This window comes from Zonotrichia leucophrys, chromosome 17, assembly GCF_028769735.1.
Source record: "Zonotrichia leucophrys gambelii isolate GWCS_2022_RI chromosome 17, RI_Zleu_2.0, whole genome shotgun sequence".
Classification (NCBI taxonomy): domain Eukaryota; kingdom Metazoa; phylum Chordata; class Aves; order Passeriformes; family Passerellidae; genus Zonotrichia; species Zonotrichia leucophrys.
This window is the reverse complement of record NC_088186.1, coordinates 8,516,337-8,659,344: the sequence shown is the minus strand read 5'-3', so window position 1 is coordinate 8,659,344 and position 143,008 is coordinate 8,516,337. Positions and strand designations below refer to the sequence as shown.

At 44.9% G+C, this 143,008-nt stretch overlaps 3 protein-coding genes across 5 annotated transcripts; all 3 read right to left on the bottom strand.

Annotated features, from left to right (window-relative positions):
* Positions 1 to 5,809: 5,809 nt before the first annotated feature.
* LOC135455166 (tumor necrosis factor ligand superfamily member 8-like) lies at positions 5,810 to 26,618 on the bottom strand. Its single transcript, XM_064728118.1, has 5 exons — positions 26,556 to 26,618; positions 26,221 to 26,436; positions 18,340 to 18,385; positions 7,267 to 7,341; positions 5,810 to 6,674 (listed from the first exon to the last, which is right to left on the bottom strand). Exons 1-5 carry the CDS (start codon positions 26,616 to 26,618, stop codon positions 6,277 to 6,279), a joined length of 798 nt encoding a protein of 265 aa, XP_064584188.1. The 3' UTR covers positions 5,810 to 6,276.
* Positions 26,619 to 56,304: 29,686 nt separating this feature from the next.
* Positions 56,305 to 134,568, bottom strand: TNC (tenascin C). 3 transcript variants are annotated; one of them, XM_064727872.1, is made up of 24 exons: positions 134,384 to 134,568; positions 107,923 to 108,515; positions 105,760 to 106,980; positions 104,235 to 104,498; positions 103,126 to 103,241; positions 102,889 to 103,045; positions 102,048 to 102,317; positions 100,847 to 101,032; positions 99,986 to 100,075; positions 99,046 to 99,309; positions 88,721 to 88,993; positions 86,581 to 86,853; positions 78,548 to 78,820; positions 73,963 to 74,085; positions 72,666 to 72,809; positions 71,360 to 71,479; positions 69,694 to 69,837; positions 67,956 to 68,086; positions 66,903 to 67,035; positions 64,762 to 64,913; positions 62,098 to 62,194; positions 60,727 to 60,888; positions 58,591 to 58,754; positions 56,305 to 57,524 (listed from the first exon to the last, which is right to left on the bottom strand). In XM_064727872.1, exons 2-24 carry the CDS (start codon positions 108,383 to 108,385, stop codon positions 57,414 to 57,416), a joined length of 5,331 nt encoding a protein of 1,776 aa, XP_064583942.1. In that variant the 5' UTR covers positions 108,386 to 108,515; positions 134,384 to 134,568; the 3' UTR covers positions 56,305 to 57,413. The 3 variants fall into 3 exon arrangements, with proteins under 3 accessions (XP_064583942.1, XP_064583940.1, XP_064583941.1); XM_064727870.1 differs by lacking the exons at positions 86,581 to 86,853; positions 88,721 to 88,993; XM_064727871.1 differs by lacking the exons at positions 78,548 to 78,820; positions 86,581 to 86,853; positions 88,721 to 88,993.
* On the bottom strand, positions 80,297 to 86,354 carry LOC135455026 (tenascin-like). Its single transcript, XM_064727810.1, has 5 exons — positions 86,252 to 86,354; positions 85,258 to 85,530; positions 82,370 to 82,645; positions 80,537 to 80,819; positions 80,297 to 80,306 (listed from the first exon to the last, which is right to left on the bottom strand). The coding sequence occupies exons 1-5, from the start codon at positions 86,352 to 86,354 to the stop codon at positions 80,297 to 80,299; spliced, it is 945 nt and encodes a 314-aa protein (XP_064583880.1).
* Positions 134,569 to 143,008: the final 8,440 nt, after the last annotated feature.

Genomic DNA, 143,008 nt, shown 5'->3' with positions numbered 1-143,008 from the left:
GTATAGAATAATGTGGTATAATAATTAATTTGCCTTCTGATGAGATGGAATCAGATGCATCATTCTCTCCCCTCATCTGTGAATTCCAGAGCCCTCAGCCCAAGCAGTTGTCCAAAGGGATCTGTGCTCCAGCACCAGGAATTCCTTTCCCATAAGGAATATTTGTGTTTCTTGGCCTGCAGGACCAGCCCGTGCCTGGTTCTACCCTAAAAGCTGCCCTGTGATTTGTCTGAAGATGGCTAAAGACACTCTCACCACCATGCTCTGAACCAGGTGTGTTTATTCAGGAAAACACCTGTGCTCTCAATATTTAAACTGAAATAATTAGCACAACACAATTTCATTTTATATGGGAAAATTGATTTTCCTTTCATAGGTGTCATTGCTAAAGCCCCCAGTGAACACTCACAACACAGTTGGGTTTATACATGAAAAAACCCCTTAAATATCAAGGCTCTGCAATGCTGCTCATAATTCTGCCTGCCAGAGGCAAAAGTCCTGCTCTCCCACCACTGTTCATGCTGAGGAACTTGGCTGAAGCCTCTGGAGTTGCATCCATATAAAGTGTTTTAAAATTGCATAAAATTAGCATTTTTCACCATAAAACTTTGTTTTCCTCTACAGCGTAAGAGCAGAAATTGCTGGTGTCAAATTGTAATTGATGTGGGTATTGGAATCAAAGATCCCAGACTGGTTTAGGTTGGAAGGGACCTTAAAGCTCATCTCATTTTCCCCATTCCATGGCAGGGACACCTTCCACCATCCCAGGTTGCTCCAAGCCCTGTCCAGCCTGGCTTTGGAGCCACATTCCCTCAAATCCTTGGAGTCAGAGCTTCTTAGAACTCATTTAACTGTTTAAACTGCTGGGGTATTTTCACCAATTCCTCACACTCTGCTTGCTTTCCTTTTTTAATCTTTCCTTTACCTTACATCTGATTTCCTTTTCCATCTGCTTTCATACAAATATAGAGACACAAAAACAGAAACAAAGAGAGGAAGAAGTAGAATGACAAAAACCCTAGGAAATTAGGAATTTAAAAACTGAAAGAATGAAAAAAATGTCATATATTTACTACACAGTTTTCTATGAGAAAAGTAGCTTCAAAGGGACTTCTAGTTCTGAATTGGTGTTTAATTCCAAAATCTGGCTTTCCCTCTGTCAGATCAAGGAATAAGTGGAATAAAAATGACCTAAACAGGCAAATCTTATTCTTGTATGGCCATAAATCTACCAACTTTCTCACTTGTCATTGTGTTTTACCTCACAAATGTGTCCTGCTTGGAGGCCTCAGTCCATAAATTTCCCCCCTGGAAAGTGGCCATAAATTATCAATCCACACATTAAATAATCATTTCTTTATCTGGAACTGCATGAGGCTGTTGAGTGTGAGGTGGCTGGACAGAGTCAAGGCTCACTTAGCAGCTGAGCCTGGCTTTTCTAGACTGCTATTTTGGGTGCTCTGACTCACCTGGAGCTTCCTGTTTCACACTGGCTCTAAGAAGGAATTAGGGAGCCTAAATTTAGAAGCTGTTGACATGAAGGGAAATGGAATGTCAGGAGTGCAGGATATGGCAGCTCAGGAAAATGAGCTGATGGCTTCACTGCAGCACCCCTGCCTTGCACCAGAGCAGGGAGGCTGCTGCAATCCCAGGGAGTGCTGAGCGTGGAGAAGGCTCTGCCCTCATGGGAACATCCAGCTCTGGGCTATCACAACCTTGGAAACACCTGAATTCCTCCTGGAGCCTGAATTTCAGACAGTGCCACGCTGTCCTTGGGGCTCCACCCTTCTCCATCCCAAACCTTCCAGCTCCTGGGATCAGCAGTGAAAAGAAAAACTGGGGATTGAAACCATGGGGGCTGGGGGGGTTCCAGGTGTGACTGCAGAATGTGCTCTTCCAAAACATTTTTCCAAGACCATTTATCCTCACTTTCATTGAAACTGAGCCAATTAAAACCATTAAAAGCTGGGGCTGGAGGAGGTGTTGAGGTCACCGTGTGCAGCTACTGCTGCCCCAAGTGTTGCTCATCAGAATTTGCATTTGTTTCAGTCATTCTCCCTCCAGAAGCTGCCTTTGCTCTCAGGTTTTCTCTTGCTGTTTGCACCAAACACAAGTCATATCACTTCCTCTTTCTAAGGTCCCAAATATAAAAGTTTCTTATTTATTTTGCTTTTTAAGTTGGTTATTTGTGTTGAGTAGTCCCTTTCTTATGTTATCTTCAGGTTAGGGTGCTTGAAAACAGTGGAGCTGCTTTGAATTTTTCTATCTAGTAACATTATGAATAATAATAATAACAATAATAATAATGATGATGATAATTATTTAAGAGCATGAGCAATTAGCCAAGAATTTTGCAGAGTGCTGCTTGTTTTCCCAAGGGATCTGTGTGGCTCAGAGCAGTGCAGAGTCAGGCAGTGGCTGCACAGAAGGTCAGGGCCCTATTGATCCAGGTGGGATATTTAAATAAAAACTGCTGTGCATTTTTAGGTTGCCAAGAGCCCCTGGCTGGCACAGGAAGGGATTTCCTCTCTAAGTGACTCTTGTCACTTAGAAAACATCACTTGATGTTTTCTTCTCGTGCTGAACAAAAACTGAAACAAACGCAGAAGTGAATGTGAAAGTCCCTCCGTGGATAACGAATCTGTGTCACATAAGCCATGGCTTCATTTTCACAGCTGAGCTTTCAGGAGTTTGGGCTGGGGCCAATTTCATGGGAGGTGTCACCGAGCCTTGTGAAATCTGATTGCTCTCGTGGTTTCAAAGTCTCCACGGCTCCAGCAGAGCTCAGACGCAGCTCTGTGATCTCTGATCTTAAAAACCTTGATCAGATTTGGAGTTGCTGCCCCCGGGTGAGCTGGGATGGAAATGTGTTACATCAGCATGGCTGCTATTGAAATCCCTGTTCAAGATTTCTGCAGCAATTAACGTCAGACAAAATTAAACCAATATTAGGATTTTTTTTTCTTTCTCAACCAAGATTATGGATAAATCCTATCAATGCCCCATGGCCAAGGAGGAATCAGATTAAGAGTGCAGCTTTATCAGTGGTTGGGGAGGGTCCAAACCCCTTGACAGAGCAGAGCTGTGGGATTGTTGCTGCTCCCTGTGTCTGGTGGAGTTGGCAATAACACACAGGCACAGAAAACCCCACATTTGCCCCATCTGAGGACCAGGGGAGGAATTTGAACAATTTCTCCATGACTTTGATGCCTTAGGATTTTAGCTTTTATATTTTCCATATATTTGTAGCCCTGCTGTACCATTTCCATGAATATGGAAAGTACATGAATGTCCATCTCTATGAATTCCCATCAAATGTTACAACCCTAAATTCTTTAGTGCATAACTCCAAACTCCACACACACTGTGAGCTGCTGCTCTCCTATTTTGGGCTGACACAACAATTCCTCTCCAGGCCTACAATCAAGGACACCTCACTGCCTCAGGCTCCAGAGATGGAAACAAAAGTGAGTTTGGGGGGAGCAAACTTGGGGTCAATGACTTCATTAGCTGAAGCTGTAATTGGCAGATTAACCCCCAATATGCAAATGGAGAAAACTTATAAAAGTGTGAAACCTGTGAAACCATCATCCATTTTGGGTGTAGCCATTGGGGCTTCATCTGCCTTAAAATGTACCTGAAGGCCCTTCAATAAATATAACAACTTTTCATTTTCTTAATTTTGTCTGGCTTCTGTTTTTAGGTAGCTCAAAAGGCATCAACTTCAGTGCATTTGGGATTGCTGCCCTCTCCTGTGCTGGGGAGCCAGAGCAAGGAGTGGCTCCTCAGAAGATGGAACCTCCTGCTGCAAACAGGAATGTTCCCCACAGAGAACTGCTGCTGATGCTGCTGGAGAGACACATCCTTATGGGAAGGACCAGCCTGGGTATTTTTTCCATACAGGTTTGTTGTCAAAATTACCTGCTTCAAAAACTTAGGAAAAAAAAATAAATGAAGGAAAAGGGATGAAAGAATGAAGTGGCTTGGCATGTGCCTGCCTCAGGGCCTTGCTTCAGTTAAAGCTATTTAACATTTTTGTAACTGATGGGGAAATTGTCCACTATTAATGGGCTTTCTTTCTGGCTATAATTTATTCTTATTTCTCAGAGGCAATGGGGTAGAGGCCAGATTTCTTTATCCAAAGGTATTAAAATGCCTGGGGCTGAGCAGCTTAGCATTGCTTTGTCAGGATTTTCTCCATCTGGCAAAATATTATAATAAAATCACCCTGTGCAGGGAGATCTGCTTTATTTTTTAAAGAATGCCCTTTCTCCTTGAGTTCAAAGCCTCGAGGGAGAGGAGGAGGGGTGGGATGTGTGAGGAAATGCATATTTTCATTCACTGACTGCTTCTATATTCAGGAGCTATGATCCCTCTCTGCCAGGCTTGCTTTAACTTCTCTGGAAACTGGTTGTGTGGATCAAAGTGGAGGCAAATAGAAGATAAAAACCTTATTCAGAGACATGAGGGATTTATACGGCCCAGAGGAGTGAGGAGATCCCAGAGGAGGTTCCAAAGTCATGGGCAGGGTCAGCTGACTCTTTTAAAAATAAATTTCTCTATGGTAAGAGAAAAAGAAAGAAGAAAAAACTAAATCCATGTTTTTTGGGTTTTTTGGGTTTTTTTTTTCTTTTTGATTTAGTTTTCTTTTTTTTTTCTTTTTTTTTTTTTTTTTCCTGATTCATTAACAGCAAAAGGAAATTTTGGTTGCATCAATGTTTATCAAAAAAGAAAGTATCTCTAACAGTGAATCATATCAGCTCCTGACCTTTAGAAAGTGTCTGGTGTAATTTGAAGTCACCTGGATGGATGAGACAAAACTTCATTGATATGCACCATCAGTTTCTGGTGATGTAAAACAAGAAACAAATTTCAGCTCTGAGGAATATTTGGAGTGTGCTCACACAAACTGAGCTCCATCAGTCACCAGCATCCACTGAGCTTGGGTGATAAAGCACCAGGCTTCTGGAGCCAGAAACTCAATCTATGACTAAATGTTTGCTGTGGAAAGTTTGCCAAGATGCAGTCATAGAAAAATGTCAGTTGTGCAAGGAGAAAAACTCCAATAATGGTGAGAATAGGCCTTCCTGGATTCCCAGAGATGAAGGGAAAAGGAAAGGACTGAACCAGCTTGGAACCAGCTTGGGAACATCTTGGTCCCTTCACTCCTCACACTGTAAGAATGAAATTGCAAATACATGTCTGGGTTACTGCAATTCATGGAATAAGAGGGCTGGAGAGTTTTCTTTTATCCTGAATTCTCTAAATATTCCAGGCATCCAAAGAAGCTCCAATACCACCCATCCCCTGGCCTGCTCAGACATCCCAGCTCCCAGCTGAGGGCCAGTCTGAAACTGTTTGGGAAAGTGTGGACTTTGGGGAAGTGTGGAGCCCTGGCTTCCCAGGCAGTGCTGGAGGAGGATTCCCAGCCCAGTGTGGTTTGTGCCAAACTGGCAGGGCAGCACCCGAGGAAAATGAATCCTGATGGACTTTGCTATCTGCCAGATTGGCAACTCCATTGCTGTTTTAATGTTGAATGTAAAAAAGGTCTGAGAACCCCAGGGAAAAACAGAGGCTGAGCACTCTGCTTAGACAAAGTCTGTCCCAAAGAGCTTTATATTTAAATAGAAAAGATGGATAAATAGTGACAAGGAAGACACTTGAAAGAAACGACATAAAGTCCATAGCAGAATGCAGCCCAGAAATATCCTGTAAATCCCAAATCTTCTATGTCCTGCCCCAGAGTTTCAGCTACCAGCCCGAGAGTCAATAATTTCATCATTTCTGCTGTTGCACAATGAATCTGCTCCAGAGTTGTCACTGTGTGGCTGTGGTAAAGAAAAGCTTTGACTACAAGCTTTGACTGTTGGGTTTTTGGAAAGACTGGGTTAAAACACTACTCCACAAAATAGAGTTAAACACATTTCCCCGTGTCCTGAGCACATGTGCCAGCAGTTTATGGCCCTAAAAATCTCCGTATTGTGGAATTCTTGCCATGATCTGGCTGGGTTTTAGTCTGTGTTTGCACAGATTATTTTGAAGAACCCTTGGTGGGTTATGTGCTGGATAGTCCAACAATCCCACCCAGAACCAGGCCAGGTAACCTGGCAGCTGTGGCTCTTGCAGTGTATGATTTTCTGGGACACTCACAAAGTTCCTTGTTCACCCTAGGGATGAGGTGAGGTGTGAAATTTAAACCAAGGTGGTGTTTAGTGAAAGGAGGCTGCTGGTGTTCAGAGGAAGGGTCTGGGCAGCAGTGGGAGGTCAGGGAGCTGCTCACATCTCATCGTTGTACTTCAAGACCCCAAGAACGTTTTCATTGGGAAGAGAAACGTCATTCAGGAACTCAGGATGGTTCAGTGTCACTGATATTTTGTCCTCCTTGTCCAGGTGTGTCAAGTGCATCTGGAGCAAGGTCTTAAAAGTCTCGTCCTGGCACGTTTCTGAGGCACAGAATGTGGACAACGTCTGCCTGTCCACCCTGTCGTTCACCAGGAGATCGATCTTGAGGTCAATGGGGCTCTTGGAGCAGTTGGGAAAGTGAAAGTTCAAGTTGCAGAAGATCAAGTAGAGGCCATGTTCCCTGATCACCAGCTCTGGGCTCTGGCACTTGATGCCCTCACAGATCCCCTTCTCCACCAGGCTCAGCTTGGAGCTGTTCACTGTCCTGGACACTGCAGGGAGAGCAAAGGGGTGTTAGCTCTGAGCTCCACCGAGCTCCCTTCATCCCTAGGACACCTCCAGCAGGGTTTCCTGCTAAAAGGAGACACCTGCCCTTCCCTTCCAGGAAACTGCAGGAAAACCCCTGGAAAGAGAGCTGGGAGCTCACACATGGAGGTGAGGCACTAAAAATTCCAAGGATTTACTCAGCCCTTGGGAAATTCAGGACAGCAAAATGCATGAGTGTTCATCTCCATTATTTCCCCACTTGGCATTTGAAGGGAATTCATGGAGGTGTACATTCATGTACTTTCCATATTCATGGAGATTGGACAGCTCATGGAGGTGTACCTTCCTCTGTGGGTATGCAGAAGTTGAATCTTTATTTCCTTTTATGTATATCAAGGTAAAATAAAAGTTTCTAGTATCAGATAGGGATTTACCAATCACATTCCAGGAAAGCTAAGGAATTTTTTCCTATAAAATGCCATTTTGGACAAAAAGGCTATTTGCTAGTAAACCCAGTGTGAACGACATGAGCAGCTTTTCAGACAGCTCTGAAATTTCCTTTTCCCAACCCTCTTCCCCCCTGGACTCCCCGCTGACCTCTCATGTAGGCAGCAGTTCCATTGGCTGCTGGAACACTCTGTAGGATCCTCAAATAGTCTTCAAAGGTGTTACCTGAAGAAAACAACAGATTAACTCATCGCTTCTGAGCTTTTCTTTAATTTTTTGGTACAATAAAATGCAGTCAGCACTTGGCACCCCACTTTCAGCATGGTTCTTACTCTTTGGCTGAGGATATCTGATCTGCCCAGGGAATTCAGAGCAGTGTCACTCAACTGGTAAATCTATAACAACCTAAAGCTCTGGCAGACTGCAGCTCTCAGCCGTGAAAAATTAAATTCCTTACCCTGCTTCTTAAAAATAGAAGTGATGGTTTTCAATTAAAAGCGGCTGTATTTGGAATAGATGCAAGGAGGAATTACAGTGAGAGTGGGCAGGCCCTGGCACAGGGTGCCCAGAGCAGCTGTGGCTGCCCCTGGATCCCTGGCAGTGCCCAAGGCCAGGCTGGACAGGGCTGGGAGCAGCCTGGGACAGTGGGAGGTGTCCCTGCCATGGCAGGGGTGGGATGGGATGGGCTTTAAGGTCCCAAACCAGTCTGGGATTCTCTGATTCTATGAAACAGAAATTATGTGCACGTAAGTTTTATTTAACCAAGATATTTTTGTGGTGCAATTACAAAAAGCTTTTAAACATTTAAGTGGGACATAGTGCTGAAAATGGCTCTTCGGGTGCTTTTGGAATGTTGCTCTGTTCTCTCATGGTTAAAATGTGGATTTCACCAGGACTTTAGGATGTTTATAAAATCCTCGAGTGCTTTGGGATGGAAGGGACCTTAAAGCTCATCCTGTTCCACCCTGCCATGGCAGGGACACCTCCCACTGTCCCAGGCTGCTCCCAGCCCTGCCCAGCCTGGCCTTGGGCACTGCCAGGGATGCAGGGGCAGCCACAGCTGCTCTGGGCACCAGGGACCCGAAGGCGGCTGCTGGAGGGGCCGAGCCGGCCCCGCTCCCCCCGCACACCCCGAGCCCTCCCCAGGCCGCGGGTCGGAGCCCGGGGCAGCGGCCGAGACCCGGGAATGGCCCGAATCCAAAGCGCCGGGACCGGGAGGAACAGGGGCTGCTCCCGAGGGGACGTCTCCGTCCCTCGGGAACTGCTCCATCCCTCGGGATACAGGAGCTGCTCTATCCCACAGGAACTGCTCCATCCCTGGGGACACGGGAACTCCTCCGTTCCACGGGAGCTGCTCCGTCCCACGGGATACGGGAACTGCTCCATCCCACAGCTGCGGGATCTGTTCCCGCCCACGGGATGCGGGAACTGCTGTATCCCACGCCACGCTGGGATGGCTCCATCCCACGGGATGCAGGTATTGCTCCCTCCCACTGCCTCGCGGGCTGCTCCGTCCCACGGCCGCGGGAATTGCTCCATCCCACGGCCGCGGGGACGGCTCCATCCCACGGCCGTGCCCGGCACTGCAGGCGGCCGCAGAGCACCGAGGAGCCGCCGAGTCCTGGCACCGCATCCCGGTGTCCCATCCCCTGCATCCCACTGTCCCATTCCCCGCATCCCGACACTTCATCCCGGTGTCTCAGCACCGCATCCCTGTGATCCAGATCCTGCATCCCAGACCCTGCTCCCTGTGCTATTCTCTGAACAGAGAGAAGCTGTGAGACAAGCAGAGGAGGAAACACAATTCTTGTCTCGCTTGCTGTGCCTGTGTTGTGCCAAAGCAGAATGCAATATGGAGATTGTTTACCCACAGTGAGGATGTTTGGTTCCCTTGGCCTGTCAGGGCCAGGTGTGTGTGTGGGACTGTCACGGGACAGTGAGGAGAGAATCAGAGATGATGAGTGCAGGGTGAGCAGTTGTGAGCAAGAGTGAGTGCAAGGCAGATTCAATTTAGATGAAATGTACATAGTACAGTATAATAAAGTGATTAATTAGCCTTCTGATGATGGAGTCAGATGCATCATTCTCTTTCCCCTTCATCAGAGTTGTCTTTGATTTACAATAGCTCCCCACTTCTCCCCCTTGCATTTCCCCTCCTTTCCATCCATATTCCTGGCTTCCATCTCCTCTCTGTTTTTCCTCCTCTCATCACACTGGATGTTCAGTTAATGGCACTGATTATCCATCCCTGGCAGTGCCCAAGGCCAGACTGGACAGGGCTTGGAGCAGCCTGGGACAATGGAAGGTGTCCTACCCATGGCACGGGGTGGGATGAGATGACATTTAAGGTCTTTTCAACCCCAAACCATTCTAGGATTCAGTCAATGATTCTGTGATTATTCTGTCTTTATTCTGCATGACACAGAATTGTCCCCTAGGTCCACAGGTGGATGGACACACAGACAAGGTGTGTCCATCCAGGAAAACAGTACACATCCCAGTGCTGCAGCCTGATAGGTGAATGGTTATTTTTCTTTGCATTTGCTCTCCTTTACATCTCCTGGCCCTTCTCTAGCTGTGGAAGTGCACAGGAGCTCAGATGGAAAACTGGAAATTTTCTGTGTTCCATTCCACAGCTGAACACCAAGAATAAAGCAGGAAGGAATTTCAGTAAAGCTTTTAAAAATAATACTCCCTCTCCCTGGGTACACAAAACTCTGAAGTTTTCCTGTGAATCTGTTTATAAAACTGATACCACAGTCCCCAATCCTACAAGGGTCTCTGAAGGAGCAGCTAGTGCAGAAAACTGAGTCCTACTAAAATCTGACATTACATGTTGTGTGTCATGATCCTCACATGTCCCACTCTGCTTGGTGCTGGTGTGGCCTCACCTCAATCCCTGGGGGCACTTTTGAGAGTCACAATGAAAAATGGTCTAAAGGTGTGAGAGTGTCCAGAGGAGGGACACAGGGATGGGGAAGGGTCTGGAGGGGCTGTGAGGAGCAGCTGAGGGCTCTGGGGTTGTTCAGCTGGAGCAGAGTGAGGGCAGAGCTCCCCGGGGCTGCAGCTCCTCCCGAGGGGCAGCTCCATCTCTGCTCTGGGCCAGGGACAGGAGCCAGGGCACGGCTGGGGCTGGGCCAGGGCAGCTCAGGCTGGAGCTCAGGGCAAGGCTCTGCCCCCAGAGGGTGCTGGCACTGCCCAGGCTGCCCAGGGAATGGGCACGGCCCCGAGGCTGCCAGAGCTCCAGGAGCCTTTGGGCAGCGCTGCCAGGGGTGCCCAGGCTGGGGCTGCTGGGGGGGCTGGGCAGGGACAGGGTGGCACTGAATGATCCCTTCAGTCCCTCCCAGCTCAGGATATTCTGTGGTTCAATGATTCTAACAAGAGCTCTATTTATATGCAGAGTGGGATAAGGATCTTAAGTTTCATAGGATTTCTGAAACTGGGGTAATGATAAGAGATTTAAATCTCTAGACCCTTGCTGTATCTACATGACCTGATTTCTGAGGGAGTTTTGATAACAAAGATGGACAAATCAGGAGAAGCTGGTCCCACACCCAAGTTCCCCTGACTGAAGGGGGTTGGTGTGTTGTGTATTGCACCCTTTGCACACTCCACTGGAGACAGAAACTTTGGATATCTTGAAAAAAATGTGATATTTATCTGATTTCAGTAGTTTAAAGACTTTTGTGGTGAGCAGGAGCACACTGCTCTCCAAGAATGAGTAAGTTATGTACCAAAGTCCCTTCACCATTCTGGAAATCCCCAAAGAAAAACCAAAACCTGCTTTCCTGGTGTTAGTCATGTCAATTTGGTGTTTTAGTGAGGGCACAGGCAGAGATGTGGAGATATGGCTTAGGATGGGCAGAAACCCTTGTGGCCCTTATTTCAGCTGTGGTGATAACAAGAGTCTGGTAACACAATCAGCACCCTGAGCCCACTCACACTCCTGTGTGTGCAGGAAGGGGGAGATAATTTACAGAAACTCAGTGGCATTTAGGGGGTTTACCCTCCAAAGGCTGAAAATCCCCTGCTGCAGCAGCAGCAGCAGCCCTGCAAACTGTGCTAAGGCAAGGGCTGAGCCTGCCCACAAAGTGCCCAGAGCTGCCCTGAGCTGTTCAGGGTGTCCATGGATTCTCCAGAGATCTCCCCTCTCTGACATGGCTGCACTGTGCATTTCCAGAGCTGTATTTAACATTTACTGCTGTCAGCAAGTTTGGTGTGACTGTGCTTAAAGTGGGTGACATCAGCTGCATTAGTCAGAAAGGAAATTATGGAAAAAAAAATTGTTTTAGAGAGACAGGTCTGGTCCTCACTCTGCTGAGGCAGCTTATAACTGTTTTCTACTTTTATTTCTCAAGTTAATTCTGTTATCTGAAACATTTCAGCTCAAGCCAAAGGAAGGTTGAAATTCCCTTCAGGGCTGATCGATGGATGTGCTCACATGGCCTAATTGGCTCTGCACGAGTCATGGTGTAAATCAGAGCTAATCCCTCTGCAGTCAATGGGATTAGATGGGCTTAAAAATACTGTGAGAGGAGGAAAAACAAAGCTACATCTGTGGCTGAGGAGCGAGGAGAACACACTGGTTTGGGTTTCACTGTGTGCTGTGAGGCACAGGCACTGCAGATCTTCTGCTTTAAGGAAATCTGCTGGGTTAGGGAGGGGTCTCAGGGGGAAACCCTAAAAAAGTTATCAGGAGATCACTTATTTTTGACTCTTTTTACCCTTTTTATGGGAGGATGGGCATCCAAAGGGTGCAGTTCCAAGGAAAACAGCCTGGCTGTTTCCAGGAGGTCCATGCAGCTTTTCCCCACTGAGAAAAAATGGGGATAAAATGGGACTGGGAAAAGGAGCTGGGAAATGGGGCTGTGAGATGGGACTGGGAAGAAGGGCTGGGAAATGGGACTGGGAAATGGGACTGGGAGATGGGGCTGGAAAATGGGACTGGGAGATGGGACTGGGAAATGTGATATTTATCTGATTTCAGTAGTTTAAAGATTTTTGTGGTGAGGAGGAGCACACTGCTCTCCAAGAGAGAGGGAAATGGGGCTGAGAGATGGGACTGAGAGATGGGGCTGGGAAACGGGACTGGGAAACAGGGCTGGGAAATGGATCTCAGAGAAGCTGCAGTTCCACTAAAACCCCAGAATTTCACCCTGAGGTACAAAATGAACCCCTGGGGTTCTCTCAGAGCATCAAAGCACAGCAGCACCATGTCCAGCCAGGAGGGCTCAGGGACACGAGGACACAAGGGCTGCTGCCAGACAGGTCCCAGAGGATGTGGCTGTGCTGGGGAAGTTCTCTCTGCTGGCTGCCTCAGTTTCCCCACCCCTGAGATGGGTCTGGAGGAGCACCAGCAAAGGGCACTGAAACCACGAGCTGAAAGTGGCTCTGTCAGCATGGAGGGTGCTGCTACCCAGGCATGGAAAGCCCCTCGAGGGTGGTTCCTGAGGCTTGTCCTGCTCCCAGCCATCCCTGGGTGACATGCCACTGCCAAGGGGGTGGCATCACCTCTGGCTGGCACAGGAGCAGGGCAAAACCCTGAATTATTCTGAGAGGTAAAGAAGTAAAAGCAGGCAACAAACAGCTTTTGATTCCTCTGTAACCCCCGTGGATTTAAGTGCTTATGGAATTAGGCAAGGTGATGTCACACATCTCTGTCAGCGTGCCAGAGTTAGCTGAATTTGCCTAATTTTTATTTCTCAGCAGCCACTCCCTGAAGTCCCTGTGTCTAATTTTAACTCTCTCCTGCCAGTTCAGTGCCCTGCAAAGCAGCCAAAGGACTGGCCCAGCCTGTGATGCTGTGACAAGTGACAGCTGGGTGACATCCCCTGCTGGGCTCTGTGTCAGAGCTCTGGGCTGTGCCTGTCACACACACACCGAGAGCCTTTGGACCTCCAGAGCTGCCACTCAGGCCTGAAGGGGACTGAACTCAGCTGCCAAATTTCCCTCCAAAACCAGAAATTAAAGAAATATCCCTTTTTTCCCCCACCAAATTTAGGAAGAACCTCTGATGAATTCCTCACTGCACACCTGAGTACTGCCAGACCTGTGGAATTTTAGGTTAAAACTCTTCAAATCTCTGCCTGCTTGCTAGTGTAGCAAAGGTCACATAATATCATGAGTTATTAATATCTATATATAAATATAGATATAAATAGATATATAGATATAGATATAGATATAGATATAAGATATAATATGATAAATAGATATAGAAAATAAAGTATAAATATAATAATAAAAGAAAAATATAAGAAAATATAAGTATAAATATAGATAATAAAAATAGAAATAAAGTATAAATATAGATATAAATATGTGTGTATATTCATATATATTTATATTTACTCACACATATATATTTATATATATATTCACCTATAGCTTGTGTTTTAAGTGCTGGAGAGAGGGCAGAGCCACCCCTGAGCACTCTGAGCAATGCCCATCAGCCCAGCTGTGATGCCCACAGCCCACCCTGGCTGTGTGTGTGCATTTCCCCTGATGCTGGCCTGCAGGAGGCCTCTGCACTCTTTCTAGCATTTACAAGTCCAGGCTTGCCCAGGGTTTTTCAACCTGAGAAACACAACTGCTCTGGGTCACATTTATGCACCCAGGCACCTGCCTGGACTGAGGCTGACAAGGGAAAAGCTTTTTTGGCTTAGTGTGAAATATCCATTTCTAAGGAAGCCACTGCTGTGGGATGGGTGTCTGATGCCCTGCATTGTCATCACACAATCACAGGGTCATCGAGGTCGGGAAAGACTTCCAAGATCATCAAATCCAAGCTGTGCCTGGTTCCCACCTCATCCCCAGCCCAGAGCACTCAGTGCCACCTCCAGCCCTTCCTGGGACACCTCCAGGGATGGGCACTCCAAAGCTCCCTGGGCAGCCCCTGCCAATGTTTAATCACCCTTTCCATGGGGAAATTCCTGCTGATGCCCACCCTGAGCCCAGCCTGAGGCCATTCCCTCTGCTCCTGTCCCTGTTTCCTGGAGCAGAGCAGGGATGGCAGGGATGTGATCAGGATGTCTCTGGCTCATCTGGAGCTTGCCCTGAGCCTCTGTGGTTCAGCTGAGCCAGATCTGCTGGATTAGGGAATCAGCCAGGTGAGGGAAAACACACTCTGCTTTTGTGGCTGCCATGAATAAAACAGCAGCCAGTTTAGAACCCCAGGATCATTTAGGTGGGAAAAGGTTTCCATGATCATCGAGTCCAACCTGTGCCCAATCCCCACCTTGTCCCCAGCCCAGAGCACTCAGTGCCACCTCCAGCCTTTCCTGGGACACCTCCAGGGATGGGGACTCCAAACCTCCCTGGACAGCCCCATCTGATGTTTAACATTTTCCATGGGGAAATTCCTGCTGTGCCCACCCTGAGCCTGCCCTGGCCCACCTTGAGATCATTCCCTCTGCTCCTGTCCCTGTTCCCTGGAGCACAGCCCGACCCCCCCGGCTGTCCCCTCCTGCAGGAGCTGTGCAGAGCCACAAGGGCCCCCTGAGCCTCCTTTGCTCCAGGCTGAGCCCCTTCCCAGCTCCCTCAGCCTCTCCTGGGGCTCCAGACCCTCAGGGTCCCCCTGGCCAGGAGGGTCCAGGGCTGGAGACAGCCCCTAAGGTGCCCCAGCAGTGCCCAGGAAGGGGACATGAAATGATTCTCCTGGTCCTCCTGGCACTTTACCCTTGATACAGGCCTTTTCTCCTTTTCCCAGTTCCCTCAGCTGCTTCTCACAGTGTTGGGATCACATTTGGCTGCAGAAGGCCAAACTGCCCTCTGAGACACGGCTGCAGATCTGGAAAGGCTCCTTGGCTCATTGGCTTCAGCCTGATTTTCTCTACAGTAGCAGGTTTGAGACTGTCACCTGTATTTTATTAATTTCTCAGAGCCACATTTTTTTTGGGAAAAAATTTCCCATTAAAACTGAAAGCAGGGTGCTGGATTTCTTTTCCTGGTTTGTCGAGTGTCAGAGAAAAATACCTATAAATTGTGTGTGTGTGTGTTCATTTGTATCTGCAGGGTTTTATTTTTTCCCCTTTTGTAAATGAGAAGATATTTTGATACCAAATTTTTGCAGCTGAAATAACAAGAAAAGCCATCAGCCCAGATTACACAATTCCCAGTGAAATGAGGCTCAAAGAGGCCAGCAAGGAGATGATGAGGGCTGTACCTTTCCAGGTCATCAATTTGTCTGTGAGTTCATTTTCCTTCTAAAAAATGAACTTAACAACACCCCTCAGATCCACACTAATGGATGATTTGTTATTTGTGAAATGGGGATGAGTTTCTGCAGAGAAACGCTTCCACAGAAAGAACATTTCACAAACACTTGGTGATGGATTTCATTCCTCCCCCCTGTTGCTCAGGTACTGCACAGACAGTGGCACAGAGCGTTGGAGGAGACTGATCCCATTTTTCACAAACATTTAATGAGCTGACATTGCATCCCTCTCAGCCTGTGCCTGTGGGTTCCTGCAGCCCATCCATTGGGGCCTGACAGCTGAGTCAGGACTGGAAAACTCCCATAAATCTGCTTTAGTGCCCACTGGTGTTTAGCTAACAATAGAACATAATCTCATTGGGGATTGAAATGAAACTATGGCATTTCCCTGCTTTAATAAGACACAATTAATCCCTGTTGTGGCTGGGGCTGGGCTGCTGCTCAGTGAGGTCTCTGCCTGAGTGATCTCAGCTGGACCCAGCACAGAATTGTTGTGTCACAGGATCATGGAATGGTTTGGACTGGGAGGAACTTTACTTAAAGCTCATCCATGGGCACCTCCCACTATCCCAGGTTGCTCCAAGCCCTGTCCAGCCTGGCCTGCAACACCTCCAGGGCTGGGGCTGTGTCCCCCAGAGCATCCCTGAGGTGCTGGCACTGCCACAGGGCTGGAGCCAGCCTGAGCACCCAGCTGGGCAATGCTGGTTGTGGGAATCCACGAAATCAGAGGGTTTTGGGAAAGCTGCAAGAGGCAGCTTCAGAGACAGCAGAACTGTGATTAGAGCTAAGCAGCAGCCCTGAGATTGGTCAGCAGAAAAAGTATTTAAACTTTAGAAAAGCAAAGACAAATAGAACAATGATCTGTGTATTAATGGTTGTCTAGAATAAGTCTCTAAGCTACAGAAAAGTTTATCTAGCAAGATATTAGGAAGGTTGAAGCTTAATAATGGAGCTCTGTGTGTTCTGTTTTAAGGCTCACAAGCAGGTATTGTATTTGAAATACGCAAGCATTGTTTTAACCAAAGGTACGTGTGCCTTTAGTGATTGGATAGAACTACTGTCAATGTGCTTTTGTTTTGTGTGATTGGTCAAAAAACTTATAAAGTAAGTTGTAACATTAAGTTCTTGGCCTGCTGCCCGGATTGTGAGCTGCTGGCATCTTCCCATTGTCATAATCGTGTAATGAGACTGATGCTGGAAAATAAAACAGCTCAAGGCAGTTCCACAGCAGTTCCTGTCCTTTTTGTGATTTGTACACAGAACCCGGCCAGCGACACTGGTTTTTCCCTCCCTTGCCCATTTTAACAAGGCAGGAGTCCTGGTTGATGGCTACAAACCACACCCAGTTTCCATCTGGGCTGCCTGGGAGGCAGAATGGATCCAAATCTGAATCCACAGCAACTCCAGCCTCAGCTCAGTCCCTCTCCTGAATGTTTCTCCTTCTCCCGTCTCTGGGTGGGACCTGGCAGCAGTTGCCACAATCCCTGCTTGGTTCCAGCAGCTGACAGAGCTCCCTGTGAGGGGCCCTCAGTAAAATTAGGTTTATTAATTAATTGTTGGGGTACACAAAACAGAGAGTATTTTGGACCTTATTCGCAGAAGAGGTTTGACAAACAAAATGCCTTGGCAAGAGCAAACAGAACTCTGAGGATTCAAAATGCAAGAAGATTCAGACTGGTTTACCAGAAAATGAAAATTACATCAGACTTCTGCAAGCAAGAGATGTTTCAAATGTATAAATTTGTTTATGTGATCTTTAACCCAATCATTGTAGTAAAGCATTACTAGTCTCCCTAAAATAGTATATAAACATTTGTCTCCCACAATAAAATTGGATTCTTTGATCACCTCAACGTCTTCCCCATCTCTCTGCTGATAATTACTAAGCTCTGCTTTATGCATTTTAAGAGAAAAATAAAAAGCCCTGACAATTTGCTCCCACTTGAATGCTCTGTTACCCTCCAACAGAGACTGATGGGCTGGGAGAGCATCTCAATGCACTAAAACCAAATTTCAGCAGCTCCTCCTGGGGTGGGCTCTCACCAGCAGCCCCCCTTTGGTCCCTCACTAATGCATCATCTCACACTGAGCAGCAGAATTGGGAAATTCAGAGAAGCAGAATTCAGAAATTCAGAGCAGGAGGCTGCCTGGGATTGGTATGGACCTAAAGACAGAAATGTTCTGGCTGATGAAAAAGCATCCTGGCCATTCCTGGGGAGAGCACGCTGCTCCTGCCTGGCACCTGGCAGCTGCTGGTGAGGAGCAAAAACAGCTGCACGAGTTGCTTGAGCTGAAATACAATTATATATATATAATTTTATATAGATATATAAATAAGTTGGTGCCTTTGCAAGGAGTCAGATATTGGTGCTGAGAGCTGTGTGAGGCTCATGTCACAGTGTCAGTGACATGAACAGTGTCAGTGACATGAACAGTGCTCCTGATTCAGCTAAGGCAAAGCAGAATCTTGGTAAATTGTCTCTACTAGACAGATTTTCTTATTTCAGGCTCCCCGTGCTCACACTCTGTCTGTTCCAATTCCTTGATTTGTTCCTTTTGCTTCTGGTCTCTCCTTGTCCATTCTCAACCCACCCATTCCCTTCTCTCTTTTCCCCTCAAACCAGGAGCTCTTTTGGAATATGTCAAACACATTTTTACCCCTCCCTCATGAAGATGAGGACTTTACACTGTTTTGCAAAAGCCAGCACTTAAAATAAGACCTTAAAATCAGAGTGATGTTCACGTCTCCTGGCAAAAAGCTCTTTGGAACAGACACCCCAGGGCACATTCAGAAATATTTGTTATTTCCCCAGCCATACACTTACCCAGATGTACTGAGTAAATTGAAAGCTTTTTTCTTGTTTTCATTTTCCCCCCACCACTTTAGCTCTTCATCAAAGGAGCCTTTATTGAAGATGTTAAGATGTGCACAATTGACTTATTTGTGCCCTTGGGCAATATTTACATTAGAGATATGACAAATTGCCTGTGTTCTTTCAGGGTCTTACCTGTCCTGATGGGGTTTTTGATGCCCTCCATGGCAGGATCAGCTTCCTGAAAGAGAAGAAAGAGTAGAGATGGAATATTCTGGGAATGAGAAATATCCATCTTGTGTGCAACTGTGGATCTGAAACATTTCTGGTTTTTTTCTAACATGGAAAATCGACATTTTTGACACAGCCAGATTTTTTCAGTGCAGTAAGAAAATTTTGTGGGTTCTGTTGGGACTGTTGCAGAAGGACAAATCCCAAAAATCCCTCTGTGTGTCTTTCAGGGACTGGACAACCTGGAGAGCCAAGTGCTGGGAAAGTTCATCAAAGCCCCAAACAGCTCTGAGCATGACAGTGATGTCCTACCTCACCTTTCCTCCTAATTCTTGCTGAGGTGTAAAACTAAGGGTGAAAATGGCACAGGAAATTCTCCTCAGTCAGCATGACATGAGAAATTCCCAGAAAACCAGCTCCAGGGGTGAAATGCAGCAGAATTCCCTCTGATGACACCTTCCTGTCACCCAGACACACACCCCAGAGCTCCTGGCACCTCATAAATGCCCTCAAGGGGCAAAATGTTCTCCCAACAGCTGAGGAGAGCACAGGAGCTCCTTGTTGCAGCAAGGTTATAAGAAAAAATATAAGGAAAAGCCTCATAAAATCAAAAATTATAAAGAAAAAAAGAGCCTCATAAAATCAAAAATTATAAAGAAATGCCATATAAAATTAAGCTTGCTCTGGGTGGACTGTCATTTCTTCTAAGTCAAGCTGGCACTGTGTAAGTTCCCATGTGAAAGCAATCCTGGTGTGAGCAGTTCATTAACATAACAATCTATTCCTGGGTAAAAACCAACTTACACCTGCATAAACTTTATATACTTTATATATTTTATATATATAAAACATAAATATATAATAAATATGTAAATAAATAAACATATATTTATATATAAAATATAAATATATAATAAGTATAATAGATAATACATATATCAATATAAATATAGATTTATATATCTAATATATTTTATATGTTTAATATATAAATATAAATAATAAATATAATATAAAGTTTATATACTGTTAGATAGCAAAATGAAAACTATCTGTACAAAGAACTTTTCCTGTACATATACACCAGGGGTTTGAGTGACCAATCCATACAGGATAATAGCTTGTTACTGACCAATAAAGTGATTTGCAAGAAAGCTCCTGACCAATGGGAGTCACACATGAGGTCTGTAAAACTGTATAAAAAGGAGTTCTGTGAATAACGAAGGCGCTTTTTCCACCATGAAGAAAATTGAATCCCTCTTATTTATTCCCAGTTCCTCACTGTGTGTCCCATCCCTTCAGTGTCACCCTGGATGATCCCACAGGGATTTCAGTGACAGAGAGTGGGGCTCTGCTCAGGCTGGGCTGAACCAGCTCCTCTTACCTGGCTGCTAATTACCTGGGCTAATTGTGCAGGCTAATCAGGCCAGGTCCAGCTTAGCACATTGGAAGGGATCCATTAGAATCATTGAGTCCTTCTCCCTGCTCCTCAATTACCTAAAATTAAACCATAGACCTAAAACCTCTCCCAGCTGCTCCTTGAGCCCTGTCAGTGACCCACCTGAGCACCTCCCTGTTCACTGACCCATCAGGACATCCAGGAAGGAGAAATTTGGGAAGCTCTACAAGCTTTAAGACAACATCTGATACCTCCTGCTGTGGTAGGAACAGCTTCATCCACAGTGGTGTTAAACACCTCATTTCTGTGTCAGAAGTGGATAATGGGTGGTGGAGGGAGAAAGAAGGTGGATGGACAAAGAGAAAAGCTGTGTTGGGTCTGTTTGTGGTACTTAATGTTCTAATCTTAAATGTTTAGGAAGGTTTTTAATTAGATTTTGGCTTCATGTGGCCACGTTTTGAACAGCAGTGAGTGTGGAGCTGCATCTGTTCCCAGCACAGAGTTGTTATCCTTTGGTCTGGTGCCAAATTCTGTGTCCTGCAGTGGTGGCAGAGCTGCTCCCAGGGGACTGGGCAGTAACAAGTTAATGGTTGGACTCACTGATCTTTGGGCTCTTTCCCAGTTTGGATGATTCTGTGATTCTCCAGGAATTTGGAGATGTGTAATTTGTTCATTTTCTCTCCCCACACCTGTGTAAGGCAGGGCAGAGTCACCTGCTGAGCCAATATTTCTCCAGGTGACCTTCCTAAGCTGGGCAGGGAGGTGCTGGGCAGCAGCAGAACAGGAACCCAGAGATGGAATTTGGAAAAATGGAGATTTCAAAGCTTTTTGGCCCTGACACAACCTTCTCCCTTGGGAGCTCTCATGGATCTCATCAGGTACCACCAAATATTAAACTGAGCAGGGTTTGGGCTGAAAACACCACCGGGGATCTCTGCCAGCACCTCTCAGCTCCTTCCCTTGCCCCTGCCCTGGGCTGTTGTCTCACACACACTCAGGGCATAGGGAAGTGTTGCTGTTCACTGCAATATCTGAACATTCCTGCTCTCTGTGGAGAATTCAGGATATTTCAGGTGACAGAAAAAGGGGGCTCTGCCCCCAGTGAGATTGCACTCAATGAAATCAGGCAGCCAGGGAGGTGTTTGCCTTGCTGGTGGCTCAGAGCCTGCTCTAAATTTAGGGCATAAAAACAAAATTAAAATGGACTAAAGGCATTGTGTTCTCACCTGGGAAGGCTCCCAGCACATAGCAAAGCAATTTATTTTAGTGACAATTGAGTAGATACTGAAATAAACCTTTAGGACTTCCTTTGAGATATTACTGGTGTTATTTCTTTCTTTTCCAGCAGCAAGAATATCACATGTAATGCTGTCATTTGGAATGCAAAGAGGCACACAGGAAGAGCCGAAACAGATTAAATTCCACAGTGCCAGCTAAGAAAAAATTCAAGACAACAAATTTCACTCTGTCTGGAGCGATCTGAGGGCTGGTGATGAAAGAGCTCAGTCTTTCGTCAGCAAGCAGAACATTTTGAGTTTGCTTTATTAGTGAAAATGACAATCAGGTGCCAGTGAAAGTGATTTATTTCTTCTTTCTCTTAATCATTTTACAAGGAGATTTCTCAAGCTGAGGCAGAACAAAGGGTCATTCTAAATTCCTGGGTCACAACAGTGAATATTCATTGAACCAGACACCTCTGACCCCTGTGAGGGTGGGCAGGCCCTGGCACAGGGTGCCCAGAGCAGCTGTGGCTGCCCCTGGATCCCTGGCAGTGCCCAAGGCCAGGCTGGACAGGGCTGGGAGCAGCCTGGGACAGTGGGAGGTGTCCCTGCCATGGCAGGGGTGGGATGGGATGAGCTTTAAGATCCCTTCCAACCCAAACTACTCTGGGATTCTGTGAAGTCATTATCTAGTCTAGAAATCCAAGGAAATTCCCCCAAACCAGTGACCATAACGGGCCTGGGCTTTCCTGGAGCAGCTCCTCATGGCAGCTCTGTGGGCAGGAGCTCTTTGGTCCCCTGCCCTCAAAGGAAATGCTTCCATTCTAAAAGAAGCCCCAAGGCTCTCCCGTGTTTCTGCTCAGCCTCTCACCACCATGATTTCAGCAGGAATTTCCCCATGGAAAGGGGGCTCAGGCCTTGGCACTGCCCGGGGAGGTTTGGAGTGCCCATCCATGGAGGTGTCCAGGGAAGGGCTGGAGATGGCACTCAGAGCTCTGGGCTGGGGACAAGAGGGGATTGGGAACTGTTGGGGAAGATGAAACAGGAAGGCCTTATAAATATGATTGTCTGGCAAAAGATTTTGAGAATATGGAAACTATAAGCGAGATTGAAATGAAAGCAAGCTTTGAGATCCCTCAGTTACTGAACAACTGGAAAACAATGGTGTGCCCAGCTGAAGGTGATCCCCTTTTGATGGAACAACACCCTCTGCCTGCAGACAGGCCCAAGGGTCAGAGCAGACCCTGCAGCTTGGCAGAAGGGGCCCAAAGAGGAATTTGTAGGGTTTAAAATGTACCACAGTGTGGTAATGTAATGATTCTTATAGGCTGTATGTAAATGCTATAGGATTTGTATCTTGGACTAGATTGGTTAGTGAGAATCAGAATATTCAACACAGAAGATGATTTATTGTATTGTAATGGGAACCTCGCTCTCTTACCCTTTTATTCTCTTACTCTTTTTACTCTCTTACCCCTTTTACTCTCTTACCCTCTCATTCTCTCTCCCCCTCTCTTCTCTCAGCCTGCCCTGAGCTGTGTTTGGCAGCTCCCAGCAGGGCCCTGCACCCAGGCCCTTTGCAATAAACCCCAAGTTCCAGACCTGGCTCCAGAGATCTCTCGTCTCCGTCCATCCTGACCATCCTATCCCCCAACACTCCTACAGGGAACAGGTTGGATTTGATGATTTTGGAGGGCTTTTCAATGATTCTGGGATTTAGTCTATGACCCAGCTGTGGCTGGGGAAGAAGACGTTGGGGGCACTTCCTCCTGAGGTGCCAGGCGGCAAAGGTTGAAGCTGGACATGAGAAGAGCAGAAAGCAGAGCACGGCCCCACTGTCCCTCTTCTGATAATGAGCCTCACTGGAAACATGGTAAAAATCAGTTTTTCCTGTGCTGACCAAAGCAACATCCACAGCAAGAGCTGGGCCAGGGCAGTTTTCTCCTAAAATGCCTCCCTGGATTTCCTGTAGTGCTCAATGAATGAAAATTCTGCTTTTAGAGGAATTTTCAGTATTTTAATTTAATTTTATTTTAAAATTTTATTTTATTTTCCTGTCTGTCAGGGTTGCCACAAGAGGGGGCACCCAGGGCCAAAATGAGTTTTTAGGAGACATAAAAACCCAATAAATAGTGCAGAACTGTGCTGGCTGCTGGATGAGTCATTCACAAATCTACTTCTAAAGGTTCTTAACAGCATAAAAGAGCAGATCAGCAAATAGAAAAACCTGCTCTGACCTTTAGTATTTGCCACACTGCTGATAAAAGGTTTTCCCCTCAAAGTTTAGAAGTTCAATAGATAAAGTCTACAAAATCCAGAGCAGTGATGGACTTACTCAGATCATGGACTCAGGACATCCACACAATTTGTTAATGGGAGGCCCAGGTGTCTGATGAACTTTTCTGTACAGCATCAGACTTGTGAGGGTCTGTGTGCCTTAAAATGACACTTTCCAGCCCTTCCTGTCCCATTCTGAGTCACTGGTTTGCCATGTCTCTCTCTGTGCACACAAACATCTCCAGAGGTGGGTATATACACATATATCCAGCAGGCACAAGGGTGGAGGGTTTAACACACTTATGAACAGTGTTAAGAAGAAAACAGATGGCTCCAGACCACCTTACAGAGACTGTGCTCATTCCAGAGGAAAATTGAGTCACTTGTGAAAGATCAACAATGGCCTGAAGCCAAGTGGTTCTGCAGATGAAAGCTGAAGGAATGAACTGACTTCAGCACTGCAAATAGTTCCAAAAAAACTAGAATTTAGCTCTAAAATTGACCCTTCCCAGCGATGGCACTAACGTGCTGTGCCACCCTTCTGAAAAACAAGGCGTAAAGGAAATTTCTTGGGGTGCTGGAAAGTGGGGAGGTGTGATAATCTCTGTTAGAGGTGCTGTAGGATTCAGAGAAGCAGCTTTGAATCATAGTTGCCTTTTTCATTCAGCCTTTCATGTTGTGTTTCCCTTCTTTGGAGCACTTAGATTGTGGGGGTTGCAAATGCCTGGTTTCTGCAGAGTTTGATTTTCCTTTTCCAGTCTGTCTTCCTTCAACTTAAATTAGGCAATTATGAATTCATCAAAAGGCAGCCTGCGATGGGGGCAGGGACAGTTTGATTTTGTCACCACAAGATTTCTTAAAGCTGTGGCACCCAAAGGTCCAACCCCTGCATTGTGACCCCCAAACACCCCTTGGAATAGAGGGAAATAAAAGGGTGAGGAGGAAAAAGCATAAATATAAATAAAAGGGTGAGCAGAGTGTGAAGTTACCCCTGAACTCACACACACAATCCAGCTGGCAACATCTGGAGGGAAAACCTCATTGCCCCAAGGAGATGATGACACAAAATATTGGTCCTTTTGTCAGTTATAAAGAAAATAATGAAGTCAGCTGGTGGTGCTCTGGTCCCTACAGCAGCTCGGGGCTCCAAGGGCTCCCCAGTCAGGGCTGGAGATGCTCAGATTCCCCACATATCCTAAGCCCAACTTCCCTCTGACAGTGCAGCCAGAGCTGAGGTGTTTTTGGAGCTCCCTGTGGAACCTGTCCCACAGAACCAACCCTTCTTCTCTGCTCTGGGACTTCAGGACCAGGCACAGATGAGGGTGGCTGTTCTGCTTCTGAGCTCCCTGAGAGCAAAACACAGTCTGGGTTTCACTGCCAAATTCTCCTCAGAGTGTAAAATTGCTGCTTGATTTTATTTGTTCCTCACACCCCTCAGCTTCGTATTTCCTCCTTCAGCCAAGCTTGTTTTCAAAGCAGCTGCAATGGTGTCATTACTCTTTTAAGTCAAAACCTTGGCTCTTTCAGCAATCTTGTTCCTCTGGCAACTCCTGTAACTGCTTTATCCTGATGGAGAGGTGATTTAATGCTTGCTTCCATAATCAGTACAAATGAAAGCCTCATTATACAGCAAAGCTGTGGAAAGTCTGTAATTACCTAGACTGTTATTTTAAAGATCTCCCCTGATAGCCCACTATTTCTCACTTAAAAAGCCCCATGTCTCATGTTAACTGTCCTCAAAGTGCTTCTCTTTTGGGAGAACACTGATTACAGGTAAATGATTCCTCTCTTGGAGGAGTATCAGTCAAGCCTTCCTGGTTTAATTTCTGGGTAATGTGCATACACGGGCACACAGATTGCACAGGGTAAATTTAGCAAGAGAAAATATTGAGTCAAAGGATCATATTTTGTTTTCCATGGCCAGTTCCTCCAGCAGCTCTGTGCTGGAGCTTTCCCTCTGTGAACAGTAGTGGGGGTACCTCAGCACTCTGATTTTTGCAATAAGATTTCAGAGACTATAAAACTTCTAACCTGGCATTTTACCTTGGTGAAGTTGATGGTAATGCCCTTACAAGGTCAGAAATTCACTTTTTATCCTCACAACCATCCATCTCCACTCTGGCTGTCACTGGTTCCCCATCAACCCCAGATCCACTCAAGAGCAATATTTTATTTTAGGATGTTAAAGTGACTGTTGGTAGAGGGAAGAGTTGTTTGTGTGTGACCTTGTGTCACTGATATCCTTTCTACAACTCTGGCTGTGCATTAAAAATCACACCCAAGGCAGGACTGAAGGGACAGGGGCACGAGGGAGCTCCTTGGCCCCCAGCACTGGTCTGGGTGCTTTGGGACAGCTCTGCCTCACCACATCAGCCCCACAGGGTGTCACAGAGCTGAGAATGTGCCCTGCTGAAATCCATTTCAGAGAACCAGACCAGACCTTCTCAAACACTGAGGTTCTTCTCCAAAGAACCAGCAGGAGACACACACCAAAGCAGGTGGGACAGAGGCTGCTTGGTTCCTTGGTCAGGAGCCTTTGCTTTCCATTTACAGAGTAGGAACTGTGTGCCAAGAATAAATGGTGTCTATGGAGGAAGGTTCTCTTTTCCTGAAGTTCTTTTGTCTGTGTTTCATCTTTCCCCTAATTCATGTGTGTGTGCATTTATAACAGAGGGAGGAACTGTTCTTCTGGCCACAGAATGGGGAAGGGAAGGGAAGGGAAGGGAAGGGAAGGGAAGGGAAGGGAAGGGAAGGGAAGGGAAGGGAAGGGAAGGAAGAGAAGAGAAGAGAAGAGAAGAGAAGAGAAGAGAAGAGAAGAGAAGAGAAGAGAAGAGAAGAGAAGAGAAAGAGAAGAGAAGAGAAGAGAAGAGAAGAGAAGAGAAGAGAAGAGAAGAGAAGAGAAGAGAAGAGAAGAGAAGAGAAGAGAAGAGAAGAGAATCAATCTCTTACCGTCCTCTGGACGACCAGGATCATGATGGTGGCCAAGGCAAAGACAAGCAACACACCCAGGGTGGCGATGATGAAATACAAACAGACTTTGTTAGTGGCTCCAAGCCTCCTGGAATCAGTGTCTTCATTCACATTCATGGCTGATTCATGCGAGTCCTTCACCTGAGAAAATGTTTGCTCCTGTTCCTGACACGTTCTTATATAGCTCTCCAGGCACTGCTGTGTGTCTCCCCTCGGTCAGGTTCAAGTTGCAGCCCATCTCTGCTCCTGGCAGGATTTTCCCCCTTCATCCTGGCTCATGTGATCTGGAAAAAAAACTTCATCACTTGCCGTACAAAGAGAGAGGGCCCCGGGGGCGTGAGGCAGGACGCAGCTGTGAGCAGGGGAAGGAGCTTCATGTTCTTGCTCAGGGATTTCTCCACTGAGGTCCTGCGCTGCAGCCGAGGTTTCTGATGTCACAAGGTGCACAGACACCACGATCCCCCGCCCCAGGCTCTGTGAAATGGGCAGATATGCAAATTCTCTTTCATTTTATACTCGGTGCAGCTGCAGTTGGGCTCAGGGAGTCGCCCCGAGCTCTGCCTTCCTGTTGTGCACTGAAAGTTCTGCTGCCTCCCAACAGGGAGCCACCTCCAGAGCTCTGCATCCACAGGTGGCCTTTGGGCAGCCCCACTGTGCCCTGGGGTGTCCCAAGCACAGCATGACATCCAGAGAACGGAGGGAGGGAGGAGATGGATCTGCTCTGCCCTGCACCTCGAGTGCTGGGAGCAGCTATGGCATCTCAGCAGGACAAGGACATTGAACTATGAGGGTGTGTCCAGAGTGGTGAAAAAGGCACCTAGGGCAGCAGGACTTATGAGGAACATCTGAGGAGATTTGTTTTGCTCAGGCTGGAGAAGAGGTAGTTGAGGAAGGACCTCATGGCAGTCCAGAGCTTCCTCCCAACAGGAGCAGGGCAGGAGCTGCTGATCCTGGAGCACCTCCTGCTGTGGGGCTGCATCGGGGGAACTTCAGAGTGGACTTTATGGAAAGGCTCTTCCCTGAGAGGGTGGCTGATCACTGGAATAGGCTCCCCACAGCACTGACCCTGCCCAAGGCGAAAGGAACCTCTGGGTGATCCTCTTGGTCATAGGAGTTTGTGTTGGGCACTGCTGGGATGAGCAGGAAGTTGGACTCAATCCTATGGATCCCTTCCAGCTCAAAATATTCTACAATTCTATGATTACGCTTATCTGTGGAGGTCTGGAGATATTTGGGTGAGATTTTCATTGAAGAAATTCACAGAAAGGTGTCAGAAATAAATTTCTGATGCAGGGTGCAAGTTCTGGGCAGAAAGGAAGCGGTGACACCGAAGTAGATGAATGCAGAGGTTTGGATGTGCCCACAGAGGGTGTCAGTAATCCCAGGTTTATCTGCAGACAGGGAATTCCTGCTCATTTCTATCCTGTCCTGGCCTGGGACTATCACCCTGGCTTTGCACAGAACTCGGCTGGGATTTATCTGGAAACATTCCCACTCTATTCCAGTGCTAAAGGACACTGCTTGTTTCCTGTGGGGTGATTCCTCACTTTCTGGCCAGTCCAAGTCAAAAGACACCTGAGTTTTTCTGACAATGTTCCCAGCTGGGTGTGTGTCCCCTTTTGAATCACATCCATTCAAACCAGTTACTTTATTTAACAGGAAAACAAATCCTGGGTTATTTTTCTCGGCTAATCCCAATTTGATATTACAAGGACATCAGAGAAGGCAAGGAGAATCTTACCAATGGTCCATCCAGCTCAGCATCCTGCCTTTGGCAGAGAGCAACAAGAAATTCCTTGGGAAGAATATCAGAACAGAAAAACCAGGCATTCATTGAGGGCAATTCTACAGTTTCCTCTGATTTGGGTTCGTGACCTCCCACACGGTAGAACTTTTAAATTTTAATCCAATTGTTCTTCTTTACACCCCTGACATGGCAGAGCTGTAGCATTTTCTATCATTACCACTATCTTTAATGAAATCACTGGAGCACAGCACTACAAAGGCTTCTACAGATTTACAAAGCAATGTTTTTCACAGCATCCCTTATCACCATGGGAACAGGCACAACCTGTTTAAACCAGAGGCAAAGGGATGAGAAAATGGTCTCACTTGGTCAGACCTGGCAGGCTGGATGAGGTGGGTCCTCACCTTCTTGGTGGATGCAAAATTTCTGGACAGCCATGAGCAGCAGAGGTTCTAGTTCTGGAAATTAATCTTTATTATAATGGAAAGATTTACAAATTCTTGCCTGTGAAAGTTCATTTGACTCCTTAAGGCAGCAAGTGTAGAGCAGCAAATCCACTCTTTGGGAAGCAGCACATGGAGATTTCCCACCAAAGTAATCCCCAGCCCTCCTCAGCAATGTGACAGCTCTGAAATGCAGGAAAATCCAAATTCCCAATGTCCTGCAGTGACTCTGGAGCAGGCAGTCAGCACCTCCTGCTCATGACTGAGCAGGTACATCCCTCACTGGGGTAGATGATATTGCAGAGGATAATGGAGGTGTAGTTTGTGGGGTGTCACCTTGTGCGGTGTCATGAAGAGGGCCCAGTTCTCAGCGAGCTCTTAGGCTTTTACACTCACACCTGGACTGCAGGTCAGCTCTTCAAACAGAGAAACACCTGTGCTAAACTCATGTAAGGACATCCAGGTGTGATGGCTGCAAAAGGAAAAGAGATCAGTGCATGTCAGTGAGAAAAAAATGGGATAAATTTGTGCAAACAAGTGCAATCCAGGTTAAACCAGTTTCTGAGATAAATCTGCTCAGCCCACGAGCACAGCACTGCAAACCCAGAGGGTGAGCTGGAATCTGCTGTGAAGGTCCTATAATCACAGAATCCCGGACTGGTTTGGGTTGGAAGGGACCTTAAAGCTCATCCTGTCCCACCCCTGACTGGGCAGAGACATCTCCCACTGTCCCAGGCTGCTCCAAGCCCTGTCCTGGCCTTGGACACTGCCAGGAATTAGGCATCCCCATTAAATAGAGGTTTTGGAGTCTTCTGGCTGTGTGTTCTGGCTCAGAGGTGGTCCCTGTCCTGGCCTTGGGCACTTCCAGGGATGGGGCACCCTCATTAAATAGGGATTTTGGGTATTCTGGCTGTGTGTTCTGGCTTAGAGGTGGTGATGTGCTTTCAAACGTGACAACATCACCCTGCACACCTTTCACACTCTCACCTGCCTGATGATGCTGATTCCCAGAGCACAGTTTCATTCTTCTGACCAGAATTGCATCAGTTCTCCCCAGCTCTGGTTCAAGAGGTTAAAGAGCAGGTGCTTGCCCCAAAGTTGCATCAGCACGAGCTGTGTCCTCTGCAGCAAAGAGCTTTGCATAAAAGGGCAGGGAGGCAGAAAACAAGGCAACCACAAAACCAGCAGCTCTAATTATTTCTTGGTAGATATTGCAAGTGATTGCCTTTGTCAGGAGAAATACAAAACATCCCAGCCTGTTGTTTGTACTTGTTGTTCTGCCCCTTGGCTGAAAGGAAATGAACTCACTGAGAGCTGAGAACCCATCCATGGGGCCACTGGAAATTCACCCTTGACTGAAGCTGTGATAACTGAAACTTTATCAAAGACAATAATGCCCAATTTTTGAGAGATGTGTGGGCACCCAGCTGCCACTGAAATCCAGGGGGTGAAGAGTGTAGGTGCCTTAGAAGGTTCCTGGGTTCATATGAATGGTATCCATTTCTTGTCAAAGCCATCAGCCATGTTTACAGCCCAGAACCTCATCCAAGATCTAAGACACAAAATGAACCCTAATGTCTGTTTTATTACCCTGAGTGATTCCTGCCATCTCCTAATGGAGGGCCATTGATAGCAGGGATGCTGTCAGGCTCCTTATGGAATCAGGGAATCACAGAGGGCTTTGAGGGGAAATGGACCTTAGAGATCATCCATCTTTGCAATGTCACTCTCAGTTTGTGCAGGCTGAACTATTTAATCTTGCCCATTCTTGAATTCTGCTCTCCTCTTATTCCTTTCTTTGGTGTTTTTGTGCAAATCTCTTGGGGCTTCTTGGGCACACCACACAGAGCAGTTTTTGCTGGTGGAAAACAGGATTTCCCCTGTCCAGAAGAGCTGGGCACTGAGATGCCTGAAGGACACATCAACACGAGCCACTGTAACAAAAAGGATTTTTCTGGCAGTTCTACTTTTCCAAACTCTTTCCTTAGATTTTCCACAGTGCAGCCCTGCAGGCCTACATAGATCACAGAATGGTTTGGGTTGGAAGGGATCTTAAAAATCACCTGGTCCCACCCCTTGCCATGGCAGGGACACCTCCCACTGTCCCAGGGTGTGCAGAGCTCCATCCAGCTTGGAATGAGAGGATTTCCAGGATCCTTTGTGGAGGTGTTCGCAGGGGTCCCAGGATGAGGGAAGTGATGAGAATCTTGACTCCATGTTTCAGAAGGCTTGATTTATTATTTTATGATATATATTATGTTAAAAGAAAATGATATATTAAAAGTATACTAAAGGAATAGAAGAAAGGATTTTATCAGAAGGCTTGAAAGGAATAGAAAGGAATGGAATGATAATAAAATCTTGTGACTGACCAGTCTGAGACAGCTGGACTGTGATTGGCCATTAATTAAAAACAACCACATAAGACCAATCACAGATGCACCTGTTGCATTCCACAGCAGCAGATAATCGATGTTTACATTTCATTTCTGAGGCCTCCCAGCTTCTCAGGAGAAAAGATCCTAATGAAAGGATTTTTCATAAAACATGTCTGTGACAATCTTTATCTTCAGTGAGAGACCCCAGTGGTTGCAGGGTTCTCTGGCCCCCTCCGATTGCACACTCATGAACATGTCAGCACATGTGGAGAGCATTTGATATGGAAATGCAAAATCAGTAAATTGAGGTGGTGCAAAATACCCAGAGCACTTTGAGGATGAATCACCTCGCTGGAGGCTTTGTTTCCTCCGATGAATCACTGAGGGGTTGTGCTTGAGCTGCACATCTCAGCCCTTGGCCAAGGCTGAAAAAGTTGTTTGGGTTTATTTTTAACAGCGTTTATTAGAATCTCTGTCCATTCACTTGGTCCTGAGCAGAGGAAATGACACTCCAGTATCTCATTGCCCACACTGCTGTGAGGATACCTTTTGCTGTCAGCACAAAACTCTCTTTTGAGGGAGATGCTGCCTATCTCCCATCTCTTATCCCAGCCCCTTGGAGGGTTTCCCAGAATAGAAACATTCTTTACTCATTTTGTTTCTCAAATAAGATCACTGGATAAAAATAGACACCAGACAGGAGTAAAATGAGAGGGAAAAGGGAAGGTTAAAGCAGCCATTGAGCAGTGTTATCTCCTTGGGAAGCTGCAGAGGGTTTATTCATGCCTCCTTGCTCAAAAGAATTATATCACTCAGTCTTGTAAGAATATGGAAAATCAGGTGTGTTAAATTAGCTGAAAATTGGTTATGGGGAAAAAAAAACACTTCTTGATACTGCAGTGGATGTGCACCATCCATCTCCTTTGGAGAGCAGAGGTGCTAGGAGAGATAATAAAAAGCAATAGTAAAACAATACAAATGGAACAGTTATAAAAGTGCAATAACTTCCACAAATTTGTCAGAGACAGAGTTTGCTCAGTGGGATTTATTGTCTGCTCAAACACACCCAGAGTTCTTCCCCTGTGGCATCCCCCAAACTGGGGAGCTGGAAAACTTCTGGCGCCTTTCAGCAGCACTTGGGAGAGTCAATCCAAGTGGAAAACTCATTTCTGGGTATTAAACCCCTCTGTGTTCTGCTTAATGACCAGAAGAAAATAATACATGAATTGCAAAGCTGGGAGAAATGGAATAATTAATATAGTTTAAATAAAAAAAATATGCAGAGTTATTCAGAATGAGATTTTCAGGCACATCTAGAGATTTCAAATCACTGAAATCCCAGTTATTCTGTTATAGAACACCAGAAGAACATTCATTTCCCACAAGGATCTCATAATTTCTTGAAAACCAGGCTATTGCTGTGTGATTTCAGCAGCATAATAAAAATATTGAGCCATACAGAAGTACATTCAGACTCTCATGCATACTCTGGGATCTAATTAATAAAAAAAATAGAAGAAGATTGTATCCATTTCAAGGTCATTAAGAGAGAGAAAAAGAACATTTCAATTTGCTGGTGTGAGTGTGGCTCTTGAAAATCTTGGCCTGAGAAAATCCATGAGGTGGATTTGGGTCAGGAGGAGGAAGCGCTCATGGATGGATTTGGGTAGCAGGAGGAAACAGGCACTGGAGCCCAGGGGTGTGAAGGGAAAAGCTCAATTCCAGGGTGCTGTGAGGGACAGTGACACTGGCACAGTGGCACACACACCCCAAAAGGGCACAGAGAGGCAGCACCACCACAAAAGCATCACTGAACAGGATCTCACCCACAAAATCTGCAGGAGAATTACAGCATTTAAGCCAGAAAGGGCCTTTTAGATCATATAATTGGATACACTGTTCAGTAAAGGGCACAGAGTTTTACCCCAAACCCTGGAAAATGAGAATTGTGCTGAGCATCAGTGGGGGCTGAGCTGTGGGGCAGGGTCAGGCTGGAGCAGCATCCTGGGGCCCTGTCACCCACCCAAGGGACAGAGTGAAGCTTGTGGGCACCCAGGGGTGGGGATGGGCAGTGATTTTATAAGTGAGGACACTGGGAAGGGCAGCTTGGGTGTCTCTGACACACAGATCTGACAGGCTGGGTTAGGACAGGCAGGGCTCTGGAGTGGTTCAGCTGTAATAATCAGAATTTCCCCCTATGTCAGTATGAAATATTAATCATTGGCCATGGAAAGAAGTGGAACTGAGAACTACAGGTTGGTCAGTCTGATTTAGGGAATGGTTATTTGTGCACCCTGTGCATAAGGGTTGGAAGCTTTTGATAAAAGAGAGATGAGAGATCTGAGGTGAGATTGAAAACCTTTCCAGGGACCACATCATCTCTGATTAGACCTGACTGGGAAATCAGTATTAACTCACAGTGGAATTCACCTGGCAGCATGAGATACCCAGGCTGGAAATAAACCCCAAAGTAAACCCCAGGCCTCAAATAAACCCCGCCAAAAGCTGGCATTCAGCATTTGACAGCTCTCAAATCTCCCTGTGTCCTACAAACAGGGTGTGCTCAGCATGGCATTCATACACTGAACCCTACTGGGAAATAATATGAGAACCACTGAGAAATCAAAGTTTCCCTAGCTTGAGATGCAGTCTGTACATCAAGGGAAGTGCAGGAATGTGGGGTGAAAGTCTATTTATAATCCTGGCAGGTTGAAAGGCTTTGTTGGTTCACCTTTCTCAAAATAAGAAAGCTCCATCACTCTTCTGCTCAGGCAAGAAACTGTGAAGTTGTTTATTTTTTCCATCCCTATAGGGCAAATAAGGAAAGATGTTACAAAATTCCCTCTGTAGAGTGCCTTGGGTGCCAGGGCCACCTTCTGTCACTCAGTCTGGGTGGATTTATCCCCACAGCAGCTGCTGAGGTGGGTCAGTGCTGGCGTTCCTCCTCTACCTCCCCATTAAAAGACAGAAATGAAGCATCAGAAGGTGGAAGGGTCTCTGTTTAAAACTGGGAGTTAGACACAGCTGTGCCTCCAGTCTGAGGGCCTTCTTTAGGTGTTTGTGCCCCTAAAGGCTCCCTGAAGCTGTCCCCAAGACTCTGGGTTGTCTTGGGGATGCCATGATTGCCAGGGCATCACTACTGCCTGTTCATTTACCTGAGCCACAAAATGTATAAATCACAGGAGAATGGAAAAGGAAAATTAAAATACTCAGCCTTGAATGACAGTTTTCGTTTGTCTCTACAAAGGTATTTATTTGTCAGGTAAAATCCTGCATCTGCCAGCATTTTTCTCTGGAACAGTTACCCTGAAATTATCCAAAGCCTTTTCAGAGCTGTTTTCCCCAGTCACAAGAAGGACACATCCACTCTGGATCCCGTTTGGTTTGCCCTCTGTGGAATTAAGTTTGACATTTTCCTTTGATTACAATCAGGGCATACAAAAGCTCTGTGCATTGCCGTTGATATTCACATAATTTCTACTCCAGTTTCTGTTGAATTAATGAAACCCCAGAATCTTTGCAATGTCACTCTCAGTTTGTGCAGGCTGAACTATTTAATCTTGCCCATTCTTGAATTCTGCCTCCTTCTTATTCCTTTCTTTGATGCCTTTGTGCAAATCTCTTGGGGCTTCTTGGGCACACCACACACAGCAGTTTTTGCTGTGGAAAAGCAGGATTTTCCCCTGTCCAGGAGAGCTGGGCACTGAGATGCCTGAAGGACACTCAAGAGAATCCATCCACACGAGCCACTGTAAGAAAATTGTTTTTCTGGCAGTTCTATGTCAGAATTCAGGACATCCCTCTGGCTGTCCTGGATTGCCCAAACCCCTGCCAGGGGGCTCAGAGACCCTGGCACAGAGCCCAAAACACCTGTGGCTTTGATTATGACCCATGGAAAAAATTACCAACCTTATATGAGGATCTGCAAGCCATGAAAGTCTAAGTAGAATAATGGTTAGTTTATCACAGGTTGAAAATGTAGAATTTTGGGGATTTTTTAATGGGGGTTCAGGGGGCAAGATGGAGGAATCTGGGCGTGTCCAGCCTTTCTTCTTCTTCTTCTTCGCCTCCATCTTCTGCTGTGATGGTGGCACTTTTGGATTGGTTTAGAGTAGAAGCTCACTGTCTGACATAGGTGATAGATATTGGAAAGTAATTGTAAATAATGTACATGTAGTTTTTAATATAAAAATATAACACTGCCCCAGGGGCAGGCAGAGTGCCTCTGTCTGACCTGCTGGATGAACCTCAGCAGGCCAGGGAAAAAATTTTATAGATAAGAAACAATGAACAACTTTGAGAACGAGAACAGAAGAGTCCTGACTCCTTCTTTGACTGCCAGGCTGGGAAAAGAGACTTTCTAATGTATCTTGGGGTCATCCTGACCAGCAGAATCCTGGGAGTTCTACTTTTCCAAAGTCCTTCCTTAGATTTTCCACAGTGCAGCCCTGCCAGCCTACATAGATCACAGAATGGTTTGGGTTGGAAGGGATCTTAAAAATCACCTGGTCCCACCCCTGCCATGGCAGGGACACCTCCCACTGTCCCAGGCTGCTCCCAGCCCTGCCCAGCCTGGCCTTGGGCACTGCCAGGGATCCAGGGGCAGCCACAGCTGCTCTGGGCACCCTGTGCCAGGGCCTGCCCACCCTCACAGGGAACAATTCCCAATTCCCAATATCCCATCCAGCCCTGCCTTCATTTACCTTAAGGCCAGTCCCCCTTGTCTCATCACTGCCCATCCTCATGAAAATTTCTTCCCAACCTTCTCCTAAGTCCTCTTGAGCCCTGGAAGGTGCTCTAAGATCTCCCCAGAGCCTTCTCTTCTCCCAGAAGAAGGAAAGCCAAAAGGGGAAGCTCAGGCACACCTGCAGAGGTGCCACCAAGCCGCACCTGGTGACCTGTGTGTTCCCAGAGCTGGCTGACAATTCCCAAGGAGCTGAAGCCCTGTGGGATCCAGGAGCTGTGGTTTGGTGAATCAGCAGCAAACACCACCCAGAGCAACTCAAGGTGATGCTGAGCTCCGTGAGCAAACCTGGCCTGCGGTTTCATGCAAAGCCCTTTTCCTTCTTTTACTCTGTGTGGGTTCATGCCCCCTAAATTTCGCTCTCAGTTTCAGGTGTGAATGAATTAAATATCTTCAAGTTGTGTTGTGTTAAGAGAAACTCCCCAGTTTGGACTGGTTTCAGTACAAACCTAAGCAAAACCACAGAATTGCTCATGGTCTCCAGACCAAACCATGCAGTTCACCTTGTTTTTGGGGTTTTATTATGAAAATTTTATGGAATCTGAAATAGAATAGACACAAAGCTTGGAATTTTGGCCTGTCCACTTCTGCCTACTGGGAATATAATGGTTGGTGATGGAAATCTTTGCTGCCAAGAGACATTTCTGTGCTGCTCAGTTGGTTTTAAGTGAAAATTGATTTATTTATTTGCCCTCCTTGGGTCCTGAGCTTTGAGCTTGGTTTTGGCCCTTGTTTTGGTCTTAGCATGGTTTCAACCCATGTCTGGAAGATCAAAAATCATAGATTCTTCCTCATGGTGGGAAATCAGTGCAGGCATGGCAAAGCCAAGCCTGTATCTTCCATATCTCAGGGTTTAAAGAGATTTAGAAAATGCTGAGACTGGTGTTGTTCTCTCTTACTGATTAACAGGGGATTGTTCCAGGAGAGATTAAAACTTGGATAATTTCAAAGTCAGGGAAATGATCAAGCACTTGGTAACTCAGAGTTTCACACCTATGTGAGTGTGGTGCACATGAAAGACAACTTCAGCCTTGAATTTGTGACAATCAAGCAGCAGAGAAATGAAAACACGAGTGAGATGGAGCGTGAGCAATGCTGGAGAAAAATTGTAGAAAATTTGTCTTGAAATATATCTCATTTTTAGTGATACACAAGCAGATGTGTGTATTTTTCCTGGGTACACTTCCAAAGGCTGTGTCTCACCTACTGAGCCAATTCTGTCATCCAGGATACATCAGTGCTGATCCATTCTGCTGAATTCCTTAGGAATTGCCTTACTGAGCACAACTGAACCAAGAAACAACTAGACTGGAAGATTTTATTTTAGAAGACAGCCAGGTTTCATCTCAAAAGCTTCCAGTCAGAATGGACTTGCCACTTCTTCCAAGGAGTCACAACAGTGTTTAACTTACTCCAGTCTGATGGATTTGCTTCTCTTTACTGTTGGATTGACAGAGCCAGAGACAAAAGAGGAAATCCTTGTGGATTATTTTCCCTCAGCTGTTGTTAACTTGCATTTCCATCAGTCAAAACTTTATTTTAACCTAAATTCACATGAACCCAGGTTCAGATTTCCTTCTTTCCCCAGCTAAAATAAATAAATAAATAAATAAATAAATAAATAAACCAAATTTGTCAATTTTTTCTTACTAAAGATATTTTCTGGACCCCAAACCATTTGTTCACTCCTGCTTCTGGCGAGAAGGGAAAATCTGTACCCAATTTCCCCTGCTCAACAGAGAGAGTGACTTCTCAAAACACGTAGGATGGGAAAATGCATCTTCAAAAAGTGTTTTGAATGAATGAAATAAAAACACAGCAAACAACTGAAACGTTTGAGGCATCACTCAAATGAAAAAAATATCCCCTTTCTGTGTGGCCACTGCTAAACGTAACGAGGCAGTTTCAGGATGTGTCTTGATATTCTGTTTTTGGATGGGTTTGGTTGGGTTTGAACTATTTTCTAGAGGAGGCTGGCCTGTGGGAAAAACCCAGACTGGGAGGAAATTTGGTTTCACCTCTGGTCCCTGTGTCACAACCATGTCCCACCCTGGTGGCTCAGCATCCCTTGGAAGTGCAGCATCATTTTAGAGGAAATATTCAGGACTTTGCCTCGAATTTCTTAGGCCAGAAACCCAAGAGAAAAGAGTGGGAGAGAAGCAGTGATCAGTCTACAAGGAAAAATGGCTCTTTTATTCCTGCCCATTGTTTCAAACAGATGCACGTTAGGTAGAAAGGCAATCAATGCTACATACATTCCAAATATTATGGTAAAATTCCTGACTAACTACACACCAGGAGCTCCCAAATCATTAAAATTAAAGCTATGAGCTCACTAGGAATATTCACCACTTGAAACATTTACCTGATTATGGGATGGAGCAGCATATCTCATTTAAGGGAAGCTTTTGATAACATATATTTTAACATTTTCTTCAAGAAATAGGAAGTAGGAAATTGAATGCAGTGTAGGACTCAAGACCACCCAAGGGTAGAAAGAATGATAGAAGCAAATGTATCTGAAAAAAAAAATCTTAACTCTTCCTCCTACAGCTTAACACTTAAGAGCCACCAAGATGTGTTCTGCACTTTTCTGCTGCTCCATGAACACCTTGGGAAGATGGTTGAGCCCAGCTCTGAGCAGAAGCACCTGATAATGATAATTTCTACAGGTCTAAATCCAGCTGTTTTCACCCCACAACTCAAATCCGGTTAGAAGCAAAATCTCCTTGATTTTTTTTTACCATTTTACAGACAGAAAACCTCAGGCAGGGTGTGGAGAAGGGAAAAATGGAGCAGAGACTCCCTAAAAGCTTTGTCGGATGAATTGGACAAGTGAGGTTTGTGGAGCTGCAGTGGGGCTCTTCCCTGAATTCCAACAGGATCATTGGGCAGAGAAAAGCTCCAGGAGCATGTGTGACAGGGGCTTGTCCCTTTTGTCCCAGCTGAGCAAGGCAAGGAATGAGGGAGGGATGTGGTGAAGATCATGAGGAGGTGGTGGTGTAGGTTGTGAGAGAACACGAAGCAGCTTCGAGACAAGCAGAGGAAACTTCACATTTGGAATTTCAAAAAGTCAACTCGACATTTCTGCTGCAGCAGATAAACATCTCAGTCTCTTTTCTGGCTGGGAATCGTCTTTCTCTATTTATAAATAGAAAAATACACAACAAGTTACCCGGTGTTATTTCCTCTGGGGCTTTTTGGGGGTGGATATCTGTGGGTGCTAAGCAGCCCACAAAGAAGAAGTTGTTATTAATAATCAATGTGAAGCAGGGGAGGGCAGGGGCTGAGGCTGACATGAGCCCAGTTTGGGCTCACCACAAACCAAATATAGGTGAGGGAGGGATGGCACAGCCACACTGCTGCTCTGGGGCTCTGATTATTGGACATAATCTCAAGCTGCTCATCAGGGGAAATATAGGCTGGATATTAGGAGAAAGTTTTGCACAGAAAGAGTGATAAAATTCTGGAATGCACTGGCCAGGGAGGTGGTGGAGTCACTATCTCTGTTTAAAAAAAGCCTGGATGTGGCACTGGGTGCCATGGTTTAGTTGTGTTAGGGCTGGGTTGGACTTGATGGTCTTGTAGGTCTCTTCCAACCCAGTGATTCTGTGAATTGCTGCTTTGTGATATTATTTATATCCCTACCAGCATTTTTCTTGCCAAAAGACACCTTCGGCAGACACATGAAGACCTGAAAGCCTCAAAACTAGAAATGAGCCACGAAGGCATTGACAAACCCCTGGGCAGGATGAGCAGAGCCCTTGAGGAAGACTGTTATTGGCCATTAATTAGAAACAACCCCATGAGACCAATCACAGATGTACCTGTTGCATTCCACAGCAGCAGATAACCATTGTTTACATTTTGTTCCTGAGGCCTTTCAGCTTCTCAGGAGGAAAAATCCCAAGGAAAGGATTTTTCAGAAAATATCATGGCTACACCTGGGGAGTGCAGCCTGATCAGGTGGTGCAGAGGCTGATGAGGAGGAGAAGCACAGCACATTTATCAGGGATTTGAGGCTCTGTGTGCCAGTCTGGCATGCAGGGATTGTTCTTGTTCTCCTGGAGCATCCCCAGGGTGGGCAGCAAAGCCTTCAGTGCTGCTCCTGCAGGGGATGGATGTGCCTTTGGGGGGAGGGCGAGAGAAAACCTTTGGAGTTGGGACTCTGAGGCACCCAAGGCATTTCTGCATGCCCAGGTGGGCTGTGCCATGGGGGACAGTGCCAGCAGGTGCCAGCTGGTAAATCCATGGCAGCTGCATCAGCAAAGCCAAGATACCCCAAACCCTGTGGGTGCTGTGGCATTTGGGATGTGCTGGGGGCACATCTGGGCCAGTGAGGCTTTAGAGGGACCTTCAGGGTGACTGAAGTGACTCAGCCATCAAATCTGAACCCAGCTGGAGTTCTCAGGGTGCCCAGAGCAGCTGTGGCTGCCCCTGGATCCCTGGCAGTGCCCAAGGCCAGGCTGGGCAGGGCTGGGAGCAGCCTGGGACAGTGGGAGGTGTCCCTGCCATGGCAGGGGTGACACTGGATGAGCTTTAAGGTCTCTTCCAACCCAAATCATTCTGGGATTCGATGAAATATCACAGTGGACTCCCCTCCTCTCAGAAATGCTGTTTCACTAAAAGCAAAACTGGATTTTGGAAAGATGATCATTCTGATAAAACTATTCAGAAATAATAAAAAAAAATCCCCTTAATTTTAATAAGCTTGACATTCAGCATTTGAAGAATAGAATGATTTCATTTTTCTATAAAAATGACATTTTGTTTTGGAACTCTTCACTTGTTATTAATTTACTTATTCAATATGTTTGTTCAGCTTGAAACTATTGGGAAAATTAAGCCTTTTGATCTATGTTTGCTACATTTTAGTGGTGGAGAAAGGGACTTTTTTTTGTGATACATTTCTAGGATTTTTTTTTTTTGTAAATAGAATTTATTCTTAAGCTGCCTCATTACAAACCAAGCACAACAGCCAATTAATTCCTGATGAAATATTTGCATCACTGGCAGTTTTTCAGTGATAGCAAACTCTGTCAGCACTTCTATTCAGCAATTCAGGAAGCCTTCCCTAACTGCCAATCTAATGGATTTTGTAGCACTTTGGAAAAGGACCAATTTTGTTTTATTTCCTGAAGAAACAAAGAATTCCTCAGTGCAACAAGGAATGGGTGATGATGCACAAGAGGGGACAGGGACTTGCAGGCAGGAAAAACAGGTGATTCTAGGAAGAGGTGGAGAAGGAAGGAGCTGTAGGGATAAGTGAGGATTAGGTGGCTGAAAGATTTAACTTGCGGGTCCAAGGGAATGGGAAGAATGTTGTCATGAAGTTTTCATGGGACCTGGGCACAGGAAAAGGTGCCAACCTTGCAGGGCACTGTGCCAGGGGATGGAGCCAGGCAGAGGTCAGGCAGCTCCAGCAGAGCAGCAAACAAACATTGGTGACTATCCTGAATTTCTTAATAGGAAATTATTTTAGGCGCAATTTTTCTGATTAAAGCCAGCAGTTGGACCAGGGATTCTCCACAAAAAGAGGAATTATCTATAGGCAGCCTTTGAGACTTCTATAATGTCAAAATCGAAATATTTAGCCTAAATATGTACTTATTACATAAATTAAACATTAAATGAAATTAAATATTTTTATTTATTTATTTTAGTCTAAATATTTAGCCTGGCAGATAGAGGGCGGAAGGTAAAATTAAATATAAATTTAAATAAATTAAATAAAATATTTTCATTTATTTATTTATTTTAGTCTAAATATTTACTTGGCCTCCAGCTGAGTGTGCAACACAAAGGGAAGGAGAGCAGCCAGGTGGAAACCAAAACCAGAGCACATTGTGGACCTGCAAGTCAGAGCAAATCCCAGTCAGAAGCAGTCTGGTGACCTCAGCCAGAGGTTCACTGGGTGCAGCCATTGAAAGGCAATTAATGTGTTGGATTAATTGAGAGGTAGAGGAGGAAATGCCCCAAGAGCTCAGGTTAGCACAGGATACAGCCCTAGACGGCTGCACAGCCCACAGCCCAAGCTTTCAACACCCCTGCGGTGGAATGGGCTGCGATAGCCATCTCTGTGAGCAAAGAGCTGCCTGCCAGGAGATGCTGGGGCTCCAAAACTGGGAGAAAAATCCTTCAGTGACTCATCAGTTCATCAGAAAAGGAACTTTCAGGTTGACCAAGCCTGTTCATGAATTTGAGTTGGGTTTTGCTGAATGGTTGAGGTGAAACCACAAGTTTTGGAAGCGCTGAAGCATCAGAACTAGACAAGATAAAGCAGTGGTTTAGATCCAAGATTGCTTGCTTGGTTTGGCTCTTGCCAAGCCCTGAGACAGATGATGGAGGTATTTTTCCTCATCCATTACCAGGCTGATTAATTTGCCAACGGATGCCATAATAACAGATGTAATCTCCTCTCTGAGTAATTCAGAGCACAGATTTGAGCAATCTTCCCCCATCTTCAAGAAATCATGACTGTGACAGCATGCACAAATTAGAATACCATAATCTGAATGAAAGCACAGGGAAATACATGATAATAATTCCATGAAAAGTGCAAGCTGAAATTCCCTCCCTGAGACTCCCAGAATGAGTACATATTAGAGGAGTCTGTGAATTCAGACCTGGACTCAACAGGAGATCAACAACCCTTTCAATATTAGCTGAGTAAAGATGAAAATGTCTTGGCTTACAGTTCTATCTTTATTTTTATGCCAGAGCAGAAAGTTGTGTTCCATACACACTTAAAGTAATAAATAAATAAATTAATACATACATAAATAAATACATATTTAAATATATAAAATAATTCTGGAGCTCAGCAGGGACAGATTGTCCAGAGTCACCTCATCAATGGAATCACAGAAGGTTTGGAAGGGACCTAAAAGGATCATCTGATTCCACCCCCTGCCATGGGGACACCTTCCACTGGAGCAGGGTGCTCAGAGCTCCATCCAGCCTGGCCCTGGACACTTCCAGGGTCACCACCTGCTGTTTCTGGTCCCTGCAATGAGCACAGAGCAGCCCAAATGCCCACCCAGCCCAATGCACCATCAGCAATAACTGAGTGCAAGATGCTTTGGGAGAGAGGAAAAACCTGAGTGAATTCCTGCTTGAGTCCAGTTACACCCTGGGACAGTGATATCCATGATTTAATTGTGCAATGTAGAAAACAAGCATTCTTTTCATTTATTTTAAGTGCTGAAGGGTTTGTTTTCCTTGAACTTGTCCCCATGCTCCTTAGGTTTGTTGGGTTATGGCCTGGATTAATCTCTGGCTTGCTGCCTCCACTCAGTCAAAATTTAAGAGGGATCTTTGAAATCTCTTCATTTTGACATCAAGAGAGAGAAATGGAACTTTTCCAAAGGGGATTGTCCAGTTTACTTTATCCCTCTGGTTCAGGACAGCATGGTTCATGTCCTGTCCTGTCACAGACATCTTTTATTAAAAATCCTTTCCTTAGGATTTTGCCTCCTGAGAAGCTGAAAGGCCTCAGGAACAAAATGTAAACAATGATTATCTGCTGCTGTGGAATGCAACAGGTGCATCTGGGATTGGTCTCATGTGGTTGTTTCTAATTAATGGCCAATCACAGTCAGCTGGATCAGACTCTATTTCCGAGCCACAAACCTTTGTTATCATTCTTTGCTACTCTATTCCTAGCTGGCCTTCTGATGAAATCTTTTCTTCTATTCTTTTAGTATAGTTTTAATGTAATATATATCACAAAATAATAAATCAGCCTTCTGAAACATGGAGTCAGATCCTCATCTCTTCCCTTATCCTCAGACCCCTGTGAACACGGTCACACTGTCCCTCCCCAGAGACTCTGCTGCCATCAGCTTTGGCTGAGAGAGTCCCATGCCTGGGACACTTCAGTGGACACTTCACTTCACTGAAGCCTGTCTGGGCAGGGCAGCACTGCCTGAAGCCTCAGACAAAGGAAAGAAGGAGGAAAATCAAAAGTAAGGTTTGGTCTTGATATGAATCCTGCAGGGCAGCCAGACCCAGAGAGCTGTGACGCTCATGGGACAATGACAGAAAGTGCCAGAGTTTTATTTTGGAGCAAAAGCCATTAAAAGTGAGCTGGGTGAAGGGGGAAGGTGTCGCTCTGGTTTCTAGGATGAAGCAGCTGCAGAACCCTGCCCCATGGAGAACAGAGCTGCACCCATCCCCTGCATGAGGAGCCAGCAGGGACGCAGCCCTTCCCAAGGCCAGCCTGGCTGGGAGGCACTGAACAGCTCTGCTTGGCCTTGAGAGGTTTTCTGAGAGCAGAAAACTCCAAAATCATGAAGAAAAACTGAAATGAAACACTATTTGCTCGTTAAAAGAGCTGAGGCAGCTTTTTAGGTTTGTTTTCATTTCAGCGGGTGCCAGGTCATTTTTAATTTTGATGTGTGTTCATTCTCCCATCCCTACAGATGCAGGCACAGTAAGAACACACCTCAGGCTGCCTGACAGATTTCTGGTGTGGTTTTGTGAGGTTTCCTGAGAATCAGGGGACATTTCTTGTTTTGCAGCTTTACAAAAACCCACAAGTGCCTGAGTGCTCTAACAAACAGGTCAGTGCAGGGAAAGGTTACCCAGGGGCACAAATTGTGGCTCTGCTCAGCTGCTGGCCCCTGGCACAAACCCACCCTGGGGCTCCTGGTGGCCCCTCAGGGGTTGGGATGGGCCAGTGAGGTTCTCCAGGAGCTGCAGGGAGAATGTGGTTTGTATTTACCAGCACCTGTGGCAAATTCATCTCAGAGCCTCCCACAGGGCACGCTGTGTGCACACAGTGATGCAGAAAGAGCAGGAGGAGGGAGCTGTGTCAGATGTTCCCCTGCTGCTGGAGAGTTTAGTTTTGAAAGGAGAAGAAAAAAAAAATATATTTTAAGGTACTTTCTGTTGTTTTTTTAAATTGCTTTCTTTTTTTTCTTTCACTGAGGACATTGGGTGGAAATTATTACATTGTCTGTGAGCTGAGCTCTCCTCAGCCCCCTGTGCCTGGATGTGAAGGAGGAGGGAGGAAGAGGATGATGCTCTGGGCTCTGGCAGTGATTTTCTCTGCTGGTTTGTGTCTCTGTGCTCAGCTTTTGACACAGGTGAAATGGAAATCCCCAGGATTTGCTGTGTTTGAGGGGTTCCTGTAGGAGGTGTTTGAGGGGTTCCTGTACGAGGTGTTCTCCAGCAGATCTCTCAATGAGAAGAAAAATTTAATGGAAGAAGAGGAAAGATAAGGAACATTTATTTTACCTTCCTCACCATGTCCACATGGACACCTCTATCTGGCTGTGCCAGATAATTTAAATATATAATTATTAGATATTTAATTATAATATATTATAATATTACAATATATTAAATTAATTGAATAAATAATGAATTAAATATATAAATAATAAATAAAACAAAGAATTAAATAAATAATAGACACATAGCAAATAATAAATTGATTTATTTAAATATCAATAGTGCAAATATTGTAAATATTACAATTTAAAAGAATTATAATTATTAATAGAAAATTATATTTTTATAGTAATACAGGAAAAGCTTTAAGGAAAGGCTTTTTCCATGAAGAATACCCTCTTCCCTAGGTGCGAGACAGCAAGAAGAATGCAAAATTCCAGAAAGGTGCAGAGCCAATGACGCTGGGTGATTAATGAACCAACCTATCTGTCTTGCCCCAACCACAGCACCACACAATGGAGTTTCACTTTCTCCCGGGGGCCTCCCAAACATCCTCACCCTGAGCGCCAGGCTGCTTTGAGCTGATGTTTCTGCACTCAGAAAGGGGCTGGGCTCTCACAGGCTAAGGCACTTGTGTAGAATTTCTGGTATTTCTCTGTCCTGAATGATGTTTATGCCAGGAGCAGCAATAAACACAGAAAGGTGTGCTCCTTACATACTTAAAATAATAATTAAATAAATAAATAAAATAATAAATAAATGCATAAATAAATACATACATAAATAATATATATCTAAATATAATATATATCTAAATAAATGAAACCCAGCAGGGGCAGATTGTCCAGAGCCACCTGATCAATGGAATCACAGAATGATTTGGAAGTCAGCTTAAATTATTCTAAAACAGCTTTAAAACACTGCAGTGTCTCTTACACTGCAATATGTGAAACAACTCCTGAAAGGATGAAGATGTGAAAAATAATCTTGTGGCTCTTGCAAGAACTAAGGGTGTTGCCTTCAAATTATGAAAACATAAATCACACTCGTGCAATTTATTGCTGTCCACTCCCTAGGAGCAGCGTGATCAATGAAATGAGAGCTGCCAGATGTGAGAAGTGCCCAAAAATGATCTGATTTTGACAACAGCTCTAAGTATCCTGCTGGTTGAAGGCAAATGAACTTCAGAATAATGTGCTGAGTATTTTCAGCCTCACTGGAAGTCAAAGTAGAGGTCCTGTATGTAAGAAAGAGCCCTTGAAACATCCCTCCTTGGCCAGGTAAAAATGAAGGCTCCCAAAATGCCAGGTGTGTTTGCAGCACCTCCACTAAAACAAGCTGTGGCAATTTGAGGGCAGGGATTTTTCTTTCTGGTGATGCCCATTGGGCAGCTCACCCACCAACACAGCCTTTGGGACATGGTGCCAACTCACACCCCTGGATCAGTGGGATTTCTGATCAAATACACAGAAATATCAAGGCATTAACATAAAATATCCAGGGGATCTGGCTATTCCCAGAGCCAGAAGGGGCTGAGAGCTTTACACCAGGCCCAGCCCTGCTCAAATTCCTGATAACCAACACAGGGATGTGACTGTGTTAAGAACATCCTGCTGGGGTGTCCCTCTCCTTGACTGCAGCCTTGGTGCTTCCTTGCTAATAACAAATTTTTAAAAGTCACAAAAATGCTAAGGAAGAACCTCAGTGCTGGAAACTGAATCTGGGAGCTGCTGCTGGGGATGGTCCAGTAAAACTCCTCTGCTGGAAGGGTTGGTGGTCCAAAAATGCCTGATTCCCCTGGGGAACCAGAATGTCTTATCTGTGTGGTGGAGGTCTAATAAATGAGTGTCAGTTATTTGTTTTGGGGGTTTGAGAGAAAAGCTCCGAATTTACAGTCCACAGTTGTTGGAGCCTGCTGGAAATGCCCATCACTCCCCAGAGGAGGTGCAGTTTTCGTTAGAAATAAATGGGCCAGTGGATTTTTTTTTTTTCTACTTGAAGAGTGTTTGTTTTCTGTGCTTTAATTTTTTCCAGGAAGAGATAACTGAATCTCAGAACTGATGCACTCCCAACTCTTTGACGCTGGCGCCGCTTATTAGCTGCTTGCTCAGTGGAGAATATTCTTCCTTATATAGGTCTTTCAGAAAGTAGGTCAGGGGATTAACGTGAGTGCTGGGTGCTAAAAATCCTCTTTGACAGCCTGCCTTCCTTTATTATTTTCTCACTCTGCCCACTGCAGATGCCAACACCTGCCAGCTTCTCTGCTGTTTACTCCTGAGGTTAGCAGGGATGACCACAAAGGGTTTCTCCATTCAGATCCCACAAACAACCTTGGCCTATTGGTTTTGCTCCTGGGGTCAGCAGGGATGACCACAAAAGGTTTCTCCACTCAGATCCCACAGACAACCTTGTCCCATTGGATTTTCTGGTGCGTTTGACCCCTGACATCGCTGAGCTTTGAAGGAGGAAATGATGTTTTCCAAAGAAACGTGGCAGTGCCACACCAGCCCTGACATTGGGGTGGTTTGTCAGTGGAAAAACACCTGGGTACAGATGGCCTTGGCCACTGAAGGATGGAGGACTCAGATCCTTTTTGGGAGTTCTGTTCTGAGAAAAGAGCAGCTGGGCCCAGTGCCAGGTGGGGTGTGAAGAGCTCCACAGAGCCCTGTAAGCAGCTTCATCTTCTCGATGGCAAGTGCTTCTAGGAAGTTCTGCAGGGCAAATAGCAACAATCACCACCAAAGCCTTCTGTGAAATGTTTGCTCTCCACACCATGGCCTCGGCTCCTGGCTGCTGCTGGTGCTGCTGGTGTTTGTGCTGATGGGGCATTTCTTGGGCTGTTCACAGGAGATACAGAACAGCTCTCTGTGACATCCTTGCAGCCCCACAAGGGCCTGGGGGGAGCAGGGTGTTAGGATCATCCCATCCCACCCCTGCCATGGCAGGGACACCTCCCACTGTCCCAGGCTGCTCCAAGCCCTGTCCTTGGGCACTGCCAGGGATCCAGGGGCAGCCACAGCCTCTCTGGGCACCCTGTGCCTCCCCACCCTCACAGGAAGAATTTCTTCCTAATATTTGACTTGAATTTCCCCTCTGTTAGGTTGAAACGATTCCCCTATATATGTGTGTATATATATATACACACACAAAAATATATCCCCATGAGTTTCCATGTAGTCATGTCACCAATAAAAGTTCTAAACCCCATCTTCAGAAACTCATTTTTTTGAAGCGGAAATGGTTTATGAGACAAAGCAAACCACTATTATCATCTATTCACTTCACAGACACTCTTAACCTGAGTCCGTGTCTGTGTGCATCTATCTCAGGACCTGTCTGAAGGGCCCTCAGGCCTGGATGTCCCTGAGTGTTCCTGAGTATCCCTGGGGGTCCCTGAATGTTCCTGAGTGTTCCTGAGTGTCCCTGGGTGTCCCTGAGTGTCCCTGAGTGTCCCTGGGGGTCCCTGGATGTCCCTGAGTATCCCTGCTGAGGACCCGGCCGGGGGGCTCAGAGACCCTGGCATGCTGCCCAGAGCACCTGGGGATTTGATTATGACCCCTGTAGCGAGTTACCAGCTTTGTATGAGGACATGAAAGTCACAGAAGTCTGAATAGTGTAATAATAAAATTATCACAGGGTGAAAATGTAGATTTTGGGATTTGTAGAATGGGGATTTTGGGGACAAGATGGAGGGACTTGGGCGTGTCCAGTCCTCCTTCTTCTTCTTCTTCTTGTTCTCCATTTTCTGCAGTGCTGTTGGCACTTTGGGATTGGTTTAGAGTAGAAGTGCACTGTCTAACACGGGTGACAGGTATTGGGAATTAAGTGTAAATATGTTATAGGTAGTTTGTAGTATAAAAGACCAACACAGAGTGCCTGTGGCTGCCCTGCTGAGCAGATCTCAGCTAGGCAGAAAGAAAATTTTATAGATAAGAATTAACAAACAACTGGAAGACCAAAAACTGAAGAGCTCTGCCTCGTTCTTCGGACGTGTGGGCTGAAGCAGAGACTTTTCTCACATCTCAGGGCTGCAATTAACAACTAAGCTCATGAGACCTGGGTACCCACAGAGGCACCCAGATCAGGTGGTGATTATTTCAGAGGAAGAAAACAGATTTTTCCAGCAGCCTGGGTGTCACAAAGCCTCTAAAACCAACACTCTGTTGAGGTGGGAAATCTGTTGAGAAGTGTCAAAATGTATAGCAAGGAAAGGAAGTTCTGAGGGCACAGACTGATGAAATGTTTCTGTGGGAGATGCAGAGCTTTCCAGATAGGAGCACTAAAGCTGGGAGTAGACATTACTGTGCCTTTACTTTAATTTTCTTCACCACCTGCTCGAGCCTGAGGCACAGGACACAAGCTCTGATCTGGGCTGAATCCCTCCCAGGACACAGACACCCTTTGGCTCTCCCTTTCTTTTCTTCTCGTGTCCTTTGAAGCCCAGACATCAGTGATTTTACAGGAATCACAGAACTCCTACTCATAATCACACCTTTACAAGAAAGAACATTATTCACTCACTAGGATGGGGTGAAAGGGGGGGGAATAAATCACAATATTTGGGCGCGCTGATGATGCCTGAGTGCCCAGGCAGTGCTGTCAGCTCTGAGATCAGCACCTGCTGCCACCTGAAACCTCGGTGGTTTCCTCTCGCTTTCTAAGCTGCAGGAAATGCTGACATTTCTGCTGAGCTGGCAGCACCCTGGGGTCTGAGTCCCAGTGATGCTCCCAGCCTGGAAATTGTTGTGTTTTTATAGTTCTTGTATATGTTCATATTTCGTTTTATAGTTATATGTGGGTGTTTGTGGGCAAGCACAGACATGGATGGTTTTACATGTATATACACACCTTTATACCCATAGATCCTTTAGAGTTATACACTAAATAATTGCTGGATTACAAATGCATGAAAAATATAAAACTTAAAACCCTAAGGAATTGTTCATATCCCGCTGGAGGCTGAACCTGTTTGACAGCTCACATCAGTGCTCCTCTATGTCACGGACCTATTTTATGAAAAATCTTTTTGACAAGATTTTTTCTCTTGAGAAGCTGAGAAGCTTCAGAGAAAAAGAAAAAGAATTATTATAATTATCTGCTGCTGTAGAATGCAACAAGTGCATCTTTGATTACTCTCATGTGGTTGTTTTTTTTTTTTAATTAATGGCTAATCATAGTTTAGCTGTCTTAGACTTGTCAGTCAGTCACAAGATTTTATTATTATTTTATTCTTTTCTTTTTTAAGCTTTTTGACGTCTCTTTTCTTCTATTTTAGTATAGTTTTAATATATATTTTAAAATAGAATATTATATAATATAATATAATATAATATAATATAATATAATATAATATAATATAATATAATATAATATAATATAATATAATATAATATAATATAATATAATATAATATAATATAATATAATATAATATAATATAATATAATAGGAGATGCCTTTGCCCTGGCACAGCCACAGCCCCAGTGATGCCTCTTTAGGGCTACCTAAAACCAGAGGCCAGACAAAATTAAGGCAATAAAAAGCAGACATATTTATTGAACACCCTTCAGGTACATTTCGGGCAGACAAACCCCCCCCGCAGGGCCTACACCCAAAATGGATGATGGGTCACAGGTTTCACACTTTTATAAGTTTGCTCCATTTGCATATTGGGGTTAATCTGCCAGCTCCAGCTAATGAAGTCATTTACCCCAAGTTTGCTCCCCCCAAACTCACTTTTGTTTCCATCTCTGGGGCCTGAGGCAGTGAGGTGTCCTTGATTGCCAGGCCTGGAGAGGAATTGTTGTGTCTGCCCCAAATGGGAGAGCAGCAGCTCACACTGTGTGTGGAGTTTGGAGTTATGCACTAAAGAACTGCAGGGTTACAGGTCCTTCAATAAACAGAACTGCTTTTTATTCCCTTCATTTTTTCTGGCCTCTGGTTTCAGGCAGCCTGAAAAAGGCATCATCACATCCAGGAGCTGCTTTTCCCTCTGAAGCCAAGTTAGATGGGAAGGGTTTGGCATGGGGGAAATGGTTTGGCCTCAGAATTGCTCAGGGACACTGAAATTTTGATGGTTGAGAGGCTTTTCCCCATTCCAGTGAGAAGAGTTCAGAGGAGTGGCTGGAGCTGTGAGTGCTTGGAAAGCCTCATGGAAAGGCAAGAGCAGAACCCATGAATCCAGGTATAGCCAGGCTTGGGTGTGGTGGTACCAGTTATGGGTTTCTCTGGGTCTGGATTGAAGGCACTTGAGGTAGTTCATGTTCAGATTCAGGTGTTTTTATTATTTCTTATCAGTTAAACAGTCTCACTGCTGTGAGTTCTTCAGCTTTTCACTAGAAGGGACAAAGTGGCCAACAGTATCTTGTTCCAGGGTCCTTTAAGACTAAACTATCCAATTAAGAACTGACACCTGGATTATTCTCCCTTTTAACCCAATAACTGATCCCACAGAGCTGCAATGCAGATTTTTCTACCCAATTACAAAATGCCACCCAAACCCATGAAGAAGGAGGAAGAAGAACCATGAAGAAGAAACCCAGGATGACACCCTGGGCCCTCCATATTGCTTTCATCCACAACATACTAAAAACCCCAAACCTCAGTTTCTCACCCAGTGATACACCTACTCTCTATAACCAATTTCACACTGTTGTGGATTCTAGCCTATCTTGAAGTCCAGGAAACTTTCTCCATGGATAAGGGTCAAAGTCAGTGCTCCCCTGGGGATTTCCACAGCTGGGATATCTTTACACAAAGGGCTTCAGAGGAGACTCCTCAGGGCTGATGGGACACTGCCAAAACACAGAGCTGCCACCTGTATGTGCTTTTTATCATGAAAAATTTGCAGTTAATTTGACTGCTGTGCCAGTGCTGCACTGTGTGTCGGGGTAATTTCCAGCTAGTTTGGTTACCATAAAGCAGAGGATACATATAGATTACACTGAAAACAAATGAAAATTATAATCTCTGGGGTCCAATCTAATTTTTACTATTTATTTCCTAGGGAAAAGTCAAATAGTTCAGCATATAATGCAACTCAGAATATGATATTTTTACTTTTGTTCCAATTTCTCTCAGTCATTTATACTTCTTTGGTTGGTCATAATGGAGTTGAGACAGTCAAAATTATCTTTTAAAACCTTTTTCTAGGGAAGACCTGATAGGTTTATTTTTGCTGAGTACCTTCTTTGCAAGCAGCATTCTATTTGCATGAAAGCCTAGAATATCTCGTTAATAAAAAAGTCCCAGCTCTTCCTGAAGCTGTGACTTTTGCAATCCGTGTGATGACAAAGTGGAAATTATCTCTCAGACTAAATCTGCATGCTTGTGCTCTCTAGTGACACAGCCAGGCATTTTTTCTTTCACTTGGACAAAACCCAGCCTTTTTCACATTATTTCTCCTCTCACTTTCACAGAATCACAGAGCTAGAAGGACAAGGCACGAAGTAAAGTAAAAGTAAAGAGGCAGAGGAAGGGCGGGGAGGAAATGAGCATTTTGAGTCCTGAAAGTAGTTTCAGTTTAAGCAGGGGACCAAGGTTAGATGTTGCTTTTAACCCTCTCTGCTGCTCTAAAACAGGGGGATGCCTCAAAAGTGGGAGCGAAAGGGATTATCTGCATCGAAACCACCGTGTGTTGGTTTTCCCCCCACCCCAGTCTCTCTATCTGTGCTGGTCTCTTTCTCTCTTTCCTCTTTGCAGCACAGAATTTACAGTAAAAACACAGGAAGCTGAATGATTTCCTCTGAGGAAAGTACCTGACGGAGAGGTGAAGGAGCAGAGTCATCAGCAGGTCCTTTGAGCCATCCCATGCAGTCACTGATGGTTTCAGGAGCTGCTGCCTTGGAACGAGACACCTTGCAGGTGGTTTTTGCCAGGTCAGGCAGGCAGGCACAGGAAAATTGGCTTTTTTCCTGTGGCAATCCCAAAAAAGGGAGTCCTGAATTTGTGAGTAGTAGATATTTATTTATTTATTTATTAGTCATGCTTCACTTTGTGCACCAAAAACCACTTAACCACAGTTACCCTGCCCACAGTGGTGTGGAGGCCCCTCTGTGCCTCCAGGGAATGTGAGGATGGTCCTGAGGAGGGACAAAGAGAGCACTTATGGAGGGACACACACATTTTTAGCTGCCATTCCAAACCTGTCCCTCCCCAAGGAGCTGAGCTGGGAAAGCCAAACAGCAGCACTAAGGAAGGAGACCTGGGCTCCTTTTCATCCCTTGGAAAAGCTCAGCCCAGACTTCCGAAATTTCAGAGGTTTTGAAAGGGGACTTTTGCCCTAAAAATACCCAAACACTTATCCTCAGAGTCATCTGAAAGGGCACAAGTGAGTAACCCTGCAGATAGCATCTCAGAGAGACCGTGAGCTCCCCACACTTCACGAGTGACTAAAGCTGAAGTGCATTTTTCAGCTGAGTGGGCCTAAATGTAGGAGTGGAAGGGATACAGAGATGGGTACAGCACCAGCCTCTTTATTTTGCAATAATTTCTCCTGTCCAAGAACTCCTGCCCCCTCCAGGAAACTTTCCTTTAGCTCACAGAGCTGTTGAAATGCTTGTGTGGGGTTATATTTTCCTGCTCTGGCCTCCACTCAGGATCTCATTGCCACTGCAAAGTGCAACAGGCCTGATTCATTTTGCAGCAGGAAAATGATTGATGCAAGCCCGGATGGAGACTCATTCTCAGCCCTCTGGAAATTCCTCAGCAAGGCTGCAAGTCAAGTGAAAACCTCACTGTACAATCATCAGGTTGTGTTTCTACTCCTAAACCTTTTGGGATGGAGCCAGGAGCAGCTTGTGAGCAGGCGAGGGTGACCCAGAAAGCCAGAGCGGTTCTTACATCATCTTTTATTCTGGTTTTGTCTTTTGCTTTTTGCCTTTTTTTATATTATTTTTTGCTGAGAATTGTCTTTCCCTCTCACCTACACCAACTCCTTCCCCTTTAGATTGAAGGCCTGATTAAGAGGTGTGTTTTTTCAGGGCCCTCCAAGAATAAAGATCATCCGTGCAGTTCTGGCTGAGCTTTGCTCGCAGTCTCCTGCTGACAAACCACACCTTGTTTATCAGGACTAACATTTGTTGAACACACACAGAGCTGCTGGAGCTGTGTGTGTTCAGATTTCTGTACCTGCTGGGGAAATCACCGGGGGAAAGGTGGAGGAACAAAGGCCGGAGCAGACTTTTTTCAAAGAAAATGTTATGGCTGTGCTGAACAGGGGCTCCAGAGCTGCTGGGGCGTTCATGTCTCCTTCTGTATTTTCATTTTACATTATTGTTTCCCACATCCCATTAAATAAATGGTATCATTTTATCAATCCCCTGTGTTTGTAGCACTCTGTGAAGAATTTCACTCTGCCTTGAGCTCCTGATGGAGTGCAGAGAACCAACAGCAACCAAGCACCACCTCAGCAATCCCAGCTCTATTCCTGGCTCATCTTGTCCTCATCCCTGCAAGTCAGAAATAAAAAGTGGCAAGGTACCTGTGAGGCTGATGCCACCTCCTTGCCATTTTCTGGGATCAAACTTCTGCTTGTTGATGACACCTGAACATTTCTATTCTGCTTTCCTTTCTAATCAAGCTCTAGAAAATGTTCAGTGGGTCAAGCTCAAAGGGTGCTGAGAAGAAGAAGGTGAAGAAGAAGATGATTAAAAGAAGGAGAAGGAGAAGATGGAGATGAAGAAGGAGAAGGAGAAAAGGAAGAGAAAAAAACAAAGGAAAAAAGGTAGTGCCCCTTTAACAGCCCCCAGGATTAACGTGGCAGCTGCAAGAAGGTTTTTCAAGGCTGCAGTTTGGATTCAGATAGTGAAGCCTGAGACCAAATGAGTAGCAGGGGCAGCCACTGGATCAGTGTGTACTCAATTTCTTGTTTTTCATGCTCTCTGACCCTCAGTTACGCTCAACTGCTTTTAAAGCAAACCAAGTCAAACTTGTAATTTGATTGAAGGGACATCTTTGAGTAGGAAAGATGGAAAATTTGTGTTTTCTGTCACAAATCACTGGGCTATTTATTCACTGCTGCAGGCTCAGGTGAGATTCCCTGGGTTTCTGCTGACATTCAGCCCGGAATGGGTGAGATCAGTTCCCTTGGCTGGAATTGCATCAGGAGAGGAGGTGAGGGAGCTGCACCCAGAGGTGATGCAGCACGTGTGGGTGCTCCAGATCAGCTGGCATCAAGGAATTACTGAGGCAGAGGGAAGAATTTAAGGTATTTGTCATCTCCCACATCACCCTGGAGTGCTCTAATCAGTGCACACTCATGCTTGGAGTCAGAAACAATCACATCACTTAGCAGTCCAAGTCCTACAAAAAAACCAGAGGACTGAATAATTTGAAAGCTGCCAACAGCCTCACTCCCCCAAATTATGCTTCCAGCTGACTTTTGCCCACCTGCCTTGAAGCTTTCCCCTCACTTAAGTAAGAAAGCCAAGCATGAATTCTTGCTCAGACTGTAGTTAAGGTTAGGACAGTGACCCTGGAAAAGGAGTTTTCCATCCACGTGTCTCAAAAATACCCCATGGCTGCAGTTCCTAACCCCATAAACCCCTCTCATGCCCCCAGATATCCCCTTCAGTGCCTTTAGACCTTAAATCTGGCTGAGGAAACAATTGTGAAGCCCTTCCTCTCCTGCCCCCTTGAGGCTCCCAAACTGCTTCATCACGTTAAGGATGAACTCCAGCACTGAGGCATGGCAGGTTCATGAACAGATTTCAAATCTGAGCATGTTTTTAAACTCTTCTCACGAGTTACAAACAGGAAAGGGGGAAAAGCCAGTGAATCTCCCTTCCAGGAGCCCGTGGTGGAGCTGCTGGTCCCAAATCAAGCTTTTGTCAGCTCTGAAGGGTGTTTTGGCAGCTCTGACTCCAAGGATTTGCCAGCTTCCCTCTCTCAGTGGGGATCACAGAGAATACCAAGCAGGGCATCTGTCAGTGAGTAATTACAGGAAATATCAGCTTCCTTTTGTGCGGCGTGTTTGAGTCTTGTCTGGGGTGAGGCACAAAGCTGAGCCTGTCTGCAGGAGCTCTTTGGAGCTGCCAAGGTAAATGACACCAGAGGCAGAGCCAGGCAGCTCTGGGATGTTACCAGAAATGAGGAAATCGTTCCAGAAGTGTCACTTCTTCCCCCGACTGTCTGCAAACAGACTGCCAGAGCTTTCCAGCACCCAGAAACAGGGATCCAGTGCCATTTCCTCATAGCTTGGAAAGCATCTGGAGAGCAGAGCATATTTCTTCATTACTGGATTTGTTCTCCTTCATGCTGCCTATGCTTTGCTGTGATAAACACCTAGGAAGGGAGACTAATTACAGAGAATTAATTTAATGTAGTGCTGGCAGTGCCCTGGAGGGTCAAAGGAGATTTATGTTCCCCATGCAACACAAACAATGCTCAGGAGTGTAACTTCAGCCAAGAGGGAGGCAAGAAACATTTACAAAACATTTACAAAATGTTTGCAAAATGCAACCTTGAAGTAGGGCAGAGAGACTGGATTAAAACAAGAGATTTTTTATTGTCTTGAACTGCAGGGTGTGATACAGAGGAACTACATGGAATTTCATTCATATTAAAAAAAAAAAAAAAAAGAGAGCCCTTTATTTACACAAGTGTTCAAACTGCCCATGGTACCTAAAACAACTCTGGGTTCTCTTTGTTTTGCTTTGTTAGTTATTCCCACCTAGATGGAGCAAGCATTGGTCAGTAGCACTTAGAAAAACCATGGAAGAAGCTTTTGGGCAGGAAAAAAAAATATTCTGTTCTGAAAGAACCCAAATCCTCACGGGCATTTCACTGTAACAAACCCACCAGAATAATTACAACCAGTCACTGACAAAAGGAACAGATTTCAGTAGGGGTTCAGCAGCCTAATTAATCTCAGTCTGTCTTTATTTCCCCATCTAAGTAAATATATCCTGGACATGCACAAACTCCACATAGATAAAAAAAAGTAGAAATTTATTTAAAAGTAATTGTGCTTTTATTTATAAAAAAAAAATTTACAATCAGACACTGTCCTGCTGTGTTTCCAAAAGCATGGTTCTCTTAAAAATGACAAAATGTAGCTTATTATTATTATCATTATTATTATTATTACTTTGTCTTTATATTAATAATATTAATCCTATGCTTAAGTTTAAAAACATACTGCTTTCCCTTCCCATTCCCTCCTTCTCTGTGGTACTTGATATATATATAGAAAGGCATTCAAACCACCAATTATTTCCACTTATAACTAATAATAATAATAATAATAATGATAATTAATCTTACACATTTCTGTCTGTAAAATATGGCTGGTTCTAAAACAAACTACCAATGTACAAAGCTGTTCTCCCTCCCCTCCCCTGGGCCACCCAAGAGATCGTCAGATGTCGGAAGAACTTTATCCCAGACGCTTTCTGGCAAAAAAATTAAAAATAAAAAAAATTAATAAAACAACACAGAACCCTTGAGATCGTTGTCTTTGGTGTGGAGGACGTTCCTGGTGGGCAGCTGGAGCTGCTCTGCTGGAAACTCTGGGATGGTTTAAGGCTTTTTTATGGTTTGGAATGCTGCAAAGCCTCTGCCGGGGCTCACCGATGATGCTGTGGTGCCAGTCCCAGCTCCTCGCACCCCCAGGCCAGCGATGCCCGAGGGTCTCCCCACACCCCCTCTCCATCCCCTCCCACCCCTGCCCGCACCCCCCGGGCCCTACGCTCGCTTCCGCCGCCCCTCCAGGTTCCTGAAGCTGGAGGGTCTCAGCTTCATCTCTGCAAACTGGATGGAATACTCGTGGCCCTTCCAGTGGAACCAGTTGACGCCCTGTGAAGGCAAAGGGGAGAGGTTGGGGGTCACATTTGTATTTACTGCCCCTGGTTCAGACTGGGGGTGTAGCCGTGATATTTTCTGAAAAATCCCTTTGTCAGAATTTTTCTCCTGAGAAGCTGAGAAGCCTCAGAGGAAAAGAAAAACAATAATTATCTGCTGCTGTGGAATGCAACATCTTTGATTGGTCCATATTGGTTGCTTCTAATTAATGGCCAATCACAGTCAGCTGACTCTCTCTGAGAGTCACGAGCTTTTGCTATTCATTCCTTCCTATTCCTTGCTAGCCTTCTGATGAAATCCTTTCTTCTATTCTTTTAGTATAGTTTTAATACATCATTTTCTTTTAATATAATATATATCATAAAATAATAAATGAGCCTTCTTAAACATGGAGTCAAGGTTCTTGTCCTAGGACACCTGCAAACACCACCACATGGGGGTGTTTCTGGTTTGGGCACAGAGGCACCATGAAGTGGAGGAGCTTTGGGAAGCACAGGGGCTGTGGAATGTCCAACCTGTACAAACCCACCCACATGAGGCCACAGAATCATAGAAACGCACACTGGATGGGCTGGAGGGGACCTTAAAGATCATCTTGTTCCACCCCTGCTGTGGGCAGAAACACCTTCTCAGTGCTCCAGCCTGGCCTTGGGCACTGCCAGGGATCCAGCTGCTCCAGCTGCTCAGCCCAGCCTGGATTTGTCCCAGGAGCTGTCCCAGCCCAGGTGCAGCACCTGAGCTTGGTCTTGTTAAACCTCTGTCCCTCAGAGCTGTCCCTCCTTGCCTGGCTTTCATGGCAGGAAAATATTTTTGTTTCACATGTTGGAAATGACAATTATTCCCTGCACACTTGAGATATTCCCTTGGAAAATCAAACAAAGCCAACAAGATTTCACCAGCTGATGTTATATTCTTGTTTTGTGAGTCCATACATTTCCCTATGTTCCTGGAGAGTGAGAGGAGGGGATGCTGTGGGGGGCTGGCTGAACCATCAGAAAAACCCATAATTGCAATTCCCCTTCCTCTCATGAATTAGAGAAGCCTTCAGAGCCAAACTCACCTGACTGTGGTTGTTGTCACCATATCTGCCCATCAGGTTGACTCGGTGGCAGTTCTTGTACCAGAAAGCTCCTTTGTATGACAGAGCACAGTTGGTGATGGCAGAGTCGTGGTCCTTGTCAAAGGTGGAGAAGGACCTTCCATTGTGGTAGGTCATGGAGTCACCTGGGTGGGGGGACAAAAGAAAGAGCAAGGTCATTGGGTTGCCTGGTTTAGATTTCATGAACATATTTGGACTGTGCCATGCCCTGTCTGCATCTACATTTTTTTAAAAATTACTTGTTTTAATATAGAAAGAAATGCACAATTTTTGGTTTTGCAGGCAGGTCAAAATGTTTCTTCAGGTGGTCTCTAATCCCCAGTATATGAAGTGGGTTTTTTCCATGCAGGTCAATTTCTGAATTTCTTGCTAAAATCTGGATTTTACAGTGTGGACAAGCCAGGACCAAAGAGGTGTTCACAAGGAAGGAATCAAGACCAAAGAAGTCTCCATACTGACTGAATCCTACTCGTGGTAGCAGCTACCACTACTCTGTACTAGACAATTTGCTTAAATCTCAGAATCATCAAATGGTTTGGGCTGGGAGGGACCTTAAAACTCATCTCTTTCCATGGGCAGGGACACCTCCCTCTGCTCCCAGCCCTGTCCAGCCTGGCCTTGGGCACTGCCAGGGATCCAGGGGCAGCCACAGCTGCTCTGGGCACCCTGTGCCAGGGCCTGCCCAACCTCACAGGGAAGGAATTATTTCCAATATCCCATCTAAATTAAATAGACATTAATTCTGCTGCTGCATTTCCTTTGTATCTCTGTAGTCTGGGTAAAAGCTCCTGTGCTGGTCACAGGGCAGAGCCCACACCCACACCTCTGCTCTGGTTTATGCACCCAGCTGTGTGAAATTATCTCCTTTTAAGACATATTGTTAAACTGGATTTATCTCTTAATCCTGTGAAGCCCTGAAAAGTCTCACCAAGAGCTGCAGGGCTTGCCCCAGTGTGATTACAAAAGGCAGATGATTTGTTCAGCAAAATCATAAATCACATTACAGCAGGGCTTTGCTGCAAATTCTACTGACAAGAGAAGAAGCTGTGCCAGGCTATTATTGGCTGTATAAATGACAGCCAAAATTGACCAAATAAGATATATTGTGGTTTAATACACTTGTTTCAATGCTACCATAATCAGGCCATAAAATATGGCACCAAAATGCCTGGAGGATATAAAACAGAAACAAATATATTGATATGTTTGATTTTTGAACACCTCACTGTCCTGGCTTGTAAGATATGGTTTAGGGTGAGTATTTCCCATCTGTCAGAGCTGGGGCAGTTCTCTGCTGTCCATGGGCAGTTGTTTCTTTCTCTCTCCCACAGCCAACCCTCCCTCCAGGAGATCTCTGCTGTCCATGGCCACTGAGTGTCCCTGCAGGGCTGATCCCATTCCAGCATCCCATGGGGAGATGCTGCGCCCAGGGCAGGAGCCAAGCATTCCTACCTGGATCCAATCTGAGCCTGGCACAGCACAGCAGCCTTTGCCCCCTGCATTGCCAGAGGAGCAGCTTTCTGCTGCCCTGCATGGCCAGAGGGAGCCCAGGCCCATCTGCAGCAGCCCTGGAGCTGCAGAGGAAAACTCCCCCCTTGTGCAGGATCCGTGCTGCAGCAGAGCCACAGCTGGCACTGCAGGAGGGCTGAGCCCCCATGGATGGGGCTGGGACACCGCCCTGACACACAGGGGGCAGGGCATGGTCTCACTCTGGCAGTGGTATTTTGTATTACTGCAATGTTTATTTTTTTTTTTTATTTTCTTCCCTAGTAAAGAACTGGGGAATTATTATAAAAGAACTGAATTATTCCTATTCCCATATCTTTGCCTGAGACCTCCTTAATTTCAAAATTATAATAAATTAATAGAATTATAATAATTCATAGAGAGTGTGATCATCATCATCAACGTAGAGATCATCATCATTCGTAGAGAGGGCGGTTACATTTTCCTTTTCAGGGGTGGCTCCTGCCTTCCTTAGCAGACCAAGACACTCACACAGGAGAGGCACCTGCTGCTCTGCAATACTCCCAGGGTTTCCCTGAGTCAGTGGGAGGCAGTGTGGCCCCGGAGGAGGGACAGTCACTTTGCTCTCACCTGCAGTGCCGCTGTAGCCATCCACGCGCAGGCGGTAGCGGCTCTTGGCGTCGCCCACGCTGAAGCGCTCGTACACGGCGTAGGCCGTGTCCCCCTTGTCCCTCAGGTCCACCCGCAGCTCGTACTGGCCCTGAGAAGTGATTTTGTGCAGGTTCTCCAGACCTGTGGGAAGGAAGGAATGTTTGTCTTGATGTCAAATGGTTTTTTGCCTTTTTTCTCTTCTGTATTCTCTGTATTCTTCACACACATATTTGGAGCTCTGTAGCCTATTGCTGCTTTCCTATTTAGTTTTCCCAGTGCTTTTCCCTACCTTTTCCCTAGGCAGAAAGACAAAACACATTCCAAAGCCCTTACCCATCTTGGTTCTCCCTGGGAACCAAGGCCAAAAAAAAGCTCTTTGAGACTCATTTTCATCAACAAAATTCAGTTCCATCTGAGGGGAGAGGATGTAGAAGGGGCTTGAACACAGGAGAGTTACATCACCACTTGTGCTCCTAATTGGTGATTTTGTCAATTATGCCAATTTGCTGAACTTGGAAAAGTCTGTTCACCCCATGGGAGAGGAGATTTTGTGGACATTTTCCATATTCACCTCTAGAGGCCTCCAATAAAGATCAACCTTTACATTACTCCTATACTAATATTATCTCAAAAGCATGTTGTTTGATTTCCAGGTTCCTTAAGGCACCAGTCTCTCCATGGTTTTTCCTCTGCCATGCCATTATTCCCTAAACGGGGCCATACTGGACTGTACAAACAGAGCAGGACACCAGCACTGGTGAGGACACTGAGCTGGATCAGCTCTAGTGTGATGTCAGCACAAAAGCAAATAAATAGTCCCAGGTTGACTGGGAGAGATCTTCCCTTCAAATGATAGAAACAGCTTGGACAAAACAACCAAAGTTGTGCTGTGTGATCATCATCATCAACATCATCATCATCATCATCACCAGAAAAATGCAGTGCAATCTTTGAAAATGTGGAGGGTTTACTTCTGTTTTACCAAAATGTGAGGTTTTGACTTTTATTTGCCCTGCTTTTCCTCTCTGGATCATCAGCCTTTGCTTTTGGGAGTGTCCCAGCAGGGACAGAAGCAGAACCTCCTTCCCAGGGCACCTCTGACTGCTCCCAGAGCCCCAGTGAGCATTGGGTGGGTTCATTTGGTGACCCCAGCATGGCACCCTTGAACTGCAGGCTGAGCCTGGCCCTTTCAGTCTCCCTTACGTAGGGTGTCCCTGGCTCCTTTTCTCCTATTCTCCTTTACAAATATTCCTGCCAGCTAAATGGAGGCCTCTAAGTGGCTCCTGGACTTTTGGGCTGTGTTCCTGTCTTGTTATTTTTTTTCCAAAAATAAAAATTCTCAGCACTTACCTATCCAGAATTCTTCATTAGGATCTCCAAACCCTGCCACATAAGTATTCCAGTTCTTGTAGAAATCTTGCTTTCCATTCTGACGCCTCAGGAACACCTGAAAGCAGGAAATGTTATGGACAGACTGCCCTGGCCAGAGGGGAAAAGCTTTTACAAACAAAGCCCAGCATTGCTCCTGCCCTTCCTTTACCCCTCTCAGCACAGCCTCACTGCAAGGACTGAGTTGCACACAGGTTTTTGAATGCTCCATGTGTTTTTTAAGTCTCCAATTTCCCTGTTGGGTTCCCAGGCTCCTCTGCATAACATGGCCTCTCAGTTCCTGCTCTCTGCTCTTTTAAACCCATCCTGCAGCTCTGGATTTCTCAGCCAAGGGTTTTTCCACCCCTCATCTCCCAGCCAAGCATTCCTCCAGCTCCTTCTGCCTTTCTGTGCCCTGGGTCCCTTTGGCATGTTCAGATTTGGGGTGTCAGTGTGGAGAGGTGGCATTTACTGCCATTCCTTGTTGGCTGGGTGGGATGTGTCCCTTGCACAGTGGCTTTGGAAGCCACTGCACCCTGTGGCTGCGGAGCAAATGCTTCCCCTGGGCTGTGCTGTAACTTCCCTCATTCCCTCTCTCATTCAGAGTCAGTTCACCCTCCCCTCTCCTTGGTGATTATTTAGAAGATGTGTTATCCACTATGGTCATTTCAGCAGCCCTTCCACCAGTGGAGAGGGATCAGGGCTGAAACCAGGGGTGTGAACATCCTTTGGAGACACCTCTCTCTCCTCCAGCTACACAAAGAGCTGGCAACCCTGTTCTGGGCACTGGAGTGTCCTACTGTCATAGTTTTACAAGAGGGACTTCTCTCCCTAAGTGAACTGAAAAAAGACTATTTTAGAGGTGATAAACTAACTGAAAATTTTAAGTTTTGTTTCTTTACATTGTCAGTGGACAAGGAAAGTTTGTGGAGGGAGGAGAAGTGTTCTGAAGGGTTTGTTTTAATTCTTACATTTTTTTTCTTTTAGTTACCATTAATAAAATTTTCTTTATACCCTTTTAAGGTTTTGAAGCTGCTTTGCCTTTCTCCTAATCCCACCTCACGGCAGGAGGTGAGTGCACTGATGATTGGCAAGCACTGAACCTGCCACACTCATTGGTGCGTTGGCCAGGAAACCTCAAAATTGGTGAAAAATTGGCAAACCAAAACCACCACACCTACCCAGGATAAAACTCCCCAGATTTATAGACAGGACAGCCCTAGAGTGATAATAACACTTTTTATCCTACTGTGATAATAACCTGTCACACTCATTGGTGCATTGACTGTGAAACCTCAAAATTGGTGAAATCTCAAATTGGTGAACCAAAACCACTACACCTACCCAGGATAAAACTCCCCAAATTTATAGACAAGACAGCCCTACTGTGATAGTAACACTATTATCCTATTGTGATAATAACACTATTATCCTACTGTGGTACTAACCCACCACACTCATTGATGTGTTGGCTGGGAAACCTCAAAACTGGTGAAAAATTGGCAAACCAAAACCACTGCACCTGCCTAAGATAAAACTTCCAAATTTATAGACAGGACAGCCCTAGTGTGATACTATTATCCTAACACTATTATCCTACTGGGATAATAACCCACCACACTCGTTGGTGCATTGGCTGGGAAACCTCAAAATTTGTGAAATCTCAAATCAGTGAACCAAAACCATGACACCTACATAGGATACAACTCCTCAAATTTATAGACAAGCCTGCCCTACTATCATAATAACACTATCATCCTACTGTGAAAATAACCCAACACACTCATTGGAGGGTTGGCCAGGAAACCCCAAAATTGCTGGAATCTCAAATTGGCAAACAAACCACTACACCTACCCAGGATAAAATTCCCCAAATTTACAGACAGGAGAGCCCTACTGTGTAAATAACACTATTATCCTACTGTGATAATAACACTATTATCCTACTGGGATAATAACCTGTCACACTCATTACTGCATTGGCTAGGAAACCTCAAAATTGGTGAAATCTCAAATTATTGAACCAAAACCACTACACCTACCCAGGATAAAACTCCCAAATTTATAGAGAGGACAGCCCTATTGTGATAATAGCATTATTATCCTACTGTGATAATAACCTTTCGCACTCATTGGTGCATTGAATGTGAAACCTCAAAATTGGTGAAATCTCAAATTGGTGAACCAAAACCACTATACCTACCCAGGATAAAACTCCCCACATTTATAGACAAGACAGCCCTACTGTGATAATAACACTATTATCCTATTATGATAATAACCTGTCACACTCATTACTGCATTGGCTAGGAAACCTAAAAATTGGTGAAATCTCAAATCAGCAAACCAAAACCACTGCACCTACCTAAGATAGAGCTCCCCAAATTTATAGACAGGACAGCCCTAGTGTAATACTATTATCCTAACACTATTATCCTACTGTGATAATAATCCACCACACTTATTGGCACGTTGGCCGGGAAACCTCAAAATTGGTGAAATCTCAAATTATCAAACCAAAACCACTACACCTACCCAGGATAAAACTCCCCAGATTTATAGATAGAACAGCCCTAGTGTGATAATGGCACTCTGAGGGTGCCTGGATGAGCAGGATGGGATGTGCTGCCCCTGCCCCATACTCACAATCCAGCCGCCGCCGTCCTCGCCCATGTCACAGAACACCTGCAGAGGCTGAGCCTTGTCCCCGTTCAGGTAAATTGTGTAGAGCCCAGAGGTGGCTTCTCCATTCAGCAGGGCCTGGGAGCAGTCCTTGGGGTAGGGATAGAGGAGCCCAGCTGCACACACAGGGAGGAGAAAGCATTCCTTAGGAAATCAGCAGTTACAAGGAATGTGCACAATGCAGATGGCTCAGGAAAATCCCTTGTGGGACAGCTGCAAATCCCAGGAACAGGTCTGTAATTGCATCTTGCATACAGAACATCCACAGGACACAGCTGGTGAGGTGATTTCTTCTTTTGAATGTGGTTTTTCACATCTGTCTACGCTGGAAGTGATGGGAATGTTAGATAACTACTCCCTGCTATGATGGGAGTGCATCCTCCAGCTAAAAGCTGAAATTTAGGAGCTGTGTTACAGCAATTTTTGGGGAAAAACAAATGTACCAATCTCTGCTCATGTGACAGAAAATGGAGGGGGGATACAAGGACAGGAATTCAATCAAAAATAAATTAATTTCATGTGTTTTGCTAGCAAGGACAATATTAAATGTGTTATAAAGCTACACTCCTAAAAAACAAAGCAAACAGCAACAGCTGAAACTACAGGAAAATGTTGTTAAGCTTTTCTTTCTGACAACAAGGCAATAAAATCATTGCAGTCAGAACAATTTCTAACCCCCCTAAAAAACCTTTTATTTTTTTTTTTTTGTTTTATTCACTCAGGTCATTCACTTTTTCAGCCAATTAAGGTGCATCCAAAGGAGAGTTTTTACCTGCAGCTTCTCACAGAGTGGCTGCTGATCCTTGCCAGTGTTACACATCCCTGCCTGTGCTTCAGCTCCAGAGGATTTCACAGAATCATGGCATTGTTAAGGTTGGAAAAGACCTTTAAGATCAAGTCCAAGCATTAACACAGTCCCACCATCATGCTCACCACCATGTCCCCAAGTGCCACCTCCACAGGTATTTTAAATACTTCCAGGGATGGGGACTCCAACACTGCTTATTCCAATTCTTTACAACTCTTTCCATGGAGAAATTTTTCCTTATATTGAATTTAAACCTCCCTGGTGTGATTTAAGGCCAAGCAACTTTCCATCAGCTTTGGGATTTGGAGAAAAGTGACTCTACAGGGGGCTCCTTCAGTCACTAAGAGTGACAGTCACTAAACAGTCACTAAATAATCCCTGTCAATAAATAGACACAAATGTATTTTTAGAGTTAAGGCCAGGCTTAAGCCTCTGCCTGAATGAGTCTGACACTGTTCACATGGCTGAAGGCACCTGGTCAGTCCCTGCTCATGGTCAATTTGCCAAACATCACCTAAATTCACCCAGATTTAATTCCTCTCCTGTTTCTGGGTGTGTTGGTGAGTTCATCCTGCTCTGCACAAGCAGTGACAGGGCAGGCTCAGGGCTGGGTGACTTCTGGTAATGCTTGGGCTGGAGTTGGTGCCAGCAGCAGGAGGGGGAATGGGGATGACTGAAGGTCCTGCTGGGCCTGAAAGGCTGGAAACTGGGAAAAGTGAGACAAATGGCAGGCAAAGTGTCACAGCTAATACAGAGCAACTCCTTTTTTTAATGTCAGCTGTGAAGTGACCTTCAGAGAAGCCAATTTATCCTTGCAGAGCTGTCCTGTTGGGCTGGAGCTGATGTGCAGAGGGGCTTTGAGACAGCCCATCTTAGACAGAGGAGAAAAGCCTGCCCAGAAATCCATCTGCTCAGCCCCCAGCACTGATCTGTGTGTGCCTTTGTGGTTTGCTTCATTTCAGCTCCAAACTCTGATTTGTTTCCCCTGCTCGCTGGGATCGATACAGGGAGAAATCAAAGTGTCAGCTGGATTTTAAAGAGTTCCTGCTGATATTTCACCCTGGCAAGGCAGGATGTTTCACCAGACTGTGAGGGTGATGTGGATGGATATTGGAATTTCAACCTGCCAAGGGAAAACAGGTCTGGGAGAACAGAGACTTTGCACCAACACTACAAACAGATTAAAATCTTGTGTGGGGTCTGTGTGTCCTCACAGCAGAGCTCAGCAGTATATAGATTATTTTAGATCAGTATTCATCATTATTTTAGATAATTCAGATTATTCTAATGTCCTTACTGGTGGTGAGTATGGTCTGGATGGTTTTGCTCCTCAGGGCCCCACTCAGGGCCTGCAGTTTCACCGTGTACTGAGTGGAGGGGCTCAGCTCTGTCAGGCTGTAGGAAGTTGTCTCGGGGTTTAGGATGACTTCCTATGGAGAAAAGAAATAATACAGGGAAATCTCAGAGAAATAAATCATAATGACCAGAATGGTTACATATTTTAGTCTGTCACATTGGTTTTTGTCATAATTATTGATGGTATCTTTAACCATCTAGATTAATTAATATAAAGCTACTCCTCTAAGATTTTTACCAAGCTGATATTTAAAAGTTCAATAAAGCCTGCCTGGAAATGAGTGTTTACCATCATAATGTACAAGCTGGGAGGTTTGAAAGCAAGGCAGCATAAATGCTTACATATCCTCAATGTACAGATTGTGAAATTCATAAAAAACTGGGGAACTCATCCTTTAGGATGAGGAAATGTTGCACTCCAGGCTTTAAAAGGCAGTTTTAAAGGACTGATTTTCAGTGTGCTTGGGGAATTTGCCTTCCTGAAAATTAGAATCCTGTCCAATGATCCAGGCTGGGCATCCAAAATATTTTTTTTTCTGGGATTCACCTGATTAATATTTAAGCATTTAGTGTAATTAATTATGTAGGAAGAAATTAAATTATAGGAGAATAAGAGGCAAGTTCATCCTTCCTTAGACACCCCTTTGCACAGGGGTTCCCCTGAGTTTAGAAAAGTGAGTCACATCCTTTGGGGGTTTGAGTTTACTCCATGGTATCTGTTTGGAATGAAGGAAAATGTTTGTGATTTTTTCTGTATTGTGAAGGGATGAAAGGCAAAATTCAAGCTGCAATGGAGCTTCAGTTTCAGGGTATAATGTACGAAAGTCCTTTAACAGGTTTTAAATGCATTTGTGTTCAATCTAGCACTGAAAGAGGCAGTGAGCATTTTTAAATATAGTGTTTAAATTAAGACACATGATTATGTGGCATTGCTGGACTGTTCAGAGCATCTCCACTGCCCAGATTTGAGGCACAGCCCCTGAGGTTTATTTACCTTGACTGTGCCATCGATGGATTCATAGATCAGGAGATATCCAGTGACTGGAGCACGGGGAGGCCTCCAGCTCATCACAGCTGCTTCTGACTGCACCTCAGTGGCACTCAAATCCCTTGGAGCATCCAGCCCTGCAGGAGACACCACAGCAATTACAATCACATCCATACAAAGTCAGTTCCACAGGTTATCTTGTGGGCCGTATATTAAAACAAGCCCGGAAAACAAACCTTCTCTCCAGAGAAATTTGAAATGAAAAAACACTTCAACCTTAACTTTTGTGGTTAAGAATTAATTTTCCCATTGGTAGTTTAAAATAAAGGTGTTAACTTTATCTAAGTTAAAATATTGCCTTGTTCCAGGCACCTTATTTTATGAACAGTTGCACTGAACTGTCTTTTGAGACAAAATTGTGCATTTCATTATTTCTCACAAGAAGACAGATTGGTATTTACATATTCCCAGGAAATAAAACTCTGGTTCCAATTATGCTTTTTTTAGAATAGGAAAACTTTTTAGAATAGGAAACTTTTTAGAATAGGAAAACTTTTCCTGCTTGTTCTGGCTCAAATCTCCAGCTTCCCTTCCCCTCTGTGATTACAGGACTGGATTGGTGTGGCTCCCTAATTAATATCCTGGGACAAGCCAAGGCAAGAAAATGAGAACCACCCCTGATCCCACTGATGCTCATGGAAAGCCACGAGTGTGAAACCAGCTGGGCATGTTCAGCAGCCAAGGAAGAGCTCCTGCCCTGAGACTCTGCAGAATTGGTGATCTCATATTGTTATAAGTTTTGGTCCATTTGCATATTGGAACTAATTATCTACTTACAACTTTAGGTTATGAAATCTCATCCTGCTTGTTTTTCTCTCTTCAGTCCACATTGTTTGTTCTCTTGGGCCTGACATTTGGATCATTTGTCCTTGGTCCCTGATGCTGCTGAGCCAGGGACTGAATTAAAGCCTCCAGTCTTTAGGTGGATCAGAAGGCAAAAGTGTTTAATAAAAGTAGTGGGTCTTTTTATAATGCGACTTGCTAAGGAGAGACTTGATTGGTTTCAAAGTAGGAACATCTCACACTATTGGTGAACTATGAATAGCACACTCTGGAGGGCTGTATTTATAAATAACCATTACAGAAAGAGTGATAATAATTGTTTTAATTCTTTCCTCTAAGATTCTCAGCCTCAGCCTGGGAGAAATTATCTCTGTTTTTCTTCAGCTGAACTGAGAATATCCAGCTTGGGCAGCACAAGGGCTGAACCCAAGATAAACCAAAATGGCCCCAAAATGCACGACTGGGCACGGGGTCTCTCCCTGTGATCAGTTCTGCTCCATTTGCATCTTGCAGTTCATTGTCCCATTCCAGCTTTAGCCCAGGCAGTCCCACCCTGCTTGTTTTTCTCTCTCCAGCCCACGGTGTTTGTGCTCCTGGGCTGAGATTTGGATCATTTGTCCTTGGTGCCCAGCTGGAGCAGGAATTGTTTTGTCTCCCTGCTCTGTGCACAGAGCTCACCATCCCCTCATATGAAGCTCAGACCCACCCACTAAAGCAGCACAGAATGTGAAAAACAGAAAAGCTGAAACCTGAGGCATCACTGACAGAAAACCACCTTTGGTCAGCCCCAGCAGAGAAAGGTGATGCAAACACTATCAAAATTCAGATTTCCAGAGAAAAAGGCAGCAGAGGAGCACAGAGCAGGTGGGACTGGAAGGGCTGGCTGTGGGTGGGGTGGCACCTGTGGTGAAGTGCGTGGAGAGGCTCTCGCTCCTCTGCGTGTCCTTCTGCGCGTGGACGCTCAGCCTGTACTCGGTGGCAGGCTGCAGCCCCTGCAGGTCGTACTCCACCGTGTTCCCTGACACCAGCTGGGTCACCTCTGGCTCTGAGAACAGAACACAGCACAAATGAGATGTTGATCGCATTCAGACACATCAGGGTGTGTGGTATTGTCAGGGTTCCCCGTGGCAGGAAGGAAATGATGAATCTGACTCCATGTTCTTAGAAATATATTATATTATATTATATTATATTATATTATATTATATTATATTATATTATATTATATTATATTATATTATATTATATTATATTATATATTATATTATATTATATATTATATTATATTATATATTATAGTATATTATGTCGTATCATATCATATCATGCCATACTAAACTATACTAAGGAATAGAGAAAGGATACTTACAGAAAGCTTAACAAGATCCTAATGAAAAACTTGTGACTCTCCAGAGTCCCTACACAGCCTGAACGATTGGTCATTAAGTCAGAATAATTCACATGTTGGATAAACAATCTCCAACACATTCCAAAGCAGCAAAACACAGGAGAAGCAAATGAGATAATATTTTTTCTTTTTTCTCTAAGGCTTCTCAGTTTCCCAGGAGAGAAATCCTGGAAAAAATAGTTTTCCAGAAAATATGATGTGCTCAACTCTGTGCTCCACTCACTGATTTCTTTTATTCCTAGTTGGTGCAAGTGCAGAATGGTAAAAGCCCATGGCTGTGCTGGTACCTCTGCTGAGCCTGGGTTCCACCAGAGCCCTTTCTCTAAAAGTGTGAGCTCTCTCTAGTGTTCACAGGGATTATAACACCACCTCTGCTTCCCAGGAATCTCCCTTGTGTCTGCTCACGGCTGAATCGAGAGTGCTGAATTAAAACGATCAATGTTTAAATGCTTCCAGCAAAGCCCCTTCTCCAAATAACAGCCCCAGAGCTCCAGGGGCCTTTGGACAGCGCTGCCAGGGATGCCCAGGGTGGGGTTGGTGGAGGATCTGGGTAGGGACAGAGGTTGGATTAGATGATCCTAATGGGTCCCTTCAGCTCTGGATATTCTGTGATTTTCCTGGAGTTACAATCAGCACCTCTTGAGAACTTAACCTTTCAGCCCCTCAAGCCATTTCCAGCTGAGACAGAGTAGAAATTTTCCAGAGTAGAAATCTATTTTTATTCAGGTGAAATGTACATCTTTAAGTCTGTAGTTTGAAAACATAGCTATGTAACCTGACTGCAAAAGCCTAAGCTCAGAGAAACTGCTTCAGTGAAAGACAGAGATAAAGGGGAGGATACAGAGGGTGATAAAGACAGACAGAGACTGCTGTGAGAGCAGCTCAACCTGACCTAAAAATTCTTTCTGATAAAGAAGAACTAGCGGCAAATGTCACGTGAAATTCATAAAAATGAATATGTATGAACCTATTGTGAAATTGTATGCATATGTATCTGAGAGGGAGATAAAAAGGGACCTGAAGTTTCCAGAGGTACACATGTCATTTTAGAGGAACAATTCCCACATGTGTCCAGCGCTGTAATAAACATAACCGGCTTTACAACTTTCACAAAAGTTGTAGAGTTTTGTTTATCTCCACAAAACACAGCTCCTCTCACCTTTCTCAGAAGAGTAGGACACCACGTAGTTATCCACAGCAGCAATTGCTGGCTGCCAGGTTGCCAGAGCCTCAGAGTCTGTGATGTTCATCACTACCAGGCCTGATGGGCTGTCCAGAGCTGGAAGAAAAACAGATTGAAGGAATTTGATAAAAAAAAGATTGAAGGAATTTGACAAACGCTCTCAGCTCTGTGCAATGCTCTGCTGTAAATTCATGAGAGAAAATGCCCAAAAGTCAGTGCAGCTTTTATGGCTCCCTCTGGAATAGTGGAGTTCTGCAGGAAAGACGTCAGTGCCTATGAAGAGACACCAAAACCTTCTCTGGAAAGGGAGGTCAGTGCTGGAAGAGATGAAATTCTGGGAACAAACAGAGCTAACCACGTTCTCAGATCACTCTTGATACCATCAATCTCAACAGCTCTGTCAAAGCTGACATATTTCTCTCGACACTCTCAAATCTGGGTTGTTTTTTAGAACAAATTCAGGAGATAGAGCTGGGAAAAATAACCAAAGTGACGGCAGCTGATGGCCACTGTGACCTTCCAGCAGCTTTTTTGGACCAAACCAATCCCACAGCCAGCCAGACATCCAAAATCCCCCCATGTCCTGCTTTGCCTCCTCACAGAACTCCACTTTTCACACAGGTTTATGCTCTCCCTGAATTAAGATGGGATCTTTGCCTCCAGAGCAGCTGGAATGGGTTATAAATCTCCTGTCATTATCAGTAGTCATCATCTTGTTCTTTGCCTCAGCTCTCTGAATGTTTGTCAGCCCCCAAAAAGAATACAAGGAGGGGTCAGCAGGAGCAGAGTGTCTCATTGTCTGCAGGGATATTTAAAAAAAAAAACAGGAGACAGAATACTAAGAAAAACATTGAGAGAATATTGAAGAGAATGTTTTTATGCTTAGGACAGTCTGGAGCCTGGGACATGTGCAGTTCACAACAGAAACTGGCCTGAACTACTCAGCTGAGGTGGCCCTTTCCTCCCTCATCTCAAAACCAGCATTAATTAAAAAAAAGAACCAAAGAAGCTTTTGATTTTTTTTTTTCCTGGTGACTTAGAACTGCAAATACATTAATTGTCTCCATCTCACAGGTTTATTTAGCACTTAGGAAATGGGAGCCTGACCAAATTTACAAGTTCCATCCTCATGTAAAATGCAAAGACAAAGAAGGAGTGGGACAAAGAGCTTCCTACAGTTTGTGTGGGCAGCAAGAATGGGATCTTGGTGAGTCTGCAGCTCCAGTCCCTGAGTCAGATGAGCCATTTAAAGAGCTGCTATTTGCTGCTTTTGTATCATTACCTGTTTTCAGGATGCCAGAGACGGGCTCGCTTTCTTCAAAGCCTTTCACAGAGATGACGCTGACGTTGTAGTCCACACCTGGGACCAGCTTCACCAGCTTGGTCCTTGTCTTGCTCCCCTCAACTGTGACAACATTTGGAGTACCTAGGATGAGGCCAAATGACAAGGGATGAGTGACACAGTACTCCAGGAAATGCTTGAAGGGTGTTTTTAAAGTTAAAGACATTATGGCCACCACAGATAGTAACAACCACTGGTGTCAAATATTGTTGCCTTAACACCTAAATCTAAACCATTGGTTTGTATTCAGTAAGAAAAATTAACATTTTCAGTGGAAGGTGTCCCTGTCTGTGACAGGAAGTTGGAATGTGATCAGCTTTAAGGCACCTTCCTATGCAAACGATTCTGTGTTTTCTGTTCAGAAAAATACAATTTCCCAGACAAGGTGTAAGCAGAAACCCCAGCAGTCTCTACCTGGGAGTTCAAACACCTTGAGGACAGCACTTACAGTTTAGATCTGCCTTTTTTGTGATGAGGGCTGGAAGATTCTCCTTCACCCCTCTCATTTAGAATAAAGATGCATGTTATTTTGAAAGGTGCTCTGTGTGTGGCTGAGGACTTAGCACCCATCTTTGCTCCAAATTCTGGGTTTATTCCAGGAAAGCACTTAGACAAGTGCCTAACTTTATGACTGGATTCCTGTTCTTCTGTGGGACTAGTGTATTTAAAGCTGCACATGTGCTTCCAGGCTATATTGTCTAAAGATGTATATCTTTCCTTGTCTCAGTCAACAGCAGCAGCTTTTTTTGTGCTGATGTCTTTTGGTGTTGATGTCTTAAGTGTTTGTTCTTTAGCTGTTTCCCTTTAGAAATGTCCCTAAATTAGGTTAAAAATCTGTTGAAGTAGGGGAAGCTTTTGAAGTTGGACACTAAACCAGAATGAAACCGTTGGGGAGCACTGAGTAAATCACTGCCTTGAAAAATAGTTATAACCATGGATTTTGATTATTGTTTCCAAGGGCCATCTTTTCCAGTGTGCTCAGCTCATGAAGTGCCTACAAAATAATGACAGTTTGGAAACTAATCCTTGCTGAGGAGGTTCAGACAGAGAATTCTTAGGAGCACAACCACTCCAGCATCCACCTCTGAGCCCTGCCCGTGGGATGTGGGCACGGTGCCCAGACAGAGGTTGGCTGCACTGCCCCATTCCTGAAGAAGAAAAAGAGATGATCTGTGCAAGATCACCTGGGGGATGCCCTGAAAGAGGGATGGCAGCCCAGCAAACCCTTCCTGCTCACCTCCTGTGACAGGGACGTAGGAGATCCGGAAATTTTCCACGCGGGAGCGAGGGGGGGTCCAGCTGACTGTGGCAGCATTTTCTGTGATGTCAGAGAAGGAAATCCCCTTGGGAGAGCCAACCACTGTCAGGGGAGAACGGAGAACACACCACACAGGAGGAAAAGGTGAATTGTTTGTTTATCAGTCCTTAGTCCTGTTTATCAATCCTTGATTTGTTTTATCACCCTAAACCACGAGCTGGTGCTGTCAGTGTTCTGCTCTAAACAACATTCATGCAGGAGGTACAAAACTGAAGGATTCCATTACAGCAACAACATATTTGCAACAAATTTTCCTTTTTTTCAGGACCTGTCCAGTATTGCATAGGTTAAAAATACCCAATGTGTATCTACATATAGGAATAACAGAGATTTCAGTGCTGTAGAAAAGCAGGAGGAACATGCACAGAAATGACATTCTGCTACCCATGGCATGCTGTATTTAAGATTTTTTTCTATCCCAGTTTCACTTGGAGGATTTTTAGACCTTCCACTGAGCCCCAAAGCCCTCTGTGACACACAGCAGGGACAGCCATGGACAGATCTCCCTACCTAGGCATAAAATTCCTAATGCAGGATGCTCCAAGGAGACCTGGATCAGGTGTGGGAGCCCCTCAAGGCTCCTCTCAAGGACTCACACCTGGAACTTCTGTTGGCTTCAAACCAAAAGCAACAAGTTTTTCCTCCTGGAACCTCTCTCTGAGCCCATGATTTCAAACACATCCATCCAGAGAACATCCAATACAACCATTGTGGGGAAGGTACCTGCAGCTCTTTGTCATAAAACTCAGCCTTTCCCTGTCAAAACCTGAGCACTGCACTTGCCCACGAAAATGAAATCAGTAAACTGGGCAGACAAAGCCCAAATTTTACCAAAAATAACCCAAACTTAAACCCAGCATGTATCTGAAACATTCCAGTTAGAGGCTTAATTAAGATCCTGCAGAACAAGCATGGAAAGGGCTTTGGAAGGACGTGGTAAAAAGAGCTGCCTCTTCCAGGTTTACATTGAGCATCCCATTTCCAATCTTTCCGAATTTTTTTGGCTGTAACCAAAACAACCCTGAGGTATTAAAAAATAAACATCACACACAGAGCAGGCCTTTAGAACAAAGAGGAGAAATCCCAAACATCAGCCACATGAAGAGGAATGTGGAGACAGGCTGAGAGCAGGGAAAGGGGGGCAAGAGGAGGGGAAAAATAGGGATTGGGCTTGAAATAGCTTGGAAAGAACATTTCTGCAGGAAAGGAGTCACAGGCTGTTTGTTCCATGTGTCCCCAAAGCAGCAGGGCACTAAATCAACTGAAAGGCAAGGAAAGAAAAACAACTGAGCTCTCAAGAGAAATGTAAATTATGTTGCTGGAGCTCACTAGAAGTGTTGTGTTGGTGGGGTTTGCTCACAAGCCAAGGGAAGAAAAGAATTACAGATAAGAAAGGAAGAAAAGTGGGGTTGGAAAAGCCACGTGGCACAAAAAGGTACTGCTGGTTTGGGTACAGGCTGAAGGAAATCAGAGAAAATAAAGAAAAGGTAGGAAAGATAGAGAAATTAAAATTAGATTGGTTTTGCTTGACATTATAGGTGGCCTGAGAGGCTGAAGAAAAAGAGAAATGGTGATTTTGGAGACCAAACAGATGGACGAGCACTTGGTTTGCATACACATGGAGAATTTCAGCCTTTCCCAGGAAATAAAATCCCCAATCCGTCCCACTTGGACTCTGCTGTGCACATTTCCATGGGCCTCAGGCTTGTTTTCTGCACCAGGTGAGCTGCATGACAAAGAGCAGTAAGAAGATCTTTGATGTGAGTTTTCCACATCCCCAAATCCCCCAGCTGCAGCTTTCCTGGGAGAGAACCTGGCAGGAAACACAATGGACCATCAGAGCATCTGTCCTGGAATGAGTCCCAGAGATGGGAGAGATTTGCACCTTGGAGCACGGGAAAATGAAAAAGAAATGAATTAAATCATCTTCTTGGGCTACCTGGAAGCCAGAATGAAGCAGGCATGGAAAGCAGCCAGTGAGCTCCTGAGCTGGCACTCACAGAGAACCTCAGGGCATCTGTGGGGCAGGCACAGTAAATTATCTTTATCCTCCAGCATCATCCTCAAAGAGGTGTGTGAGGGACAGGGAACTCTCCTGAGAGGCAGCTGAAGCACCCAAAGTACCTGAGAGAGGCTGTTTTTTAGGGATTTTTTTTTTTTTGCTAATTGTTCTTTCACTCCTAGCAGACTAGAGGAAGATATTCCCTGGCTTTCTTCTCCCACTCAACAGCAAGCAGCAGGTTGCATTAATCACAAATCAAGAGCATGTGAAGGGTTTTGTGATCATCTCAGGGAAAAAAAATGCTGTCACAGTGTGCCACAACACCACTGGAAGAAGAGGAAAGGAGCAGCATGAGACTCACTCCTCCCACAAGGATATTAATTGGACCATAGATGTGTTGTGATCTCCTAGTGGGGGTTAAATTGCAACTTAACTGAGATTTTACAGATAAAATTCTAAAAGGCACCAACTCTGAGAGCAGCAGTGGATAAATTCCCTCTTCAGGAATAGAAATATTTCCTTGCAACCACACTGGAAATGCTATAAATATCCATATGTTTGTGCAATAATCCACTCCTAAAAAAGAAATTAGTTGTCTGCCTTGGCAGCCACCCACCCAATGTGGTGTAACCTGCAGCCCAAATTATTTAGCTGGATTTTTGTGGCTTTATTGTCCATTATTCATGGGCTATTTACAGCTGACAAACATCTCTTGGGCTATTGGCTCCAGCAGGTGACATGTGCTAAATCTCCCTGCAAGGGCTGCACAGGGACATGGTTATGAGGAAAATGATAACTCTCAGTGACTTCCATAAATATTCTGGAGTCACTGAGGATGGGGAACTGCTGCTGAAAAGTGCAGTGGGCTTTAAACACCCCTCTCCATTAGGAGTCAAGTGCTTAAGGCTCATTTGTGTCCTTTTTTGTCCAGGGGTATTATTAGTTGTTTTGTGACTAGGTTGATAAACCATGGCTGGAGGGTTGAGAGTTGGTCAGTAATTCATCAATTGTCCCTAGGGAGGGTAGTGAGAGAGCTGGGAATGTTATTGAGATGAGGATTAGTGGGGTTCCTAGGAAGGATGGGCTTGAATATTGGTGGAAGAAGCTTCAGTTCATGGTCAGGTTCAGGGGGTAGTGCTGGCCAAGGGGGGCTGCTGGTGCAGGTTCTGCTTCATGGAAGTGTCTGGGGCATGGTGAGGGTGGCCTGGCTGTTTGTGGCAGGGATGGGATGGCAGGAGGGCAGCTGAGCCCACAGACAGCAGGGTGGAGGATGAGGAAGAAGAGGAGGAGAAGCTGTTCAACACTGAGGTATTGCTGCTGGCAAATGCCTCCTTTGGGCATTCCTGCTGCTTTGCTCACTCATGGAACTTAGAATATATGCTGAGCTGGGAGGGATCCCAAAGATGACCAAATCCAGCCCCTGTTCCTGCCCAGACCCCCTCCAGCCAGGGGAACTTGGGTGTGGGACCAGCTTCTCCTGATTTGTCCATCTTTGTTATCAAAACTCCCTCAGAAATCAGGTCATGTAGATACAGCAAGGGTCTGGAGATTTAAATCTCTTATCATTACCCCAGTTTCAAGAATCCTATGAAACTTAAGATCCTTATCCCACTCTGCATATAAATAGAGCTCTTGTTAGAATCATTGAACCATAGAATATCCTGAGCTGGGAGGGACTGAAGGGATCATTCAGTGCCACCCTGTCCCTGTCCCAGAGCAGAGATGGGAGCTGTCCCTCGGGAGGAGCTGCAGCCCTGATGAGATCTCCTGTCTCATCCTTTTCCTTTCCTCCATTAATTAATGTGATTTCAAATTACCACATTTTCACAAGCTCAACATTTTTTAAAGACTGAATTTAGCTCATGAGACTGTGTGTCATATGCTTCAGGTTTGAATGTGCTTCAGAATGAAACCACGATTTTGGTGTGGAAAAAAAAGATTGAAACGCTTCATTCAAAAGTGCCAAAATGGAACGCTTCAATTATGAACCTGAATCAAAGCTTTGATTTTGCAAAGAAACTCAAGTCAATTTGAATTACCCAGCACATGTTGCTCCTGGTAAGATCAGTCTAAATTAATGATGCTTAGGCCTTTGCTGATCAAGCCATAAATAAACTTCTCAATGGCCCTGGTAAATTCATTTTGTCATAACTCTTTCCTAGGGAGGTAAACTGTTGTGCAGAGCTGAGATGTAATTAGTCACAGAAAATCACTGAAAAGGCTGATGCACAGACAATATTTCTTGGCCCTCAAAGACACTGTTTTAATTGCCACACTCTGCTGCCTAATTCCTGGCCATTAAAGTAATTTAATTAAACCATATTAAACAGACAGTGACGAAGCTTGGGAAGCTGGGGCTGATTACAAACAACCACACCACACTGAAGCAGTGACTTGGACAAGGAACATGCAGGAGACACTTCAGGGCACCTCTGGGACAGCACGAGCTGGCTGTGAGGAGGAGCAGGGAATGTCACACTTTTCCCTCTGCAAAGACAATACCTGTGGATGCTACTGTGTTTACAGGCTGGGAACGTTGTCCACTGCTAATTCCATAGAGCTCAATCTCATATTCAGTGCCCTCTTTCAGCCCTGTTATGTCCTGGGTGCGCTCATGGCCTGGCACTATCAGCTCCAGGGGGTCAGATTTCCTTTTGGTGTCCCTGATTTTTAGAACAAAGCTGTTGAAAACCCCTTCATCTGCAGTCCAGGAGAGACGGAATCCATCTGGGGTTGCGTCTGAAACCAGGAGGTTGTCGACCTCGGGTTCTGCTTCTAAAAAAGGAGAAGATAGCAGTGGGGAAAAGAAAAAAATGATTTTTTAATCAGTTGATCAGAGACCTGCCTGAGGTCTGGCTATAGCACACTGCAAGAATCCGACCACAGTTCAAAGCAAGGGGAACAATCTGCCAGCTATTAAAAAAAAAAAAAAACAAAATAAAATATTAGTGTTATACAGAAGAGGATAAATGTGAGTGTGTGCAGGCCCATTCTAACTTTCACTCTTGAACAGCAAACCACTGCATGGACACACAGGTTTGTCTCCCACATGCAGAGTTACACATGCTAAAGGTGAGTTTCCTGGGCATTGATCCCTCCCTACCTGTGTGACACATTTATGGCCAATAAAAACAAGCTCTTGTTACAGAACTGCAGGTCTGGAACATTGTCAGAGCTCTCTCTGCTAGGAGGACAACATAGAAGCCACTGAAAGTTCTTTTTCTCCATGCAAACCCCGTATTTCATGCACTTCTGGCATCTGTGATGATTCTGATCTGATGAATCCTTTACTGTGCTCTTAAACAGCAAAGAGGAACCATGAAAATTCCTCTCTTCAACAGCATCCTTCAATCTAAATGCAAGAGCTGCCGCCTTTGGTTAATGAACCCATTCAAAAGGATCCCAAGGGCTGTAAGTAATTAATTACCTGCAAAACACCTCTAACTCATATGGTCAGGCACCATTAGCTAGAGAAATGCTGCTGGAGTGGTTATGTCCTACAGCACCTCCAGTGCAATCCTTCCTTCCATACACAGCCATTCCTATTTATTTCCTCTCAAACCTCCCTGCAAATGCAAACCTGCCTTCCACACACAGCCATTCCTATTTATTTCCTCTCAAACCTCCCACCTCCAGTGGAATCCTGCCTTCCATACACAGCCATTCCTATTTATTTCTTCTCAAACCTCCCACTAAATGCAATCCTTCTTTCCACACACAGCCAATCCTATTTGTTTCCTCTCAAACTTCCCACCAAATGAAGTTCTTCCTTCCACACACAGCCATTCCTATTTATTTCTTCTCAAACTTCCCACCAAATGCAATCCTTCCTTCTACACACAGCCATTCCTATTAATTTCCTCTCAAACCTCCCACCAGATTCCCATTCCCAGCTTTGCTGCTGCCCAGCCAGGAACGTGCAGATGAGAGCTGATGGTTCTGGGGCTGGAGAATCAGCCTGCAATCCTTTCCCAAGAAAGCTCAAGTGCTGCTGGAACTCAGCAGCTCTGATGGGGTTGGAAGCATGAGCTGGTTTGAGGAGAGAGGTGCCAGCTTTGGGGTGGCAATGATCCCACTGTGGGTGGAATTACACAGAGAGGGAAAAGAGGAGGCCATGGGAAGAAGTCCATGGTTGTTCCTGAAGCTCCTGGTGGGTGGAACGTGGGAGGATGCTGCTGTTGGAGAGTGCTGATGTGCCCAGCTGTTAACAAGACGAGCTCTGCATGCAGCCATTCTTCTTTCAAGACTTTGTTAGAGGTACCTGCAAGACCAGAAGGAACTTTCACCCCTCAGGCCCCCACATGCTCCTCCACAGGATCCCTCAGGGGGACACATCCAGTTAAAGGGAACAGAATTCCACCGGTCATGACGGAGTTACGTGGAGCCACGATGCAGAGAAGGATGCAAAAAGCCAAGGTTTGCACGAAACGTCTTCCATGTGAGAAGGAAAGTGAGAGAGAAAAAGGGTGGAAGGGAACAAAATTTGCTCACATTGAAATACCTGTAACAGCCAGAGCGCTCAGGGGCTTTGTTTGGTGCCCCTTGGCAAACCCATAAAGCAAAACCTCATAGCCAATGCCAGTAATTAGGCCTTTGAGCTTCAGCTCCCTCTGGGCTCCCGAAAGGAGGAACTCCTGTGGGTCCAGCAGCTTGCCAGAATCCACCACGACTACTAGAAAGTTGTCAAAGGCATTCTCCGATGCCATCCAGGACACTGTGAACCCATAGGGGTTCACATCTGACACTGTAAGGTTTTCCAGTGGGGGCATGGCCTCTAAAAGAAGGGAAGGTGCAAAAACACACACAGAAAAAGAAAAAAAAAAAAAGAGGTGAAAAACATTGCAAATTAGAAAGTGTCACAGATTCCATCAAACAAAAATCACATTTTTCCCCCTAGTGTGGATCTAATAGTCAGGACCACAAGATGAGGATTTTCAATGGAGCTCAATTTTGAATTTTTCTCAAGAATGTCTCAGCACCTCCTCTCACAAGCTCCACTGGAACCCCTCCCAAGCTCCCTGTGTAAGGATATTTCTGCTGCTGCCCTTGCACTGCAAGAAAGTGATAACCAAAACTGCTTTAGAAATGCTGCACATAAAGCTTTCAATTATTTTTACTTCCCTCCACGGACACTGCTTTAAGGACAAGCTCAGTTTGGGCATTCACAACTCCTGAATTTTGCTTCTTTACCTATTGCCTGTGAATATTTCCAGTGTTAGTTTTCAGTGCTGGAGGAGTCAGAGGTGCCAGAACAGGAACATTCATCACTCAGGGTCACAGCCAGTGCAAATCAGCTGTTACTGGGCTCTGTTGACAACTTAAAGAAATTCCACTGAGGGCTCCTTTTTCACATCAGTGTGACATTTGTCAAAGTGAATAGATGTGGGAAACACTTCAAAATTTATCCACTAAATCTCATCAAAAATAAAAGGTCACAAGTGTATTTTTTGTCAGTGTATTTTGCTCACTCAAAATCTGACAAGTCAAGTAGGAAGATCAGGTGGTTCTGCTAAGCCCTGGCCTTGATCCTGGAGCCCAGGCACTGCTTGTATTCCTGCACAGGATTTGTCAAGCCTTGCTCTGTTGGCTCAGGAGCTGATTCAGCCAATCTTCCAACCACTCAAAACTCCACTCACTTCAAAAAACACCACTTAGTTAAAGGCTGAGCCTTCTCCTGAAAAGGGCTTTGGGTTTGCTTTTGACATTTCACAAACGCTGAAATGGATTTTGTCAGAACTTGCCATAAAAATTCCCCCCTGAAGAGTTATAATTTGGAATTCCTTATGTATTAATATTTACACATTTGAGCAGTCATTTTAGAGATATTTTTTGCATCTTATTTACTTCTAATCAAGCAATCCCCAAGATTCACATATTGGGTAGGTCTTTGGAAGGGAACATCCTGGGACAGGAGGTGCTCCAGGAGCCAGTCAAGTCTAAGCAGCAGGCAAATTTCTTCCTCAAACTTCAGGAGTTATAAAAGATTATTAGAAATGGGAGAAAGGCTCCAGAGGGGTCTTAATGACAGAACCATAAAATCACAGAATAATTTGGGTTGGAAAGGAGCTTAAACTCATTCAGTGCTGTGGGCAGGCACAGCTTGCTCAGAGCCCCATCCAACCGGACCTTTTAACTCCCTTTAAACTAATCCTGCTCCTAGGAATCTTTTTAAGGTCAACATTCCTGTTCTGACCCCTCCTTGCAGCAGGTTTCCAAACAAACCCATCGCTGCTGGCAAGGCACTTCATGCTGGGGAGATCCTTTTTGGGTTACACACACATTTCCCCGAGCCAGGAAAGGGACTGCAAAGCTTGGAGCAGGTACCTGTGGTGACAAAAGCAGTGAGGGGCTCTGTGTGGACACCTGCCCTGGTGGTGCCCTGAATGTGAATGTCATAGGCAGTGTGATCTGTGAGCCCTGAGATGTGGGCGCTGCGGGCGCCCCCCGGCACCGTCAGCTCCTGGGCTTCCTGTGCCGCCAGGGAATCTTGGATTTTGATAACAAACGTGGCAAAGGGCCCGGCTCGGGTGGTCCAGGACAGGTTGAAGCTGTCAGGGGTAACGTTTGTGAGGGCCAGAGTGCCCAGCTGTGGCTCAGCCTCTGGGGGAGAAAGGAACACAGGTGAGCAGGCAGCTTTACTCAAAGGGGGAATCAGCAGAGGAAGGGTTGGAGGTGCTCAAAAATAATGGTTTAGCCTTGTTTTGCTGTGGTTGAATAAAAAATAAAATAAAATAAAATAAAATAAAATAAAATAAAATAAAATAAAATAAAATAAAATAAAATAAAATAAAATAATAAAATAAAATAAAATAAAATAAAATAAAATAAAGTAAAATAAAATAATAAATATAATTAAAAATAAAAATAAAATAAAATAAAATAAAGAAAAATAAAATAAAATAAAATAAAATAAAATAAAATAAAATAAAATAAAATAAAACCAAAATAAAATAAAGAAAAATAAAATAAAATAAAATAAAATAAAATATAATTATAAAATAACTAAACAAAATAAAATAAAATAAAATAAAATAAAATAAAATAAAATAAAATAAAATAAAATAAAATATATGAAATAATATAAAATAAAATAATTGTTTTAAAAAGCAGCTTTGCAAGAGCTGTTTTCTCAGGTTTTGGAAAGAAGCCACTGAAATTAGTGCTGACTTTTATATTTTTTAAATTAAATTTTCTTAAATAAACTCAACTTGCCCAATGAAATCTGGGCCTGGTTTACAGAAGCATCAACAACATGCACATGCAAATTGTGGGAATTCCACACTGGGAATGTGATGGGAATACAGACCCAGAACAATTCCAAAATAGAGAAAGTTGGATTCAGGCAGGAATCCTTGAAATCACAGTCCAGGTTCTGTTTGGTGTTTCTGTTGCCTGGAGTTGTAGATACTTCTATTTTTGGACTCAGAGGTTTATGAGGGATTTCAGGGATTATCTCAGCACTAATCTCAGGCCAAAACCTCCCTGGCATCCACAGATAAGGTGTTCCTCATCCTCTGATTAGGCACAATCAGAGAATGTCTAATAAACAATAAACCCCACAACCCTGCTCTTGCTCTCCTTCCTGACTGTTCAGTGGTCAGGGCACCTCCTTAAGAAGCCAAAATTTCCTTTTCTGCCGGAGAAAATTCAAATTCACTTCTTTGCCCTGGCAGGAGAGAAACCTGTCCTTCAGGAGAGGGAGAGCTCCTTACCCATTCTCTTTTTAAACTTACACTTAGCACAAAAATCATTAAAGTTTCATTAAAGCCCAGAGAGAGAACAAACACGACCCAACAGTCAGAGGGTCAGAGAATCCTGGTTTTGCTCTCTGGGCTGATTTTCTAATTTTTATGTTGCCAATTGAGTAGGAACCAAGAACACCTTGGGAAATGCACCCAGTGAGACACAGAAAAATAATGATGAAAGAGTGATCCATGCTGGGAGAAAAGTCAGAGAGAAGATCCCACCGACAGAGAGCGGTGAAAGAGTGAAATCTTTTCTTTGCTAAAACAAGTACTGCTGCAAGATGTTCCAACTTTTACTCATGTCCCTCACTGCAAGACTTTTAAATAACAATCCAGCTCCTTCTCTGGAACTGTCTGGGAAGAGGTGAAGGAAGTGGCCCCGATTAAGGACACAGATGTCACAGATGTCATGCTATCAACCAGTGCCATGGATGCCTTCGTGGCCAGCAGGGAAGGTACCACCATGGTGCTCTTGAAGACAGGCAAGGAGATAAGAAAATATCCACAAAGCAAACAGGCTTGGGTGGAAAACCCAGGAAATCTGAGCCCTCAGCCCCACATGCAGCTCAGAGAGGGCAAACTGAGCCTTTCCAACCTCATCCTGGCATGGCCACATTCCTTCACATGCCACCTGCATCCATGGTCAGGCACATTCCCATCATGACAGCCTGACTCCCAGGGATGTTACATGCAAAATGAGCTGGAATCATATCCTCAGGCAAGTCTTAGTGATCTCCTGCCATCCTGGAATCACCACTACAACCCAGAGAAACAAGACAGGCTGTGGAGACTCAAAGGGAGCAATGCAAGGGACAGAGTGGTGGGCTGACCACCAAGAAAAGGGGAATTTGTGTTTTGAGCCCCACTCTGTGTTGCGAACATAAAAATCCTGGGCAGAGAAAATACCAGAACCAGCAGAAGGTGGCCAGACCACTCCATGCAGTTTGGGTTGATCATTTCACATGCGGCACGGAACGCCCACCAGGGATGCAAATGCCTCGGGAGACATTTGGGTTTAAGGAGGACAAAACTGACATGCAGGAGCCTCTCCAGGCTGAGAACCACACGAAGGCCTCTCTCCCACCCCCAGCAAAGCAAGTGAGGGTGGGATGAACAACTTCATTCAAGATCAAGTGCAGAGATGCTGAGTGAAAAACATCAACCATCTGGAGCGAGGCAATTATATATACACTGAACTTGCAGAGGGGTGTGTATATATAAGGAAACCATCATGGTTCACTACTGCCTCTCTTAATGCTGGGGGCACTTTTTCAGCCTTTTCCATTGCCACAGACCTTTTTCCAAGCCCTCTAAGTGCATTTCAGCCTTCCCTCATGGTTGGAAGGATCCATGCTATAATTCACCAAGGGAACGATGATGAGTTGGAGCCACGTTGTAGAGCAGTTTGGTGGACAGCAAGAGAAAGGAGAGTAAAAAGCAAACCTGGAAGGTGAAACAGTGAAATACCTGTGGTTGCCATGGCTGTCAAGGTCTGCCCACCTTGCCCATCAATTACCCCATGGAGCTGGACTGTGTAATTAGTGGCAGCTTTGAGGTTGGTCACTACAGAGTGCCGAGAGTCCCCTGGCACTGTGAGCACCAGGGAGTCCAAGGGGAAGTCAGAGTTCCTGACTTCCAGAATAAAGTGGTCAAAGGCCTTGTCCTGTGCCTCCCAGGCGAGTGACAGGCTGGCTGAGGTAGCGTTTGATACACTGAGTTTGCTAAGGAGAAGTTCCTCTACTACGGGAAGAAAAAACAAATGGAAATGTATCACAGTTATTAAAAGCCAAAGCAATAAAATAAATGATTAGAGAAGTTTGAATTCACACAACCACGGGTCACAAGGGTCACCCAGCCTTGTGTTTCCGTGTTTCCCATGCCCCTGCTGCCACCCTGACCCTGCCACCCATCATCAAATGAGGATATTCACAGTCTGCTGCTGCTGGAAATTGATATTATATTATCTGATAGCTAAGATTTGATATTTTGCTTTACTGACCACATTACTCCATTCCTATGACAAATCACTACAGCAACTTTTCCTGGAGGGGCAAAATTTGGTGGAGGTGTTTAACAATCATAACATGAGCCATTATCTGCCTACAATAACAATGTTCTGTTTCTGTAGTCCAGTCCTCACTTCCCACTCTCATCCTGAACATTTGACTTTCCTGTCTTTTCTGGGAAAGCTGTCAACTGCAAAACCTTGAAATGTTCAACGTGCCAACAACTCAGTGCCTGCCTATTCCCTTCTCTGACATCAACTCAAATGGACTTTTCAATCTCTCACCCAACACAACCTGAATAATTGAAGCTAAATTCAAGCAGTGAATGTGCCTTGCAGGATTGTGCTGGCACAGACTGAAATGTGCCTGACATCTTTTAGGTAAATCTGTGTCTAGAAATCAGCTTTTCTGAGAGAAGCTGTGTCCTCTCTGAGCTGTGGGACAGATGCACACACAGGCTGAAAGGTGAACGTAAGGAATCATCTCCCACTTGGTTCTTGGGATATTTGATTTGCTTCTCTTCTGCCTCAGAGGCTGCCCCATGATGTCTAGACTCATGGCGTGAATGAAACCCCAGCACGATGGGATTGCCTGACTTTGCTGGATGGGCTGGTGACTCAAATTCAAACATTCCCAGCTCACAGTATTTCTGGTCGATCTTCCTCGGAAGGCAGAAGGTTGGGAAATGGGTGGGCTGTGGGGTAGCTGAGGGCAGGGAAGGGGGCACAACCTGTAAGGAAGAGCTCAAAAAAGCAGAGTTAGCAGTGAGGTAGGTTCTGTGTACCTGTGGTAGCTGCAGCACTGATTGCCTGTGTGCGGAACCCGCGAGAGATCCCAGAGAGGTAGACAATGAAATCAGTGCTGGGAGAAAGCCCTGAGATATGAGCAGTCCTTGAGTTGCCTGACAGGTTGAACTCCATGGGCTCCAGCAACCTGTTAGAATCAATAATTTCAATGGTAAAGGCGTCGAAGTCGCCGTTGGAGGCTGTCCAGGAGAGGTTGAAGCTTTCGGGGGTAATGTCGGACACCGTGAGCTCAGCAACGCCGGGCTGCTCTCCTGGGGAGGGAAACAACACCCGTCAGAAGGGCCCCAACCTCCTCCTGCTCTCAAAGGCTCCTCTCTGCCCTGCTGGCAGCACTGCCAGCTGGGGAAGGGCATGTGAGTAAAAGCTTGTTACGAGCAGACAGGTACTAAGGGGAGGAAATTTAATTAAAGCGTCGCAAAATGTTAGATAAGAAAAAAAAAATTAAAATAACATTTAAAACTATGGTTATTTTTCTTTCCCAGCCGTGTCTTTGAGGTCTGAGCATGAAAGCAGATGCAGAAGGACTGTCTTGAATGCCCCTGGGGCATTTGGAAAAGACGGCTTCCAGTTTTAGGAGAAGCTAAAACCAAAGCTTCTGCTTTATCCAAAGGAAAATCTTGTGTTTTGTTTACTCTTCTACTTTCCCTTTCAGCTTAAGTCTGTGAAAGCTGGCTTGTAATTTCGGAGCTGGAGCCAAAATGCAAAACAGGGAGAGATGCCTTGGGGTTTCTTCCTCTCTGCAGACATCCCCACAGCGTTAGAGGAAGGTTCAGATATTTTTTAACAATTGCAAGTCCCCAGAAGGGATGATTTTGAAAAGCTGGCTGCTGAGCTTGACCCAGAAAGGGAAGGGAAAACCTCAGCAGGGCATTTTCTGCTGTTTTCAGGAGGGTAAAGGAAGGGAGCACACTGCATATTTAGGCAGGACACCCATGATGTGTTTCCTGCTCGGTCTCTTTGTCCAGCACATTGCTCTGCTCTCCTTGGGCATCTGCTCCCAGCTCCTGGGGAGGACTCTCAAAGCTCAGCACTTTCCTGGGACACAGCACAGCCATTCCTGCCCAAGCCAGGCTGCTCTAGGCTCCACAGAAACAAGCAAGCTCTGCTGCACTTCATGCTTTAATTCTGATTAGTTCTCACAGGTGCTTTCATCCCTTTCTGGGCAGGGTACCATGTGCTGGCACCAGCCAGCTCTGGCTATCTCACAGAGACAGGAAGAGCAAAGGGCTGAGGGGGAGCCCAGAGGCAGCAGAAATTGTCTGATTTTAATAATTTCTTGTTGAAATTATCTGAAGGAAAGGCGACTGTTGCCCCTTTAATGCCAATTAATTCACACTGTTCGTTATAGTTATCATGACACCTGGGAGGATCAGAGAGGCACATAGCAGAGATGTAAATATACATTTATCTCTCATGGTCAAAGCCTGTGATAAGCTCTTATTTCAAACTGTTGAGTTTCACATGATGAGCCAGAAAATTATTTTGGGGCCCTTGATGAGCTTCATGCAAGCTGCTGATAGCACAGAGCTCACTTGCCTCCCTTCAGGCCAGTTTTGTGCCAGGGTAGTTCTGATGAATTTGCTTTTTTGCATTATATGTTTTCCAGGCCAGACTGTTTCATGATCTTAGATGGCTTAATGCACTTTATTAGTCTGATTAGGAATTAATTTGTGTCCTTTCCTATATGAGAACATACGGAAGGTGTTTTCCTTGCCCTGAGTCACGTACACACAGCTTTACTGAGTCTGAATTCACACAGAATTTCAGAGGCAGCTTCTAAAGGGTAAAAACGGAACACTCAGGCTTTGATTATCTGGGCTGATAGAGGAATGATTTTTATATACCAGGCAACCTGGCCTTTCCCAAGCAGGTACAACATCCAGCTGGGTTTTGCTGTTAGTGTCAGACAGGTAAGTGAGGAAAGGGAACAAAAAAAGGGGAAAGCAGGGAGGGAAGGGCTGCACCAGGGCACTGGGAAGCCTGACCATGAGGCATTTCCTTGCCAGAGATGTTCAGCCAAGCTGTAAGGAGCTCATGCAAGGCTGTCCCAGCCAGCAGGACCTGCCCAGCACTCGCAGGAGCTCACATCTCTGTCACAAACAGCTGCAGGGAAGGTACCTGTGGTGGTCTCAAGAGAAATGGGCTTGCTCCTGTGGCCCCGAGCGAGCCCCTGCAGGGTGATGGTGTAAGGAGTGCTGGCCTTGAGGCCGGTGACATTGACAGAGCTCAGTGTCCCCGGCACTGTGACATTGCGGCTCTCCTCGGGGCTGCCAGCCTCCTGCACCTGCAGCACAAAGCTCTCAAAGGCCCCGTCTGCTGCTGTCCAGGTGAGCTGGAAACCATCCCAGCCAGGCTGTGACACTGACAGCTCCCCCAGCTCGGGCTCCTCCTCTGGATAAGGACAGAGAGGCAAGCTGTTACTTGGGTTGCAGAGTGGGGCTGTGTCACAGACATCTTTTATGGAAAAGCCTTTTCTTAGCATTCTTCCTCCTGAGAAGCTGGGAGGCCTCAGGAACAAAATATAAACAATGATTATCTGCTGCTGTGGAATGCAACAGGTGCATCTGGGATTGGTCTCATTAGGTTGTTTCTAATTAATGGCCAATCACAGCCAGCTGGCTCGGGCTCTCTGTCAGAGCCACAAGCCTTTGTTATCATTCTTTCCTATTCTATTCTTAGCCAGCCTTCTGATGAAATCCTTTCTTCTATTCTTTTAGTATAGTTTTAATATAATATATATCATAAAATAATAAATCAAGCCTTCTGAAACATGGAGTCAGATCCTCGTCTCTTCCCCCATCCTCAGACCCCTGTGAACACCATCACAGGGCTGATGTTGGATTTTTTAATGAGGTTCTGTGTTAAGGAATTTCACATTTAATCATGCTCCCCCTGCCCCCCTGCATTTACATTATCAGCTGCTTCAAATAACTCCAATAAAATCTCTTTGGAGGCATGGCAAAATGAAACAGTGAGAGAAGAATTGTAATAATTAACAAATATTGGGAGACTGCCCACAGAAAGCAGCTCATAGAGAATCTTACAGCTGTGAGTGCTTTATCAGCATTGATTAAACTCCCTATGAGATAAGCAGGTATTACTGTAACAACTTTACTCAGTGTGATACACTGAGTTGCGAAACAACTTCACTTCAGTGCCATTCTGAAGTAACTGTGTTGTAAGGGTAGGAAAGGGTATGGTTTAGAGTAGCTGGGATTCAGATATTTATGTTTTTCAGATTCAGATATTTATGTTTTTAATGGGATTCAGATATTTATGGTTTTAATTGCATCCACTTGAAGGATGCTGCTTATGCTTCCAAACTATTTCAGATACAAAACAACAAAGAAGAGGAAAATGCCTCCATGTCTGCTTGTCTTTAATGGATTTATCTTTTTTCAGCTCATTATTCTACCCACAGAACCTTTCTGCGGATGTAAAAATCAAAATGCTCATTCACAGAAATTCAAATTCTCACAAACCCCCACAGGGGTGGCCAAGGAATTTGAGAGCCATCAGAGGTAACTCTGCTGTTAAATCTGAAAGCTGAGGTCATTGGCTCAGCAAGAATGGAAAGTTCTTTGTTACAAAGGGAATTCAACTGATTCCTTAACATTAACAGTCATAGGGGAAAATGAGAGAGCACTGCCTGGTTTTTCTGTGTGGAAACTCCTATGTGCTCTGTCACTGACCTGTGGCCTGTGCTGATTTTCAGCACCCTTCTGATTTATTTGAATTGTTGCACATAAGTGTTACAGTGAGAACAGAGTGTCTCTGAATAATCCCATTCTGCATGACTGAGAATTCATAGGAGATGCTGCATGCAGGGAAATGGATCTGATTTGTCAATTGTAAACTTCAACTTTATGCATATTGTAATACAGTATTTAAGGGGACCCTGGAATAAATGAAATTTAGGCTCAGCAGCATCACTCATATGGAGTTTCTCCCTGTAAAACCAGAGTGATTATTGCATGATTGCTCAAAGCCTCAGGCAGGCAGCTGGGGCTGGATTTTCAGAGGTTGAGCACTCATAGATCATAATAACCTTCAGTGAAATTCATTAACAAATCAGTAAATTGCTACTATCAGGAACAGAAGTTCTGTTGAGCTTTTCCCATCCTGTTTGAAGGAAAGAGATTGTTTATGACATTATTAAAATGTTCAATAACATTAAAAGAAATGTATTAATCCAGAGCTGTCTTCCCTTATCAGGAACAGAAAGGAGATACATTGAGGTAAAATATGAATTCTGTCAAAACAAGACTGTTATCTGGAAAAGAGAAAGCAGACAGCAAGGGAACTGGTTGTATCAGAGATCACAATCTGTTGGTGGCAACAGAAACAAATAAAACAAATACATTTCCTTAAAATGAAAGTGAAACTAAAATTACAGTGGAGTTAAATCTTTTAAATAGAAGCTTGGTTATAATAAGTAATGCAGGAACCGTCACAGGTTGAAAGCAATTCTGATTTCTCTGAAAAAGCTCAGTTTCATTCTCCTCCATGATGCAGAGCCCCTCTTCCTGCCATTTGTTGCTCATGCATGTCTGACAGAAAAGCAAACAACCTCTCATGCTCTCCAGGGACCGAGGGGTTCTCCTGTGGAGCCATGAACCAAACAGGATTGCTGGTGAGCTCCAAAATCCTCAGCCATCCAGCACAGATGGCAAAGCAACCACAGTGCCATGGTAAAGATCAAGGGATGATGTTTCTTATTAAAAAAAAAAGCAAAAACCAAAACCATAATCAGAGAGAACAAACCATGGAGAGGTGAGACTGTTCTGGCTCTGTGAACTAATCTTTGTGTCTCTACATAAGTAGTTTACCTCGTGTTGGGAGTTTGGTTTTGAGGGATGGACAAGTACAATCCTTAGATCTGAGCTCCCACCCTGGTGCTTTGGTCATTACTGAACTCAGCCCTGGCACCTCATGGAATTGATGGAACAGGGTAAGAGGTGGGAGTTTGAAAGGTCTCACAATCTTTTTTTCTCTCTGACATCACCACTTTCACGCCAAACTCCTGCTGTGTTTGAGCACAATCCAGACAAGCACATGCAGCATCTCCCTGCTCCCACATCCCTTATCAGCAGCAGATGCATCAACATCTCTCTTTGCATGCAATTTGAAAAGAGAGGTTTGATGCTGCACCACCCCAGGCTCTCATTCCACAGCTGTAAGAGTTTCATCCCATGCAAAAGGAAGAATAAACCAGCCAAGAGGAAAAGCATCACTCACAAAGCCTAAAATCCATACCAAAGCCATGTGGAAATGCAGTTCTGGGTTTTGAAGCAGAAAAGGAACAGGTGGCTGTGAATCCATGGGAAATACCTGCAGCAGGTAGAGCTTCCAGGGACCAAGAGAGCTGGCATTGGGTACTACCACTGAGGTTAATCTGGAATTTTGTGCCAGCTGGGAGACTGGGAATTTCTGTTTCTCAAAGATTTCCCAGCAGAAACATTTCCTGTGTTCTGTTTAAAGTGGACAGGCCTTTCAGAGTGATAGGGAACTGATCAAATACCTCATCCTGTGCTGCCCAGGACAGGGGGGAACTACTGGAAGCCTTGGGCGTTATGTTAAGCTCATGAAGAGCTCCAGTGATTCTGAGCTGGGTGAGTGAAGGGGGAATAAAAGCAGAGCAGGAGGCTCAGGGCTGGGGGATGTTAAATAACTGAGCAGTGCTGGGAGGATCAAATGGTGTTTCACTGATTGATTCTCCAGGTATGGTGGCCAGAAGTGCTAAAAAGTGCTAAAATTTCCTGATAATAACCCCCCAAACAACAGCTAACACCTGCTCCAGCACACTCTATGGGCTGTGCATTGGGAGCCCTGAAAACTAAGCAAGCAGAAGAGTTCTCCTGGTTTTGGAGACTGAAACCAGGCCTGGAGCAAAGGGAGCAGCAGCACACACAGCCTGGTTCTCACAGAGCCACCCTGAGCAGCAATCAGAGAGGAGCTGGAATGCTTCCAGCAGGGAGCTGGCACATCCTCAGCTGATGGAAATCAGTTCTCTTTGATTACTTCCAAAGAACTTTGCTCATTTACATCACATTGGAACCCTCAGTATCCAAACAGGTCCTTTGTCTTTCCTACACCCATCAGTGAATGCTCCTGACACAAACCATGGAGGGAATTCATGCCAAAAATCACAAACACATCCAAACCCAGGCTGAGAAATCACAGCAGAAACAAACATGCTAAAGCTCTTCATATCCCACCAAAAACAGTCTTGGAGGAATTATGCATTGTGATACATGCAGAATAAAGTGGAGAGGATGCACATTCTTGCCTAAAACTAGGATAGAAAGAACTTAAAAAATATTTCTTATAGGAAATCCAGGAACGGAAAGGAGAGACATGCTGAATGATCTGTGGATTTATCCTGTAGAACAGTCAGATTCTGGAAATCTGAGAGCTGCGGAGGTCACAGGCAAAGAGTTTCTGATGCCAGGCACAAGGCACCAGGCAGGGGATTTCTCTGACATGCAGAATTATCTCCTCATTAGTGGGAAGCCACATCATTTCACACCTCGGTGACTTCCTTGCTTTCATGCTCCACTTGCATTCAATAAGAGAGAGCAAGTCATCGAGCACCATCCATCAGCTCAGCACAAATATCTGCTCAGGATTCATTACATGTCTCCAAATTCACACATCCCTCACAAAGAAATACATCTTCAGAGGAGCAAAATCAATTAGAAATGTTTTCAAATGCATGCAGAAATGTTAGCTTGTAAATATGCTCTCAGGTTAACTACAGGTGTGGAAACATTGTTTTCTGCTCACCTCTGGGACGGAGAGAAGCCTGTGAGGCAAAGACTGATTTATATTTATATATAATATGAATATTTATATTTACATCTGGCATTAATAGTCTTGATTTAGGTAAGAAATGCCTTTAATTCACCCCAGACATGATTTGAACAGGCTCTGCCTATGCTGCATCCTGGAGATAAGCGTATTTCCATCATACCAGCACAGCTACAATGCTCACTACTGCCATCATCCCCTCTTTCCCAGTAAACCCCTGTCAGAACTGTTATCTGCCTGCTCCAGGGCTGCCCGGGGAGCAAAGCAGGAAGGTTTGGAACCTTCTCCCAGCTGCTTGTGCATCAGCAGGTGCCAAGCAGGTCTTTCCTGTTCTGGGAACAGGCAATAAAATTACAGCATCAAGAGCAAGGGCACTTGTTTAGTCTAAAAGTTGATAATTTAACAGGCACAGAGGTGGCTGGGCTTTGAGGGGCTGGTGTTCCAGATTGCAATGCAAGACGTTTTCCATTACCATCTGTATGGCAGATTACCTTTGTCAAGTGGGCAGTTTGCTTTATCTCTCTCTTTGAGTGACCACAATCACTCCTCCCTCGGGAGGGGACATTGCTGATAACAGCTATTGAATGTCACTGCATGGCTGATAAGAACTATAACATCCCATTGGGAGATGTGAGCCCAGAGGGAGGAGCCAAGCATTGCTACCCAGATATAATCCAGAGGTTTGGAGACACCAGCACGGCTTTCTGCACTGGATTCCCCAGAGGAACAGCAGCTGCCTCTTCTCCCACTGGATCTTCAGAGGAAGAATACATCCTTCTCTACAGGATCCCTGCTCCAACAGAACCACCCCTGACACTGCAGGAGGGCTGCAGCCACATTTCCAATGGGACTGCCACCAACACCCTGACCCACAGGGTGTCAGGTTGGGTTCTGACTCTGTCAGTGTTGTTCTAGTGCACTGCGTTGTTCATTTTATCCTTTTATTATTTTCTTCCCTATTAAAGAACTGTTATTTCCTGCTCCCATATTTTTTCCTGAGAGCCCCTAATTTCAAATTTATAGCAATTTGGAGGGGTGGGGAGGGTTTACATTCTCCATTTCAGGGGAGGCTCCTGCCTTCCTTAGCAGACTCCTGTCTTTGCAAACCAAAGCTGGGCTTTGCTGGGCTTTGCTGGAAGGGTTTCTGCTGAAGACAGGAGTGGGCAGCCCAGTGGGGAGGAGAGGGCAGCAGTGCATCCCACAGGGACAGCTCCCCCTGGGAAACTGAATCCTGAGCTGGAAACTGAAGATAAAACCTTCAAAAATGCAAGAGGCAACATAAAATTAGGGTGGCATTACATTCCCGATGTACTGAGGGTATGTGAGAGAACCCTGTGATCAGTCAAAAGTGGCCCCTTGTTTTCCCTGACCACCCCACATTTCTCCAGCATCCCTGCCTGTTCTAGCACAGCCACACAAGGATTTGGTGACTTCAATCTAGATGGAAAATGCAGCAGCAGTTCAAGTATATTATAAAAAACCTGAGGGGCCAACCTCCTGTGTGAGATTTGAATCCAGAAATTTGCTGGATTCACAGTGGTTTTATTTTATTGTGCCAGCTTTGGCAGCTACATGGAGGTTGCCATGTACAGGTTGTCCCATGGAACATGGGGAATGTAATTCTGAATATTACCTTGGACTTAATGACTCCACAAATGAATTTGTGGGTGAGAAAGAATGGTTTTCCTCTACCACAGATATTAACACTCATATATCCCACATAATTCATGTGTATCAGGGGAATATGTGCCTTTGTGTACAAACAAGCAGGAGATGGACAAATGAAAATGATATGAATGCATGGAAAATACTCTGATACCATAGAAATATCAGTGTTCTTTGTTTAGCAGGCAGAATGCTGTAACAGATAATGGAAAATCTGGAAAACAATCAAACTGTAGAATAACAAGAACAGTGAGCTCAAACACTTGATTTAACAAGAGATGGGCAGAAAAAACAGAGAGCTCTGGGAGCTTTAGGTGGGTGGGTGACAGCCAGAGAATGATTCACAGTGGTGAGATGAATGAACAGAGATAGAATCTGAAAAGGGAAACTGGATGGATAAAAACCATACACTCCTTCCCAGGCTGGAACACTTCTTACTGTCAGCTGAGGAAATAGCTCAATATCTCCTGGTAAAATCTCCAGGGTGAGCCTGGCCTGAATCTGTCTGTGGAGTGGTGTTGGCCTTTTGAGGAATTCCACTGGAATGTTTCTCTGGTGGTTTTACTAAAAAGGATACTTGTGACATTTCCCCAACCCCTTGGGATAGAGCAAGAAGTATTCTGGATTATTTCTTGCTTCTAAATCTGGGATTTTAAATTATTCTCCAAGAGGAGCTCTCAGCCACTTTCCCAATCTCTTGATGACCTAGCAAGGTTTTCTTTTCAGCCCCCTTTGGCTGAAACACTTTCCCCTCTCTTAATCAGCTGATTAAACTGGGCTTGCAGTGTCTGTGCACCTCTGAATTTCATGAAGAAACCACTGCAGCACATCACAAACCAGAAATGCTCCAGAAATGGAGTAGCTACCTCTAAAAACTGAACTCAGGCTCCAGGTGCTCTCAGAGGAGGAGGCAGCTGAACAAATGGACAATCTTCCCTGGGAAATTTAGTATCCCAGTGCTCAGCACTGCACTTTCCCATGGAGCTGGCTCACCTAATCATTCTTGCTGATGTTTCTTTGAGTTTGTATAAAAAAGGGTGGTGCAATCTGAGCCTTGGAGAAGCCAGGAGAGGAAGAGGGGCTGACGCACACCATGGACAAGGGCCTTTGGTAAACAGCATAAATCTTGTGGAAAACATTCAGCAGAATGGAAAAGTCACTTCTCCAAGCCATGCTCTGCTGTTCAGGCTCACTCCCAGAGGCAGGACAGTATCACATCCATGATCCATCAACAGTTGCTGCACAATCTGGGTCCTTCAGCAGAGGAATTTGAGCTTGGCTCTTGGTTTCTCACTCATTTATCTCCCCAGGCCTCTCATGTATTGCCTGATGTATTGGCATCCCTCCTGCTCCAGGCCCCACATTGTGCTCTGCAGGCAGGGCTCCAGGGGCAGAGCAGGACAGAACAAAGCTCAAAGCTGCAGTCTGAGTGCTGGGGACGTGCTCACCCTGCAGATGAGCTGCTCATCTGCTGGGACATGCTCAAGGCAAGGTCCCTCCAAGCACTAAAATGGCTCCTTTTCTTTAATTTCTGAGTCAAACCTTGGTGCAGAGGCAGGTGAGACCCTCCTGACACCTTCACTAATAACAGAAAGCAGTTTCCTGTGGTAACTCAGCTCCCAGAGGAGCAGAGTGCTGCCCTCCAGCCCATCCACACACCTTGGTTTATGGGAAGTGTTGGTTTGGAGGCTGTCAATCCCAGCTCCCAGGGGCTCTGCTGTGAACTTCCATTACTCCAGCACAGAACTGCTGTGGGTTCCTGTATTCACACACTGAAGTTGTGTGGTCTGTTCCCCTCAGGACCACAAGGTCCCTCATGGAATTCTCCTGCATTCCTGATGCCTCTGGAGCAAAAATAAAACTCATTTCAGGGAGTTCCTCTGGGTCAGGACTCTATGCTTGCATGAGGGTTACACGACATGAAGCTACAAGAGACAAGCAAGCAAATGGAAATGTGAAGTATTCAGTCTTTCCTTTTCAGCAAAATTTAGCAAACTTCACTCTGTAATCTTTGCCATCCCTTGAGTGCAGGATCAGAAATATCAGTTAAAAAAGACTTTGTCACTTGAGCTGCACTTCATCCCTGTGAAGGGCCAGAAGCAGCAGTGCCTTCCATCCTGCATTATGTATTTTGTGATGTGTCCTTTGCTAGAGGTTCACGAGTTCTGAATGTTTCAGCTTGCCTCCACAAGAGAGGGCAAAACAAAATTGTTTGGCTTCAGCCTGAGGACTTGGGACCTCCCAAGTGCTGGAACATGGATAAAGAGGAGTGTCCTGAGGGTAGATGGAAAAGCAAACTGAAGAGACCACTTATCTTCCAGAGAATTTCTGCTCCCTCTGCTCTGTGTTTGGATTTGTCCATTCCTGCTCAGCAGAAAGGTCACAGAGCCAGGTTATGTCAACTGCTCCTCCCTGGAGCCCACTGCAGAGCCCTCTCTGTTTACTGCTGCTCTGAGTAAAGACATAAAACAAATACAGCAGCCAGACGAAGGTATTTCTAAAGAAAAAAATAAATAAAAGGCGAACCAGGAAAAAGAAGCCACCTTGTGAAGCTTTGGAAGGTGCTGCAAAGACCAGGCTGTGAGATTCCACAGCACATTGCCTCTGCCTCTTCACCATCCCTGCAGACTTCCTTCAAACCTCTCAGTCTTCCAACAGAGAAAGTTGGAAAATTGAACTCTGCTCACTCCTGCCACACAAACCTACATCTTCCTTTTTTCTGTATGTGCCTCAAAGCTTCTTAATTTTTCCCTGCACTGGATATAGGCCTGATTTAGGCACCAAATAACTCATTCAGGACTGATGGTTTCCAGACCATGTAGCTCTCTGATGGATTGCTGTCTCTATAAAGCATTCAGAGGTTGTGCTGGTGTGAGCACTGCCAGGGAATATGAACCCAGCTTTGATCTGTGTAAATTATTAAGTTAAGCTGTGTAATTATTAATTTGTAAAATCCACACTGTCTGACATGTGCTTACCTCACAGATGGTCACTGGGGAGAAAAGCATAAACACCTTGGTGTCTGCTAAGGACAATAGCTGTAGCCCAGCTGATTGTGATTTCACCATCTCTGCTTCCTTAGAGCAGTTTGAGGCTTTGCCTCACAGGATTTAGGCTGAGAAACTGAAAGATTCAGGACTTATTTGTGTTCTATACTGAGATATAATTGTCTATGCAACAAAACTTGGCTCAAAATGTTTCACAAAGGATAAAACCTTGTTCAGTAAATCATCTGATAGTGGTCAGTGGGAGTGGTTTGCACAAATGGAGATGGCAGAAACAAATATGAATCACAATACCCAAAAGAAATGGTGGCTTGGACCAGATTGGGGCAGAAACCTTTTCCAGTTTTGGATGAGAAAACTGAAATAGGGAAACATCAGAGACCCACTGGCCCTGCTGAGGGATGATGACCTGCTGTGAAGAGAATAAATTAGGCAGGAACAAATAAAGTTAAACACATTCTGCTTGCTCTTCCTCTTGGATTTTTGGCTGTAGAATGCAAAACATGTTAGAAGACATGATGTACAAAAATAGCCTAAAACAAAGAATGAGTTCTGCACCCACGCAGGACCGGTGGATGAGCTCCTTGTGAGGCCTCTCAAAGGATGAGCAAGAAATCATTGGGAACATGGAGGTGAGGGAGCAGCAGGAAGGGACACAGGGAGGAACAGCAGGGAGGGACACACAGAGATGGATTTAGCACCAGTGAATCCCATCCCCAGCACATGAAAATCCCTCTTGAGCTTGGGATGTGAAGCCACTTCCACAGGACCACTTGGAATTAGGGGAACCAATTTGTTGGATTCAGGGATGTGAAATGGTTTCATATCTTCTGCTGGCTGGTAAACTTGTCTATCCTTCACTGTCCCATGCTGGCAGAGCTCTGAAAGAAGTTCCCTAGATATGGATTAGGAAATCAGGTGAAGTTCTCCTTGGGCTAGTGACCACCAGAGGCCGTTACTCACCCGTGGAGCCCTTGACAGTGGTGGGTTTGCTCTTGTGCCGTCCCTTCTCTGCCTGCAGGCTGATGGTGTACTCGGTGCCTGGCTCCAGCCCCCGCAGCAGGAAGGAGCTGCTGTCCACTGGGATCTCCACTTCGCCCTTCTTCCCCGAGGGACTGGTGTAAACCAGGCGGTAGTGGTCAAACTTGGCCACGGGCCTTCTCCAGCGCAGGGACAGGGTGGTCTCAGTGGGCTCGCTGACTTCCAGGTCCTTGGGGTTATCAAGGTCTGCAAGTGAAAAACAAGCAAAGTTGAGGTGTCTCTGAAGTGACCTGAGAGAGTTTTTCAGGCATCTGTAGTGGAATATCTGTTGGAGTGTCAGTGGGTAGGATGGTTGGGATGGAGATGAGAGATATCTGGAGCCAGGTTTGGAACTTGGGGTTTATTGCAAAGGGCCTGGGTGTTACAGGCCCTTTGCAATAAACAGGCCCTACATCGTTACAATACAATAAATCTTCTTCTGTGTTGAATATTCTGATTCTCACTAACCAATCTAGTACAAGATACAAATCCTATAGCATTTACATGCAGCCTATAAGAATCATTACATTACCATACTGTGCTGCATTTTAAACCCTACAAACTCCTCTTTGGGCCCCTTCTGCCAAGCTGTAGGGTCTGCTCTGACCCTTGGGCCTTGGCCAGAGTGATCAGTGCAAGTATAATCATCATTAAGGAGCTCACCTGGAGATGAAACTCACAGAACATTAAGAGGAACAAGAAAAAGAAATGAGATTCAGAGGTCATGACCTTTGTTGGATTTTTTTTGTTTTCCTTGAGGGAAAAAGTATCACAATGAACTCAAGAACTTTCTAAAATATATCTTCCAGCATCTCTTAGAAATGGAAGAGTGGCTCCACTACAGGTGCGTCCTCCAGAGCTGTAATGGGACCAGGGCACTCACCAGTGCCAGCGTTGATGGTAGCAGGAGCACTTTCCCTGTCATTCCTCACTGCTGTCACTCCAATGCCATATTCAGTTCCAGGCCTCAAACCTGTGAGATGAGGAGAAAAAATGTGAGTTCCTGTCCATGGAATATACCTGCAGGCATTTATTGGAATAAGGAAGGCTGAATGGATGCAGAGTGAGAGATCTGCTTTCCTCTATGCAGACAATTGAGGTTTCTGTTGACCCTCCAGCTGACAAGCTGCAGACTAGCACCAGTGAATCCCACCCCTAGCACATGAAAATGCCTCTTGAGCTCAGGATGTGAATCCACTTCCACAGAACTGCTTAGAATTAGGGGAACTGATTAGTTGGATTCAGGGATGCATGTGGAAGTGAAATGGTTTCATATCTTCTGCTGGCTGGTAAATCCATTTCACATGGCTTTCAATTCAGTTTGGTCTACTCAAATTATAGAATCATGGAATAGTTTGAGTTGGAAGGGACATTAAAGATCATCTTGTTCCACCCCCTGCCATGGCAGGGACACCTCCCACTGTCCCAGGCTGCTCCCAGCCCTGCCCAGCCTGGCCTTGGGCACTGCCAGGGATCCAGGGGCAGCCACAGCTGCTCTGGGCACCCTGTGCCAGGGCCTGCCCACCCTCACAGGGAACAATTCCTTCCTAATATCTCATGTAATTTCAAATTTGTAACCTCTTGCCCCAAAAAAATGTGCTTGAGATCACTCAAAACTTGTTTGTACCTCTAATGTATGGTGACCACAAGGACATTTTTTCTCCATGTCTGTGGGTGACGAAAAGCAAATTCCTGGGGTGACAAAAACAATGTGATACCAGAGACAATCTCTCCATCCCCCTACCTGTGAGTGTAGCTCTGGTTGTGGCCTGGCTGCCCTTGGGCGCTGTGATCTCCACGTGGTCCCCACCAGAGATGGGAGCGAACTTGATTCGGTAATTATCGACGTTGGCGTGGCTGTTCTTCCACTCCAGGGTGATGCTGCTGTCAGTCTGGGACACCCTCTTCAGGTTCCTTGGAGCATCCAGGTCTGGAATCATCCAAGCAATAAATAAATAATTAGGAATATTTCTCTTCTGACAGCAGTCTCTTGTGACAGTGCTTTTTAGAAGGTGAAATGACCCGTAAAGCTTCCTCTCACATGATCCTGTTATGTCTTAACTACAAAACCCAGAGGTTTCCTAGCATGAAAAGCAGAGTTCACCAGCTTCAGTTCAAGAATTTTAAATTCTATCTCCTGAGACAAAATTAGCATTTTCATTGGAATAATTAGTTTTATTATAAAACGGGTTTGTGGAAAACATACTTGGATGAGAATAGTTTTCCTTTACAAATATCTCAGCTTTCAAAAGTAAAAAAGAGAATAGAACTGGTCATCTCTAGAATTTCTGTTCAGTAACATCTTGCATTCACGGTGGGAAGGAAGTCTAAGTCTCAAAAAAAATGTGATTATGGAGAAATACAATGAGCTTTCATTTTTCACACCTCAAATCCTGCTCCAAAATAACAACTGTATTTAAGGATGAAAAGGGATGTAATTCACAGCTCTCTTAATGCATCAAGCCTTGATAACCTGCTAAAGGACTCACACATTCCAAAAACATTCCCAGAATCACTGAGGAACACAGTAAATTTATAAAAGGATGGCAGGAAATATTTGAAGAAATTAAGAAGAAAAAAACCCCAGTTCTCTGCTTCTAAACTAACTAGGAAAGAGAAATAAGATGGAACAGGAACTACGGAAGACATTTAGCTCATCAAACAGACAAATGATTTAGAGGAATTTGCTTTTTGAAATAGGGATTTAGGGTAAAAGACACAATAACCTAGTTCCCATTTTAAAAATACATTTAGATTCTTGTGGGAGGGTCTAAATATTTTGGTGAGCCAACAAGGCATAAAAGGCACAGGAAATTGTTCTCTACTTCCTTGTACCTTTAAAACTGGGCTGGTTTTGTGTTTATCAGTATCTGCCAACTCCAGCAACAAGACACAAACAGCACAGGAGGATGGGTGGTCCCTGTGGCACCTTCCCAGCCCCTCACCTGTGACAAAGACTTCCTTCACAGGGTCGCTCTCCATGTCCCCTCGACGAGACACCAGCGTCACCTCGTACTCTGTGTGCGGCCTCAGGTTGCCAATGGAGTATTGGTTCTCATCTTCAGAGAGGTCAATGGTTGTCCTGTCCCCTGGAATGTCCTTGGGGCCATAAGTGAGCTCTACACCTTCAACTTCAGCCAAGGGTTTGGACCATGTGATGAGAGCTGTGGTGTCAGTGACGTCTCTGGCCTCCACCTGGCTGGGGGCATCAAGCTCTGTTACCAAGCAAAAGAGAAAGGAAAGGGGGCTTTAAAAATAAATCTTGCCATGAAAAGCACCCATATTCTTATGCTTTTAATTGATGATTCAAAACAAAGTTTAAATTAGTATCCTCATTTATGCTCTTCCTTTGGTTCCTGTAGTTTTGGACTCCAGATGGAATCAATCCATCAGAAGCAAATCCATCAAAACTCCTTCAAACCAGAAGATGCCAAAAGAAAGACAAGCAAGAGCCCTGAGAGCTTCCTCACCTTCACACGCTTTTCATGCAAATATCACCAGGATGAAACAAATTCTAGCAAGGAATTCTAGTTCCTGCTGATGTACATCTTGAAAAAGGAATAAAAGTGCATGCTAAGCTGGACATAAATTTCCCTTCTGCTTCAAACAGGTTATGTGGAGAGGAATTATTTTTTCCTTATGTATTCTTTAGCATCTCCACTATCTCCTTCCCCTGCTATTAACTCACAGTGTAGAGCTTGAATTTCTCTTTGCTTACAAACCCCCAAACAGCAGATGTTTTGTTGGTGGCCAACTAAACCCAGACCAAACACACGTTGTGCTTACTTGTGGTGATGACTTTGGATAGGCCTGGTCCTCTGGTGTTGTTCTTCACGATATGGATGGACACATTGTACTGCTGCCCAGGGGCCAAACCTGGCTGCATGTAGGATGTCTCTGGCCTTTTCAAGCTGCTGGTTATGTCACCATTATCATCCTTTTTCTGGAACACATGGGATAATCATTGAGTAAAAACATAAAAATACAGGATTTTTCATTCTATACGTGAAACTGCTTACTCACCATATTATGGAAGACCAGCTCCCAGCCATCAAAAGAAAAGTTCAGAGGGTCCCACTCCACCTGGACGGACGTTTCCCGAACAGATTTGAACCTCAGACCTTCTGGAGCAGGCAGATCTGTGGCAGAAGAAAGGGATATTCTCACATTAGTGTCAAATTCCCATAAATAGGGCACTGGGGTGGGACATCTTTCCACTTCTAGAAATATCTGCCAGGTGGGGATCTGCAGATGAGGTGGTTAAACTCTTCTCAGATCCTGTTGTTGTGGCTTTGGAGAGACTTTCCTGAACTGGTTAAATGTCACCTTAGAATAAAAGAATTTTACCCTCAAAATCTCTTTTTTTGTGCCCTCTTGAAAGAAGCCTGGTGTTAACTTTGGAAGTCAGGAGAGCTGAATCCTGCCCCAGCTCTCCAGAAATGAGCTCAGTGACAGAAATCAAAGAGCACCTTTTGATATTGGGATGTTTAGATATGACAGTGATGTGCACAAAACAAAAAGATGAACGACAGATGTACAGACAGGCAGATAAAAGGTAAGATGTAGTAAATCACAGCAAAGATGCAAAACAAATGTAACCTCTATTTTAGCCAAAATAATTTGAATTTAAATGATTTCATATTGCTCTTTTATATGCTGTTACATTTTTAATTTTTTTCTCAGGAAGAATTACCAGAGTTTTTTAAATGAACATTACAGTAAAAAAATGCACATTATAATAAAGAAATGTGCATTTTTGTAAAGAAGCCAAGGTTCTTAATTCACAAAGGCACCATGTTGGGAGACATTGAGAGCAGAAGAGCTTGTGAATTGTGCTTCTAACACAATCCCTGATATTGGAAAAAAGTAGAAAATGGAAGTACAGAAAGCTGTTTTTTCCACGCCAACATTTGAATTAGAAGTAGAGAATACAAAAGAAATTATATCCCAAAACCAGAATGTAAATCAATACATCTGAACTGAAAATAAAAATGCAGAAAAAATACCTCCAAGAAAGGGATGCAAGCCAACACATACAAAGTGAAAACAGAAAATATGAAATAAGCAACACCCCAAAAGAGAGATGCAGATGGAATACACAAAAGGATGAATACAGGGAACATTAAACTCACATGTGGCTACCCTGGCGCTGACTGGAATACTCTTCTTGTTTTTCAGGATTGCAAAGACACGGATGAAGTACTCCACCCCTGGCTCCAGCTCGTGGATGGTGGCAGCTGTGTGGTTTCCTGGCACGGTGAACTGCATGTCCAAGCCCCCGCTGCTGGTGGGGACGTAGGTGACGAGGTACTCGTTGACGAGGTTCTCGTGCTTCCACTCCAGATTGACAGTTTTGTCTGTCACGTTGGTCACAGTCAGCTCAGTTGGAGGAGACACTGGGAATGGGGGGGAAAAAAAAAAAAAAGCCCAGCCAAAGTTATAAGAAGTTCTCAAGGCTCAGGAAATAATGACTTGCCCAGTTTTACATTTTCCCAGGAGCGGTTCCTAAGGCTCATCTCACACGCAGGGAATGGGGAAGGCATGTCCCACAAATTAGCTGCTGAGGAAAGGAATGCTCAGCTGATGGAGACTACAGACATTTCCAGAAGCCAATTTCTGCTCTCACACTTGCTCACAACCTCTGGCTGACTGTGTTCCAGCTGCTCCTCTCATGGCTGCAGCACAAGAGTGCTATAGCTGGGTCCCGAGGGGTTCAGATGTTTAATTCAACTGCCAGCAGCACGTGATTGTAGAGCTAGAAGTCCTGGGATTTGCACAGATTTTCCAAAGTCAAATAAAACATTATTATTTGAGTAAATACTTGCAATAGATCTGCCTGTGCAAGATCACAAAGTGGAGCTTAGGCACCTTCCAGGAGGAGGAGATGAACGATGGGAATTTCTTTTAAAGGGTATTCATTGTCTTTTATAGTGCTCCCAACCCCAAAGTACTCTTTCATTACCAAAATTTAGTCTCACAATTTCTCCCCCAGGATCTACTAAAGAAAACTACCTCATTTATGGTGTATTGCCTGTCATTATCAGGCTGCCAAAATTTTATATCAATTTCCATAGAGTCACTGGTCCTGGGAAACCAAGCATGTGACTTTATAGCTAAGTTTCCACTCCAGCTATCTCACAATTTTCCTGTAAGCTTCTGTGAGATCTAAGATACACACATCCATATACATATGTATTGTGCATTTATATATATATATGTATGAATACATACACACATGTGGAGAAGACTCTGGACCATTTCCCTTTTCTCCTTAGCTAGAGCAGCTTCTTTCAGCTTTTTTTCCTGGCATCAAGAGGTACTGTGAGAACCTGGAGGCTCATGGTGACAAATCCCAGCTAGTGCTGTCTACAGAACCAATGACATTGTGGTGGGAGCAGAAATGGAGGTGACAAAGGCATTGCAACCCCATCAGCAGCCTGTTGTATTGGTGACCACCAAAAGCCACCAGAAACCGCTACACTACTTATCCCTGATATTTCAGGATGCCAAGAGCTACTAGTGCTGCTGCATCCCCGATCCTGCTGTTTGGTCTATGCTGGAAAAGCAACAAGGCCCAGCTCTATGGAAAACTTTCACGAAGCATCCAAGGCTGTTGGCTGGCCCAAGGGGAGCAGTTCAGAGGGACACTGCACCTACCATCAGAGCAGTCATCCCCGATGTAGCCATCCTCGCAGACACAGCGCCCGTCCACGCAGCGCCCTGCGTTGTTGCAGTCGTTGGGGCAGGAGCGCTCCCGACAATCCTCGCCCACAAAGCCCTCATCGCACACGCAGCGCCCGTTGATGCAGCGCCCACGCCCGTGGCAGTCGTTGGGGCAGGAGAGCTCGCCACAGTCTTCCCCTGTGAAGCCATTGTCACACTCACAGCGCCCCTCCACGCAGCGCCCGCGGTTGTGGCAGTCATTGGGGCAGCGCAGCTCCCCGCAGTCCTCGCCTGTGTACCCCTCATCGCACACGCACTGCCCGTTGACGCACAGCCCACGGTTGTGGCAGTCGTTGGGACACCGTAGCTGGCCGCAGTCATCCCCAGTGAACCCCTCGTGGCACACGCACTGCCCGTTCTCACAGCGCCCGCGGTTGTGGCAATCATTGGGGCACCGCAGCTCCCCGCAGTCCTCCCCGATGAACCCCTCGTGGCACACGCACTGCCCGTTCTCGCAGCGCCCGCGGTTGTGGCAGTCGTTGGGGCACCGCAGCTCCGCGCAGTCCTCGCCCAGGTACCCCTCGTGGCACACGCAGCGCCCGCCCACGCAGCGCCCGCGGTTGTGGCAGTCGTTGGGGCACCTCCTCTCGCTGCAGTCATCACCAACAAAGCCCTCGTGGCACACGCACAGCCCGTTCTCGCAGCGCCCGTTGCCGTGGCAGTCGTTGGGGCAGGTGAGCTCGCCGCAGTCCTCGCCGGTGAAGCCCTCCTCGCAGAAGCAGGTGCCGTTCACGCAGCGCCCGCGGTCGAAGCAGTCGTTGGGGCAGATGAGCTCGCTGCAGTCCTCACCAGTGTAGCCCTCATCGCACACACACTCGCTGTCCACACAGCGCCCGCGGCCGTGGCAGTTGTGGGGGCACAGGGGCACACTGCAGTCGTCACCCACAAAACCCTCGTGGCACAGGCACTGCCCGCCCACGCAGCGCCCGTGGGCACCGCAGCCCTGGGGGCAGAGCTCCTGGCTGCAGTCTGGGCCCGTGTAGCCCTCAAAGCACACGCACAGCCCATCCACGCACTTGCCCTGGTCGTTGCAGTCGTTGGGACACGAGGGCTGGCTGCAGTTGGGGCCCTTCCAGCCGGGCTCGCAGACGCAGCCGCAGATGTCGATGCTGTAGTTGCCGTGCCCGCTGCAGTAGGGTGTGGTGTCCAGGCGACCTGTACCAACGAGCCCAAAGTTCATTACTCCCCATGGCACTAGAATGCCTAGGTCAACATGTCACACACGACCCAAAGGGCTCTGATTTTCCTAGTTCCTTACAGGACATAGGTTTCTAAAGTTTTAAAATGAGAATCTTTCTTTCTCCACCTAGATTTACTTTACCAGGAAAGCTTTAATTTGCGCTAATGCCAGGGAAAATCCCCTGCCAGTGACTTGGTAATTGAGCATGCTGGATTCCTCCTCCCTTCTCAAAATCCTCTCCCACTGACTAAGAAGCTTTCCTGACTGCTTCATTAGGGCATGCAAAATAGAACATCATTCATCCATTCACCCCAGAACACAAAAGTCAGGCAGCACATTGTGTCATCAGCTGTATCAGCAACCAGGAGGCTTCTCTGAGCTCAAAGCTTATTCATTCTGAAGAAGACTTGTATTTCTTCTCTTATATGACCAACTCCTTCCCTCAATTTAAAAATCAACCAGACAGACACATTTTTCCCTCTTCTATAACTATTTGTGCTCGTCTATTGCCTTATGTCCTGCTGTATTTTTATTGGTCTCTACTAAAGAAAACTTGGAAGAGAAAATGGTTACATTGGCAGCTTCCTCAAGGGGACAAAAAGTGGAGCCAAGAGCTTGGACTGTGAGTTTTAATCTTAACTCCGACGCGGATTTACCATGTCCAACTGCTGTCCATGCTCAATGCCACATCTACAAAGGGTCCCAGGCCAGCTCCTGACCCACAGATCCATAAAGCCGTGGAACTGTGAATGAATGTACCTTGCACGCTGGCCAAACATGTTCCCAGTTTTGATTATGTTTCAAATTTAAGGGGTTGACTTGTGCTTATTCTTGAAAGAGATTGGAGTATCACTCTAAACAACATCTACAGCCAGCACAAGAATTTCCCCTAGGAGCAGCTCCCCAGCCTGCCTTACCTTCTGCTGCCTGGGAATTGGGACAGCATCCAGCCCCGCTGGCACACTGCTCCCGCAGGGAGGAGACCAGCCCCTCCAGCTCCTCCAGTCTGCTCAGCAGATCCTTAATGTCTGGGGCAGCTGCACAGCCACAGGCCCGCCGGGGAATGTTAATCCTGTGTGTGAAGACAATCTGGTTGCCCTCGTTCACCGTGTGCTCCTCGTAGTTCTTGACGGGCTCAATTTCCGCCTTCAGGTCGGCGTCGCCGCTCGCCGAGTCCAGGTCCACGGAGCAGAGGGAGCCAACGGGCAGCTTAATGTTGTAGACATGGTTGAAAACCACAGGCTGGTTATCCTCTGGCAAGGTCACGTTCAGCCCAGTCTCCCTCTTCTGCCGGATAATTCTCTTGATGAGTCCCCCAGTGACGTGCTGGGACAGCAAAGCGAGGATGGCACAGGCCAAGACCCGGCTGGGGAGTCCCATTGTGGTGCCCAGTTCCCTTTTGAGGCTGAGAGAGTTTTAGTTCTGCTTGGCCTTTGTAATCTGCAGCAGAAATTGGAGAGCCAGGCCAAACCAAGCTGGAGATCCTTTTCTTTCCTGGTGTGTTTGTTCCCTAAAAGAAGAAGGAACAGTGTAAGGGATTAATAGCACAAACCAAGCTGGAGATCCTTTTCTTTCCTGGTGTGTTTGTTCCCTAAAGGAAGAAGGAACAGTGTAAGGGATTAACAGCACAAACCAAGCTGGAGATCCTTCTCTTTCCTGGTGTGTTTGTTCCCGAGAAGAAGAAGGAACAGTGTAAGGGATTAAAAGCAGCTACACCACCCAGCAAAGGTGTGACACTGCTCATGTGCTGCATCCTCAGAAAACAACACATTTGGCTCTACAACACATTTAGGTTTTACACAGCTGAACTCCAGATCTAATTCAAATTGATAATGCACAGTACAGTAATAAAAATTTAAATGCTTGTTTCTTTTGTTCTTTACCTTTCTTTTGTGTTTTGCTTCCACTTGTTATTTTTTGTCTAGTATTAAACACCTGCAAATACGTTCCAGTGTTTTAGTACTTCAGCTATTTTAGGTTTTCTATTTTACATCAGAATGTTGAATTTCTACCACAGGACCATCACACTTCACTGTTGAGCTTGCTCTGATGTATAATAACAGTTGTTTTCCAGGATCTCAGTGTGATTCTGAAGGAAATCCCACCAGACATGAAGAAAGCTGCTGTTATTTCCAGGTTAGAGCAAATACTCTGGGTTGTAGAAAATTCAAATGCCTCAAGCAGAAGACTGGGGCAAAGATGCCTGCTGAGTCTCAAGTCAACTGAATACAGAGGTAGATGAAATAAATACGTGTTCTGTTACAATTTAACCAATGTTAAATTCTGCATTTCCTTCATCCCTCCACTGCTTGAAGGCTGCTTAAGGTTGGACCATGTAAGAAACTTGAGACATTGTCAAAAAGTGCATCAACACCACCAAGCTCATTCCATCCCTTTTCTATATGTTTTAAATTACTCTAAGATTGCTGTGGAATCTGAACTCCAATAGCTCCATAGTAAGTTCCACTATGTGATGATTTATCAAGAGCATGAAGATAAATGGAAGTCTCTGCAGGTGGAAGGTTCTGGTGTCAGTGCTTGTATCACAGGGATATTTTAGTAGGAAAGTAGTGAGGCACAAGAGAAGCAGAGACTCCAACAAGAGAGACAGCAATAAAACTACATGTATAAAAATGCCTTTTTAGCAGGCAATGTCCCTTTCCATCAGGCAGCATTTCCCACTGCCTGATCTCAGCTATAGCACAATAACTCGTGTACAGTTACAAGCACCTGGCTGGGCTCTACAGCTCTTCCTGAAACTCATTCCTTTCAATTAGCTCCACTATTTCCTCTTCCTTCTCAGTCTGTGCCTGTTCCTTTTCAGTGGAGTGAGCCAGGGGAGTGCAAAGACATCCATTCACTTCCATGCAGGATCAGCCCCTCAGCACGTAGAGTGAGGAGCCAGAGCAGTAATGCACTGCCTGAACAAGCACACCTAATAAATGTCATCTCTGCATTTGTTTTCCTTCCCTCTCCCAGAAGAGCTTGGTTTAATGGTTAGATCAGTGACTGCTTTCAGTGGTTGCAAGCTATGAAATGCCAGTAATGGAGGAAACAGCAATTTATTCTCTAAACATCATGGTTTTGATGCTAATTTATTTGTCAGATGAGAGACCAGCCTCTTCCACCCTTCTGATTCCCCCAAAGTGATGGGATTGTTTTTCTCCATGCTATCCCAGCTGCTTTTGTGAGGGAATGACAATAACACATCAGACACTTCACTGGAGTTTAGTGGGTTTAGTAGGGAATGGGCAAATTTCACCCCTTTTTACTGGGGAATAAATCAGAAGTAAACAAGGAGCAGGGAAGGTTTTTTCCTTGTTACGGAAAACCATTCAGCTTTAAGGCATTTCTAACACTTACCCCATTTGCTCAAATATTTCTGCAAGCCCTGTCTGCACCAGAAGAGATCACAAAGTTATTAATAAAGAATAACAGAGACAGACATGGTCCAGGTCTCATTTCTGACTCAATCCCTAAACTGGGTTGCCAGTTCATGAAATGTGCTCAGGACTGTATTTAAAGTGGGATTTTAGTCTCTAGCACTCCCACTTTGGCTTTGCAAAGTGCTTCTCATGCAATTCTATGTGCTGCAATTCACTTTTTGCCCCAGGACAAGATCATACAGCTAAAACTGATGCCTGACCCTCAAGTAGTCACTAAAGGGACAGGCTGCTTGACAGATGGATCACCAATGGAAAATGGAACAAACTGGAGGCAGCTCTGCATCTCATTCTCGCTGAATTTTAGTGAAAGTTGAGCATCCATTTCCTTATGGCTTCTGGAAATCCCAACTCACAGGAATACGGCCCTTGCCCAAACCAAGGAAATTGCACTTTTTTTCTGCTGACAAATCACTTAATCATGGCACAAACTGTAATTTCTTTAATATGCCTGGAAAATGACAAACCTGCTCTGGCAAGAGCCACTGTCACTGTCACCTTCACTACTGGGGAAAGCCACATGAACCCCAGGACTCTGAGAGGACACTTGCTGCTTTAGAAGCAGCCAAACCTCTCAGCTCACAGATGAAACTGGAAGAATTAACATGTCTGGGCTGACATCCTTTTGAAGTTTCTGGAGAAGCACTGTGGTGGTCTAGGAGCAGCATTTCTTGCTTGCTCTGTGACCCCTGTGCTTTGGCACCTGGTGTGATGTCTGAGCTAATCCATCCCCATCAGGTGTTTCCCATCCCATCCGCCACGGGCCCAGCATGGTTAGCTGAGCTCCACTCCTGCATCTGACATCTACAAAACAAGACACCCTCCTCCAGTTCTTTATACATCAGCCATGGTTTTGGCTGGGAGAACAAAGAGGACATCCTTCTCTCCAGCTCCTCAGACACATCCAAACAACAGCTCTGACCACAACCGACCACCCAGGAGCAGGAGAGAAATGAAGCCACAATCACTGCCAGGCTCTGCTGTCCCTTCATTTTCCCTCCTCTTCCCTTCAGAGCAGCTCTTGTAGATTGTATTTTAAACCTGCCTCTTGGAGAAATCATCTTGATATTTTTTTGTAGACATCAGCTGCTGGATTATTTAGGGGCACCTAAAAAGTCTTGCATCAAGGGTTGGCAGAAAATGACCCTTCCCAGCATGAGTTTGGCCTTGTGGTCTGTAAGAGGAGCTGGTCGATGGCTGACATCTCTCAGGTTTGTATGACGCAGAGTGTGTTTAGTTTTACAAATATTTTGTCTAACAGAGAACACCTATCATCCTAATGAGCTGTGCCCTCAGATCTTCCTGCCACCCTGACTACGAAAATCCTGGACATGATGATGTGGATGATCTGCAAAACTTTCTGCTTGTCATGCAGGATGATAAATCCAGAGCTTGTGTTCTCCCCATCTGGTCACTGGCACCTTCCCACCCTCCCTGGGCAAGAGTTATCTCCTGCTCTCCTGCTCCCCTAGGCACAACTCCAATTTAAATAAGAAAAAAATGAGTTGTGGCCTCTCGCACAACTTAAATATCTGATTAAAAAATAGAGATTATGAATTGAGAAGCAAATCGTAGCATCTCTGCAGTACCAGCTGGGACAAAAGGAGATTCAGGTAAAAAAAGAGTTTTCTTATATGAATATTAACTTTAAAAGTTAGATTTTAACCAAAGAGCAGAAAAGGGCTGTTTCTAGAAAACACTCCTTAAAAACTTGATCACTGCCTGGGGACATATGAGGTGGAGGTAAGGTGGACTGTCAATAGCACACAAAGAAGGAATAATTTTCATTTCCACTGCAGCCCTTTCATCTGAAGATTTGAAAGCATGTCACAGTCTGGCTGTAAAAAGCTGAAAAAATGTTATTAAAAAGGGCCATTTCTTTGTTTAGACATCCCCCATTCCCCTTGCCCCCTCCCAGCATTAGAACTTTTCCAGGACCTTTCCATTTAATTAGAAATTTGTTTCTTAATAGGAAATTTTCAGTCAATCTTGAAAAAAAACCCCAGGAATCCTGACTCCTGGGGAATACTAAGCAAAGGTAATGCATGAATATTTCCCTTCCCCAAAGCCATATTTGCTGGAAAGCAGCAGGTGTGAGAAACTAAATTAATGTCTGCATACTTTAAAGTCCTGGTGTAGCACTCCAGTCTCTCCTGAAACGTTCAGGAGTGGCAGAATTGTGAGATGATTTGTGGGTATGTGGAATGATAAATATGCAGATGAGAGCCCTGTGCAATTTTAATCAAAACAGATTGCAGCAAGGAAGGAATGGAGGTGTTAAAAACTCCATCTCAGCTGTCCTTCCTAACGAAGGCAGAAGGCTGATTAGATTTGCTCAGACACCCTCTACATGTCATGACTTGGAAATTAGACATGGAAATGGCAGGGAAAAAAGAGAGGGGGGCGAAAAAAAAAGGAAATAATTCCTGTCTAAGCAGATACTTCCTACATTTCAGCAGGAGGGGATCAAATATTGTCAGCACCATAGTGGATTCAAGCACATCTTGTTAAAATCTGGGTAAATTAGCAGCAGGCTGGGTTGTGACAGGGAGGAAGGCTCAGCTGGAGAAGAGCCAAAGCCCTCTCCAGGGAACACAGCAAGGAGCATTTTGAGGTTTGTAAATTGCTAACCCCAAAACAGTTCTCTGTGATCTATTAACTGCAGGAAATTCAAGTTTCCAGGGTTTCCACCAAGGAGGGAGCTGTGTGTTCCCTGCGGCCTGGAGTGCCCAGCAGGGCATGTGTGGTGTTATCACTGCCCTCTCCTCATGTACTGCCACCAAGACAAAAGAGTTATCATCTCCTGGGGTTATTGATACCATTCCCTGTGTGCAGACATGGGTAAATGGGGTGTTTTCTGCAAGGAATGCCAGCAGTGCTGTTCCACAGGACTCATAAATTGAGACCAGAGGGCATTTTCACAAGGCAAGGCCTCAAAAAGTGCAACCCCTCAAAACCAGAGTGCTGAGCTGGTTTTACCACGACCCTGACTTGGTAAAGACTCTGGGAATCTTCTCCAGAAAAAGCAGATTAAATCTGAAATCAATTGAAATGTTCTCAAAGCAAGGGGGTGGGGGGACCTGGAAGTTTTGACGTGTCAGGCCAAAACATGAACGGCCCTGACTTGATCATCTTTCACTGCTGGTCATAATGGCAGAAAATAATTTTCTTTCCATTTTCAATTCCAACAGGGTGAAGGAATCAGCAGGGACGCTCAGTGCAGGTCAAACTCCATTAAATCACAGTAGAGAGCAGAAATTCATAACAGTCCTAAGGCATCAGGCCTGAATCTTTTCAGCTGAAATGATCAAAGACAAATTGTCGCCTTCTTTTTTCCCCACCCACTTCTTCTTTATTTACACATTTACATTCTAAGGAGAAGAATTTTAAGGCAGCTGAATTTAGAGTAATTCAGAAAATCCACTGTGTTCCCCAAGGCTCCCAGAGAATATGTGTGCAGAGAAGTGTGGCAATTGTTCCAGCCCCAATTACACCCCACATATATGAGCAGGCCCTGAGGGTGTGAAGCTCCAAAGGGAAATTTTCATAATTCAGGAATTTTCTTCAAAGTCTTACATCAGCTGCAAAAAGAGGTGAAAAGAGGGTCATAACTTTCAAAGCGGAGAGGAGGAAGCTGATTGTATTTTTCTCTAACAGATAGTGCAAAGTGATAAGCAGGAATCCATCCAGCTTCCAGGCTGAGAACTTACCTTGAATTTATAGTCAAACAACTTTACTTCTACCTCCATGGCCAGGTCACAAAGAATAAGCACCCAGCAAATGCTCTACAGTTTTCTGGATAAGAAATCCTACATCTGGGAAGCCCACACAAAATTATAGATCCAGGCTTGGTGACCTCCCTTTAATAAATAGCAAAATGTGAAAGCCCTGAATAAAAAGCCTTTGCCACCCCACCTATGCCATATTTCAGACTAAAGCTCTTCCTTGAAATGACAAAGGGAGATAATCATTAACCAAAATGGTTGTGGGAATGCAATGAGAGTGAAAAAGAGGGAAAAATCAAGAAAGCATCCTCTGTAAAAACTCCATGGAAAAAGGGGCAGAGAGGAAACAACTGGAAGGAAGATTTAAAAATTGTTCAATGAGAGGAGTTGAAGTGTAGGAACACAAGTGACACAAATCCACTTTTTCTGTCACAGAAGGGACTCAGTGATGTCCACAGCCTTACAATAGGAGCCTCATGGCATCCACATGTGCTGGAGGAAGGCAAAGAGCCTCTTTTTTGAATTAAAATGGATAAACAAAGCAGAGTCCACTTTAAATACAGAAAACTAGGACATGGAGAGGCTGTCACTGAGATTCCCAAGCTCCCCAAGAGCCTCTGCTCTTTTTTCTGAGGTATTTTACCCACTGCAAGCCAGTGGAAGCTGATGCAGCTTTGCTGAGTCCCACCACAGTGGTTCAAACACCTCCCAGAAGGCATTTATGGCTTTTAAAAGCACATTTTCCTCTGGATGTGCCTGCCTTTGTGACTTGAATCCTTCTCATTCCAGGACAAACCAGAAGTTTGTGTTTGATGTGGGTGAGCAGCCACAGCTCAGGGCTCTGGATGCCACCTGTGTCCCATCTGGTGCTGGCACTGCACATTTCAGGGCAGTGCAACTCTGGGACTGAGGACAGACATGACCCAGAACACTCTGAGTGCAGAGATGGGAGCTGCTCTGCACAGTTAATTCAGGATTGACTCCTGAGCTGTCACACATGACAGTTTTCAATGTATCCGTCATCCATTCCAAGGGCTTTGACCATGCCACTGGAATTAGTCATGAAAACAACAGGAATTTTAGATTATCTGAAATCATATGAGAGGTCCTGTGATCACATTTGTACCTCAGACTCTTTCAAAGAACTGCAATTAAACAATTAAAACAATTCATGGGTGTGATGGTGTTCACAGAGGTTCTTGGATGAGGGACGAGATGAGGATCTGACTCCATGTTTCAGAAGGCTGATTTATTATTTTATTATATATATTATATTAAATTATACTAAAACAATAGAAGAAAGGATTTCATCAGAAGGCTAGCTAAGAATAGAATAGAAAAGAATGATAACAAAGGTTTGTGGCTCTGCTCTCTGTCCAGTCCAGCTGGGCTGTGATTGGCCATAAATTACAAACATCTAAGATGGGTTAATCAAAGATCTACTTGTTGCATTCCACACCAGCAGATAATAAATATTTACATTTTGTTCTTGAGGCTTCTCAGCTTCTCAAGAGGAAAAATCTTAAAGAAAAGATTTTTAATAAAAGATGTCTGCAACACATGGGTACTTTTTGCCCTGTGCAGCCCCTGAGATTCTGCATTACATGTCACTGAGCTAAGCGTGAACTCTTCACTCCAGCTCAGTTTTCACCTTTGGCTGCAGCTCTTAGGTGATATTCCTGTTTTGGGGAAGCTGTAAGGTCTCTGTTTCACAGATCCTACTGCACACCATCATGAAATAAAACAACTTGGATGCATTTTAGCCTCCACCCATTCCACCTTGGCTGGAAAGCAGCACTGCCAGGGCTTTGCCAGGGCTGTTTTGGAAGGAATTTTAATTAATTGCTTTGTGTACAATTTAGAATTTAGCAAAGGCTCATATTTCAAAGCTATCAACATGACAGTGCCACAAAGAGGGAAGGAGAAATAATCCACTGCAGCCAACATCCATAAAATGTGAAAGAGCTCTGATAAATTCTGAATGATAAGCATAAAAGGAGACTCATGAGAGACTAAACCTTCTGTTGTACAGTGACCATTTTGAGGTAAATTACCATGATTATTCCATTACACACTACTTTTGTTTCAGATGTTTTGTTCTCTTAGCCATGGAAAATCTCCCCAGGTCTATCCTTGTTCAGGATCTCAGAGAGAGAACAGAATTTTCCAAACTAAACAATGAGTTTGGCTCTTTTTCAAAGCAGAGTAAAAATTGGAGGTGGTCTTATTCCAGCGACACCTTTAATCAATGAAATATTGAATATATTGAGCAAATTTCATGAATTAAATGAAAAGCAGAGATACAGCTGGGAGAAAATGACTGCTGAACACATGCAATAATTAAAGAGAAGTGAAAAACAGATTATGGGATGCAATAACAGGATATGGAACCCAGGAATCAAGAGGTGCCTTCCAGTTTCTGGGTCCTACAGGCTTTGCTGATTTATGTTTCTTAGGAATTACCTGGCTGATGATGAGGAAAAGCAAAGAAATGCTGCCTGAACATCCATTGCTATTTCTATTCCATCAGGAGCAAAGCACAAGAGCTCGGGGGAGAGCCAGGAATGTGGAAATGGCACCGAGCTGGGACCTGGGAGAGCTGAGACCATCCCTCAGCTCTGCCATTTCAGCCCAGTCAGTTCTCATCCTGATTTCTAATAAGTCTAAACAAAGTACAAACAACCAAACTTCCTAATTCTATGCTTCCAACTGCTCTAGAAAGATTCTTCAGTTTACCCCTATGAAAAGACTTCCTCTGCTCTCAGTTTTTCTACATAAACTCTATCATGCTCTTCATGCTAGAATTCTTAATTCTTTTGATATATCACCTGGATTAGAGGTAGCCCCAAGGCTGTTAAATAAGAGAAGCCAAGTGCCTACAGGTTTATAAGGTTTATCACAGCCACCCTCTAAATATCTTGGGTCTTCTGCTGGTCAGGATGACCCCAAGATGTGTTAGAAAGTCTCTTTTCCCAGCCTGGCAGTCGAAGAAGGAGTCAGAACTCTTCTATTCTCATTTTCAAGGTTGTTTATTGTTTCTTATGTATAAAATTCTTTCTCTGGCCTGCTGAGGTCTGTTCAGCAGGTCAGACAGAGGCACTCTGGCCACCCTCAGGGTAGTGTTATCTTTTTATACTAAAAATTACATGTACATTATTTACCATAACTTTCCAATACCTATCACCTATGTTAGACAGTGAGCTTCTACTCTAAACCAATCTGTGAGTGCCAACATCACAGCAGAAGATGGAGGCCAAGAAGAAGAAGAAGAAGAAAGGCTGGGCATGCCCAGATTCCTCCATCTTGTCCCCTGAACCCCCATTCTAAAACCCCAAAAAAATCTATTTTTCACCCAATGACAAACTAATTATTATTCTACTTAAACTTTCGTGGCTTGCAGATCCTCATATAAGGTTGGTAATTTTTTCCATGGGTCATAATCAAAGCCACAGGTGTCTTGGGCTTTGTGCCAAGGTCTCTGAGCCCCCTGGCAGGGGTTCTGGCAATCCAGGACAGCCAGAGGGATGTCCTGAATTCTGACATAAATAGGTCACAGATGGGCACAAGATTGATGGAAAAAAGGGGAAAGGAGACCTTTGGAAATGGCACAGCCTGGCAGGAGCAGACCTGTTCTGACACCACCACTGTGGTGTTTAGGGCAGTACTTACTCTTCAGGCCAATCATTTGTAGAATAAACTCAATCCTTGAGGCTTTACAACATCTCTCCCCAACAGGTATCCCAAGCACGATGAAGAATTCACATTTCCAGGAGCAGAGCCAAGGAAGTGGCATCTGCTGAACCCTGTGGTATCCAGCTTGCCTTGGCTCGTGTCAGAGCCTTGCAGCTATTTCAGCTGTTGTTTAAATGAGAAGCATCCAATGTTGCATTATGTAATAATTATATATAGGCAGCCAGCCTCGGGAAGAGACCACACTAAAAACAGGAATCCAAAGCTCTTAATTCATTTTTGGTACCACCAGATTTAATAAAATTATCTGTGTTTAAAATGAGTGGAGGTAATTGCTGAGTGACTTAAAAGCATGGTGCAGAATTAATCAGACCACACTCGTAATGTGGTGTTTAATCTTTCATGTAATTTGCTGCTAAATGTGCATAATTAGAAACAAATAAATGATACATCTCAGTGTGAGCCACAGATGTGCTGCCTTCCAGCATGGTTATGAGCTCCTGACTAGGGATAATGGGGCTTAAAGCAGGTCTCCAGCTTGGGACTTGACAGTGATGCCTCAGGTTTTAGAATTTATATTTTTCACATTCTGTGCTGCTTTAGTGGGTGGGTCTGGGTTCACATCAGGGGATGGTGAGCTCTGTGCACAGAGCAGGGAGACAAAACAATTCCTGCTCCAGCTGGGCACCAAGGACAAATGATCCAAATCTCAGCCCCAAGAGCACAAACACCGAGGGCTGGAGAGAGAAAAACAAGCAGGGTGGGACTGCCTGGTCTAAAGCTGGAATGGGACAATGAACTGCAAGGTGCAAATGGAGCAGAACTGATCAAAGGGAGAGACCCCGTGCCCGGCCGTGCATTTTGGGACCATTTTGGTTCATCTTGGGTGCAGCCCTGGCTGGGCTCTTGTGCTGCCCAGGGTGGATCTATTGAAGTGATGGTGTTCGCAGGGGTCTGAGGATGCGGGGAGAGATGAGAATGTTGACTCCATGTTTCAGAAGGCTTGATTTATTATTTTATGATATATATTATATTAAAACTATACTAAAAGAATAGAAGAAAGGATTTCATCAGAAGGCTGGCTAAGAATAGAATAGCAAAGAATGATAACAAAGGCTTGTTATCATTCTCACTGTGATTGGGCATTAATTAGAAACAACCACATGAGACCAATCCCAGATGCACCTGTTGCATTCCACAGCAGCAGATAATCCATGTTTACATTTTGTTCCTGAGGCCTCACAGCTTCTCAGAAGAAAAAATCCTAAGGAAAGGATTTTTCAGAAAATATCATGGCTACACATTGAGGCATTTTAATAAACCCCTGCTTTATTCTTTAGCTCTGTCCAATCTCTGTTCTAGCTCAGCCTTTCCAAGGCATAAACAGGATATTGCCTTTTAGTTCGGTTTACTTCAAGAACTGCAGGAGTCCTTCCTGCATTTCCTTGGAGACCTTGTCCAGCAGAAGTGTGCTGAGGTGGGGAGCTGCTCCCCACATCCTCCTCTTCCTCACAGGAGTAACAGGAGCTCAGTCTTGAACCCAGACTGAGATCCCAAAGCAGCTGGCTGGAAACCCACCAGCAGGGATGGTATCCTTGATATCCTTGGCATATTGGTGCTGTCCAATATTGGGTGCTAAAGGCCTTGAGAGCTCCAAGACACCACAATGGTGTCACTTCCAATCCATCAGGGAGGGATTTGTGCCACCTCTTGGCAGAGGGGGGGTTTGGGGAGCGCTGTGTGTGACCCCACAGAGCCGCTCCCGGCTGCCAGGGCTCCGAGCATCCAACAAAACCCCAACACACAAAGGGAGCTGGGAGGGAAATCCAGCTCCATGAGTGCATCCCTGTGCCAGGGCTGGCTGCTCCTGCAGGGCAGCAGCCCAAAGGCAGCTCCAGCCAGCAGGGCAGGCTGCTTGGGAGCACAGAATCTGAATTTCCATACGGGTTTCGTCCCAGCCACTGAGGAGGACATTGGCAGAGCGTATGCCTGGCCAAGGGGAGGTGGATAAAGCATTTCCTTGCAAAGGTTTATTTTGGGTGTGCTGGAGGCTGAATTGCTGTGCTGGAGTAATCCTGGGGATGAGGTCATGTGTTCCCTGAAGGGGCTGCTTTGTAGCCCGTGTTAGTTAGCAACGCTTTTGCTCTTATCAAGCATCTGATTAAACTCACAAAAGAAGGGTCTTTAAAAAAACAGGCTCAGGCAGAATTGAGAAGTGAATAAATAAATTGAATTTGGTTGGTTTTTTAATTTTTTTTTTTGCCTGACATGAAAAGCAGTGAGGAATAAGATGGGAAAGCGGGATAAGACACTGATTCCTTGTTCTGAGATGACAGAACAAAGATCTTAATCTGTTTTCAAAATTTCTACAGAGCCAGGCCTGTGGCAGACACCAGTTGCACCTATCCATGAGGCAAATGCCACCTAGGAGGGTCACAATGCAGCACCCAAAGAGCAGAAACCATCCCACATCTCTCCCTGTGGAGTGACCCAGCACCCACCTTCTGCAGCAGTGAAACCCTTCACCAAACTGGGCTTCTGATCCATTTTGGAGGAGGTAAACTGAAATTGGACTCCAGTTTTTATTTAACTTGAAGAAAAACTTGTCTGGTTTGCACTGGTAAGCACTCAAGGATATTTAAATATTTATAAATTATATCTACTGTACTTATTAGAATGACAGTATTTCAAATCAGTTATTTGGTGGCATCCGTGGTCCCCAATATTAGAAGAAAATATTTCTCTTTGTTCTTCTCATTTTGTATCATTTCATTCAGTATTTCCCTCCATTGTCCTCTCCATTGGATGTCCAGAAAAAAAAAAAAAAAAAAGGTGTAAAAGTTGCCTCTATAAAAGAACTGGAGCCAAGTGATGATAAATTAACAGGTACCACTGCTTGAAATGTTTTTCAGAACACATATTTTGTCATTGAAAGGTGCCATTTTTCATTTGATTCTGAAGACTCAGCAAGAAGGAAGCTAAGAGGGAGTCAGCAGCATTTCAGGAGTTCCCATTCTTGAGAAAAAATTCCCTGACAAATCTTTTTTTGCAAATGTTTGAAACCAGTAATGGCTTGCTTTGAACCAAATGGCCTGTTGGAAAGAATACCAACCTCAATCATTTCTTCAAAGGATTCCTGCTCCTTTTTCTAATAAAAGCTGGAGCAACCCGGCCTTCAATTACTAAGTGAAAATTTATCAAAGTGAACCCACAGTGCTCGTGCTTTCCTGCACCCCAGGACAGAAAAAAGAGAATTAATTTCATGTTCACTCCCACCTCTAAAAGCTCAGAGTTGTGCTCATCGGGGAGTAAAACATGTCAGTGCATCTTCAAACACCAAACTGAATTTTCAGGCAGCAAAATACTTCAAAAAATACTGGTCCAGGAGCCAGAGGGCTCCTTATTGCTGCCTGCTCTGCCCAATTACCTTCAGCTTGTTACCATCTCCAAGCAGAGGGATTCTCCTTTTCCCCAGACAAATTCTGCTTGTTATCCACCAAAGGGCTGTAATGAGGGATAAATAACATTCTCCTGCCCCCAGGATGTTTGGCTGGGAGTCAGCTTGGCTGGGGATGTAAAACAAACAGCTTGGGAGAGTGGGGAAAGGGAAGAGAGCAGAGCTGGGGAGGGGCAGCAGAGGAGACAGACACTGAGATTTCTCAGGTTTGGGATTTGATGGTGCTGCTCTGGTGTCTTAGACAACTCCACTTTGCCTTCACAACATGTTAGACCAGCTGGTGGATTTGACCCCTTGGCACTGCAGCTAAAAATATGTCTGTGTACTATGTTTTTTTAAAATCCTGGTTTTGTTGGAGGCATAAAAAAGGATAAGACTATGCAAAAAGATGCTGCTGAATGAGTACAAGGGAATAATGCAGCCCGGAGCAGGCTGGCTGAAGTAATGTCTCACTCATGGTTTATGTTGCTCTTTCTTAGAGGTGCAAAGCCCAGGAAATGAAAAAGCTGCATCTATAAAAAGCAAAGGGTTTTTCTTACAAATTAGATCTGTTCCCTTTAGGATGTGAGGAGGTGAAACTCTGAATGATGAGCTGGAAAAGCCAAACAAATACTCATTTGGAGTAATCTTATTTTTTAGAATATATTTCAGCTAACATTCCCATCAGTGGCACATGCGTGGGTGTGATTTTCATCCTGGTTCTCATGCAGGATAAGGAAAGGAGCAAATTCCTTCTGGATCTGTCCTGTGCAAGGTGATGGGCAGGAAAGGGGGCACAGAGCTCACCTGTGCTTTACCACAGAGCCTTGGTTTGTGGTGCTGTGACCTTTCTGGAGAAGATAAAATCGCCTTTATGGAATCTGGGAATACGAATTGCTAGATTGGCTCACCAGGGATCTGCTGAATGATGGGGAAATCTAAACTGGGTAAAGTTGGAGGTTAACCAATAGGGCAGCCAAGGAATCTGAGTTTAGTGGAATGGTGAGGAACAGAATTAAGGTGTCTCTGCAGAGTGGGAATGAACAGATCTCTCAAAGAATGTATTCCCCAGGCTTGGAAAAGCTATATCTCAGCAATAAGGGTTGAGATAAAACCTTCCTGACTGAGGGTCTGCCATCCTCAAGTCTTTTCCATTACAAGAGAAATGGACCAATGGAATTGTCACAAAACCTTGAGCTCTCAGCAGAGATCCCAGAAAGTGCCCACAACCTTGGGGTTAAAGGTGTGGTCCCATGGTTAGGACTGAGGCCTGGAACTCAGGCATCCTGCTCTGAAATGATTTCATAAATCATCTGCTGTGCCTCTGTTTAACCTCTGGTAAAAGCTCACAGGGGCAATGTGTGTCCCTGTGAATTGAGTATTCCAAGGACCTCACAGGAAACGTGCTGTTAAATCCTCATTTCCATAATTAAACATCTTCCTGAGGAGTGCTGTAAAATTGTCAGAAAATACATCATTAAAAAGCAAAGAGCTGGAGAGTTATCCCTGCAATGTGGGAGAGAAAGGGAAATTCTGCAGAGCTGCCCCAGCCCTGGCCCAGCACAGGGAGGAGCTGGAGCTGCTGCAGAGATCCAGAGGAGGCTCCAGGGGGATCAGAGGATGGAGCAGCTCTGCTGGGAGGAGAGGCTGGGACAGCTGGGATTGTGCACCTGGAGAGGAGAAGCTTTGGGGGGACCTCAGGGTGGCCTTGCAGGGCCTGGAGGGGCCAAGAGGGAAAATGGAGAGAGACAATTGACAAGGGCTTGGAGTGCCAGGACAAGAGGGAGTGGCTTCAAACTCAGAGAGAGAAGGTTTAGATGGGATATTGGGAATGAGGAATTGTTCCCTGTGAGGGTGGGCAGGCCCTGGCACAGGGTGCCCAGAGCAGCTGGGGCTGCCCCTGGATCCCTGGCAGTGCCCAAGGCCAGGCTGGGCAGGGCTGGGAGCAGCCTGGGACAGTGGGAGGTGTCCCTGCCATGGCTGGGGTGAGATGAGTTGAGTATTAAAGTCCATTTCAAACCAGGCTATTCTTTCATTGTTTGATTTTTTTCCTTCTTTTTCTTTTTCAAGAATCTTTTTCTCTGTAGAAGAAAGCCTGACCAGATGTGCAGCACAAACACACAGAGCCACAGGACTGCCTGAAATTTTGGGGTAATAATAGAAAACTGCAGCCTTACTCTGAAGCCAAGAGTTTGTGCCAGGCCAATTACCAGAATGAGAAGATGAATCCATGGAAATAAATGGTAAGGTTACCAAAACCCACATGGATAGACACCAGAGAATTTGAGAAAAATCTGCAACTGACCCAAAATGAACATATCCAGCTCATTCTCTTGCATCAACTGGAGGTCTCTTTCATCTCTGGAAATTTTATGGGATCTGAGGGATCATTCCCACACATGTGCACGATCCTCCTGCACCTTGGTGTGCCAATGTTTGCTGCTGTTACACAACCCCAGTGATTCACCCCTGTGCATGGGAAGTGCAGGAGAATCCTTCATCCAGCTCTGACCACAGAAGGAATTTTACAGCAGCCACAAGAAACAGCCTGGTTATTTTACAGAGCAGATCACTCAAATGTGTTGCATAAAAAGTAAAAAAAAAAAAAAAAAAGAGAGAAGCAGCATTACAAGAGGTAACCATGGGAGAGCTCACACCAAACCCAGCTGGTCTAACTCACAGGGACTGGGATGAGGCACAAGTTAAGAGGGAATTCAGTCTGCCCTTGGAACTCGGTTTTTTGTTAAGGGTTCCGACACTTGAGCATCAATCTGGAAAAGGGAGCTCAGAAAAGAGACACAAAACAAGCAGGGCAGTGGGGTGCTCTGGAGCTGCATTCAGGCTCCTGGCAGGGGGCACAGCCATCAGCCAAGTGCAGCAATTTGCTACAAACTCAGGAGAAGGGGGAAAAAAAGCCATCTGCTAAATACTTTTTTCTCACATCTGCAAAGAAACCTCTGTCCTTGCTGTGGCTGTCAGAGGGGAAGAAAAAGCCCGTGGCAGACACAGCCTGGACAAAAACTGTGGGTTAGAAACAGCAGGGCACAGCAGAGATGGGAGCAGCAAAGGCAACAATGGATTCAGAATAACTGGTGCTGTTCTAAAAACAGAAGCAGAGCTGTGGAAGTGGGTCACATCCAAGGGACTTGTGGAAAGCAGAGTGGATGGGTCACACCTTCCTTCTGCCTGGGTTTTAATCACCATGGGCAGACACATATTCTAAGTGCAGATACTGAAAAGGGAATATCTTTCCCATACCTTTGCATGTTTGAGTTCAGAGCAGCAATTCTTGACACTTCTGCTGAGAATGTTTTCCACTCATGGACTGATTTACAAATATAAAGAATTACTTAATCCTACATTGTTCTATGAAATGTGTACACTACTAATTTTATAGCTGGGTAAATACGCCAGAAGCACATCAAGGCCACAATTATAAAAGGAGAGTGTGCTGCAACTTCTTTTTCCTTCGTATGAAGTTAGGAGCTGAGCATTTTCAGGGTTGCAGAAACACCTGGTGTCTGTCTGGTCCCCCTGTTTGCATTTCCAGCACAGGAGTGACTTTTACCCATCCCTCTCTGATGGCTGAAAGTCTGGGCAGTGACTTTTACCCATCCCAGAACCGCTGAACAGGGAATTGAATGCAGGCCATGGCAGAGCTGCCACAGACACAGAAGCCTCAATTAGTGCCTTTTCCAATATTAAAAAAAAAAAACCCTTTCACAGCAAAAGCAGCTCCTGTGCATAACCTCCAGCAGAAACCACTGCTGCCTCTCAAGTACGTCCTGTACCTTTTAATAAAGCCTTTGCTAATAGCAAAAGCATTCACTCGGGCTCTTGGCTTTTCCCCGCTCGCAGCAAAGACGCGGAGCTGGAAAAGATCTACAGTTTTCTAAACTTGTCTTTGGAAAGTTTCTCTGCCAAGTTACACTTTGTCAGGAGCTCATTATTTTCTGGAGGCTTCGCTTTGAAATACTTTGAGGGCTTTGCTGATGCAGTTTCAGAGCATGGGGTTGGTGTGCTCGCTCGCATGAATCACGGCAACTCGTGTTCCTTCCACACACACAGCTCTGCTCCGTTTCCAGGCCCTTCTCCACGCTCTCGCTTCCAAAACCACCTATAAATTTTCCAGAGCCCATTTCACAAAGTTCTAGGTGGTTTTGGGATGAGATGGGAAGAGCAGAAATTCAAGACTTCTGAATTTTCTTCCCACTCCTTTCGTGCCAAGCAGGAGTTGCTGAGAACAAAGGAGCAGCCAAGTCCTGGTGATGGGAACTTGGCCAGTGTGGTTTGTCTCACAAGTTCATGATTTAGGTATGAAACATCATCTTTTTTACTGATAATGAGAGGTAGGAAATAAGCCATCAATACTCTTGATAAATATAATAACAATAGGTGAAATAATAGCTGGTCTAATATAAAAAACCAGATGCCAAATTAATATATTAACCAAAAGTATTGGTGAAATCTGTGCAATAGAAATAAGGATCATTTATAAGAACCATAAAATACTGACACGTTAAACAAATGCACAGTGAATAAGCACTGAGACAGCACTGCTTTGTACAGCACCTCTGAGGAAGCTGTTTTTCAAATTTCTCCTGGAGGTCAGGAAAAAGAGATGAGCCAAAATTCTGCTCCACACACCCAACCCCACACTTTTCCATATTTGAAATCATTTTAGCTGAAGGAATGTCACGTACAGAAGCGAGAGAGGTGGAATTCTTCTCTTTTAACAGCTTTGCTGTAAGTAAGAGCACGAACAATTTACATTTATATTGGTCTGAAATAACGGAAAGTATTTAATTGTATGGATTGCTGCATATGATATTGGTCAGCAGGCAGCAGGGTACGTTCAGAATCCATTATGAATATTTGCATGTGCTTTATAATTTTACTTTGATTTAACCATATACTTATTCAAGCACTAAAAATGACTCAGGACTCAGCCATAAAAGCCTGCTACTGTTCCTGGGGACCAGAATTATCATTCCTGTCATTAGCAGACTTCAGGCATGGTTTTAAAAGAAGCTGAGGGAACAGATGGGTAACCCCTCACCAGGCAGCTCCTTGCTTTTAAACCAATTACAAGTTTCCCTGGGCAGCTTTTCCTCCCTTCTGGAGCTCCTCTGTCCTTGGTACTAGCACCTCAAACACACAGGAATGTGCACATTTTTCTAACTCACAAGACCACAGAAGGAGTTCCTTGAAATCTGACTTCCAGTAATCGCCCCCGGGCTGCAGATCTGCCTGGCCTAGTTCTGTCACATGTGGTAGCATCAAGAATTTGCATCTTTGGCAAGCCAGGGAAGGGTAGCAAACTCAGAGCAGAGCAAAACGCTTCATGAAGAGAAGATGGAATGAAATCAACCATGGCTTGGCAAGGCAAAATGAAATATAAATGAGAGGCACAAGATATGAGACAAATTGAGTGCGAGGAGTTTGGAAAAAGAGAGGAGGCTGCTTCTGAAAAGTCCAGTCTGGGGATGTTTTGCAGTGCTCTGATGTAAAGCAGAGGCACTTATGTAATGTGATGGAAATTACAGCCATAAACACAGCCCTGAGCAGTGATTAGTGATTGAACTCGGACAAAAATCTGCACTGCTGCCCCAAATGTCAACAAATTGGCCACTGCCACATTAATGGGAGGCTTGAGAGATCTCCACCAGCCCTGACCTCGTTCCCTTAACCCACAGCGACTTGAGCCCTGCCCGTGCTGAAGCCTTGGCTGGCAGCAATTTGAGCTGTGGCATGGTGAAAGGAGGGACATGGAGCTCAATTATCCAGCACCAGATCCCCAGTGAAATCAATGCCATTGTGTCACATGAGAATTTGGCTGGCAGCCCCTGAAGTCTGCCCAGGAGAAACCCATCCATCCCCTCAGCAGGGCAGGCTGGAGGGGACAATGCAGGCAAAGAAGGGCATGGAAAAGGCTCCGTGGGTTTTAATTTCCCCTCTGGCAGCCTGGGTTTGGCCCCGTGCTGCTCCATGACCTATATGAGCACAGAGCAAACTGGAGCAGCCCAAGGCACCCTCAGCACAAAGATATCATTAAGGCAATGGGTGTTTTATGGACAACCAACACCCCACGCCAAAGAGAATTCAATATTGCTCCTGTCAGCAGGAAAACTGTCTCCCAGGTGGAGCTTGACACCAAAAACTCAATTTTTAGTTAATTAATTTAATTTTAGTTGAATTAATTAATTCAATTTTTAGTTAAATTCAAATTTAGTTTAAAATTTAGTTAAATTAAATTTTTAGTTAAATTTTAGATAAATTTTTTAGTTAAATTTGTTCAGTTTATTACTGGGATATTAGGGTACAGGATTACAGGGTATATAGGGCATAAATAACACAGAGAGGCTGGGGAGTCCCCATCCCTGGAATTGTTCAAGGTTAGGGATCAGAACAATTAAAAAGGCATCCCTGCCACATGGCTGGTGGTAATAAACTGAATTTCCTTGTTTCTGACAGCAACCCTGGCAAATCCCAATGAATGGACCTTCAGTTGATGTAAGAGAATGAGCTGGACCCCTGCATTTGGGTCAGTTGCAGATTTTTCTCCAATTCTCTGGTGTCTTTCCCTGTGGGTTTTGTTACCCTTACAATTTATTTTGCTCTTGCTAAGGCAAATAAACAATATGTGAGGTAACAGCCAGAGAATGACGAATAAAGGAACAAATAATGCTGATGTGTTTGAGAATGGCACTCTCTGGGTGCTGCAGGCTTTCCATCAAGCCTGGAGCTGCAGCACTTGGAGAGCTGGCTCCCTGTGATTGACTTGCTAACCTGTAAAGTGGCTAAGTCGACATCATAATTAACACTTGGCAGTGGAAATATAAATTCCCTGGCTTGTAGGTGGTATATCCTCCTCTAAACACTCCACTTGGCCACCAAACTGGAAAAATAGATAGGACATTCATAAGGAGCCCTCACCATGGGAAATGCCAGAGGGTTTTTTGTTTTGCTTTTCTTTTTTCCTGGAAACTGTTTACATGGCCAAAATCCTTCAGTAAGAAAAATTATCTGAGAACTTTCCCTTCATATGTATCCTGTTCTGCAGTGCCTTGTGGCCCACAGTGTGCAGCATTCATCGGGAGTCAGCCCTGAATTACGGCGCTACAAGCAATGCAGGAGGGAAGTACAAGCCACAAGCAAAGGGAAAATATGCATTACACTGGCTCTGGCCAAGAGGAATGGGCTGCCTGCAGATCACAAGCTACCTTTATATCTTTCTTGGCATAGACTTTTGTCCCACAGCACAGAGAAGCTATTTAGGAGGATTCAGCAGGCCCAAAAGAGGCTGGCCTTGCAAAGGAACCAGGAGAGACAAAGAGCCAGTGCAGAGTGGGCACTGAGCTCCTTTTGAGAGGCCAACAAACAGCCCCTGACAAGATGAAATCCTGAGGACGGAGATAACCACCAAGGGCTGGTGCTGAAGTGCTCAGCACACACTGAGAGTGACCCTTTCCTGTCCAAATAAAGGCTTTCCATCGCAGCAAAGAGGCACAAAACCACCGTCCCCAGAGTCCTCAGCCCACAGCCTCTCTCACCTGCACCCAGTGCCTGACAAAAACCCCAAACTGACCAACAAAATCTGCCTCTTTCCAGGTCTTTTGATTTCTTGGCAAGGGAAAGTGAACTTATGTCTTGGAAATAAAGCTTTTTTTAGCCCTTTTCCAGCCTTTCCTTAATGGTGGAAATAACTCTTTAGCCAGTTCTGCTGGGCACACAGGGAAAGGATCTCACAGTTTGATTTTCATGTATAAGAAGAAATTTATGTTCCCTTTCAGCTTTGTGCTGCCAGCATGGTGGAAAAGGAGATAAATTTAAAAAATAATCAAGACTGTTTAGATGAATATTCAGGTAAATATCCTAATTCCATAACAAAATTAGCATTTGCAATTTTAGGCTTATGAGCTTAGCAAGTTCTGGTGCATGAGTTAAAGCCAAAATCATTATAATGGAATTTCCCCAGGCTCTCAGTTTCAGCCTCCTGGGAGGCTCCTGGCCAATATCTATCCACACATAGTCAATGCTCCAGCCTGCCATGGGAAGAGACAGCCACTACAATAAACCTTTGTTGAGCCCAGGATTGAAGCAAGCACTTTAGGAAAAATCTGTATTTAAGGTTTCTCCCCTACCACCCTGCACTTTCTCCTCAATTGCTGAAGAGAATATGTTTTTTCTGAGCATGAAACAATATCATTTTTGTGGGGAGCTTGGAAAGGGAGCGCTTGTATGAATCGAAGAAAAGCTTCCTTTCTCTGCTGGGTTTGGGGAAAGGCCTTTCTGTGGGAGTAATCTTTCAAAGTAGGAAGCAGGGCTCCCCCATTGCTTGGGAAGAATGGACCTCCAGTGGGCTAATATGTGATGGATGACTGAATGCAAACTTGGCAACGCTGCCCTCCGCTCCCCAAAGAATACAAAATGCCACTGCCTATTCGGGCACCGGGGCTCTCCCCTTGGAAGTGCTGGAAACTTGGCACCAGCCCACCTTGGTTTAATTGAAACTGCAGACAATTAAGGATGGGAGCTCAGAGAAATTTCTTGCGACGAGATCAGCTCAGGATGGATTTGTCTTGGGTGATTGGCTAAGTCAAACAAGGATATAAATGGGAAGCTATTTCCCATTGACTCCACATTTGTTTAGGAGGGGTTGTGTTGGGAGGTATAATTTATATTAATAAGTATTATTCAAATTCTACATCTGGATATGCTCTCTGAAGCTATAGGTGAGGTTTTTTGATGTTATTTGGTCAGCAACAGCACAAGCAGCATATAGGAGAAAGAAATTATGCATTTAGAAACCCAGGAAAATCTTACACTAAGGACAATTCTAGTTATAATGGCGCATCTATCATTCATTCAATGCTAAAAAGTGACACTAAATCATTCAAACTTTGCCCTTTTAGCAGAAGGATCCCCATCTATTCCTCTTTTCAGTGCCCAGACGCTTCCTGCAGGCTCCAGAGCCGCCCCTTGTCAGGCAGGATCCCACTGACTCCTCCTCCAGTCTGCCCATTTCCACACCGTGGGGTTACATCATGCACTCAGGGATTTCAGGGGCTGGAACCTTGCCCAGCCTCTAACTTTTCCCACATGTGGAAGGCTTTTAGCTGCAGCTCTGACTGGCCAGAGGGTCAGACACACGAGTGGACAGCGAGCACAGAGGTTTCACACTTGTGGAAACCCTCAGCTCGGTGGAAACTGCGACCACTCAAGATTGTCCCTCAGGGTTCTTCATTTCTCTGCTTTCCAGCAGTCCCCTTCCTCAAAGAACTGTCTTCTTATTTCCTTTTTTCTCTTCACTATACAAAGAATTTTTGGGGGAATAGCTAATAACAGGAATTGCAGATTCTTTGTGGCAGGGAGCATAATTTATTAAACCCCTTCATTCCTAATACAGTGAGGCTTTAAAACGCTGGAGCAATTATTACAACATCAACCAAGCAAAGCCATGGACAACTAGTCCTCTTTAATATGAAACAGTTTAATGAACTAAATTGCATCTTAAAAACTCATAAGCAATCTGTACACATTCCTAATTTTGAGCTCATGACCTCAGGTTATGGTGCTTCCTGTCCAGAACTCATTAGTTACTAATCCTATAATTGCTTGCAGTTTTGAAGATTTCTGAGCCTGGTAGGTGACAAAACATTAACTTATTTCACTTAGATTGCTGTCTTCCTTAGTTTCCCACTTCAGCAACAATGATTTTTTCAGCAATATGACATCAGCAGCTTCCTGAAAACCACTAAGAGCAGCTATTACATTTTACAGTAGTTTCAGATGTCTGCAGTTTATAACCACAGGGTTAGATCAGAGCTCAGTCTTTGAGCAGGGTGTGCTAAACTCACACCAGTAATTAAGTCTGAGAAAGCACACGTTGGTAAATCAGAGCCCAGCTTCAAAGCCCTGCATCTCAAACTGACACAGTTCAAAACAAATTCCTTTTATTATTGGAAAGCTGAGATTTCGAACTTTCCAGGGATGTAAATCATCCACTCCTAAGCTGGAGTTTTATGAGCCACTAGACCTTAAAACTGTCAGTGGCCCTTCAGCTTAGCAGACTGTGGTGGCACGAGGCCAAGGAGGAATTTATCAAGTCACGGGCTTCAAGTGAGAGTAATTATTTAAGCATTCTGGATTTCTCATGGTACAGAGGTAGGACAGGTGGATGTGTAGTTGATAACCAAGCCACCACCCTGTGCATTAATCTTCCTTCCAAAGGTGATATTCCTCCAGGGATATCAGGGCTCTCTAAGTGATGCAGGACTGGATGGAAACTCTTTCTCCCTCACATCCACTTCCACCAGACACCCATTGTTCAACCCAGGACAATTAAATGCCATCAGCACCACTTAAACCTTTAGGCACATCCTACAGGGCTGGGTAGACAGAGGCACTGTGGTGTTGTACCAGGAAACCAGCACAGAACTGGCCAAGCTGGTTTTCCAAATGGTTTTGCCAGGAGGGATGAAAGGGTTAAAGCTCTGGCTCCAAATCAGCATCACTGTTTCACAGACACTTCTGCTTTTTAGTTCTGCCTGACTCTTGAAAAGGATGAGAGTCCCAAAAGGCATAGACCCTACCATTTAATCTCATTTACTTATCAAAAAAGTGAGACAATGCTCAAGAACAAACTTTGACAGTCTCTTTATAGCAAGTCAGAACGTCTTCACCCATGAATAGTTCTTTGGCTTTTTTTAGGTATTTTATAAAAAGCACTAATGTGAAAAAAGCTGAATGTCAAACACCTTTAGAAATTATGTTAGAGCAACATGATAGTTAAGTTTGAGTGAATACTGAGGAGAAATGATTCAGTTTTAAAGAGCTGGGATAATAAAAGGGGATGGCTTTCAAAAAGTCTCCAGCTAACAGTTACTCAGAATCTGTGGAGCACATTTTAACCTGTGCTTAGGGATTTTCCCAGTAAGTTCTAACACCATTAAGCATCACTATTTCAACAGGAGATTTGGGTCTGATTGTTTGTCTTTTCCATGTGCCCATGACCACCATCAGTGATGTCTGTAGCAGAATTTCTGCTTTCTCTCCAGATGAGACCTGACATTCTCATCTGCAGGCTGGGGGCTTTGCAGCAGATCCTTTGGCTCTTCCAGGGCTCTGGAAACACTGATAAAGTAACTCTAGTGATAGGATTAAGGGCTGGGACTTGCAAAGAAATTTCTCTGGGCTGAAAGGAGCCAGAGGATAAAATTAATGAGCAAAAAATATGGGAGGTGAATGCAGGTTTGGTGTTTGGGAGAGTGTGACTGTGTCAGTGATGGGAGGCACAGCCCTTGTCACTCCTGTCCCATCTCACTGCTCAGTTCAGGGGCAAATCCTTCCCTGAGCACGGGGCAGAACCTGCACTGGGAGCACCCTGATAGCTCTTCCAGCTGCTCCCCAAATTCCCTGCCAGGGAAGCTGGGCTGCAGACAGACCTGTTATCTTCTCTTGGCTAAACACTTTCATCTGGCCAAACTTCTTCATATTCAATTTTCCCCTGTGTTCCCAACAACCCAAAAGCCACCACATTCCTGCAAGTTTCCCTAGCATTGAAAGGATGGTCCCTAATCCCCATTGTCCACCTCATTTTTGGACTCCAGCACTCCTAAACTGAGCAACCTGGTCCAGTGGAAGGTGTCCCTGCCCATGGCTGGAGCTGGATGATCTCCCAGGTCCCATCCAACCCAAACCATTCCATGATTTCACAGCTTTAAAAGACAAATGAACAAACCCAGAACAATAAAACAGACCCCACATGGAACATTAATCAGAAAGTGTGTAAAAAGAATTCCTAATATTTAATATGATCTTAAAAAATTAAACCAGGAGAGAAAACCAAACCCAAGAGCTGGACAGCAAGGCTTTTACCCAGATCACAGAATCCCATCCACCTCATTGTTTTCTGTTTTGTCATGAAGAAAAACTTCTATAAATGTTTTTAGTTTGCTTTTTAATTTTAGATTTCCACTGTGCAGCACGACACATCAGCATCATTTCAATCTGAACATTCCTTTCCATAGTGTGAGACTGACTTTTCAGGAGTTTAGGTTAACTGCCAAAAACTTCTCTGTCCTGGTAGCCAGACAGAAAATCAGGCAGGGAAAACTCTGCAAAGGTGATGTAACACAAGTCCCGAGTGAGTGAGTTTAGCTCGTAAATGAATCTAAGTGTGTTCACCTTCTCCCAGCCAGCTTCTCCTTTTTAAGCCAATTTGAGCCTCGCTGGTGAGTGCAGACACAGTCATGCAGAAAATCTCAGTGCACCAGGGAGCAAGGAGCTGAGACACGGAGCAAGTGCCTCTGTTTTTCCATGAGGATGGAGAATTTCACCCTCCCTCTCCCAGAACCCACCCAGCAAAGCTGGGGTAATGAAATACCAGTTGAATCTTCCTTTGTGCCTTGCTCCCCACTGCAGGCTAATATTACAGGACTTTTAAAAGAAACTGGAGACCAGTGGGGGCAGGGAGGAAGGTGACAAAGGCTTTGGTGCAAAGAAAAAAAGTGTGGGGACAGCAAATGACCAGTGGGAAGGACCCACCTCTCATCAGGTCACAGACAGGAGCACAAGAGGAGTTGTGCTTGGGAGGGTTAAAACCTGTGAGTGGATTTAGTCTGGTTTGGGAGGTGAGGCTGGGGGAAACATTTATAGCATGCCAGGAGCCAAAAGGAAATCCCAAATCTGCTTTCCTGCCCTGCCTGTCAATCTGGGCTCTGTGAGGATGTCCAGCACCCAGCCAGCTCCTGCTCCATTCATTCATTGGGTCGGGTGGATGTCATTTAGACATTTCTGACATTATTGTGCCGGACAATGCAGACAGACTTTGAGGCAGGCATGCTCCAATCCCAAATGATTCCCTAACAGCATCCCTGCCCATTGGGACATTTCTGACATTCCTGCACAGGACAATGCAGACAGATTTTGGGGCAGGCATGCTCCAATCCCAAACGATTCCCTACCAGCATCCCTGCCCATTGACCTGGCAGCCAGAGCCACCAGGGCAATGCCGGAGCACGGGGTCACCGCAAACTCGTGTGCAAGAGGACTTTTTAATTCAGGGAGGAAGCAGACTTACCTTAGAGACTGTGCCAGAGCTTAGATCCCGCTGTGAGCAGCCTCCATGAAATAAATACTCTGTTCAAAGCCAGCTGGGCTCTCCTGACTCTTGTTGCCGTCCTGTCAAAACTCGGCGAAGTTGCGTTGTCCGGTGCCGTGTGCGAGCGCAAGGCAGCGAGCTTTGACAGCAAGGCAAACTGGTCAGAGCAGCCAGATTCTGCTGGGTTTATATAGCTGAGCTGCAAATCCTGATCCTTGGCTCGTTCCACTGTAATAGGACGCCTGAAGGCATTTTTTTTTTCAGTTTTGCTTTAAAGGAACAGCCTCTCTCTCTCTCTCTGGCGCGCACACACTCACACACTCACACTGTCATCCACAGGCACACACACACACACATACACACACACAAAAAGAATTTGCATGGGATTTATGGCTAAAGAAGGAAACCCCCTGAACCATTCTAAAAGAAAGTCAGCTCAGGGCAAATGACTCAGAAAGCAGAATATTTTCCCTACAGCATCAGCAGAGTGCATTATCAGGAGTTATTAATCCCCTCACCCCCATTTTTTGAACGTTGTGAAATAGTAGCAAGCTTACGTGAAATCGGGGGAATCACAAGCAGGGTTTAAATTCCAGGGACTCCTACAGAAATTAATGGGTTTAATGTTGGTGTAAATAGACCCCACTTTACTGGAATCAACTGCAAAATTCAGATTTACACAAACAGAGGATCTGGCATATTCCCATTTTTTTCAAGCTGTCATCTCTTTTTCATCCTTTTGCCCTCCTGCTCTGAAGAGCTGCAGGCAGAAGCGTGGGGAATTAATGAGAAAAGTGAGCAGAATCGTTGCCTGAGTCTTTGTAAAAAAAAACACAAACAAAAAAAACCCCAAACTAAAATAGGAGAGATAAAAGCCCGAAGAGGACAACCCAGGAGGGATTCCCTTTCTTCTCAGATCAGATAAAAAGAGATTACGTGGCTGTCTGTGTGTACAGATAACCCAAGCACTTGTGTGAGGCTCAGGGCTTCCCTGCTTCCCATCCCGGAGCTATCAGTGACACACAGAGTGCTCAGCTGGGACCTTTCCAGGGCTCTTTGTTGTCTCTCAGTACCCTGGAACCCGAGGCTTGTGGCAAAAAAAAAGAGAAGATCACCATCAAAGAATTCTCATTAGGACAGATTTTCCTTCCCTTACACCAAAATCCTATGCCCCAGCCCTCTGTGTTCTGGGTTTCTGCTTCCCTCGGGTTCTGCTGTTGGGGAGGTGGTGGCAGAGGAGGAAGGAGGAAAATTAATCTTGAACTTTCAGGTCTGTCTTCCAGGATAAAAGATGAAATCACTCTTCTGTTGGATGGTTTAGAAAGTAAGACTCACCTAAACATGTCTGAGGGGCCATGAAGCACAAACCTCTCCTGCTGGGATCCTCCTCAGGAGCAAAGATGCTTGTAAGGATTAAAAGGGATTGCCTGGGAATTTTGGGTGATATTCTCTGAACACATCTCCTCCCAGCTGGCCCTTCCCTGGCTCCATGAACACATCACTCTGTGAGGGAAGGGTGTGAATCTGGGCCAGGGCAGTTCAGGCTGGAGCTCAGGGCAAGGCTCTGCCCCCAGAGGGTGCTGGCACTGCCCAGGCTGCCCAGGGAATGGGCACGGCCCCGAGGCTGCCAGAGCTCCAGGAGCCTTTGGGCAGCGCTGCCAGGGGTGCCCAGGGTGGGGCTGCTGGGGGGGCTGGGCAGGGACAGGGGCTGGGCTGGGGGATCCCTTCAGTCCCCTCCATCTCAGGATATTCTGTGATGGTGTGGGTCAGGATTTTTTCCTGTTTCCTCTTCTGTAGGAGCATTGGGGGTAGGATGGTGGGGACAGATGGAGATGAGAGATCTCTGGAGCCAGGTCTGGAACTTGGGGTTCATTGCAAAGGGCCTGGGTGCAGGGCCCTGCTGGGAGCTGCCAAACACAGCTCAGAGCAGGCCCGAGAGAAGAGAGGGGGAGAGAGGGTGAGAGGGTGAGAGAGCAAGGTTCCCGTTACAACACCATAAATCTTCTATGTTGAATATTCTGATTCTCACTAACCAATCCAGTACAAGATACAAATCCTATAGCATTTACATACAGCTTATAAGAATCATTACATTACCATACTGTGTTACATTTTAAACCCTACAAACTCCTCTTTGGGCCCCTTCTGCCAAGCTGTAGGGTCTGCTCTGACCCTTGGGCCTGTCTGCAGGCAGAGGGTGTTGTTCCATCAAAAGGGGATCACCTTCAGCCAGCCATGCCATTGTTTTCCAGTTGTTCAGTAACTGAGGGATCTCAAAGCTTGCTTTCATCTCTATCTCGCTTATAGATTCCATATTCTCAAAATCTTTTACTAGACAATCATATTGATGAAGCTTTCCTGTTTCATCTTCCCCAACACTTGTCCACACCACTGCCAATCCTGCACATGTAGAAAAGGATGGGGGAATCCCTGACGCTGAAATTCTGACTATTTTACAAGACCATAAAATGTGGAGCTTTTTTGCCCACTGAACTACTTAAATTTTCCTTGCTGTGGCTTTTCTGTGTAACATTGACCCCCTGTGTGCCTCCTCTTATTCTGATTATATCACTGAGCTCAACCCAAGCTCCCCTTAAATTGTAGTCTTTATACTCAGCATAAATTTTAGTCTTTTCCAAATATCAACACCCATTTCCAATTTCTGTGTTAATTTTGTGAAATGCTGTGTTTCCTAACAATCATGCCCTCAGAGAAGAAATGAGCCTGTGATGAAAAGAGGGTCAGAAATGTTACTTAATTCCTACTAAAGGCATTGGACCGCTTTGAACACTGATTTCTTAGATGAACATCTTGTTCTGGGCATCTCCACCAGCCCCAAAGGCAGTGGGGTTGTTGGATGCAGTCATCAGCAGGTCTCCAATTTTTGTGTGCAATTCTCAGAATCTTCTCCAGCTGGTCCTGCAGCCAGCCTGGGGCAGCTCTGCCTCAATTCAGGGTGTGAAATAACCTTGAGCTTGTTGGATCCTTCACTTCAGAGCTGAACTCAGTCCTTGTGTGTCCCCTCCAGCCCAGAATATTCTGTGATTTAAGGATGATTTCTAATTCAATGAAGTGTGTGCTCAAGATTAAAACTTGCATGGGAGATGTAACACAATTTTCCCAATAAAATCAGAATGGGACTCTGGAAATGACAGTTCTCCATACAATGAACCATTTCCTGTCTATCTCAGTAGTTCTTTCACAAAACACTTTATTTACCTGTCCATACACACAAGTCTACACAAGATAAAGTCAAACTGAGGGAAGAAACTTGTGGGATTTATTTTGGAAGCATTTGCTAATGCCATTTTTTCCACCAACTGCTGCTGAATCAAAAGTTCAACTAATTTTTTCTCCAATAATTCACCACCCACTTACCTGACTTAAAAAAAAAGTGCCACAGGAGATAAGTTCCAGGTAAGAGTTCAGGCTTGTTCTTGTTTTATCTTTTTTGGGCTCACCCATCCTTAATCACAGTCTGTGGCAAACATTGAACCATTGGCTGAGTCAGAAACAAATGATAACATGAAAGAACAGGGAAAATGTATTTTAATCAGAAAGTTAGCTCCAGATTGTGATCTCTAACGAGCAGGACCAGCACTGGATTCTGTGCCCTGAGGTGCCCTCTTTCATTAGATGAATATGGATAGAAATTGATTTTTTTTTTTAATGAAAGGAACAGGGAGAAATTAAATGAACACACCGAGCTGAATATGCTGAAGTTTGTTGCTGTGATTTTATGGGCTTGCAAGTCAGTGTTAGGATGGAATTCAAAGATCTATGGAAAGTCCTAAATTATAAACAAATCTAGGAATAGTTTGATATTTATGAAAGCCTAAAAGAGAGCAACTAATTGTTTGAAATGCAAAAAATCTCCTCATTATTACCTTGGGAAAAAATTGTTACAACACAGGTAATAAGATTTAGTTCCAATTTAATACCTGTGCTGGTTCACCCAGCCCTAGGAAAAATCTGCTTTGTAGCAGCATATTTGAGAGTGAAAGCTGCCCTGAATGTGAATTAACAGCACCCTTAGTGGAGCCTGAGAATCTTTTGCCATGCACAGAGCGCAGCCAATTCCAGGAGCACAGAGATGGGAATGCAGTGAGCCACTGGAATACAACATCTGAAACATAAATGACAAGATTTGAACAATTTCAGGAGCATTCAGCACTTGTGACTGGAAGGAAATGAATTTATCAGAGAATATTAGTGTTAGAATAGGATTACAGAGTCAAAGAATATCCTGAGTGGGAAGGGACCCACAAAAATCACCCAGTAGAGTTCCTGTCCCCAAAAATCCCAGCCTGAGCATCCCTGGGAGCTCCTGGAGCTCAGCAGCCTCGGGGATGTGAGCACAGAGAGCAGCCTGAGAACAGCCCCAGGTGAGTCCCAAGGAATCCATCCTGCTGAAAACTCCTTTAACTGCAAGGGAAAGAGGAAAAAATCAAGGTTTAGAGACTCTGATATCACAGGGCTGGTCCCTAATGAGACTTTAAGATCCTTTCCGTGCTCCAGTCTTAAGATTGATGATTTTAGGTCAATTTCTTTGACCCTTTTTCACTGAGTATCCTTTCCCTAAATTTTCTGTCTTTCCAGACCATATTCTCAAGGTTTTCCTGGCACAGAACCAAGATCAAAATGCTTTTGTCGTTCCACCTGCATTGCCTTCATTCCTTTACAACTGTAGCCAAATACAGCTCAGTTAATTTTGGTTAATTGAGCAATATTCCAGCAATCCTGCTAAAACTGGCTCTTGGATTACCACCTTATCTGTTACTTTTCTGTTGGTTTCCCAGGAATTTGCAGAAAACCATTTGCTGCTTCTTTTTGACAATTGTTTGCAAACAAACTGATTTTTATTAGAGCATTTCCTTACAACCACTCAACACAATTAAACAAGGCACTTCAGGTTACTTTCCCAGAAAACATTTCAGTTATTGCTTTAAATATCTATTTACAATAATTCACGTTATTTCTGCACTAAATTCTCCTTTTCCTGATGTGATGACTCAAAAGTGCTTCTACACTGCTGACTTTTGGTCACTTTTCCAGTGCAAACACCCATTTATATAATTGTAATTTATATAATTATATATTGATAGAACTTTCCCAAATACTATGAGTAGTTTTCAGACTACTATGCTGAAGACAACATTAATTTGGGGAGAGATTGATCCTGACAATTGTGACCCGTGTTAAAAAGTGCCCACAGATTTGGGATCAGAGAATGCACAAGCTCATTCTTAACCCTGGGAAGTCTGAGCTAAATAAAATGCAGAGATTGAATGCTTCAGAAATAAAAAACTATAAAGGCAAGGCCCCATAATATTCACTGATATATTAAATATCACACCAAACAAACCAGAAACAAAAAATACTCGACAATTTTGGAATTTTTAAAAGAGATGATCCCCAAAAAGGAGAAGGAAATTTCCTCTATTATTTGTATTTCTTGTTTGTATCAGGGCATTTCCTAAGGGCTGCATTCGTTCCCTGAATGAAGAAATTGGAAGCAGCTGCTGGGGACGGATCCACAGGGGCTGTGCAGTGCCTGGGACTGGGGCAGACTCTCCAAAGAGCTGACAATGTCCTGGCTGTGTCTGCCAACCTGGGAACTCACAGACTTAATGACAAACGTGCAGAAATTGAGCAAATATTGGTGTTTAATAAATTTATTTCCAGGTCTCTGTTCACATCAGTGTCCCAAAGCTGTGGGACAACTGAGGGTGGGACCTGACCTTGATCCTCTCTTTCCCTGATCCATAAAATAAAAGTCCTTTGCAAAAAAGACACCAGCACATTGATAATCACCAGACAAAAAAAATGTGTTGTTAGTGATATCATAAACATTTACAAAGATAATCTCTGGGCAAAACTCCCTCGAGGAAAATCAAAATAAAAAGAATAAATAGACAATGACGACTATGCTGGTACATAAATATTTTCCATGCAAGCTGCTGGTGTCAGACTTGGTGAGACAGAGTGACTTCTTTGGCTTTTATCATATTTGCAGTAGATTTATTAGAAGTTTATGTGACAGAATATGGCTTTGGCTATGCACCAAGGTATGAAAACTGACAAGGAAGAGAACATCAAACCCCTGAGGACTGAGGGAGAAAGTGAAGCTCACTCTGTGGGCTGGTGTAAAGTTTATCAGCTCTTTAGCATCAATCCAAGAGTGTTTAATCCAGAGATGGCACAGGGAAAACAACTCAGCTGCTGAAAAGGTTTTATCCTGTGCCACAGCAATTTGTACCCTTTAAGTGCTTGGCCTCATAAAAATGCTCAAGTGCTTCTATCATCCCAAAATACTTACATGCACTTTACTGCAATCATGTTTTTTAAGATTGTTGGTGTCAAAATTGCAGCTAATCATGTTAAACATATCCCTAAATGTCTTGCAGGCACAGTTTCCCTACTGAAGCTTAAGAAAGGAAAACAGCAAGGCAGAAATCTGTAGTTCTTATCCATTCCAGGGGAAATATGTTCCAATATGATGAAAACCAGCATGTGCCCCACAGGGAAGAGGACTCCTGCTGCTAGTGAAGGGCAGAGAGTGGATAAATGTACAGCAGAAACAGATGTGAGCACACCTGAGCATCCATTTGATAGAAAAACTGATGGGAATCCACAAAATTTCAGAGTGGTTTGGGTTGGGAGGGACCTTAAAGCTCTTTTCATTCCTGCTTCCTGCCAGAGCTTCATCCAGCCTGGTCCTTTCCAGCCCAAACCAATCTGGGATCCCATGGTTTCTATTCAATTCACTCCATTCAGGGCAGAAGGGACCTGTCTGTCTGTCTGTCCGTCTTTGAGTAAAAAGAAAAACCTCCCCCAGAAGAAAGCCATCTGTGCAATGCTGAGAATCTCTAGGTGTGGCTGAGAAGACAAGAAAAATCCCTGAAAGAACTGAAAACCTGTTTGTGTTGGCCTTAGACACTGAAGTCTGTGGCCTTCAAAGCATAACCTAAAAAAAAAAAGTTTTAAGGTATTAAATCATGATCATAGATTAGGAAAAAAGGGATATTTAACCTCCCCTTGCAGCAGATAAAGCCATCAGGGGAAGTCAGGAATTTGCTGTGCAATTCTCACCTCTGCAGGCAGCAGAAGGTGAAGGGGTCCCAGAGAGAGCAGAGAGGAGGAGGCAGCAGAGCTGTGTGAGCACAGCACTGGCACAGGAGTTTTCTGTGAAATTTGGGACTGATCTGTAATTTTCCAAGGAAGGACTAAACTTTGGATGTAGAGCCTCATGTTAAAGAGCAAAATCCCAGGAGTAGGGGGCTGGTTGGAACAATAGATTAATATAATTAAAACATAATTTTGGCTTCCTCAGTTACCAGCAAGGAGGTTTTTATGGTTAAATTTTCCTGATTATTTCCTGACTGCTTGATAACACATCAAAACTATGGTCAAGGAAAAGCAGACTTGTGGGAATTTCCACTGGGTTTCCCAGCTTTATCTTGATTTTGAGTGGAAAGTTTGAAGTATTTTCTCTCTCCTCTGTTTCTTATCTGAATTTTCCTGTCCATCTGGACTATCACATCCAAATTGCTAAATATTGGCAATATCCAGCTCATGATCATCCTCTGTCCCCCACAGGAGCCCTCAGAGCTGTGGGGACTGAGCAGCTGCTCATGTCCAGGTGGGAAGAGAGGGGAGCACAGCCCAGATCCTGCTGCTGCCCCATTTATCTGGGATTTCTGTGGAATCAGCAAGGGGAGAGGATCTGCTGTGTGTTCCAGAGCTCTGAGCCCATTTCCCTGGCAATAAGGTGTTGGAGGCCTGGATGCTGAGAATTGTAATCTTTCTATCCTGAAGGGCACAGACCTGCAAGAAAATGCTATATTTGACTTGAGGCTGTGGAGAAGGCTTCCAAAATTGAATGATAGCACTGGGATTGTGGGTGTGGAATTTGATTAGAAGTGTGTGATATCACTGGGTGGAAGACTTGGAGTTTAAAGGTTTAGAATATAGCAATATATATGGGGAAGGATGGAGGTTTTAGAGCAGAGGCTGGGCATTCTTCCTCATCTTCTTCTTCACCTTCTTCTTCCTTCTTCTCCTGGATTGGGTGGCATTTGTAATTAGATAGAAAACTCTGCATTGTAGACTTTGAGTGATTTGTTATTGGGTTAAAAGAGAAAATAATTTCGGTGTCATTTCTTAATTGCATAGTTTAGCCTTAAAAGACCTTGTAACAAGAGTTTATTAGAAATTTGTAGCTTGTTCACAAAATTCACAGAATGACCAGGTTGGAAGAGACCTTCAAGGTCACTGAGTCCAACCCAGCCCCAACCCCTCAACTCAACCCTGGCACCCAGTGCCACATCCAGGCTTTGTTAAACACACCCAGGGATGGGGACTCCACCACCTCCCTGGGCAGCCATTCCAGAAATTTATCACCCTTTCTGTAAAAAGCTTTTTCCTGATATCCAGCCTGTATTTCCCTTGGCACAGCTTGAGGCTGTGTGCTCTGGCTGTGTCAGTGCTGCTGCAGACAGAGCCCAGCCCCAGCTGAGCACAGGCACCTTTCAGGAGCTGTGCAGTGATGGGGGCAGCCCTGAGTCTCCTTTTCTCCAGGCTGAGCACCCCCAGCTCCCTCAG

What these genes read in the sequence shown, in the direction of transcription:
- LOC135455166 (XM_064728118.1), bottom strand. Translation starts at nt 26,618, where the DNA reads ATGAAGCTCCTTCCCCTGCTCACAGCTGCGTCCTGCCTCACGCCCCCG. An exon ending in CCCCGGGGCCCTCTCTCTTT is followed by an intron (nt 26,437 to 26,555) that starts GTACGGCAAGTG and finishes GACACACAGCAG; the next exon opens with TGCCTGGAGAGCTATATAAG. An exon ending in TCCTGGTCGTCCAGAGGACG is followed by an intron (nt 18,386 to 26,220) that starts GTAAGAGATTGA and finishes CTTCTCTTTCAG; the next exon opens with GAAGCTGATCCTGCCATGGA.
- LOC135455026 (XM_064727810.1), bottom strand. Translation starts at nt 86,354, where the DNA reads ATGAGTCTAGACATCATGGGGCAGCCTCTGAGGCAGAAGAGAAGCAAA. An exon ending in GACAGCCATGGCAACCACAG is followed by an intron (nt 82,646 to 85,257) that starts GTATTTCACTGT and finishes TTTCTCCCCCAG; the next exon opens with AGGCTGAGCCACAGCTGGGC. An exon ending in CACTGCTTTTGTCACCACAG is followed by an intron (nt 80,820 to 82,369) that starts GTACCTGCTCCA and finishes CCCTTCTTTTAG; the next exon opens with AGGCCATGCCCCCACTGGAA.
- TNC (XM_064727872.1), bottom strand. Translation starts at nt 108,385, where the DNA reads ATGGGACTCCCCAGCCGGGTCTTGGCCTGTGCCATCCTCGCTTTGCTG. An exon ending in CAGCGCCAGGGTAGCCACAT is followed by an intron (nt 103,242 to 104,234) that starts GTGAGTTTAATG and finishes CTTCTGCCACAG; the next exon opens with ATCTGCCTGCTCCAGAAGGT. An exon ending in CTCTGGCATCCTGAAAACAG is followed by an intron (nt 71,480 to 72,665) that starts GTAATGATACAA and finishes TTTTTCTTCCAG; the next exon opens with CTCTGGACAGCCCATCAGGC.